This window comes from Fusarium phalaenopsidis, assembly GCF_050370095.1.
Source record: "Fusarium phalaenopsidis strain FUZ10S chromosome Unknown contig_32304, whole genome shotgun sequence".
Classification (NCBI taxonomy): domain Eukaryota; kingdom Fungi; phylum Ascomycota; class Sordariomycetes; order Hypocreales; family Nectriaceae; genus Fusarium; species Fusarium phalaenopsidis.
Genome location: NW_028145404.1, coordinates 1 through 132,571, shown reverse-complemented (window position 1 = coordinate 132,571; position 132,571 = coordinate 1). Strand labels below are relative to the sequence as shown.

General features: G+C 46.0%; 33 protein-coding genes across 33 annotated transcripts; 17 read left to right on the top strand and 16 right to left on the bottom strand.

Annotated features, from left to right (window-relative positions):
* Positions 1-35,893: 35,893 nt before the first annotated feature.
* Positions 35,894-36,847, top strand: LRP88_09370 (uncharacterized protein; the record flags this gene model as incomplete). Its single annotated transcript, XM_083245856.1, has 1 exon — positions 35,894-36,847. One exon carries the CDS (start codon positions 35,894-35,896, stop codon positions 36,845-36,847), a length of 954 nt encoding a protein of 317 aa, XP_083096969.1.
* Positions 36,848-38,070: 1,223 nt separating this feature from the next.
* Positions 38,071-38,493, top strand: LRP88_09369 (uncharacterized protein; the record flags this gene model as incomplete). Its single annotated transcript, XM_083245855.1, has 1 exon — positions 38,071-38,493. The coding sequence occupies one exon, from the start codon at positions 38,071-38,073 to the stop codon at positions 38,491-38,493; it is 423 nt and encodes a 140-aa protein (XP_083096968.1).
* A 945-nt stretch (positions 38,494-39,438) lies between these two features.
* Positions 39,439-40,239, top strand: LRP88_09368 (reverse transcriptase family protein; the record flags this gene model as incomplete). The annotated part of the gene is made up of 1 exon (XM_083245854.1): positions 39,439-40,239. The coding sequence occupies one exon, from the start codon at positions 39,439-39,441 to the stop codon at positions 40,237-40,239; it is 801 nt and encodes a 266-aa protein (XP_083096967.1).
* A 5,895-nt stretch (positions 40,240-46,134) lies between these two features.
* On the top strand, positions 46,135-48,708 carry LRP88_09367 (uncharacterized protein; the record flags this gene model as incomplete). Its single annotated transcript, XM_083245853.1, has 1 exon — positions 46,135-48,708. One exon carries the CDS (start codon positions 46,135-46,137, stop codon positions 48,706-48,708), a length of 2,574 nt encoding a protein of 857 aa, XP_083096966.1.
* A 189-nt stretch (positions 48,709-48,897) lies between these two features.
* On the bottom strand, positions 48,898-49,959 carry LRP88_09366 (uncharacterized protein; the record flags this gene model as incomplete). The annotated part of the gene is made up of 1 exon (XM_083245852.1): positions 48,898-49,959. The coding sequence occupies one exon, from the start codon at positions 49,957-49,959 to the stop codon at positions 48,898-48,900; it is 1,062 nt and encodes a 353-aa protein (XP_083096965.1).
* An 843-nt stretch (positions 49,960-50,802) lies between these two features.
* Positions 50,803-51,582, bottom strand: LRP88_09365 (uncharacterized protein; the record flags this gene model as incomplete). The annotated part of the gene is made up of 1 exon (XM_083245851.1): positions 50,803-51,582. The coding sequence occupies one exon, from the start codon at positions 51,580-51,582 to the stop codon at positions 50,803-50,805; it is 780 nt and encodes a 259-aa protein (XP_083096964.1).
* A 519-nt stretch (positions 51,583-52,101) lies between these two features.
* On the bottom strand, positions 52,102-53,372 carry LRP88_09364 (chaperonin 10-like protein; the record flags this gene model as incomplete). Its single annotated transcript, XM_083245850.1, has 3 exons — positions 52,102-52,328; positions 52,392-53,030; positions 53,096-53,372. The coding sequence occupies 3 exons, from the start codon at positions 53,370-53,372 to the stop codon at positions 52,102-52,104; spliced, it is 1,143 nt and encodes a 380-aa protein (XP_083096963.1).
* A 2,778-nt stretch (positions 53,373-56,150) lies between these two features.
* Positions 56,151-58,136, bottom strand: LRP88_09363 (uncharacterized protein; the record flags this gene model as incomplete). Its single annotated transcript, XM_083245849.1, has 7 exons — positions 56,151-56,436; positions 56,493-56,554; positions 56,606-56,977; positions 57,035-57,659; positions 57,717-57,800; positions 57,852-57,923; positions 57,979-58,136. The coding sequence occupies 7 exons, from the start codon at positions 58,134-58,136 to the stop codon at positions 56,151-56,153; spliced, it is 1,659 nt and encodes a 552-aa protein (XP_083096962.1).
* Positions 58,137-60,410: 2,274 nt separating this feature from the next.
* LRP88_09362 (uncharacterized protein) lies at positions 60,411-61,925 on the top strand (the record flags this gene model as incomplete). Its single annotated transcript, XM_083245848.1, has 2 exons — positions 60,411-61,587; positions 61,912-61,925. 2 exons carry the CDS (start codon positions 60,411-60,413, stop codon positions 61,923-61,925), a joined length of 1,191 nt encoding a protein of 396 aa, XP_083096961.1.
* Positions 61,926-62,472: 547 nt separating this feature from the next.
* On the bottom strand, positions 62,473-64,371 carry LRP88_09361 (amidohydrolase family-domain-containing protein; the record flags this gene model as incomplete). The annotated part of the gene is made up of 2 exons (XM_083245847.1): positions 62,473-62,988; positions 63,052-64,371. The coding sequence occupies 2 exons, from the start codon at positions 64,369-64,371 to the stop codon at positions 62,473-62,475; spliced, it is 1,836 nt and encodes a 611-aa protein (XP_083096960.1).
* Positions 64,372-65,001: 630 nt separating this feature from the next.
* LRP88_09360 (uncharacterized protein) lies at positions 65,002-66,728 on the top strand (the record flags this gene model as incomplete). Its single annotated transcript, XM_083245846.1, has 2 exons — positions 65,002-65,791; positions 65,839-66,728. The coding sequence occupies 2 exons, from the start codon at positions 65,002-65,004 to the stop codon at positions 66,726-66,728; spliced, it is 1,680 nt and encodes a 559-aa protein (XP_083096959.1).
* A 1,397-nt stretch (positions 66,729-68,125) lies between these two features.
* On the bottom strand, positions 68,126-68,497 carry LRP88_09359 (uncharacterized protein; the record flags this gene model as incomplete). Its single annotated transcript, XM_083245845.1, has 1 exon — positions 68,126-68,497. The coding sequence occupies one exon, from the start codon at positions 68,495-68,497 to the stop codon at positions 68,126-68,128; it is 372 nt and encodes a 123-aa protein (XP_083096958.1).
* A 936-nt stretch (positions 68,498-69,433) lies between these two features.
* LRP88_09358 (DUF3712 domain-containing protein) lies at positions 69,434-70,807 on the bottom strand (the record flags this gene model as incomplete). The annotated part of the gene is made up of 2 exons (XM_083245844.1): positions 69,434-70,505; positions 70,560-70,807. The coding sequence occupies 2 exons, from the start codon at positions 70,805-70,807 to the stop codon at positions 69,434-69,436; spliced, it is 1,320 nt and encodes a 439-aa protein (XP_083096957.1).
* Positions 70,808-71,498: 691 nt separating this feature from the next.
* Positions 71,499-75,069, bottom strand: LRP88_09357 (uncharacterized protein; the record flags this gene model as incomplete). The annotated part of the gene is made up of 2 exons (XM_083245843.1): positions 71,499-71,561; positions 71,614-75,069. 2 exons carry the CDS (start codon positions 75,067-75,069, stop codon positions 71,499-71,501), a joined length of 3,519 nt encoding a protein of 1,172 aa, XP_083096956.1.
* A 957-nt stretch (positions 75,070-76,026) lies between these two features.
* LRP88_09356 (CRAL-TRIO domain-containing protein) lies at positions 76,027-77,242 on the bottom strand (the record flags this gene model as incomplete). Its single annotated transcript, XM_083245842.1, has 2 exons — positions 76,027-76,469; positions 76,525-77,242. 2 exons carry the CDS (start codon positions 77,240-77,242, stop codon positions 76,027-76,029), a joined length of 1,161 nt encoding a protein of 386 aa, XP_083096955.1.
* A 799-nt stretch (positions 77,243-78,041) lies between these two features.
* Positions 78,042-79,535, bottom strand: LRP88_09355 (flavin-containing monooxygenase; the record flags this gene model as incomplete). The annotated part of the gene is made up of 1 exon (XM_083245841.1): positions 78,042-79,535. One exon carries the CDS (start codon positions 79,533-79,535, stop codon positions 78,042-78,044), a length of 1,494 nt encoding a protein of 497 aa, XP_083096954.1.
* Positions 79,536-80,360: 825 nt separating this feature from the next.
* On the bottom strand, positions 80,361-81,524 carry LRP88_09354 (uncharacterized protein; the record flags this gene model as incomplete). The annotated part of the gene is made up of 1 exon (XM_083245840.1): positions 80,361-81,524. One exon carries the CDS (start codon positions 81,522-81,524, stop codon positions 80,361-80,363), a length of 1,164 nt encoding a protein of 387 aa, XP_083096953.1.
* A 423-nt stretch (positions 81,525-81,947) lies between these two features.
* LRP88_09353 (uncharacterized protein) lies at positions 81,948-83,024 on the bottom strand (the record flags this gene model as incomplete). The annotated part of the gene is made up of 1 exon (XM_083245839.1): positions 81,948-83,024. One exon carries the CDS (start codon positions 83,022-83,024, stop codon positions 81,948-81,950), a length of 1,077 nt encoding a protein of 358 aa, XP_083096952.1.
* A 516-nt stretch (positions 83,025-83,540) lies between these two features.
* LRP88_09352 (Zn(II)2Cys6 transcription factor domain-containing protein) lies at positions 83,541-84,287 on the top strand (the record flags this gene model as incomplete). The annotated part of the gene is made up of 1 exon (XM_083245838.1): positions 83,541-84,287. The coding sequence occupies one exon, from the start codon at positions 83,541-83,543 to the stop codon at positions 84,285-84,287; it is 747 nt and encodes a 248-aa protein (XP_083096951.1).
* A 1,167-nt stretch (positions 84,288-85,454) lies between these two features.
* On the bottom strand, positions 85,455-86,705 carry LRP88_09351 (uncharacterized protein; the record flags this gene model as incomplete). The annotated part of the gene is made up of 2 exons (XM_083245837.1): positions 85,455-86,256; positions 86,314-86,705. The coding sequence occupies 2 exons, from the start codon at positions 86,703-86,705 to the stop codon at positions 85,455-85,457; spliced, it is 1,194 nt and encodes a 397-aa protein (XP_083096950.1).
* A 778-nt stretch (positions 86,706-87,483) lies between these two features.
* Positions 87,484-89,267, top strand: LRP88_09350 (cytochrome P450; the record flags this gene model as incomplete). The annotated part of the gene is made up of 3 exons (XM_083245836.1): positions 87,484-87,705; positions 87,805-88,598; positions 88,649-89,267. The coding sequence occupies 3 exons, from the start codon at positions 87,484-87,486 to the stop codon at positions 89,265-89,267; spliced, it is 1,635 nt and encodes a 544-aa protein (XP_083096949.1).
* A 2,591-nt stretch (positions 89,268-91,858) lies between these two features.
* LRP88_09349 (uncharacterized protein) lies at positions 91,859-92,507 on the top strand (the record flags this gene model as incomplete). The annotated part of the gene is made up of 2 exons (XM_083245835.1): positions 91,859-91,914; positions 91,964-92,507. The coding sequence occupies 2 exons, from the start codon at positions 91,859-91,861 to the stop codon at positions 92,505-92,507; spliced, it is 600 nt and encodes a 199-aa protein (XP_083096948.1).
* A 193-nt stretch (positions 92,508-92,700) lies between these two features.
* On the bottom strand, positions 92,701-94,501 carry LRP88_09348 (uncharacterized protein; the record flags this gene model as incomplete). The annotated part of the gene is made up of 2 exons (XM_083245834.1): positions 92,701-94,361; positions 94,417-94,501. The coding sequence occupies 2 exons, from the start codon at positions 94,499-94,501 to the stop codon at positions 92,701-92,703; spliced, it is 1,746 nt and encodes a 581-aa protein (XP_083096947.1).
* A 1,988-nt stretch (positions 94,502-96,489) lies between these two features.
* Positions 96,490-99,185, bottom strand: LRP88_09347 (glycoside hydrolase family 2 protein; the record flags this gene model as incomplete). Its single annotated transcript, XM_083245833.1, has 3 exons — positions 96,490-97,565; positions 97,618-98,996; positions 99,055-99,185. 3 exons carry the CDS (start codon positions 99,183-99,185, stop codon positions 96,490-96,492), a joined length of 2,586 nt encoding a protein of 861 aa, XP_083096946.1.
* A 351-nt stretch (positions 99,186-99,536) lies between these two features.
* Positions 99,537-101,111, top strand: LRP88_09346 (FMN-dependent alpha-hydroxy acid dehydrogenase family protein; the record flags this gene model as incomplete). The annotated part of the gene is made up of 6 exons (XM_083245832.1): positions 99,537-99,555; positions 99,606-99,668; positions 99,753-100,565; positions 100,620-100,925; positions 100,977-101,054; positions 101,107-101,111. 6 exons carry the CDS (start codon positions 99,537-99,539, stop codon positions 101,109-101,111), a joined length of 1,284 nt encoding a protein of 427 aa, XP_083096945.1.
* A 709-nt stretch (positions 101,112-101,820) lies between these two features.
* On the top strand, positions 101,821-103,679 carry LRP88_09345 (general substrate transporter; the record flags this gene model as incomplete). The annotated part of the gene is made up of 7 exons (XM_083245831.1): positions 101,821-101,932; positions 101,991-102,085; positions 102,153-102,419; positions 102,479-102,630; positions 102,688-102,933; positions 102,987-103,422; positions 103,479-103,679. The coding sequence occupies 7 exons, from the start codon at positions 101,821-101,823 to the stop codon at positions 103,677-103,679; spliced, it is 1,509 nt and encodes a 502-aa protein (XP_083096944.1).
* A 321-nt stretch (positions 103,680-104,000) lies between these two features.
* Positions 104,001-106,177, top strand: LRP88_09344 (fungal specific transcription factor domain-containing protein; the record flags this gene model as incomplete). Its single annotated transcript, XM_083245830.1, has 2 exons — positions 104,001-104,086; positions 104,302-106,177. 2 exons carry the CDS (start codon positions 104,001-104,003, stop codon positions 106,175-106,177), a joined length of 1,962 nt encoding a protein of 653 aa, XP_083096943.1.
* A 2,307-nt stretch (positions 106,178-108,484) lies between these two features.
* On the top strand, positions 108,485-109,929 carry LRP88_09343 (Alpha/Beta hydrolase protein; the record flags this gene model as incomplete). The annotated part of the gene is made up of 4 exons (XM_083245829.1): positions 108,485-109,172; positions 109,233-109,416; positions 109,473-109,767; positions 109,840-109,929. The coding sequence occupies 4 exons, from the start codon at positions 108,485-108,487 to the stop codon at positions 109,927-109,929; spliced, it is 1,257 nt and encodes a 418-aa protein (XP_083096942.1).
* An 885-nt stretch (positions 109,930-110,814) lies between these two features.
* On the bottom strand, positions 110,815-112,082 carry LRP88_09342 (uncharacterized protein; the record flags this gene model as incomplete). The annotated part of the gene is made up of 4 exons (XM_083245828.1): positions 110,815-111,182; positions 111,241-111,366; positions 111,416-111,784; positions 111,833-112,082. 4 exons carry the CDS (start codon positions 112,080-112,082, stop codon positions 110,815-110,817), a joined length of 1,113 nt encoding a protein of 370 aa, XP_083096941.1.
* A 795-nt stretch (positions 112,083-112,877) lies between these two features.
* Positions 112,878-113,882, top strand: LRP88_09341 (uncharacterized protein; the record flags this gene model as incomplete). The annotated part of the gene is made up of 1 exon (XM_083245827.1): positions 112,878-113,882. One exon carries the CDS (start codon positions 112,878-112,880, stop codon positions 113,880-113,882), a length of 1,005 nt encoding a protein of 334 aa, XP_083096940.1.
* A 1,537-nt stretch (positions 113,883-115,419) lies between these two features.
* Positions 115,420-115,733, top strand: LRP88_09340 (uncharacterized protein; the record flags this gene model as incomplete). Its single annotated transcript, XM_083245826.1, has 2 exons — positions 115,420-115,591; positions 115,651-115,733. 2 exons carry the CDS (start codon positions 115,420-115,422, stop codon positions 115,731-115,733), a joined length of 255 nt encoding a protein of 84 aa, XP_083096939.1.
* A 2,392-nt stretch (positions 115,734-118,125) lies between these two features.
* Positions 118,126-119,244, top strand: LRP88_09339 (lipase family protein; the record flags this gene model as incomplete). Its single annotated transcript, XM_083245825.1, has 3 exons — positions 118,126-118,219; positions 118,276-118,441; positions 118,506-119,244. The coding sequence occupies 3 exons, from the start codon at positions 118,126-118,128 to the stop codon at positions 119,242-119,244; spliced, it is 999 nt and encodes a 332-aa protein (XP_083096938.1).
* Positions 119,245-126,737: 7,493 nt separating this feature from the next.
* On the top strand, positions 126,738-129,513 carry LRP88_09338 (uncharacterized protein; the record flags this gene model as incomplete). Its single annotated transcript, XM_083245824.1, has 3 exons — positions 126,738-127,397; positions 127,463-127,907; positions 128,759-129,513. The coding sequence occupies 3 exons, from the start codon at positions 126,738-126,740 to the stop codon at positions 129,511-129,513; spliced, it is 1,860 nt and encodes a 619-aa protein (XP_083096937.1).
* Positions 129,514-132,571: the final 3,058 nt, after the last annotated feature.

The window sequence follows — 132,571 nt, the reverse complement described above, 5'->3', positions numbered from 1 at the left end:
ACGCGGGGGCGGGGCGTGGCAGAAAAATTGCGCACGATCCCTCACCGCTTTCCTAATCAAGAGGGTCCCACTGCGAGAAAGGGTACTTAAGCCAAAAAACAAGTAACACTTTTTCACCTTCGGGCAGATGGTCTATTTATAACGATACCCTTCGAGGTGACGACGATGGCCGCGTTGATGAGGTTTCCCAAGGCTTCAAAAGCAAAACCAATGAGCCACGTGAGCCAGATCCTCTTGGTATCCCAACACCTTTGGGCTTCTTATTGTTTCTACCGTAGACGGGTTCGAATAGTGCAATAAGAACTAGGCAGAGAAAAAACGAAGCGCAGGCAGAGAAAAGGTCGGTGGCGACAAACCAGCCGACTGTGCTTCCGACAGAAGGACACTGGACAGAGTCCAAGTTGGTGGGCGAAATATTCCACTCGATTGGAATCGGTGGGAGTGTGGCATTGGAGCTTGAAGAGTTGTAGCCACCGGTATTCCGGCCGAGCCATTCCTCGTAGCCTCCAGGGCCTGTACCCGCGGCAGCAGCTTCACCTTGCTCAGATTCTTCCGAACCCTTGCGGCCCTTGGATTTGGATTTGGATTTGGAGGCCTTTGAGTGGTTTAACTTTGACTTTGACTCCCATGTTGAAAGTGGAAAAGATGAAAGTTGACTCTATATTGCTATTGCAAGAAAGCAGTGATTCTACGCCGCGATGAAGTGTCGGGGGGTAGTCTTGACCCGACCTTATTAAAGGGGATGGTTGATCACGCAGCCATGACCTGCACAAAGGGCTAAGAATTTAGGCCACGCCATGTAGAACTAGTTCTAGACCTCGTTTCTCCTGTAAATAGCGGCTGGTGGCATTGCCTATTGCACCACGAACAAAGAATTAATGGGCGCGCCCTCGAGTCGCCGCTACGTTGTCAAGCTAGCTGGATCGCACTAACTCGTAAGAGTTGATCGATGGTAGCCTAGGAACAAAGAACCTCCGAAGTAAAACGGTTCAACGAGGAAACTTGGCCCGTTGTCTTTGAGCTCCAATGCTGTTGGACGCCTCGATGCAACGGTCCAGCCCGAGTAGCAACCCACTGATAGGGGAAGAGGAGGGGGAAGGCAAGAGTAGAGGACCGAAATCCTGGAAAGGGAGTTGAAAAGGGAGATTTCGAGAGCTCAAAGAACTCAAAGGTTGATTCCTCCCTGCATAGCATACAGAGCCGATCGAAATCGGTTGTCCATCCATAAACTCTCTCGATAATTGTGCGCACAGACCATACCTTGGTGTATATCTAGTAATAGTTGGCAACACTGTGGGGTCTCATACATGTACGGGTAGCCGTACAAATAAGATCACGTCATCATCACACGGCTAGGCGTAACGTACATGATAAGCGAGTGGAACAGACAAGCGAGTGGAATACTTTCCTTAACCTTTAAAATAAAAATCGCTATAAAAATATAATAAACTATTTAATTAATTAAAACTTATCGCTATATTATTCCCTAGATATCTTAGGAATATCCTAATATATTCTTGCGTTATAATTATGTAAGGATGCGAAGTGCCTGAGGGCCTCCTTATATACTGATGTGGCAGGCAGTGCCAGCACGTTGTGCTGACACTGGCGGATCTTTTGGTCTATTGGATTAGTTTTGCACCTGCCCGATACTCTTACAAATTAGTCTTACCGCATATTAAATAATGCCTTTCCTTCAGTCGCATTAACCCTCCTTAACTACTACTTTTTAATAATTTAGCCACCACTTACGCATTAATATCTATCTAATTAATTACTTGCCTTCCTTTATCTAGAGTTATCTTACCTCTTTTTTATAGGCGGGTCCTTTTTGCCCTCCGCCGCCGGCTTAGTATCTTATTTACCTATTAAAGGTCTTAGACCTTAGACCTTAATAAGGCATTCTTATATATTATTGCCTTTATTCCTTTCAAAAAAGACTTTAGGGCTTCTAGAATTAACTTAAGGGAGCTACTTTAATGCCTTTTAATTTATTTTTTAAGGTATTTAGACTAAGACCTAGTCTTAAGGATAGTCTTTAGGGTCTTTAAGACCCAAGGGTTAGAGGGGCTAGCCTCCTCCTCAACCGGCATTAAAGTCTATAGCTACATATCAAACTTTAAGACCACACTTTCTAGGTTAAGAGGAATAAGCCTGGCTCCTTTAAAACCTCCCTTAATATTTCTTTCTATCATAGTAGCTTAATATGCGGCATAAAAGGCCAGAAAGAACTTAATCTTTGAAACGTGGGTTATAGAGCATCTAATTAAATGCTTTATTTCTTGACTGTAAGCCTTTTTAAGTAGCCTAAATGTAACGGTCCAGCTGAGTATATTAATAACTAGCTAAACGACTCTAATGAGTATCCTAAAGCTAAGGAAGAAAGGAAAAGAAAGTAAAAAAGAAGAAGTAAAAAGAGCCCCTTTTAGCTATTAAGCTTATATGGGTCTTAGTCGAGAGTGCAAGCCGAGACCCCCACGGGCTCAGCCCGTTATAATACCCCCCTCCTCTCCTCTTCCAGGGGGAGGTTTAGATCCCATCCTGCCATACTAAGCCTTATAGCGTACTAAAGCTATTATATTAACTATTTAATTAAGTAGTTCCCATGTTAGCTTTATATAGCCCGTCTATTTCACTAGGGCTTTTTATTACTTATATACCTTCTTAACTTATAAGATCTCCTTAACTTTATATTCCTCGCTATTATCTATTAATATAGTAAGTAGCTGATAATTATTAGACCGCTGGGAAGGCAATGGGTTATCTATAGCTAGCCGTAAGAGGGAAATATAGAATATATTATAGATCCCTAGGGGGGTATTAAGGCGGTAAGTATATAATCTAATAGTCTTAAGGATAATATACTTAGCTAAGAGCTAGTTAAACTTCCTAGAGGGTTAGTTTAAATATATATAACGGAGTCATAGCTATATCTTATCTCCTAGTTTAAACTAATTAAATAATTGCCGTCAGGTATTTATATTCTCCTCTTATTACTCTTACGCTAAGGCCATCACGGCCTATGCCTATTTAGTAGCTTCTTTTAGTCTTTAGATAATAGACTTAGCCTAAGTTACCAGCGACTTCCCATCTAGTCAGAGCTATTTATTAATCTCGATAGGTTCTAGGTTATAGCTATACGTAAGGAAGAATAGACTTAGTCTTATAGATATTACTAGATAATTATTAATAGCCACTGCTGCTGCAGGCAGGAGTTCGTCCTAGTTATCCTATGCATAGGTAGCGAAGATATAGATATATCTCTTAACCTCCTAATTAGCCCTCTCTATAGCTCTATCAGTCTCAGGGTGCCAGGCTGTTAATAGCCTCCGTTAGATGCGAAGTAGCTTACATAGCCTCTTTTATATTCGGCTTATAAATTAGGTCTCTCTATTTATTATAATTCCCCTAGGGATATCATAGTATTAGACGAAGCACCGTAATAAGGTCTTAGCAATAGCACTAGTTATAATCTCCTTTATAGGTTTAAGGATAATACTCTTTAAGAGATAATCTATAATAACTATAAGGTTTATAGAACTATTTAATTAAATAGGTAAGAGGTTTATAATAAAATTAATAGATATCTCTAATTAGATCTAGTCTAGGATTAGGAGTGGCTTTAAGAGGCTATAGCGTTTCTCTTTTTAGATAGTGCTCTGGCTATAAGTATTATAATTCTATATAAATTACTATACGTCTAAGTTAAGTCCTAGCTAATAGAATTATCTACTAATAAGGGACTTTAGTATATCCCGTCCTAGGTAACTAGTGAGCGCTAAATTATATATGTCTTAGATAATCCTTATACGGAGCGGCTTATAGCTTAGGACCTATATCTACTCACGCTAATAAAGCTATTCTCCCTCGTCGATTAAGCATTTAGATAGCATAATAAGGAGTCCCTACTATGAAGGCAGCCGCCTTTTGCCTTATTATATAGCCTTATAGATTAGCTAATATTAGTTATATTATTATAATCCTTAGTCCTATAGTTATTATAATTAACTATTAATAAAAGGGTTCTTAATTTATTTATCTCAGTCTACTTCTTAATCTCTGGGTTAGTTTATATTACCCTTTAAAATATAGCTTACTTTTCCCCTTATGATTAGATGCTTTTTATCTTTCTTTTCGCTTAGCTATAAGAGCTATAGGTATTAGCCTCTAATCTAATTATCCTCGTGATCCTTTAGTATATCTTACTCTTATTATAAGAGGGCATCTAAGATAATAGCCTCTTTACTAGGTCAGAATTTGTCAAATATAACGATGTGTTTAATTGTTGTTCTTCTTATATTCCTCGGCGAAGCCTCGCTAAGGGGAAGGAGCGATATCTGCGCCTTCCTAATTGAGCCTAGTGTCATCACGTAACACCCTTTAAGGCATATGGCAGGCTATCACATTTAACATACCCCCTTTGGTCTGCCCTTCAGGCTAACCTAACCCTATAATGCCTTCGATAGGCTCTCTAATACATAATTCAATTAATCCCACGGATCTTCCTTTATTAATAGCTTCTCTAGTCGCTGCTTATCGTCGGCGAGCTCTTAGCGATGATTCTCCTTAAGCAATTTCTTCTTATCTACTATATTTAATTATTTTCTAAAGATTCTAAAGGGCCCCTTAGCTAGGCTCTTTATTAATCTATTAGCTATTATCTAAGCAAATAGTATATAATTAATTAAGACCTTTCCTTTGGCGACTACTTACTAAAGCTAGTAATTATATATATCTACGTGCTAGAGCTTTGTCTATAGCTATATGAGCTCTATAGTAATAAGTTAAATAGTCTAAGTATTATCGCATTAGATTTAAATAATTAGAATGCTTTAGCGAGCGCTCGCGTAGTATATAGCAGATATATGCTTATTAGGAAGGGAGATCTAGAGCGAAGAGATAAATCAGCTCGTAAATATAGCTTCTTTTATTATACTTAAGAGGGCTAGGAGCTCTGCTTTTGTCGTTAAGGTCATTACTATTGTCTGCTTATTAGCTCTCTATGCGATTATCCCTCTAAATAGCTTTATAGCAAAGGCTTAGGAGCTCTAATGGTCTAGCGAGTTATTAGCGAAGCTTATATCTAAGGCGACTTTAAGGGTATTATCTAGTCCTCTAGGGATCGCGCCAAACTCTAAGCAAAGGTGCTTTGAGCTATCGAGGTATCTAAGTATGCGATTCGCGGCCTTATGATATAAGGGACCTAGATTCTAGTTAAATCTCGCTAGCCGGCTTAATGCAAAGGCGATATCTAGTCGAGTTATCACCGCGGCATAGAGGATCTTACTGATCTTAACCTAATAGTTATGAACTTCGTGTGTTAATATTATTCCTTTATATGGGAGAAGCTCTTCCTTTATTATTAAGGTCGGCAGCCCTTTGCTAGGCTCTTAGCTTAACCTCTTAATTCCTCGGGCTACCTTCTTATAGTAAACTACTTATAAGAGCTAGATCTTATATTAGCTGCGATCTCTTATAACTTTAATACCTAAGAACCATTAAAGGTCCTAACCGCCTTCGAGATAATATTATTACTATAGTGCTTAGATAGCTATTATCATAGCTTCGCGGAGCTCTTAGCAAAATACTAATATATAGTTATTAACATAGAAAAAGAATATAATACTTCCCTTCTACTAATAGTAGTTCTCGCCGGCGACCCTTTAGAAGCTAATTGCCTTTAATCTGATCTCTAGGTGCTATTACTAAAGTAAGGGTAACCTTCTTAGGCCATATAGTGCTTTCCTTAATTATAGGACCTCGCCGTGCTCTTAGTGACCCAGTGGCATCTATATATAGATAACTTTATTAATGCTAGCATATATAAATGCATTTATAGCATTATATTAGAGTAGCTCTAGGTTAAAGCGCGCTATAGTAGCTATAAGTATCTTAAATAATATTCCTATGAGTATTACTATATAGGTCTCTCAGGGATCCCTTACTTATTAGTCGCTATAAATAACTAATTATACCTTAAACTTAGTTAACCTTCTATGCTTATTAAGTTTATAAGTATAAACCTAATAGCATCCTAGGATTTAATGCCTTATAGTATGCGCTTAAGGAACCTTCTCTTAGGAGCTAGCCACCTTATAGCCCTATAAATAACTCTTTTTTACTTCTTTAAACTTATCCCTATAAGGGTATTATATTAGCTAATTATTAAATAAGAGAGGATAGAGGTTCCTTTAGTAAGTGCTAATTAGGCTAGCTTTTTTCTTTTTTAGTAAGCTCTTAGGGGCACTTCTAGCTACTCTCTTAGTAAGAGTGCTTAGTGCTCTTATCTAGAGTCTTATCTTATCTTAGCTTTTATTTTTACTAGCATGCCTTCGCTATTAAAGCAGCGGTATATCGCCCTTATAGGCTAATATACTCTTATTAAAGTTTCTAAGGCGCCTACCTTATATAATTACTACTAAGTAATTAGGCTAATACGCTCTACGCGGGTTATCCTTAAGTCTCTTATATAGTTTTATACCTACTAGAAAAGCGGCTTTCTATAATATTTAATATATAATTTACTCCCTCGGCGATTCTTCCCCGAAGGGACTACTTTTATCTTTATTACTACCCCCTACGCTGATAGCTATAAAGAAAGCTACTAGCGGAGACTATGGCGGAGTTAGTATAGGTTTAAATCTTACCTTTATATAGGAGTTATTACTTGAGGTTTACTATGCATTCGCAGAGGCATCGGCGTGCTTTTCTATATTATCTCCTTCTTTATTAGTATCTTATATAACTCTTATATTCTTACTTACCTTAATTAATTAATTAATTTATTATTATATATTATATAGGTTTATTTCTTTAATCTCTTTAGCGAGCTTTAATAAGCTATTATTAAAGTATTAGTACTTATTAAAAATAATATCTTATATTATAAATACTTTATCTCTTAATAGATTCTAGATCTTATATAAATTACTTAATATATAACTAATAAGGAACCCTAGCTAAGCCCTTAGCGCGAGCTTCCTCTTTCGCTAGCGGCCTAATTATACATTACTAGTCATAGCATACGCCCTATATCCATAGGATCATAGGTATAAGAGGTTAGGCTAAGCAAGAGGTAAGCACTCACCGAGGCAAAAGCATAAATAAAATAGCTTATATAGTAACTTCTACCCCCTAGAGGCAGCTAGTATTTAATTATAAAGGTATATTATATAGGTTATTATTTTAGGCTATAGGACTTCTAGAAAATTAGCTTTAATTCTTATATATTAAGCTTTAGTCTTAATAACTCCTATTATATGCTCTATACCCTTATTCTAGGCCTAAGTATTTAAGGCTAAAGGCTTAATAATAATCCCGCGGGCACTTAGTAATTAAGTAATATCTAGGTGCCTTAGTAGCTTATTATTAATCTTAATTCTCTTTACTTAGATCTTATACTAGGTTAATAATATTACTAAGAAGTTATCTAATATTAGCGATAGTATATTAGATATTTGCTCTATAAGGTAGAAGTCCTAGGTATAACCTATTGCCTAGCATATAATTATTATCGCGGAGGAAAACCCTGCGTAACCTAGCTTAAAGTTATAGAAGTTAATAGCTAGTTAATTACCTAGCGAGGCAAGCATAAGAGACTCCCTTGGCGCTCTTCGCACTTATCTCTTTATCTTGCCTTAAGCATATAAACTATACTTATGCATCGGGATATGCTTAGCGAAGGTTAGGCGAGCTCCTCGCGCGGCGTTTAGTAGCTGTAAAATAACGTTAGGGCCTAGATGACCGAGGCATTAATGCCAATGGTCTATATTTCCTTAAATAGGTCGTCTCTTCGTATATATAGTATATCTGTTCCTCTGTGGAGGAATAGGTGCTAGGTTATTCTTTGGTAGCTTTATAGTTATGGTTATCGCTGCGTCCTCGGCGAGCCGTCGGTGCTCGAGGACCTACTGGTTATATATCTCCTTAAGGTGATATAGGAAGCTATGATCTAATCGTCTTAGGCAGTTGTTCCCGGGGCTTATATCCCACTATAGGCCGCGCTTCCTTAGCCTCGTGAAGGAGACTAAGTTGCTTGCGAACTTCTTATAATATACCACGTCGTATAGCCGCAGCTTCTTCGGCGAGCTATTAGCTCCTTTCATAGTGATATTAACTAATCTATAGCTATTAATAGCTATAGGGATAGTCCCTGCCTAAAGGAAATCCCCCGGCGCGGCGGCGGTTAGCTAAGTGAAGCGCGAGAGATCATTAAAGATATGCATTGTGGCTCCTAAGTTAAGGATAGCTAAGTTCTTTAGCGCATATGTTGACCGTTGTGAGGAGTAGAAGGCAGCTTGAGCCTTTCCTTAATATCTGCCTGATAGTTAGTCTAAAGACTTTAATCTCTTTACCTTTCTAATCTAATCTATAAGCGACTCATCGGCGAGTACTTAGCTCTTTATGAGCTTAGTAATCTTACTATTAGCCTTCTATTAATTAGGCCTTATCTCTTTGATTGCATAATAGTAAGCTAAGAGCGGGTAGAAGCTATAGTAGGCCTTATACTTGCTGGACCTCTCTTTTTCTTTGCTTTATTCGCGCTTAATAGGGCGATTGCTGCTTTGGCTGTCTCTTAGCGTGCCCTCGCGGACTAATGGGCTACGCGGGTTCTATCCCCTTTGCGCTCCTCAATAGCCTCTTTCGCGCCTTTCTCTTCCGCAGAAGTTATTTCTTTCTTAGTTATTATTTATATCTTTAATGCTCTTAGTTATATTAGTCAGCGAGCCTTTAGCGGTTATTAGGCTAAAAGCTCCCGGCTTAGCCTTTCTACGGGGCATTATATAATTATTTATAATACTATTTAGGAAGAATCGCGTATCTTATAGTACCTTTGCTGGTATAAGGGTATTCTTCCTTATCTCTTCTAGGTATAAAGAGTAATAGGAGTAGATCTAGGTCTCGTAATAGCTTTAGCTAAGGGCCTATATATATTCAGCGAACTATAGGCTTACTTCCTTTAGGTCCTTAAATCCTACTTTAAGGAGCTTATAATATACTTAATCCTACTTATTTAGCTAGTCTTTTACTTCTTTTTTTATTAATAGTCTCTTTTAATAAGGGATCGCGAGGGTTTTAGTATATTCTTAGCGGGCTTATATCTTATAATTAAGTAGGTTAATGCCTAGGTATAGCTTTAACGAGGCGTACCACTCGTCGATCTCCTTATCTGCGGTATAGTATTAGCGAAGGTGCTCTAAGCTTATAGTCTTATATATCTATTTTTATAAATTATTAATCTTCTTCATAAGGAGCTCATAATCCTTCCTTTTAGATATATATTCCGCGTTCAATGCGGTCCAAAGAGGCATGTCATTAATATATAGCTCCGTGACGTCTGTTGCGCGCATACTCGCCGAGCGGTTGCCGTCAGCGTTCCTCTTATAGAATCGCTTTATCTATGGCCTCGATGGGGCGACTATAGCTTCATTAAGGCTTAGGCCAAGTCTCTGTGATGCCTCGGGGTCGATATAGTCCCAAAGCTAGGCGCGTTTTGCCTTCGATTTGAACTGATCAGCCCAGAGGGTCTAGTCTTCGGTAGTGCATAGGCAAATCCTCGCGGAGGATTCAGCGTTCAAAGATATCTTGAGTAATTGATCAATTAATTAATTAGTTAATTGCGCAAGTGGCTAGTATTCTGACTATTAATTGTCAAATGTAACGATGTATTTAATTATTGTTCTTCTTATGTTCCTCGGCGAAGCCTCGCTAAGGGGAAGGAGCGATGTCTGCGCCTTCCTAATTGAGCCTAGTGTCATCACGTGACACCCTTCAAGGCATGTGGCAGGCTGTCACATTTGACAGAATTAAATTATAAAATTAAACCGCGATAATATCTCTACTTAGCGGACCTACCTTTTGCTAAGCTATTACTTCTTTATAAAGTATTGGAGGTTAAGGTAATTTATAAGGATTAAGAAAAAGGCTATGCTCCTTAATTCCGCGTCTTAGTATTTTAAATAATAGATAATTATAAGTAGCTCTTTATTATAGATTAAATAGTTATATTTAATAGGTAGGTTTTTCTTTAAGAAGAAAGCTATTAGCTAGAGGACTTTATTCTCTCTTACTTATAAAAGGGCACCCCTAGTAATATATCTAGAAGAGTTAATCTTAAGGATTATCTCTCGGTCGGGGTCTTATTAGGCCAGTATAGATGCGCTAATAAGGAGTGCTTTAAGCTCCTTAAAGGCTATTTAGCAACTATTTAACTAAATAAATGCGGCCTCTTTCTTTATTAAGGCTATAAGAGGTAATATAATAAAGGAAAACCTCGGGATAAACTGCTAATAATAGTTTATAAAGCCTAAGAACCTTTTAACTTTCTTAACTAAATAGGGCCACTCCTATAATTAGATTGCCTTTACCTTCTTTAAGTCGACTTAAATTCCTCGCCTAGCTTTAATAATAAATCTAAGGTATTTAATACTTATAGTCTTAAATTTATATTTATTAATATTAATTTATAGGCCTGCCTCTTATAACCTCTAGAGGACTAGCTTTACCTTCTTCCTATAATTAGCTAGGGACCTATCTAAGTAAATAAGGATATTATTAATATAGGCTAAGTAGAATTTATCTAAGTAATCCTATAGCATATAATTAATATATTATTAAAAGGTCACTAAGGCACCTATAAGGCTAAATAGTATGACTAGCTATTTATAAAGGCTATACTAGGTATAAAACGCCGTTTTTTACTTATTTCCCTTTTATACCCGCACCTTATAAAAGGCAGCGATTATATCTAGCTTAGTTAACTACTTTGCCTTAAATAGGGACCTTAAAGTCTCTTTAATAAGCGGTAATAAGTATTAGTCCTTCTTAGTAATTATATTAAAACCTTAGTAGTCTATATAGAATTATAAGCCGCCCCCTAGCTTTTATATAAAGAGGATAAAGGCTAAGACAAGGGAGCTACTAGTATATATAAATCCCTTATTAAGTAATTCTATTAGGGTTCTTCTAAGAATAATTAATTCCTCGCGAGATATTTTATATAGGGGGCCCTAAGGGGGCTTTTTTTTCTTTTTATTAGGCCCTTATTCTAATAAGATCTTATAGTTAGTACTAGGTTAGTATAATAGTAATTAATTAGTAAGCTTTTAATTAAATACTCTTAAGAACTTATAATAATACTTAGGGAGCTTTTTCCTTAGATTTAATCTCTTCTTTAGTGCGAGGGCCTTTTTAATATCTAGGAGGCTTATAGAAAATACTTTTAGGCTATTATATTTTCCTTTTTATTTCTTAGCGCATTAAACTAGACCTATAAAGACTATACTAATTAGGCCTAGTAGATTAAGTTATTAGAAGCTCTTAGGGTCTCACTTGTTTACCTAGTGGTTATATAAGCCTATATATAGTTATCCTTTTGCAGGCTAAATAGTAATATTCTCTTTATCTATCTAGGTTTATCTAAGAATAACTTTATCTCCTTAGCCTATTATAATATAAAAAAAGACTTATTTCTTATGGTAGCTATTAATATCTATATTTATATATATTATATACCTAATAGCACCTAGCGAGGATATGTTTACCTGCTTGAGTATTTATGGGATAATAGGAATACGCGGTAGGCATAGCTTATAAGTAAGGGCATTAGCGATTGTTTTATAGCATAGATATCTATTATTAATAAGGGCTATTAAGTAATATTCTTAATTAATCCCTATATTAATATAGAAAGGTTAATTATTTATTTAATCCTCTAGCTCCTCCTACTTAGCTTAAGCCTATTAGTACTCCTAATAGCGATTTTAATTAAGAGCTACTTATTTTCTAATTCCTCCGCCGAGGCTACCTCGCTTAGGCTACTAGTTTTATCTTTATCACTTAGGTCTTAGTCCCTCTTCTTCCTTAGCTTATTCCCTATAGCCCTAGTTTTACGCTTAGGCTTCCTTGCCTCTTCTAAGTCTTATTAGCTTCTTTAGTATTAAATATAGTAAGTAATAATATAGCTAACCTCGCCGCATCGGTAGTATTTCTGCCTATCTGGGAGCTTTGATTTATATCTCTTGACCTTCGTGGGTTCCTAATCTATATAATTAGATACCTCCTTTAACGGCGGTGACCTCTATCTAGGTTATTCCTAGTTAGGGCTTAGGCCTCGTCGCTATTCCTACTAGTTACCTAGCTTCTAGTTATAGAAGCGGAGCTCTTCTAAGTTAGCCCTAAGGCTCTATAGCGCGTTAATAAAGGAGGGATATATCTTTAGTAAACTAAGCTAGCCTATAAGATGGGAATAGAGCTCTTAGTTAATTATACGCTTAAGGGCATTAATCCGCACTAAGTCTACCTAGCTAGCTCCTCCGCTATCTATAAGCTCCCTCTTAAACTTAGAGAAGAAAAATATAAAGCTCTCCTTATCTCCTTATCTTATTATCTCTAGCTAGCTAAGAGCTCACTGCTTAATATTTAAGTCCCTATAGTAGCTAGCTAAGTATATTATAAATTCACTTAGCTTAAATTACTAGTTTAAGCCTCCTTTTTTAAAAAAGGCTATTATTATTACTTATAGCATTTCAGCTAATCTAGAGTAAATATAAGTAAATTAATTTAATAATTTACTAAGGGTAGGGTTATTAATATATAATTTACTTTATATTTTAAGTTATTAGGCCTAGAACTTTTATTAAGTTTTATTAAATTATAAGGGGTTTAAGAGAATTAGTTTCCTCTTTATTAATAATTATTTTAGCGAGGAGCTTTATTAAAGTTTAAGTCTAGCTATATTTAGGGGCTCTAGCGGTTACGGCGTTAGAGCTAGTATTGCAATCGCTAACTAAATAGCGCGAATCTAATTCCTCGTCTCCTCGCGGTTAGTTTCTTATTTAGCGCGTAGGGCTCGCAGTTCCTCTAACATTTATATCATCATTTACATTATCATCTAGGAGGCTTAGCTGGGGGAGCCCCTATCTTAGTTAAGAGCTTCTATTATAGAAGCTGCTTATATTGATCGTTCGTGTCGGTTTATCTCATTGGGCAGGGTCAATTAATTAAATACTTATCCCTTTAGGGGATCTTCTATTAATCGCTCTAGTAATAAGGTCTTAGGGGGGGGAACTTCTACTACTCGTGATTTATATAAGGTCTTCGCAGGGATATACTTAGCTTAACCGCCACATAGGCAAGAGCCTTCTACTACTTGTGATTAGCACGAGGTCTTTATAGAGGTATATACATAGCTTGACCGCCATATAGGCAAGAGCCTTCTACTCTTCCGGGCTTAATCACATAGAAAGCCGAGCAGGGACTAGACTAATTAACCTAATTAATTAGTCTTCTTATTAAAGGATAGAGCTTTAGGATAATATAATAGTCTAGCTAAGTATATTAATAACTAGCTAAATAACTCTAATAAGTATCCTAAAGCTAAGAAAGAAAGGAAAAGAAAGTAAAAAAGGAGAAGTAAAAAGAGCCCCTTTTAGCTGTTAAGCTTATATAGGTCTTAGTCAAGAGTGCAAGCTAAGACCCCCACGGGCTCAGCCCGTTATACCTATTATATAGATATTAAGGAATTAATAAAACCCTAGAATAAATTAAAATAATATTTATATTTCTTAATATTAAAAAAAATTATCTTAATAATTACTAATTAATATAACCTTTGTATAAAAACTAAGGCATAATGCTATAAATTATATAAAAAACTATAACTATTCCTAGTTATATAATAACTATAGGACTTAATTACTATAGACTTTATTATTAAACTACCTCTATTAAAAGAACTAGCTATTAGAAACCTCTATAATAATATTCTTATTATTATAGATAGACTTATAAAATTTTCTTACTTTATACCCTATAAAGAATTAATAATAGCTAAAGAATTTACCTACCTCTTTTACTTTTATATTACTAAAATATATAATATACCACTTGAGATTATTACTAATTAAGGACTATTATTTATATCTAAGTTTTAGTAAAGCCTCATAGGATACTTAGGAATTAACTATAAGCTCTTTATTACCTACTATAAAGAGATAAATAGATAAATAAAATATATAAATTAAATACTAAAATAATACCTTTAATATTATATTAATTATAAATAAACTAACTAGGTTAAAAAGCTACTAGCTATATAGCTAGCCTATAATATAGCTATAAATAAAAGCATAAAGACTATACTAGCTTATACTAATTTTAAATTTACCCTAGATATTTATAAATAATCTTAAGATACTATTATTAACCCCAAAGTAATCCTTACTAGTAATTAATTAAAAAAACTATATAAAGAAATAAAAATAAAACTAGAATTTATTAGAAATAAGATAATAAATTATATTAATAAAAAAAAAATTAAGAGATTAATCTTCTTAGAGAGAGATATAATTTATCTTATAATAAAAAATATTAAAATAAAATAATAAAATAAAAAACTTAATTATAAATATATTAGACCTTATAAAATTAAGTAAAAAGTTTTAAAATATAACTATAAATTAAACTTATTACCTAAGGTTAAGCTTTATTTAATCTTTTATATTTTATTACTTAAGTTAATATAAAATATTATCTAAGTTAAAATTAAAAATAAATTAGAAATAAAAATTAAGAGACTAAAAGAATATATTATAAAAGCTATCCTTAATATAAATAAAATTAATAATAAAATAATATATTTTATTAAATAAAAAGATTATCTTAACTTAGAAAATATATAAGAACTACCTAAATACCTTATTAACGCGTAATGCCTCTTAAAGAACTTCCACTAGTAGCGCTAAGATTAAGTAAGGGCGAAGCATTAAGGAAATTATCACCTAAACCCAAAGATACCTAATCTATATCATTAGGAATATAATCTACCTAAAGGTCGCGTAGGACTATACCCTTATAGGTATCTAATATAGATAAAAGACTATCCTCTTACTTAACCTCTTAAAGACCCCGACGAGTTGCCTTAGAACGCCTCGCTTTTACGCTACTCTGAACCTTATAAATGCGTAATAAATAACCAGCCGCTATAGCTAGACGAGACTAAAGCTCCGCTATCTCCTTATATAGCTTCAAGAGAGCATCACTCACCTCGCTCTCATCCACCTCTAACTTCTTCTCTTATTTTATTAAAGATATTACTATTATAGGTTAGCCCAGCGAAGAAAATAAGCAATAAAAAAAATATATATAATATAGCCACGCGGGTACTATCATAGGACTTTCTACTGCGAATATACTCGCTGCAACGGGATAAATCCGCGGATATTAGGCACCGCTTGCCTAAACGGAAATAATAGGTGCAAGGCATATCGGCCTCCTCGTTATAGAACTCCACGGAAAGGGCAAGTGCGTATAGCTCGCGGGTTTTACGGGAAATCTATTTAGATATATAATCAGTCATCACGGGATATAAATAATAAAAGGGTTAAGTTAAGACATACTAAATGAAGGATTAAGGTACCAGGGTATATAGGTCTTAAGGATAAGGCCTAACAGAGGGGAGATATCGTGTTATAACCCTCGCGGTTATATCACGTGGTCTTTATAATTCATTAGAACTAATATACCTATTAAATGAAGGACCGACGATAGCTAGGAACGACATCGGTCTAGGAACGACGCGAGCTAGGAACGATAGCGTTCCTATTCACGATCGTTCCTATCAGGATATCCGGAGTATATAGCACACGCTCCTTAGCACTTTCCTATGTACTAGCTACCTCAGCTATTAATATAACTTAGTTACACTTAATACCTATTGAGCATATTACTAGACGTGACTTACGCACCTACTCTTAGAGTACGCGACCTAATTCACTGCTAATATAAACCAGTATAACCGGTTTACCCCCTTAGGACCTACACGATCATCACAGTAAGAGGGAAACATAGAATATATTATAGATCCCTGGGGGGGTATTAAGGCGGTAAGCGTGTGATCTGATAGTCTTAAGGATGGTATACTTAGCTGAGAGCTAGTCGAGCTTCTTAGAGGGTCGGTCTGAACGTATATAATAGAGTTATCTTAGATAATCCTCGTACGGAGCGGCTCATAGCTTAGGACCTATATCCGCTCACGCCAACAAAGCCATTCTCCCTCGTCGATTAAGCATTCAGACAGCATAATAGGGAGTCCCCACTGTAAAGGCAGCCGCCTTTCGCCTTATTACACAGCCTTATAGATTAGCTAGTATTAGTTATATTACTATAATCCTTAGTCCCATAGTTATTATAATTAACTATCAGCAAAAGGGTTCTTAATTTATCTATCTTAGTCTACTTCTTAATCTGTGGGTTAGTTTATATTATCCTTCGAAATATAACCTATTTTTCCCCTTATGATTAGATACTTCTTATCTTTCCGTTCGCTTAGCTATAAGAGCTGCAGGTACTAGCCTCTAATGTAACGGGCTGAGCCCGTGGGGGTCTCGGCTTGCACTCTCGACCAAGACCCACATAAGCTCAACAGCTAAAAGGGGCTCTTTTCGCTTCTCCTTTTTCACTTTCTTTTCCTTTCTTCCTTAGCTTTAGGATACTCGTTAGAGTCGTTCAGCTAGTTGTCAATATACTCAGCTGGACCGTTACACTAATCTAGTTATCCTCGTGATCCTCTAGCATATCTTACTCTCATCGTGAGAGGGCATTTAGGATAATAGCCTCTTTGCTAGGTTAGAATTAGATTATAAAGTTAAACCGCGATAATATCTCTACCTAGTAGACCTGCCTTTCACTAAGCTATTACTTCTTTATAAAGTATTAGAGGTTAAGGTAATCTATAAGGATTAAAAAAGAGGCTATACTCCTTAATTCTACGTCTTAGTATTCTAAATAGTAAATAATTATAAGTAGCTCTTTATTATAAATTAAATAATTATATTTAATAGGTAGGTTCTTCTTTAAGAAGAAAGTTATTAGCTAGAGGATTTTATTTTCCCTTACTTATAAAAGGGCACCCCTAGTGATATATCTAGAAGAGTTAGTCTTAAGGATTATCTCTCGGTCGGGGTCCTATTAGGCCAGCACGGGTATGCTAATAAGAAGCGCTTTAAGCTCCTCAAAGGCCATTTAGCAACTATTTAACTAAATAAATATAGCCTCTTTCTTTATTAGGGCTATAAGAGGTAATGCGATAGAGGAGAACCTCGGGATAAACTGCCGATAATAGTTTATAAAGCCTAAGAACCTTCTAACTTCCTTAACCAAATAGGGCCGCTCCTATAGTTAGATTACCTTTACCTTCTCTAGGTTAACTCAAATTCCTCGCCTAGCTTCAATAATAAATCTAAGGTATTTAACGCTTATAGTCTCGAATTCGCATTTATTAATATTAATCTATATGTTACGGCTTGGTTACCCGTAACGGCGCTGTAAGCCTCTATATAGGCAGCTGAAGCACCACTATGATTGCTACAATAGCGATTATAGCCCAATCTTTTGCCCTGTGGCGTGACGGCTAAGGTGCACCGTTATAAAACGCATCTTAAGGTCTAGGTATTACTTAATAAAGTTTAAAGCTTAATACGTGCCGACTAGTAGCGCATCGCGGTTAGTAAGTAATTAATTAGCTATTTTTTTTATACTATATAGTTAAGGGGAAAATTCTTATGAGTCTAGGTTAAGAATAAATTAAATAATAATTTATTCCTTAAGATTAAATAATTAATATAATTAAGGGATCTAATTATATCGCGATTAAATGCTATTTTACCGGCGACGTAGCCTATACTTAGAAATCTTATAGAGGTTTATAGCATATTAGATACTTAGTTTTAGGTTATTCTAAAGTGCTTAAAGAGTAAGAAGAGTTTTAGCCTTAGTATTTAGGTCTAATATATTTAATAATTAAAGAATTAATTAATTAAATAAAAAGTTAAGTATAAGAGGGAAAAGTATAATATATACTTATATGCGATGCATGCTTATTATATATATTATATAAATTATGTACTATATTGCTTATTTAATTATTAATAGGGGGGGTTCCTAGTCTAATATAATCTCTCTTATACCTAAATATCTTCCTCGGCGGCATTTTATATTCCTTATATACCTCGCCGCCCTAAGAAAGGCCGCTATGCCATCTCTTTCCCTATATTATGCTTAACACGCTCATTCTCAGCCTTATCCCAATTAAGATAACTTATCTGCTCCTCCTTAGTCCACTCTCTAATACTTCTTCCCTCCTTGCAATGTCTCCCCATCTGCTTATAGTTAAGGCACCAGCTATATTCCGCTTTGCTATAGCGCATTGGCAGTCCCATAGCCTTCCGATATAGCTGATTGGTTCTTAGAGCTCCCCGGGGCAACGTAGCATACTAGACCGCTCGTGAGTTCTTATATCATTAGTAGATAGCATGGGGGTCACCAGCTCATAGCATAGGGGCTTCCATAACCACTAGCGGCACCACTGCCGGGGGGGATATAACCCAGATCGTTATATATATGGTTGTATATATTATTATAATAGTCTTTAAGATAATAGAGGCTCCTAATAGGGACCCTAGCGATAATAAGCGGCTTATAGAATGAGTTGCTATATATATCACTATGTGTATTATTGACGCGGGTTAAAGGGCAGGCTTTAATTCCTAAGGAGGAGGATCTAATAGATAGTTATACCGTAATAGGCATATTTTAGCATTTATCCTATAGCCATACTAATAATACCTTAAACATTATAGTGGTGCCCTAGGCTGTGATGCTCTCTTAATGGCCTTAAACACGGAGGGCTTACGCTGTATGCTTAACGGTAGTAATTGTTGAACAATTCAACTGCGCCAAAAAACAGGGCGCGCCACTAGTTTTCGGCACGATCGCAATTGCTCCTCTTATTCAACAGTAATATCAAATTAGCTGCTAGGCGGTTAAACAACTTGCGAGGCTCGATAATAAGCTAGGGGGTTCCTAAGGGCCGGGGGCGCTAATATGACCTGACATAATATAGCTAAAGGGGCTAACCTTATACCAATAGAGGCCAAAGGGTATGAGCATAAGGCAGCCCAAGGCTTATTATGAAGACCCCTATATATGCCGGAATCTCTTTAAGTAACCGTGCCTATTAGGCATTAATCTTCCGTAGCGCCTTATATAATACCTAGCCATAGATATTACTATATAATACCCCAGAGATATCAAAAGGTATATTAATCTCTTACTTAGCCTAGTTACCCTTGATTTAATAAAGCTAATTCATTAGAACAAGCTTAATAGCCCTCTAGGCAGCAAAGAGATTAATCTAATTATACTTTAGGTAGCTCTTAATAAGCCTATAAATGCCCTCGGCCCATGACGTAATATACTACTCCAAGTAGAAGTATCAATTAACCCAGGCCTTAATGAATCTCTCCCTATAAGGATCTACCTAGGTCTCTATAATATAGCCTACCTCTATGAGGTACTAAGGAAAGTACTATTTCCTCTACTTCTCAAGCCTCTTATTAAAGATATCCTCAGTAGTTAATTCAGTGACCTTATACCATATATTAATAAATTAGTCCCACTCCTTCTGCTATTAAGTATTACTTTTATCTCGAATAAATGCTAGCTAATAATAAGTTAAGATAGCCTTATTAATATACCATATATATAAGTATAAGGCTAACTCGGGGAAGCAAGACAGAGAGGAGATAGCGTCTATGCAAGCAAGGCAATAATCCATAAGTATTATAGAAGGAAGAGCTATGCCATAAAGCTCATATTAAGTTGGGGAAAAAAGGTGCTAAGCCATTTTGGGCCATTAAGCAATTTCCTATACATAGAAAAAGGTCAGAGACCAGTTGCCTTCGGCCATTAGTATCATCATCACTATTATCATAGTCAATAAGAAAGGAGCAGCTTTTAGGCTCTTTCTCTAACTAAATCTCTATTACTATTAATTAATTAATTACCCTTATTATTTTATATTATATTTGCCTCACCGAGAAGTATATAGGATCTTTCTTTAGAAGTCTTTAAGAAAAGTTATATAACTATATAAACTAGCTATAGTTAGTATATTTTATTTCTCTAATAAATCTAGTGCCCCTATATAGGAATTTCGATGCTCTTGCTTTAATTATGACTAGAATATATTATTAAAGGTAGATCTAATTAATTAGATAAGAGAGTGCACTCCTATGCTGCTAATTAATAAACTATAAATATAACTACTACTAAGCTAAATAACGCGAAATATCGAGAATTACTATAAGAGATAGGAAGTAGGCGATTAGGGAGACCCTAAAAGCTACCTAGCCGCAAGGGAGACTAGCTACGGATGAATTCCGCTCTCCCTTAACCCCTAAGTATATAAAACTATTTAATTAAATTCCTCCCTAAACTTCGAGACTAAAATAAACCCTTCTTATGCCTCATAAAAGGCGAATACTAGGAGAAGAAGGAATCTACTAACTATAAATATAAAAAAAAGAGATATTATTAACCCATAGCTCTTATAAGAAATACCTTTTTTTAATAAAACTAAGGGTTTAGCCTTACTTAAGTTATTAAAAGGAGGTTTAATAAAGTAATAATAAAAGATTTTAGTTATTAGAATACTTATTTAAATAGTTATAAAGAGTAAAACCTTTATTGCTCTTATCTTAATTCTTATAATATTTAAGGCAATACCTATAGCTAGTCCCTTTCGCGCTCCCTAAGGCATAAGTGTAAATAATAAAGACTAGAACTACTTAGAATTAATTAATTAGATGATAACTACTATAGATACCGCAATAATAGCTTAAAATAATAAAAGACCTAACTTAATGCTAAAGAATAATACTAGCTAGGGCATAGAAGCTAAGAGCAGCAATAAGACCATAGCTAATATAGCCCTCATCGACTTATTCTAGAAGGTCCTAGCCAAAGGATTAACTAGTCCCTTATTTGCTATCCCGCTTTACCCCCTTTCTCCCTTTAAAGGGAAGGATATAACTAAGTACCTGCGGAACTTTAATTAGTAAATAAAGCTTATAAATATCTCTAAGGAGAAGAAAGTAGCACTTTTTGAGTTATATATTAATCCCGAGGTTAAAAAAGAGGTCTAATAAGCTATAGAAGGATTTAACTAGGAAGAAGCCTAAGAGAAACTAAAGGAGTCTTTTATAAGTAAGGATTTTAATTAGTTAGAAATAGCTAAGGAGAAACTAGAGATACTTAATAAAGCGCGGTTAAAGGCTAATTTCTATGCTATTATTAAGTAATTAAATAAGTATTAATACCTTTTTAGGTAAATTAATAAGAAATAAAGAGACTCTTAGAGCTAATCCTAAGCTATTTATAAAGCATTGCCCGAGGAAGTTATTAAGGGTATTTATAAAAGGCATAATAAGAGCATTAAGGAGATTATTATTATAAATTATAATAATCTTATTTAAATAATTAAATAATATTATAAAAATAAGATTAAAATTTAAAAGACTTATCGCTTTAAAACTAAGGATAATACTCATAAGGTCACTTAGGCCTTAATCCCTCTAAGAAGCTTTAATCCCTCTATAAAGACTACTAAGACCCCTAAGGTCCTTAAGAAGGAGCCTAATAAGACGACTAATTCGAGGATTAATAACCTTACTACGTAGCTTACCTAGCTCTTAATTAACCTAGCAAAGAGATAAAAGACCTAGTTATAACTTATATAAATTATCTAAAGAGAAAATAATAAGTAAGTAGCTATAGAGATAACTTAACCCTTTAGAATAAATACTATATTATTTAATTAACCTAGGGACTATAAGAATTTCTATATAAATATAGCCTATAGATTAAGGCGAGGTAATTACTAGAGTTACTTAGTATATTAGTACTATATAGGGAGGAACCACTTCCCTAATATTTGCATTAACTTAGCTTATAATAAAAGCACTAATATCGCAAGTTATAACCCCTAAGGTAAAGCTACTCTCCTTAGAAGAGGTAATATAATATTACCACTAAATCTTATATATTAATTTAAGAAGTTTAAAGTCTAGAAGCTTATTTATAACTAATTAATATACTTCCTAGAATTAGATTTATACCTACTAGCAAGGCGGCTTAAATAATATAATAAAGCTGGGCTTAGGCTTATATTAACCTAGCCTAAGAATAATATTATTAATAATTTTATTTAAAAGAACCCTAAGGCATTAAACCTCTATTAACTAAAGTATAAATCCCTGGAAGGATTTAATTAATTACCTAAGGAAGTTATATAAGAGGACTAAGATATTTTAAATAATTAAAACCTACCACCTAGGACCTCTACTAATATAATCCTAGTTAATAAGAACTCTATATTATTTAATTAAGCGGAAGCGCCTTAAATACTTACTACTATGACTATTGCTATTAATACTAACGCGAGGAAGAGGGTTTATATAGAAGATATTACCGAGGAATAAGAAGCTACTTAGCTAATTAAGAAGTTAACCCTAATAGAGAGGATACTTATCGCCGGCAAAGAAAAGAGCTAGAGGTTTTAGATACTAGAGGAGAAGTAGGCTTTAATTATCTAAGAGTTAAGAGATAAGTATTAAGCAAAGAAGATTTTAATTCTAATAGATAAATTATTTATATTACTACCTTAGCTAGGTAAAGAGGTAATAAAGGATTACTAAGATATTACTAATAGTATAAAATAAATTACTTATATTAAACCCGCGCTATATATTACTAAAGAAGAGTAAGGATTATTTAATTAAAAGGCCTATAGCACTAATATAGTCTAAGTCAGCGAGTAAGACTAAGGGGAGGCTTACTAGGTAGCAATTAATAAGAGAGCTAGTATAAATGCAATCCTTATTAATAAAAAAGCTATAACTAATTAAACTAATAATAATATAAAGGACCTTTAGCCTAGTAATTATATTATTATAATTAATATAAGTACTTTAAATAAGGAGATAAGAATTATAAAAGTTCGCTAAGATAGGGCTAAAATTATAGAAAAAGTTATATCTATAGTAAAGAAGGGAGAATTAATTAATTAAAAGGTTAATAATATTAAACTAATAATTAAGAACTAAGGGAAGGTAATTACTTAGTCCTAGGAACTACCCTATATTTTTATAAGACTTAATAACCTAGAAGGCAGGGTTATTAAGGCTATAGTAAATATAAGTTCTAAGGGAAATATTATCTTATAAGAACTTATAAAAGCCTATAGCCTTAAGATCGCCCTAGCCCATGCCTTAATTATATCTTTCTCCTAGGACTAAATTACTATACTAAGGCAAACTATTATTTAACTATACCTTAGTAATATATAAATCTAATAGAGGATATATATAGCGCCCTCTAATAAAATCTTAATTCCCTTTATCCTCGGTATATTATTTATCTACTTAGCGAGAGTATTATTTAATTATTTAATAAGAGATAATTTTATACTCCTTTAATACTAACTAGGTAATACCTATATCGTTACTCTAGCAGCTAGATCTATTAAATAAAAGGCCCTAACCTATAGTATAGATAATAATATACTACTAAAATAAATATTAACCTTTTATCTAAACCTAAGGTTAATTAAAAGAGTAGTTTAAAATTAAATAATATCTTAATATTATTATAGTAATTAAGTTAAGAGTTAAGGGAGAAAGTAATAAGAATTATTAAGGCAGAGATAATTAAGTAATACTATATAGCTCTAAAAGATATAAATTAGTTAATTAAAAAATAAGTAATAAAGAAGTATAAAATATAAAGGGATAAAGACCTACTTAACCGCGGTAAGTTAAAAGAAATACTAGTTAATACCCTTTATAAAAGGAAAGGAGTTAAGATCTACCTATGAGATAATATCCTATTAGATAGGTTTACCTTAAAAGGTAACCCTAAGTAAAAAGTAAAAAAATAAGAAAGAGTAAGAGAGAAATTATAAGAAGATTTAAAGTATTATAATTAAATTACTTTAAAATTCTTAGAAATTAAGCAAGGGACTTAGATTTATAAGGAATAGCTCTAAGGATTAATTAATTAAGTAAAGAGCACTCTTACTAAGGAAGAGCTTAATATATTTCTTAAAATTATATATAATAAGGAAGTAATACTTATATAGGAATTTTTAAAATATAAGAAGCTTAACCTGCTAGTAGTGCCTCTATAGGTTATTAAGGTAGTAGAGCATAAGGCCTAGTAAGCAAAGAGTATACTTATTCCTAAGGGGTGCGAGAAAGAAGTTATTAATCTCTTAAGAACCTAGATAGAGAGAGAAATCCTAAAAGAGGGTTATAGCCCCTATAAGAACTTATTCTTCCTTATTTAGAAAAAGGATAATTAGTTTTAATTAATTAATTTAATAATATTAATAAATAAGTATATAATCTAAGATAGTCTTATCCCTCCCGGCTGCGATAAGTTCTCTATAGACTTTATAATATATAAAATACTATTACTTTTAAACTTCTTCTTAAGATATAACTAAATAGAGCTCGCAGAAGTTAATAGGGATTTAATAAGCTTTATAATACTAATTAGGCTACTAAGGATATATATACTACTATAAGGAGCTATGAATTTTATCGCCTAGTTTACCTAGAATATCCTCTAAATCCTAAGAGACTTAATCCTAGATATATATTAGTTATTCTTAGATAATATCTACGTCAGAGGACCTATAATAGACTACGATAGGGAGGAGGTAGCCCTAGGGATATGCCGCTTCGTTCTAGAGCACCTAATTAACCTTAATAAGGTACTAGTAAATATTAAGCTATTAGGATACATAGTTATAGGCTAGAAGTCTTAATTTTATAGAAAGATAGCTATAGTAACTAGGTATCTCTATGGGACCTATAGAAGAAAGCTAAAGGAGAAGAAAGTTATAAAGATTTTAGAGTAAGAAGTCTACCTTAATATAGGGGAGGTAAGGTCCTTCCTTGGCGTTATGGGATATTATCGCTAATAGATTAAATAGTTTATATAGATCGCGAAGGCCTTAATAGACTTATTAAAGAAAGACGCTAAGTTTATCTAGGGACTAAGTTAGAAGAAGGCTATAAAGATATTAAAGAAAAAGGTCATAGCTTTGCTAATCCTTATTACTCTTAATTACTTTAAAGAGGCTAAGGAGGTAATTCTATGTAACGGTCTGACCCCAAAGGGGCTCAAGCTGCAGCTAACTAGCTTCTGCCGTGCCGCGATGCTGCGGCCCCTTAGCCACTAAGGCAAAAGGGTAAGTCAATAACAGACCGCCAGTCTGTTATTATAGCTGCAACTATAGGGGACCGGCTCGGCGCCACAGCGCCCAAGCCACCATACGGCACAGCCCGTAACACTACCTCCCCCCTCCGCAGAGGGCCCTCCTAGCGCTGCCGCAGCGGGCTCTCCGAGGGTCTATAGCGCTCACCCCCCAGGCCACAGGGCACCCTGCCCTGCATCCAGCCTGTAAGCCCAGGCCGAGCCGCTGCCGCCTTGCCTGCGCGCTGCGGGGTTCGAACCTGTGACCTTGGGGGGTCTGTTATTATGTAACGGTCTGACCCCAAAGGGGCTCAAGCTGCAGCTAACTAGCTTCTGCCGTGCCGCGATGCTGCGGCCCCTTAGCCACTAAGGCAAAAGGGTAAGTCAATAACAGACCGCCAGTCTGTTATTATAGCTGCAACTATAGGGGACCGGCTCGGCGCCACAGCGCCCAAGCCACCATACGGCACAGCCCGTAACATTCTAATAGTTAATATAAGCCTCTTAGGTTAGGGATATATTTTAATATAAGTTATTAATAAGAAATAAAAACTAATTTAATTTAAATCTAATTTATAAAACCTAGCTAAAACTAAGTATAACGCAATAAAAAAAAAGTATAGGGCGGTCCTTTATATATTTCGCTGCCTTAGAGGCATAATTTATAGTATTCCCTTTATCCTTAAGACTAATTTATAAGTATTAATCTATTAAATTAATAATAAAGTAAATAATATACCTAGATCTTTTATTTTAAGGTAAATTAATTACCTTTTTTTCTTTAACTTTATAATTAGATATATATTAGGAAAGAAAAACTATATAATAAATAAATTATTATAAAAACATATAAGACTATCTAATTAATTAGATATATAAGTTAAAGGGGATATTAAAGACTTTATTAATCTCTACCTTAATATAATTTATATTAATAAAAAGCCTAATATCCTAGATAGTATCTACTCTTAAAAATATAAAAATATCACTAAGTATTTATATACCTTTAAGGAGCCCAGAGGGCTAACTCACTTATAATAGTAATAATTTAAGAGGAAAGCACTTTTTTTCTTTATTTAAGGATAATACCTCTAGAAGTAACTAAAGCGAGACTATAATACGCCTTTGCTTATAATAAATAATCCTAAGATATAAAAAAAAGTTAATTAAGTTATATTACTTTAATAATAGCTATAAGGGCAAGGAAGTCACTTATAACCTTATAAAAAGGAGATACTTCTAGAACGGCATATAGAACTAGATCTCTAAAGCAGTGCGATATTATCTTACTTATTAAGCTTACGCCCCCTAGAGACTATTAGAGGCCATCTAGCATACTAAACTATTTAATCCAATAGTCAAGGTCTATTTCGACTGCTAATATATGCTAATAGACTAAGGATTTAAGTATCTCGCAGAGGTAAGATATAATATAACGGGATAGATAGAAGTAATCCCCCCTAAAGAAGATTATAGCTAAAGCGCTAAGACGCTTCGCAGCTAACCTTATATACCAGTTCGGTATAATTTCTATAGCTATTATAGATAGCGGACCTAAATTTAAGAAGGAATTTCTGCCCCTGCTCGAAGAACTAGGGGTGCTACGCATTATTATATCCCTATATAACCCCAAGGCCAATAGCATTAATAAGGGAGGATATTACTTAATCTCTATGGCCTTAAGGAAGATAGAGAAGGAAGGGAAGCTAAGGTAGTATAATAACTTAGAAAAAGCCCTATTTATAGATAAAATAGCCGCGAAGGCGCTATATAGGCACTCTCCCTTTTACCTTATCTATAGGTAGGATCTAATATATCCTTTAGAGGTTAATATCCCTACTTAGTGATTAATTAATTAGGATAAAGTATTAATATAAGAGGACCTTATCCTTACGAGGGTTAGGATCCTTAAAAGGAAAAATATAGATATAGCGGTAATATAAGAAAAAATTAAAGTATTTAAAGCAAAGGTAATAAGAAAGTAAAATAAGAAAAATATCTATAAGTTAAAGAGGATCTCTCTAAAGGTTAGAGACTTAGTATTAAGGTTTAATATATTATAATTAAATAATATATTTATAAAGATAAAAATAATATATAAGTAATATAACTTATTTTATATCTTTAAGTATTATAATAAAGTAAATTATTATAAGCTTAAAATACTTAATAGCTATAAAATTATAAAGTTTATTTATAGGGATTACTTAAAGAAGTTTATAAAAAATAAAAATAATTAATAAAAAGGAGAATTAAATAAAGAGGAAGTACTTAAGAGACTAAGAATAAGAAATAAAGCTCCTAAGGGTAAGAAAAAATAAGAGAGTATATAAGTTATAAGGAGTATAAAAGTAATAGTTAATTAAATAGTTAGTTAAGAAAGTAATAAGAAAAATAAAGAGAAAAATAATAAGGAGGAGGATCTTAGTAAGAAGAGCGAGATATTATACCTAAAAAGAAAAACCCTAATATATATAGAAGTATAGCTCCCTGGCTTAACTACTAAGCAAGCTACTTAGTATAAAAGCTTCTAAGTAGGATAAGTTAAAAGAGTAATACTAGAAACCTATAAGGAGCCTTAGGTTTTTAGTAGGGGAAAAAAAAATAAAGGAAAGTTTTTTATACTATAATATAACTATTAGAATTTTTAATAAATATAAGTATTTATTTTATAAAGAATATATAAATTATTTAATTAAATACTAAGGACCCTATCTAAGATACTAAGAATGCTATCTTAGATAAGTAAAATATAATAAAAAATAGCTATAATACTATCTATAATATTCTTAATAACTCACTAAGAGATAACTAGTTAGTAAAAATATAAGAGACTTAAAGCTAAGAAAGAATTAAATAGAGGAGATATAATAAATAAATAAGAGGATTAATAATAAATAAAAAGTAAATAATTAATTAAAAGCAATTATAGATATAAAACTAGACCTTATTATTAATTAGGTAAAAATAATAAAAATACTTTGCTATCTATAAATCTATGACTTATCTAAAGAGAGCCCTTAATTAAAACTTAATCCCTCTTAGAACCCATTTAAATTAGCCTTTTCTTTAAGAGCTAGCTCGCATATCTCTCGAAGAAGCTTATAGTCCCGCTCCTAATTGCTATCTATAGAAAGGTATAGGCAGGAAATACGAGGATAAGTGACTAAGTTTAATTAATTAATTCCAACCTTACCTAGTAAATCCTTTAAGGTATCCTTCCCCTATAAAGGCTAGTTTAAAGGACCCTTATTAATAGACTTTAGCTAATACCTTAATAAAAACTCTTACTTATAAGGCTTTTAGTACTAAATATAATTAATATACTTTCTACTTATAAAACCCTTAATTAAAATATAAGTTAAAAAGGGGTAAAAAATATATTTCTTATTTTAGCTAATATTAGTTAAGTAAGACTAGTAATAGTATTAATAAAAAATAGGGTTATAAAAACCTAGAAGGGTAATCTTAAGGGCTTTTTAATACTCTAGGCGAGTAATTAATTACTTAAAGAACTACCTATAAGGGTAAGTAAAGTCAGCAGGGATATAAATAATCTAAAGGGAATAACTTAGGATTAGCGAAATAAGCTCTCTTATAATTATATTAGGAGCGCTATAGCACTTAAAAAAGCGCTTTATAATAGCCTTTAGGTTCTCCCGGCTAGTATTATTAAAAGTAAGCTTAATATATAGTAGGAAGCTATCTCGATTAAGAGCAAAGCGGGAGTAAATCTAGACCTTAAGGCACTTATAGACTTATTTAATTATTTAGTTAGAGAGAGACTTAAGGGCAAAAAGGATATAAGAATAAGCCTTAGGGAGATTAATAGTCTAGGTATCTATAGGAGTTACCTTAAACCCGCCGCGGTTATTTTACTAAGAAGAGGTGCCCTTTTAGAAGTTAGTATAAGAAATCTAAGATTAGGAGATATCTTAGATATTAGGGAAGATATTTCGTTGCTTATTAATAAGAATCTTAAGGGGAGTTTATATAGATATAATAAATTAATTAATTAGAAAGTATAAAAAAGAGAGGTAAAGTTAAAGAAAGGAAAATAAGAAAATAAAGAGTATATAGAAGTTATATATATATAAGGCGAAAATATATAAGAAGGGAAAAGCGGCGTATTTAAGTAACCTCTATATAAGAGACCTGCTCTTTTTTATACCTTATATATAACCTAACTTTTTACTTATTTCCCTAAGATATAAAGATATAAGCCCTTATTATTTATAACTGCCTATGCTAATTATTTAATTAAAATATAAAGCCTCCTTTTTACTTACTTATAAAGTATATACCTTTCTTTCTTAATTAAATAAGAGCCTTTATTTAATAATAGCCTAGTTAGTATAAACTAATAATTACTTTTAAAACTAACTTTTTCCTCTCTTAAGCTAATAAATATAAAAAATAATTAATCCCTTTTTATTTAATTAAATAAAATAATATAATATTATAGCTATATATTATAATATTAAATACTAAATAATAAGAGACTCTTTAAATAATAATAACCCTATATATTTAAGCATATCTTAAACCCTTAAGATACCTCTACCTTTATAGCTAACTATTTTCTTCGCCCTTATTAACCACACGAGGTTTATAAAAAAGGGAAAAATAGCTTACCTAGTGGCCCGAGTTAATTACTTTAAAGGAATAAGAAGTTTCCTTAAGAAGTATAAAAGCTTCCTAGATATAATTAAGGAGTTATATAATTCTAAATAGCTGCCCTTCTTCTAGCCGCGAGATAAATGGGATTACTAAGATTTAATAACCTTTAAATACCCTAATGATTTAGATAATAACCTTTTAATTAAATTAAAGCTTAAAAAGGATAGGCTCTAGAGGTATTATTTTAATAACCCTACCTATAAAGTAATATAGGTAAAGTATATATATTACCTCTAGCATATATACTAGGGCCTAGAGAAAGATAATATAATACTCCTTAATAACTTAATCTTAGCTATGCTATAGATACTTAGGAATAGACTTAAGAAGGTTATAATTATTACTCGCTTTAAGATTAAAATTAAAGGGAAGACTTTAAAGCATAACTCTAACTAGGAGTAGCCTATATTATTCCTCCCTAATAGCTATGAGAGAATCTAAACCTATGTTAATATAGGATTTAGAGGGGCTTAGAAGTAATATAAAGCCTATTATAAGAAGAGATTCTTTATAGGCTTTTTTAGATATATATATAATAAATACTTTACTACTTTTATATAAGATAAAATTAAGGGCGATTTATATTATTTTAATACTTTATTATATAATTAAAAGGTCTAGGCAAAGAATATATCCCTAGCTTAGCAGGAGTATCTCTCTCTAGCTAGTTAGCTATATTATTTTAATATTTATTTTATCCCTTTAACCCTATAGCAAGGAACCTAGGAGTATAGTCTCCTTAGCATACTTTGCCTCTTTTAAACTCTCTGAGGATTAGTAAGAGTAACTAGTAGCGAGCTTATTATGATTTACCCTCTAATAACCTTAAGCATTAATAGGAATAAGGAGGCGCCCTTAGAACTATTTAATCTATTAGTTTGAGACTAGTTGCTAGACTCTTAGACTAAGGGAGAAAGGCCTAGAGATATTATATATAATAATAATCTAGATAGGGTTTAAGGTATTTACTAAACTATAATTATAGATAAGATTAGGATTAAAGACGGGTTTTTTTAGCGTAAAAGTAAGAATAGTAAGCTTATCCTAAAATGCTAGTCCCTCTACGCAGATATAATTAGTTATAAGCTAACTAAAATATCTCAAGAGATACCTAAGGACTAGCTTTATACTAACTAAGGTAGATATATACTAATAGATATAAGGGATATTAGTTATATTAGTAATTAGAGAACCTACCGCCTAATTCTAGTTCCTTAGATTACCCCTGCTAATAAAGAAAGGCTCCCTTTAGGCCCTAGGCCTTTTATAGTCCTAATCTCTAGGGTAGCCTTCCTTAACTTACTTACTTAATTAATTAAATAATATAATAACTAAGGGGTAAAAGTTAAAAATAATATACCTATCTTCTAAGGGGAAAAAGTTATCTTATCTAACTCTAATAATTCTAATAAGAAGAAGAAAAAGCTAGTAATTAAAGAGGTTAAGTCTTCTACCCCGGCGCCCCCTAATAAGATAAGTTAACCTTAGACCCCGAGTAGGCCTCTTAAGAAGCTATCCCTAGGAACTCCAAAGTGACTATAGCCTTTATTAGATAGCGGGTCTAAATATCAATAGTCCTAAAGCCCTTCCTCTTTAGAGGGCGCGAATGACCTAACTAGGGAGTAAGAGTTATTAAAAGCATCTAATTAAATAATAGATAAATATAGCTAGGGCAAGGCTAGAGACAGGCGGCCTTATATCGTCGAAGAAAGACCTAGCATCCGCGGGGCTAAGAACTTTATCTACTCGGACTACGAGAGCGATAAGGAATTAGTATTAAAAAAGAGGCCAACTAGGCCAGCTACGCAGATTATATCGGCTAAGCTAGGAGAAAAGGACTGGCTTGGCTAGGTATGTGGCCGACTAACGCAATGGTTGCTAACTAGCAACTACTCTACTTATATTCCCGCCGGCCTAGTAAGACCCTCGCAATGGGATAAGATCTTGGCCACTGCCGCCTAGCCATAGATGCCCGCTACGGCAGCAAAGGAGGGCCGGGATAAGAGAATAAAGAAGCGATAGAAGAGCAGAGATGGTTAATTAATTAATTCGAGATAGGTAGGAGTTATGAGAACGATGGGGAGCTAAGTAAGAAGCGATATAGGGTATAACTAGAGGGTTTTCTTTATAAGGCTTCTTAGGAGCCATGAGGATAGGCATTAAAGCTTTATAGGGAGCTATGAGTTAGGGGAAAAAGGTGCTAAGCTATTTTGGGCTATTAAGTAATTTCTTATATATAAAAAAAGGTTAAAGACTAGTTGCCTTCGGCTATTAGTATTATTATTACTATTATTATAGTTAATAAGAAAGGAGCAGCTTTTAGGCTCTTTCTCTAACTAAATCTCTATTGCTATTAATTAATTAATTGCCCTTACTATTTTATATTATATTTGCCTTACCGAGAAGTATATGGGATCCTTCTTTAGAAGTCTTTAAGAAAAGTTACATAACCATACAAACTGGCTGTGGTTGGTGTGTTCTGTTCCTCCAACAAAATATATATACCGCAATTATTTAAGAACTGTAACGGGCTGAGCCCGTGGGGGTCTTGGCTTGCACTCTCGACCAAGACCCACATAAGCTCAACAGCTAAAAGGGGCTCTTTTCGCTTCTCCTTTTTCACTTTCTTTTCCTTTCTTCCTTAGCTTTAGGATACTTATTAGAGTCGTTTAGCTAGTTGTTAATATACTTAGCTAGACTATTATAAGAACCTAGGTAAAGTTACCTTCTTCTTCGCCGCTAAGAAAGGCAAATGCAATATAGAAGGATTATTAATAAGCATTAATATTAACTATATTAAGAAGGGGCATCTTATACTTATTAGTCTTATAACATACTTAATAAGCATGCGGATTAGACAAGTATATAGATTAAAAATCTTAACCTCTAAGATATAAATCGCAATAAAAACATAATAAACTATTTAATTAATTAAAACTACTTACTATATTCTTCCCTAGATATCTTAATTACTACCTAACACATTCTTATATTATAACCAGGCTTACCGCATATACCATAGCGCCGAACCCCTAGTCGCGCCGACCTTCCTTAACCACCACTTCTCGATAATTTAGCCACTACCTGCGCACTAATATCTATCTAATTAATTGCTTGCCTTCCTTCATCTAGAGTTATCTTCCCTCTTTTCTATAGGTAGGTCCTTTTTGCCCTCCGCTGCCGGCTTAATGCCTTATTTGCCTATCGAAGGTCTTAGATCTTAGCCCTCATCAATGCTATCTCATATATAACCGCCTTTATTCCCTTAGAAAGAGACTTTAATGCTTCTAGAATTAATTTAAGAGAATTACTTTTATGCCTTCTAATTCTTTTTTTAAGGTATTTAGACTAAGATTAGGCCTTAAGGATAGTCTTTAGGGTCTTTGAGACCTAAGGGTTAAAGGGGCCAGCCTCCTCCTCGGTAGGCGTTGGAGTCCGTAGCTATACATCAAGCTTCGAGACCACACTTTCTGGGTCAAAAGGAACAAGCCTAGCCCCTTTGAAGGCTACCTTGATATTTTTCTTCGTCATAGTGGCTTAAAATGCGGCGTAGAAGGCCAAGAAGAATTCAGTCTTTAAAACGTGGGTTATAGAGCATCTGATCAGATGCTCTATTTCTCGACCATAAGCCTTCTTAAGTAGCCCAAAGCAACCGACGTTAAGGGGCTAGAGTAGATGAGATGAATGAGGCGGCATATAGAGCGTGATAATATTATTCTCCTCGCAATATATCTCAAAGTCGGCCGAGTGGTGACTTTCGTGGCCATCGAGGATCAGAAGACGATAGGGACTAGTTGATCGGTTGGTTGTGTGCTGATTGAAGTGCTTTAGCCACTCGAGACCTATCTCGTTATCGGTCCAGCCATTTTGAGACGTCGCAATAGCCTAATCGCCCGGGAGGTTGCTTTCTTAGTACTAATTGGCGAGGTGATATTGGCCCGTAACCACGATGAACGGCTAGATAGCCCGGCCTTCCGCATTGATCGCCTGAATGACTATAACCCATTCCCGGTCTCCAGGCTACACTAATTTCGGTCTTCCACGCCTTTCTGCGCCTATGACGACTATCCCGCTCTGAATCAGGCCTATCATAAAGCCAGTCTCGTCAAAGTTATAGATATCTTCTAATCAGATGCTATACTTCGCGATTATGTTCTCAACGAGCTTAAACTAATTGCGAATAATAGTTAGATCTTCGTATTTGGCCCTCTGATAGTTATATTTATAAAAAAAATGCGTCTTGAGCTCTGGGTGTCGCTTGATGAAGTTTCTAGCCCAGCGCTTGCCAACGGGTAGCGCATTGCGGTCGGCGAGCAATCGGTTGGCCATTTCTTCAACACCACGCAGTCGCGGGGGAAATCCTCGTGAATCTAGGTCGAGAATAAATTGGATAATGATCTGTTCCTCTAGATCAGATAGTTTACGTGATTTAGGGATCCAATCGCAACGCGCAGATATGCCATGCTGTCGGCGATAGAGAGTAGTATAAGAGATTTCATAGACCTTTGCGGCGCATCGGAGACTTAATTTTAGGTCATTTTGATAGGCCTAGAGCGCAAGAAGGATATTAGCCTCTCTATTTGACTATGGCATATTGGGTGGTTGAGAATTAATTGATCAAATGGAAATGTTGTAGGATGAGGGATTTTTAATCCGCATGCTTGTCTGATCTGCATGCTTATCAAGTACGTTATATATAGTCTAAGAGAAGTACCTCAGGGTATAATTTAAGGTATTCTAGTGACTCTAAGTATATAAATATTATTGCTATGACCCTGCTAGTCTCATCGAGCCGGATTTTACTCTAAAAGCTATTATTATCGAGCTAGGTAGCAAGGGCATATATACTGCTTTAGCCCTAAGTAAGTGTTACATGCCCCAGTCACATAGGTCCCCCACGTGACGAATCTAGCTCTATAATGGCCAGATCCAGCAGCTTTTAGATAGAATCAACTTAGTTTTAGATTACCTCTTATGTGCCTTCTTTGCATTGCGACTTATGTTTGTTTTGACCTTCTAGCTGCTAGAAACAGCTCTCATCTCACCGCTTTCAGTAATACTTAGGCCTCTTACTCCCCTAAGAGGACTATAACAGTAAGATCCCTCTTACTCTAGGCAATACAATTATAAATATTCTGCTACATAGTAAGTATATTAGAGGTCTCATATAAATATAACCTAATCTCCCTTAGTTAAATGCCTATGTTAGCTATTTAGCGGATTATTATTTTATTTAACTGTGATAGTTAGCGATATACTAGGTGTGCTATTAGAGTAGAGCTTAGGGCATGATTATAATAATGAAAGCGAGGATCAGGATGATGCCGTATATGCTATTAAGTCCCGCATATACTCTCTTTCGCGATGATAGAGAAGAGGTATCTTATATGGCGTAATATAGACTTCCGTATACCTTTCCCTATGGCCATAGGGGTTCTTACATGATCACAGGTAAAGGTAACAATAAGTCTCCCACTAACAGACTTTAAAGACCTCTAGGAGATAAAGGCATAGCCTCATAGCGCTACCTAAGCGTTGATCGCTGCCGTCAGCTCCTCCCGTGAGCGAAATTGGCCTTCAAGAGGGAGAGTATTGTCACGGCCATGACATGGGCCAGGCGGGGAAGCATGGCAGAAAACACTCTGACTAAGCAGGACCGAGGAAACCGAACGTCGCTCCCATGGGTCCCAGGACCGAACGTTGAAAACGTCGGCCCTACCAATGGACCGAACCCAGAGAACGTCGGTCCAAGGATTGATCCCAAGTATATAGAACACGCTCATTGTACTTTCTTATGTACTAGCTACCTCAGCTATCAATACAACTTGGTTACACTCAATACCATTGAGCATATTACCAGACGTGACTTACAACCTATTGCTCAGACTACGCCCAGCACTCTCTGCCAACATAAACCCTGCACGACCGGTTTATCCCTTGGGAAACACACGATCGTCACACGTTGATAGCTCTTGTTCAGTAGTGTACTGCATACTCTGAGCAATACTGTTACCATGGCACCCAACACTGGATCTCCTTCTACCCCTCGCAGCAAGCTGCCTGTCACTCCCAACAGGGACAGCCCGCGACCAAACCAGAGGAACCTAACATCCCGATGGACACTGATGACGATGGCGAAGAACACATCGTCCCGGCCTCACACGAAGATGAAGTCCGCAAACTCAGAAATAAGTACAACCACCTGAGCATCCAGCATAACAACCTCCTGGACGGCGCACGCAACAACGCCAGGATCACTCAGGAACGATTGGCCAGCATGGAGGCATCCATGAACGACATGCAGGAACGCTTCCGCCAAGCCATGGAACAGCAACAGCAGCAATACCAGCAAACAATCAACGAACAACAGAACCGGATCGACCGACTCACCACGCTCCAAGCCCAGCAAAATGACCTGGCACAACAGCAGGTTCACGATCTCGGCAACCTGACGTTCGAGCACACCGCCGCTGGTACTACCCACAAAGACATCGGCGAGATCATCAAACCCAAGGACCCAGAACCATTCAACGGACAGGCCACCCACGTCAGGACGTTTCTTACGTCCCTCAGAGCATACCAACGGTACTTTCCCACCAGGATGGCCAGTGCCGAAAGCAAGGTCCTACACGCCAGCAGATGCCTCACGGGTAACGCACTCACTTGGTTTGAACCCAAGCTGCGCGACTTTCTCGGGAATGAACCCACCGAGGAAACACAACTCCTTTTCGCCGAATACGAAAACTTTGAAGAAGCGATCAGACGCAACTTCGGAACCATCGATGAAGAACAACAGGCCACGCAGAAACTCAAGAACCTGCGACAGACAAAGGCCGCCTCGACCTACGCAGCCGAGTTCACACAAATCACCTCATTTCTCAATTGGGGAACAAGTGCCCTTCAGATTGCTTTCTACGAAGGACTCAAGGATGAGGTGAAGGACGAACTCTGCAAAACGGAAAAACCCGACAATCTCCAGGACTACATCGACATGACTATCAAGATCGACAACCGACAGTTTGAACGACGCATGGAAAAAATCCAACAAAGGACGAATTTGGGGCAATAAGAACAACGCCAACCAATCTCGAAGGCGAGAACAGACCAGGGGCAACACCTCCTACGGGACCCACGCAGGACCTATGGAACTTGGAGCAGCCCAGAAGGACAGCAAGGACATTGAATGTTACTACTGCCACAAGAAGGGACACAAGGCAAATGAATGCCGAAAGAAGCAGCGGGATACGGAGGAGGGACGCTATCAACCAAGGCCACGACAACCCCTCCCAGAAGGTAAGAAACAGGTAAGATCCACCTGGGCAGATACCGAACCCCAGACGGCCATCCGCACCGTTAGAACACTCGGAATGGCTCGACAAGGATACGACAAAACCGGCATCCAACCAGATGAGCTGGACATGCCACACAGCCAAGTATACCTCTCAGAAAAACAGGCGGAAGGCAACTATATGATCAACAACATTACGAAGGAACGACTCCACGAACCAGTCAAACCTCAAAAGAACAACCGCTCGCACATTACAGAACACGTGGGATGGAAACCACTCCCAGAGCCCAACAAGGAAGACAGCAACCAGGCAACTTGATGTCACAACGTACCATCGCCGTGACCAGACGCGCCGAACCCAAAATCGAAGAACCCACGACACCCCCTTCAGCACAACAACCATCGAACGAACAAGCCGACTTCCAAGAAGCCGCCGCAGAAGGATTTGACCACAAGAAATGGATTGTGGGATACGAAGAAGAAGGAACAACTTTTGGTGCCCGCCACAGTCCACCGAAGGGACTGCCGACAAGATGACCCCACACGGTGCAACCATACCCTATGCCCTCGACACCAGATTGAGGCATCACGGGAATACGATGAAATCTGCGAACGACAAAAAACAGACCAACACAGCAGACTGCCACGCAATGATTGGATTGCCAAGACAAGCAGTAGCAACATCAATCGAACCAAGTTCGAGCACAAGGCTCGACAACTACAGAGAGAACTACGCCAGGAGCGCTCTAGGAAGCCCCGGAAAAGCGACAAAGAACTATGGGAGGAGGAAGACTACCCCCAACTGTACGACGAAAACAATAACAGGTACTGGAACAGCCTAAGGGAAAGGTACATCCAGACCGCACGAGAACATGTGGAAACGTCAGATGAGCAAGAAATTTGCATTCGAGCCTACCATCGGGAATTGGCCGAAAACCCTCGACATCCGGAAGCACCTTTCAATCCACGAGACGACGTAAGGACATACCCGACACACCAGGAGCATGCTAGCATCTCTTGGATGTCGTGCCAACACCATTGGTGCGAAACCCACCGAGAGGAGAAGCAAGAGCAAGATTGCTTCCCCGTCCCACTACCACATCAACCAAACCATAAACCCTACCTATGGTACGAAACGGAAGGGTACAAAGTGGTACACTGGTATGAATCCATCGGCGTCGCGAACGCGCGATATTCTTCAAAACTCTACCACGCCACTCCAGGAGAAGAAACGGATCACTCACAAGATCGAGGACTGGCAAAAGACGATCAGCCAGGAAAACGAAGAAGACCCCGGAGCCGAACAAGAACGGCAGTACCAGGACTGGCTGCACAAAAAGGACGACACGCACGACTACGACGCCTGCGCAAACAGCGAGTGTGAATTTGATCACACAAACTACGCTCTGGCAATGTCAAAAAACTAGACACCCCATCCGACACAGGGCGACGGGTGGATGAACAAGGAATACATTACCCCAGAAGGCCCTCTACTCCACCACCGGAGTACACAGGCGACGATGCCTAGAACTGAAAGTACGAGTCAGAGGAGAATGGTTGAACGCTTTAGTGGACAGCGGAGCTGAGCAGAACTACTTCGACCCGACAACGGCGAATAGGCTCAGGCTACCATGGAGGTACAAACAGACGCCTTACTCGGTTGTCAACCTAGAAGGAACCCCTTTCGACTACAACAACGGTATCATCGACAGCGAGATTGATCACCTCAAAGTTTTCGTTGAAGGAAAGAACCAGGGCATTTCATTCGACGTTGTACCGAACAAGCAACATGATCTTGTACTCAGGTACCCATGGTTACAACGATTCAACCCACATTTCGACTGGAAGACTGGCCAAGTGCTCTCTTTCAACGATGAGACACCTTCCACAGCAAATGACGACTCAGAATACGACACGAGATCTCAAACTTCTACCGAAGGAACCGGAGAAGCCAGGCAGAGGCCAACACGAGACACCTCTCCACCCACAGGGACAAGACACAAACATCAAAAAGGACGAAAACGACAGCGACAAAGGATGATCGCACGAGTCATGCAACAGTTTCATGAACTCGAAAGGACCTAGCTCCACAAAAAGAAACCACAGGATAACCCGGAAGAAGAAGAGCGACTCAAGAACATTCCATGGCAGTATCGCATCTACAAGAAACTCTTCGCGGAAGAACTCGAAACAGGCCTACCCGAGCATACACACTACGACCTAGAAATTGAGTTCATCGATGGGAAGCAACCCGGCTTCAGCAAACTCTACCCACTCAACGAAGCACAACTACCAGTGTTGAAGGAATACATCGAAGACATGATACGGAAAGGATATATCAGGAAAGCAAGTCATCTGTCGGATACCCCGTCATGTTCGTTCCGAAGAAAAACGGAAAGCTCCGGCTTTGTGTCGACTTCAGGATGCTCAACGCCATTACGGTCAAGGATCGCACACCGCTACCTCTCATCAGCGAATTGAAGGATCGGCTTTTTGGCATGAAGTATTTCACAGCACTCGACCTCAAAGGAGCCTACAACCTTATTCGGATCAAAGAAGGACACGAATGGAAAACCGCTTTTCGTACTAAGTACGGACTATTCGAGTACCTCGTTATGCCCTTTGGACTCACCAATGCACCTGCTGCATTCCAACGAATGATCAACAACGTGCTACGAGAACATCTGGACATATTCGTTGTATGTTACCTGGATGACATCCTCATCTTCTCCAAAACGGAGGAAGAACACACGGAACACGTCCACAAGGTACTGCAAACACTACAAGACGCCAAGTTGTTAGTGGAACCCGAGAAAAGCAAATTCCACGCCCCGGAAGTGGAATTCCTCGGACACATCATCTCTCACAACGAGATACGAATGGACCCCAAGAAGGTCTCAGCGGTCAAGGAATGGGAAGAACCAACGAACGTCAAGGAAGTACAAGCCTTCCTTGGATTCGCCAATTACTACCGCAAGTTCCTCAAAGCCTTCGGACGGATAGCTGCACCATTGACGGAACTTACGAAGAAGGACAAGACCTTCGTATTTGGGAACAAAGCCAAGGACGCCTTCGACAAAATCAAGGAACTCATCCTGAGCGAACCAGTGCTCAAGATGTTCGACCCATCTCAACCAATCGAACTCGAAACCGACGCCTCGGACTTCGCCTAGGCGCACAGATTGGACAACGAGACGACAAAGGACTCCTACACCCAATCGCATTCTACTCCCACAAGCTACATGGAGCGGAACTAAACTACCCCATCTACGACAAAGAATTCCTCGCAATCGTCAACGCCTTCAAAGAATTCAGGCACTATCTCCTAGGAAGCCAACACCAGATCAAGGTATATACGGACCACAAGAACATCACCCACTTCGCGAAAACACAAGAACTCAGCGGACGCCAACTCCGGTACGCCGAATACCTCTCAGAATTCGACTACGTCATCATCCACGTCAAAGGAACGGAGAACGGCAGAGCCGATGCCATCAGCCGACGCCCCGACCTAGACACGGGAAGAACCAAGACAAAGGAACAACTCTTGCAGTTCACGCAGGAAGGACACCTCACACAACGAATCATTGCAACAACCTACACAGTGGAACAGGGCAATCCACTACTCACGAGAATCCTAGAATACAACCAACACCTCCCAGACAATGAGAAAACAGACAAACAACAAGTACCACAGGAACTACAACACGACCTCGTACGCGAAATACACAAACACCTGCTACACGGACACCAAGGAATCAATAAAACCCTAGAACGAGTCAAAACGACGTTTACTTTTCCTCAATATGAAGAAAATTGTTTCAACCATCGCCAACCAATGCGACCTCTGCGCGAAAACCAAGGCACGACGCCACAAACCATACGGAAAACTACAACCACTCCCAGTTGCACAACAACCATGGGACTCAATCACTATGGATTTCATCACCAAACTACCCCTATCAGAAGAACCAGCCACTGGAAACTTCTACGATAGCATTCTCGTCATCGTGGACAGACTCACGAAATTCTCCTATTTCATACCTTATAGAGAAGCAACAACGGCCGAAGAATTCGCCTATCTCTTCTATTTCCACATTGCCAAAACACATGGACTACCACTCGAGATCATCACAGATCGAGGACCACCATTGCATCAAAATTCTGGCAGAGCCTCACAGGATACTTGGGAATCAATCACAAACTCTCCACTGCATACCACAAGGAGACAGACGGACAAACGGAACGCATGAATCAAACACTGGAACAATACCTCCGATGCTATATCAACTACGAGCAAAACAACTGGGTTGAAAAGCTACCAGCTGCCCAGCTAGCCTACAACACAGCAACCAACGAAAGCACCAAGGTCACACCAGCATACGCCAATTTCGGGTTCACACCAGACATTTACCGACAATCCCGAGACGCCATCATCAACCCCAAGGCGATCCTCACCAGCGACCAATTACGAAACCTACATGAAGAAATGAAAACAGAACTCGAATTCGTCAGAAACAAAATGACGGCATACGCCAATAAGAAAAGAATCGAGGACCGATCCTCTCGGAGGGAGACATGGTCTACCTCGCAACAAAAAACATCGAAACAAAACGACAAAACAAAAAACTCGACTACAAATACATCGGACCATACAAGATTAAGCAGAAAATTTCGAAACATAACTACGAACTGGACTTACCACCCAAGGTCAAGCTCCATCCAATCTTTCACATTTCATTACTCGAGCCAGCACAAGACACCATCCAGGTGAAAACAAATAAAGAACCAGACACAGAAATCGACGGACCAGAAGAATACATCGTAGAAGCCATCCTCGACATGAACAAAATCAATGGCAAAACAATGTATTTCATCAAATGGAAGGACTACCCCGACTCAGAAAACACATGGGAACCCCCAGAACACCTCACTGGTGCACAACGCCTTCTGAAGGACTTCCACCAACAACGCCAAGCACAGGCTCGTCAAGACCAACAGCGTTCCAATCAATCAAGTCAATGGCCCCAAAAGAATGCGCCTCCACAACAGCGGACGACTCCTCACGGAGCTCGCCCGATTCCTCCAAGGCACGTAAGCCGCGCTCAAAAGCCTCGTCACCACGCGCTTTGAGCAACCTCTTCTGCTTCCGAATGCGGGCAAGCTTAGCCATCGCCTCCTCCAAAGCAGCCTCTGCTTCAGCCTCCTCACCTTCCAGGCGTTTGCGCTCCCGGATATTTTTCGCAACTACAAGAAATCAGCCAAACCGCCGTGAAAAAGCACTGACACCCACTCACGGAAGGAAGCCACGCCGGCCCCATCGCACACAACCTTCGCATCAACACAATTGGAGCAACGGTTGGAACGATCGGAAACCACCTTACAGGACAGACCCTGGCGGAAACAACGAGTACAAGGCATGATTTCGGAACCAAAAGCCTCAATATAAGCAGAAAGACCCTGCGCTTCGGAAAGCTTTCGCAAAGAAGTACGCTTGGAAACCCGGCCTGACATCACGTCAGCAAAAGGAAATTTTTACAAGTCAGAGTTACCCACCGACAACACTTGGCCGCTGAAACTGGTCTTGAGGACAAGACCAACGGGGAGGGAACCTCGTGTCACGGCCATGACATGGGCCAGGCGGGGAAGCATGGCAGAAAACACTCTGACTAAGCAGGACCGAGGAAACCGAACGTCGCTCCCATGGGTCCCAGGACCGAACGTTGAAAACGTCGGCCCTACCAATGGACCGAACCCAGAGAACGTCGGTCCAAGGATTGATCCCAAGTATATAGAACACGCTCATTGTACTTTCTTATGTACTAGCTACCTCAGCTATCAATACAACTTGGTTACACTCAATACCATTGAGCATATTACCAGACGTGACTTACAACCTATTGCTCAGACTACGCCCAGCACTCTCTGCCAACATAAACCCTGCACGACCGGTTTATCCCTTGGGAAACACACGATCGTCACACTTAATATATAGCTATAAACTCTAACGCTGGTTAAGGAAGAGGCTAGGCCTTTAACCCCTTAGGCTTTAAAGACCCTAAGGATAATACTTAAGGCTAAATCTTAGTTTAAATACCTTAAAAGATAAATTAAAAGATATTAAAGTAGCTCCTTAGAGTTAATTCTTAAGGCATTAAAGTATCTTTCTAAGGGAATAAAGGTAATTATATATAAGATAGTATTATTAAGGGCTAAGATATAAGATCTTTTATAGGCGAATGAGATACTAAGTTAGCGCTGAAGGGCAAAAAGAACCTAGCTATAGAAGAGAGGGGTAATAATAGTAGAAAAAGGAAGGTAAGTAATTAATTAGATAGATATTAATGCGCAGGTAATAGCTAAATCGTCGAGAAGTGGTGGTTAAGGAAGGTTAGCGTGACTAAGAGTTCGGCACTATAGAGTATATAGTAAGCCTAGTTATAATACTAGAATATATTAAGTAGTAATTAAGACCTCTGGGGAAGAGTATAGCGAGTAGTTTTAATTAATTAATTAATTTATTATGTTTTTATTATAATCTTATTAAAGAGGGTTAAGAAAAGTATAGCGCTTACTTATCTATAGCGCTCGCTTATTATATATATTATAGCTATAATATATAAGACTATATATTATATAATACTAAAATAATACGCCGCTGCCCTCTATATATAGCCCTAATTAATAATATATAAGAAGATTATAACTTTTTATTTAAGGCTTTAGTTATATATGCCCTTAAGCCTTATATTATTATATAATTATATTACTAACTTATAAAAAATAGGCTTTATTAAGTAAAATATCTCTTTAAATACCCTCTTATTACCCTTTAAGAAACCCTTAGCCTTCTTAAATATAGCTATTAGCCCGCTAGAGTTAATAATCCCTCGCTGGGCTCCCCTCTTAAGAGAAGAGCGCCTTTTTAACCTAGAAGATAATCTGGCATACTATAATAAGACCTAGGCGATTAAGAGGTCTTTAAGATCCTTGTAATCCTTATTAGAGCTATTATTAATATTAGTATTAGTTATTTCTAGTATTTTAATATATATTACTAGGGGGCGGGTATAATATAGCCTTATTAGCCTCGCGTTTTTATTTAGAAACCTGACTTTTATATAATTCTATAGATATATAAAAAATAGATAACTTTTATATAGGAAAAGCAGGGTTTTTAAGGTATTCTCTTAGTAACTTTCCTCTATTAAGTTTATAGCGAAAAAGGTATATTAAGTGAGCTTATATAACTCTCTATAATATTAAAAATCGCGTAAAAAGTTAATAAATTTAAAAACTAATGCCTAACTGGGAGTAGCTTCGCTTCGGGCTCTACTTTAAATGTTTAAAAACGCACTTTTGTCACGAAAAGATCAGGGCCTAAGCCCACTTTCGACCCAAACTCAACAGTGCCCTGAAAAATAGGATGTCGTAGAGACAGGCTCTAGCCAGACTTCCAGAGCTTTATCCTCGAAATTACCTATGCTACGGTCTTTTGCGGCATTGAGTTCTAATTTTATCATGCATTTATCACAGGAGCTTTTGTTGTTATGGTTGATAGTCTCCTTAGAGACGTTGTTGAGACCAACAATAGGGTAAATTGTTAAAAACCGGCCACGACTGCATTAGGGGCAGCACCTGTATTTCGGTAGAAGGCACGAGACATGACAAAACTCGCCCTGCTTGGGGATAAAATAGTCCCAGGCCGCTTTAAAGAGTAAAACTTTATATTCCATGCACATTTTATACTGTTCCAAGCATCAGGCGTGCTGGCTATCCGGCCTTCGGCCACAGACAATCTTCTGTCATGTATAGGGACGAAAACTTTTGAACGAAACTCAAGGTTCAGCTAATACGCATAGGCCTTAGCCTCGTCCTTGTTTTAACCCAGTGCTTTAGCCATAATAAGGAAGGTAACCCTGAGCGCTCTGCTCGCGAGCGAGCCACAACCAGCTTCCAACCTCCTTAAGCCTTTCGTCGTCGGGCCATCCACCAACGGGACACGTCTGGCCATTTAGTCATATCCATACACAATCTGGTAGCTAATAGAGAAACAGGTACCTTTTGAGAAGATATTTAACTATTGACGAACCCGGCTGCCTTCATAGCCACCTTCTAAGCGTTATCCTCCATGACGTGAGCGGCCTGCCCAGTTTCTCCCCTTTGATGAGGACGATGCCCCACTGACCCATTTCTGTGTTGTGATTGATAGATAGTTATGTAATTAACCACGACATTCGGCCATTCTTCGTGGTTTCCAACATGGCCACCAGCCCTCAGATGATGGTATACTTGCTTGGAGAGATGGTCCAGTCGAAGACGCTGCCAGCCATCCCCCGCATGTGAATATAATTTGCGCAAACCACTTCAAACCTCTACTCCTGAGGATCGTTCTATTACACGCTAAAGGAAGGATTAAAGTCGACGTTACATGGACCGAAACATGGGTAGATGGGCGCAGTGTCTGTACCAATGACCGGGGTTTCCGGATATTCTTCCGTAAAATCCTTCCAGCCCCCAAAAGCGGATACGTTGTTTATAGTAGGCAAGGAGGAAAGTGGTTTCAGAGATTGCTGCCAGATATCTGATGAATCTCGCAGTGACAATTTTTTTCCTCGGGGAAGTTTCAAATGAAGAGTACTGCTGAGCGCGATTGTTAGCTGATTGTGATAGTCTCAGTTGTTAACCCACAGCACTGGATCTTGATTGGATGAAACCATGGATATATGATATGAGACATGACTCACACCGGGACCTCAGCTGATCCAGTACCTTTGCTTATGGGTGTACTAGGCAGCGGCCCCTTACTGGGTAAGTCATTACGATGCGTCCAATCACGAATTTATATGAATACGAAAATACGACGAAATCTTACCCGTTGCATGCTAAGCGTGGGTCATATTAACCTTGTTGGCCTAAGGTTTGGTTAGACTATCTTCTATAAATCCCCCCAGCTTGTCCTTTTAGCCAACCCTGTTCAAGCTCGAGCTTCTTCACATCTTGCATATACACAAGCACTATATAGAAGCCCGAACCTCTCTAGACTTGCACCGGAGCTCTCTGTCAACATGGCCCCATCCCAAGTTTTTTCGCACACTCTCCACTCCATTACCCGCACTAAGTTCAACCAATTGGCCAGGCAGAAGGTCGCCTACGAGTCCGCAAAGACCGCGCTACTGCGTGATGCAGACGATGAGCCCAGCCCTAAACGGGCCAGGATTTTAGTTGACGGCGCTGCCAAACTGTCCACCACCTCTTCATTGTCGCAGCCCACGACCGAAACTCTCCAGCGATTCCTCCTTCAGGCAGAAAACGACCCCTCCGTTTCCCAGGAAGCTATAGAAAGCTACGAGCATGACTTGCGTAACGAACTGGACGCCTGCTCGGAAAAGCACCGCTTCGCCGAGCTGTATGCCAAGCTGATCGACGAGTGGATCTCGACCAGCGAATCTGACTCCAGCCATCTCCGTGTCCCACGCGCCGAGAGCCAGGAGCAGCGCACCGTTTGGGAACAGTACGTCTTTTCTGCCAAGGAGGTAGATGGGGAAGCCATCAAGACTTATCTCGGTAACCTCTTTCAATCTGGAGGGTCCAGTCACGTCAAAAAGGCCTACAACGACCTCGTGGCATCAATCAAGTCTTTCCAGCAAACCTGGGACCTCGAAACTCATTTTGACGAGGACTCACTGCAGCATTGTATCCAGGGACTCCTCAGGACTAATCTTTTGAACGACCAGAAGCGCATGACCCTCAACGACTTCCTAGGCAATAAGGTGGTTCTTCGGGAGATCGCGGACGTCCTCAACATGCGCATGCGGACACGGGCCTCGTGGGAATGGGATGGTGATTGCATTGTCGAGCCCCGCCGCCATCTCAACGGCCGCTACCGCTTCTACCCGGACGAGGACCTCCTCCAGTCCCTGTTTCTCTACTACATCGGCAGGAGATGGTGTGTCATGCTACGCCAGGCAGCCGAGACCTTCTGTAAGCAGCGCCAGGTGATGAAACCGGCATTTCCTGCCCTAAGTAAGGAGGAAGCCCGCCGTCGACAACACTTCCTTGGATCGGCAGAGGGCAAAACTACCAGCTACTCTCTCTCGAACCTACTCGACGACCATTTCGACAATGAGATCTTTCTGGATCAGTTGCCCCGCGAAATTGACGAGCAGCGTGGCGGCTACGGCGACGACAAGGCAAGCGTAGACGATAACCGCAAATCTCCCATCGCAGTGGTTCAGAAGCTGCTGCAAACGTTACAAACCCATATCATCGTACAGAACAAGCTCGGCCGCGAGACTACCGTCATACGCTCCGACTTCAGGTGGTTCGGCCCAAGCCTCCCTCACGCGTCCATCTTTGCTGTTCTTGAGTTCTTCGGCGTGCAGCCCGACTGGATCAACTTCTTCCGCCAGGTCCTCGAATGCCCACTTCGATTCGAAGACGACTCCCGTGGCACACCTTCTCGGACACGCAAGAGGGGCATATCGCTCAGTACGCCCCTGGCTGATTTCTTCTCCGAGTCAGTCCTCTTCTGTCTTGACTTTGACGTTAACCAGAGGGCCAGTGGTGCTCGCCTCTACCGCCTTCACGACGACATGTGGCTCTGGAACTCAGCCGAGACGTGTGCCACGGCCTGGCGAGTCATAAACGAGTTCACTAATCTGTTTGGTCTTGAGCTGAACGAGGACAAGACAGGCAGCACCACTATCCATCCAGGCAGCCGCGGCGGTCAGGTTGACGAGGCCGTAGGTCTCCCTTCAGGTGATGTCACCTGGGGCTTCCTGAAGCTTGACACGGCCGCCGGCAGGTTCGTCATCGACAAAGCCAAGGTAGACGCGCACATTGATGAACTCCGCCTTCAACTCGGCGCGTGCACAAACACTCTAGACTGGATCCGGGCATGGAACACCTACGGCTGCCGCTTCTTCGCGACCAACTTCGGGTCTCTTGCCAGGTGCTATTCTCGCGCCCATGTTGATGCTATTCTCAGCACATTCCGTCATATCCAGCAAGTACTCTTCCCCTCGCTGCGTGGTGGCGTTGGCACCCGGCTGAAGGTGATGCTCGCCGAGCGGTTCGGCATTACCGACGTGCCTGACGGCTTCCTATACACGCCCGTCGCTCTGGGCGGCCTGGGTCTCCAGAACCCATTCTTGACGCCTTACATTTACCGCGATGGGATGCCCGAAGACGTAGATGCCGAGATGGACAGGTTCCTTGAGGGGGAGAAGCTAAACTACGACGCTGCAAAGAAGGCGTTTGAGTCGTCGGACGATCAGTGTAACGACTTGGATAACAACGAACAATTCTACCCTGACTTCATGGACTTAGAAGACGATAACACCTTCTTCAGCTTCGAGGAGTACACTCGGCACAGGGAGAGGACGTCATCAGGGTTGAGAACCGCTTTCCAGGGTATCAGCCAGGAGCCCCTACCGAAGCCACTGGAGCCGCCTAAAATCCTCTCGGGGCTGCTACCCGAGGATTGGGACGACATGGCGCCTTACGACCAGTGGGCTTGCCTGCAGCACTCGAAAGAGATGGTTGCGCGGTTTGGCGGCTTGGTTATTCTCGAGAAGGGGTTGCTACCGACGGGGGTAATAGAGATGCTGCAGCAAAGCCGATTTCAGTGGCAGGGCTGAGATTGGGAATCAGTTATCACAACAAGGTACAAGACTGACGGCCAAGAAAGGGGAAATTGGCCACAACAATGAAGAACACAACAATCAATGCATGACAGCATCTGAACCCACTAGCATAAGACATCGTAAATAGATTTTTGAGACACAAATATATTCAAAAGTACTAGCAGTATCTAGACCTTAAGCACCTTATTTCTCGGCCTTCTTAGCTTGTGCAATAGCCCAGTTATGCGAAGCCAGTGTAGCTTCAGCCAGGCTCTCCTCGGGCAAACCCAGAAGGCTATTGTGGGTTTCAAAAACACCTTCGCCAGTCGGGTAGAACGAGCGAGCGTACAGGGCCTTCAGGAAGCCAGCGCCAACTCCCTTGGAAAGCTCCTCCAACCCCTGCTGGAAACGCTCAGCGGCAGGCTGGTAGGTGATGGTCCAGTCTTTGTCAGTCTGACCCAGTAGCTTGTTGACGCTATCGAGTAACTCCCGCTGGTTGAGAGTGAAGCTCTTAATGTAAACCGGTTTGTTCACGAACTGTGCCAGGGTGGTGGACTTGTCGTTTTCATCCTCTGGGAGCTTCTTGAAGTTGACCAACGAGACCAATGCACGTCCAGTCTGTGGCCAAGTAGTCGTGTTGACGCGAGTCTTTCCATCATCGTAGAAGGTGACAGATTTGTTCGGGAAATCGAAGCCGTATGTGAAAGGGCCAACACCGAGGCTGTATTCGTACCAGAAGTTGGGTGTAATGGCGAGCCACTGGGAACCAACCTCCTCAATCTCCTTGACCCTGGCGTAGATGTACTTGAGCGCTTCGATGTCCTCTTGCATCTTTGAGTTGGCATAGAAGTTTACACCATAGGCGTTGGGCACGATGTAAGGGACTCCTGCCTTTCCGGCCGCCCTGACGATTTTGCTGTGCGTGTCTGGGGGTGCAGTAAGGGCCATGGTGATGACCAAGAAGTCCTGCCCTTTCAAGGCTTCGATCAGCGTAGCTTCGTCGTCATAGTCGACGTGAGCAAGCTTTACGCCATCCGGCACGATAGTGTTACTGCCTTTACGGGTAAGGGCGGTGACCGTCTGGTTTCCAGGCGACTTGAGATGCTCAGTGAACACCTTGCCTATCTGTCCTGTGGCCTTGGGGGAAATCAACATCTTGTCAGAGCGTTGAAAGTCTAGGATAGGAATACGTACGCCAACAATGGCCACATGCTTGATGGCATTGACAAAGCCTTCAGGCTGATCCTTTGCATATTGGGATGCCATGGTGATGAGTGAGAAGTGAGAGTAGTATAGATAAGATTTGATACTCAAGAGAGAGAAAAGGATTTGTCGTCGTTGTTTCCCAGTTGCGAAATGGCTTTCACAAGAACTCTTATATACCTGCGATGCGCTTAGTAGAAGTCCAACAGTAGTAGATTGGCTAGGCTACCTTCGTGATGCGCTTACAAAACTCGTGTTTTCCTCCTCGCCCACCATAATGCCGAAGACCAATGGCTTCACCGGGAACCTACTAATTAGAGTTTCCGGGTTGACCATACCGACCACGACTCAGGTAAATACTAGCACAATGTTTCTTTTTCAATGACGTATCCGTCATACACAGAATCAAAGAACACACCGAGAGACACACAGCAGCATCAAAACCCAATGCTGTAAAACACTGTCTGTACTAGCACAATGCCATGAAAACAGCTTTTGATTCGTACAAAAGGCTAGTATTAAAGCCATTCTTCACAGACTTTGACAAATACGTGGATTGCGTCACTGATGGCTTTTTCTACCGTAACTTGTTTGCAATAATAACATGGGCTTGCGTTACCACGGTCTGGGCCTGAGCATCGGCCGGTTGAAAATATGGTGGCCTTGAGGACCCAACATGTGAAGTTGGTGGGCAGTGCTCTTCACCAATCTACAATTTTCTTCCTATGTCTTGTTAGCCAAGCACGGATTGCCCACCTTGCACCTCGTAGCCCATTTCTGCATAGTGAGAATTTGGTATTTTTGGCACTATCAACCTAGGTTGCGCATATATCTTGCAAGGCACACGAACATCCATTCTTCATCATCAGAGCACATTTATTCCTAAGCTGCATGTTCCTAGCCTGATTACGCAGGGAGCTTTAATCCTGCAATCTTCTCGCAAGCCTTGACCACCTTCTCTTGCAGATCAACCTCACCAGACTCCGGAAGCGGTTCGCCCAGTCGCTTCTTTGGCTCAAAGTACTTTCCAGTCAAGGTTTGATCATAGTCTCCTTCAGCCAGCATAACATATGTCTGCACGCCATCTTCCAGCGTATCTGGTGCGCCCTCGCCGCCAATCTTCGTAGCCACCCAGCCAGGGTGAACAGAAGTAACCGACGTGTTTTTGAACCGTCTTGCTACCGCATTAGCTAGTAGCATCACATGTAGCTTTGAGTCGCAGTAAGCAGGAAAATCCTGGAACTGAGCTTCTCCTCGCTCAAGCCAGAAGATATCTTCGATCCTAGTATCGGCCTGGCGGTGCAACTGAGACGAAATAAAAGCGAGCCGCTTCGGAGGGGTTATGAGGGAAGTCAGAATGTAAGGTGCAAGGACATTAACAGCCACCATGGCCGGAATTCCCGTATCAGGCGTTTTTCGGAACGGTCCGTAGAGCATGCCAGCATTGTGGATAATGACATCAAAGGGTCCGGCAGCGTTGATGTCGTCGGCGAGTTTCTTTGTCTCCGACACAAGTGACAAGTCGGCGATAAAGATGCCTGCAGCGCCAGGGCAGTTCGCCTTAGCGTCGGCTGCGCGCATGGCGTTACGCGCATGGAGGTAGACGGTGTGCTTGCGTTGAACGAGTTGACGAGCAGCCTCAAGGCCGAAGCCATCAGCAGACCCAGTGATGAAGATACGTGCCATGTTGCAGAAAGAGTGAGAGGCGGTGGTAATAGTAGTAAGTTTTTAATCAATGCTTCAAGTCGACATCATAGTGGTCTTCTGGATATGCCGGTTATATAGCCCAGCTTTAGCAAGCCCGCCCACATTTGTTCCGATGCTTCTGAGGCTGATTTGTAACTAGCTGCGAGCGAAAGAGCTCGGTCACATTTTTGGCTGTTCCGTGGCCCGCATGCAGCTCGGCAATTGTCATTTTTAAAGAGGTCCGTGGCCAGATGGGAATCTTAGACTCGGACTTAACGGACCTGCCATTGCCCCCCCAGAAATGCCCGCAAGGCTTTTCAAGACCCTTGGCTGTTCCATAGTCGGTCCCCTCTTCGTCAATTTTGCACATCAATAGCCATAAATCCACATATCGCAGGCATCAAAGCGGCTACGGACGGATGTCACTTTTGCAACAAGAGCTAGGGAGGAGTTAGAAGGTAAACTGGATTATCACTGTTTAGGCACAATTAGAGGCATTCTTAGACTCTAACTATCGCCTTACACAATAGTGTAGACAGCCTTTTCCGCACTAATCGGGCGAACCCCAGGTATCTTGTTTGGAGATACGAGCGCAAGACCATCAGCAATCTCCTCGAGGCCACCAGGCATCTGGCGGATTGGGTTGCCTGCCAACTTCGCTTTTCCTTGCGAGGCTTCCGAACCAAGAAACGCGAAAAACTCGGCAGCAAATCTACGTGCCTCTGGGTTTGCTGGAATGCTGGCGCCTGCGATAATCGATTAGCCATCAAGGTGAACTTGTTGCACGTTTACCCGGATAACTTGCGTACCTTGATAACCAATCTCCACGCCCAAGCCCTCCCACACAGCACCAATCATGGGATTGTGCTGCAGCTTGTTGATATCGAACTTCCCGAGAGCCGGACTTCGATATACTGCAAAACGACCATCAGGAGCCAGAATCGAATCGACTTGTTCAACAGTCGGTGAGACAGAGACGGCATCGACGGCGTAATGAACACCTCCGGATGCTTCCGTCAATTTTCGGACTTGCTCGGGCCAATCAGTGTCGTGGTAGTCAATCAAAACATCGAATTTGTAGGGGTTTTCTCGCAGCAAGTCGTGCTTGGATGCACTGGCCACCCCAATGAGACGGATCTTTGTGCCTGAGAACTGCTCGCTCAATCGGACTAGCTGTGCCGCAAAAAGGCCCAGAGACGCGGTCGCTCCGTAAATGAGAACATTGACTTCGTCCTCAGGCTTCAGCCCGAGCCTACCGAAGCCTTCTGTCTCAGAAAAGGGGCACGGAAGTTGAAGCCTACTGAATACTCCTTGGGCTGCAGTGAGACCGCACATGCTGACACTGGCGGCTTCCCCGAGAGACATGCCTTCAGGAACATGCCACACTAGATCCCATTCAACACAGACGTATTGCGCAAATGCACCCGGTCGCTCGTTGACAGAACAAGCTGAGTATGAAATAATGCGTCAGCAAACATATAAATCTCACCTGTCACCGCGTGGTGAGACATACCGCCTTGAACAAAACCTGCAACACGCGTGCCGACTTGGGTACGGGGATCATCTAGTTTCTCCACATCTGTGCCGACTTTCGTGATCACACCCGCAAAGTCACTCCCAACTACACGGCGATCCTGGGCAGCGACAGGGTTTGCCGTATACAACCAGTCAACTCGGTTCAAGGCAACAGCGCCGACCCGGATCAAGATTTCTGATGGGCCGGGCTCCGGGATAAGTATGTCTTGCACGGCCACTAGCTTGTCTTTCGGCGTTACAACTAGAACCTTCATGTTTGCCATATTGTAGTGTCAATGAAGAATGTGAGAAGACGTTGAGTAACAGTAGATATTGGAGGCCCCATAGGCGGTAGTCCAGGAGGTTATATATACCAACCGACATCAAGGTCTTGGGCGAACGGTGGGAACCTACCCTGGGACCAAGGCATGAAACTCAGCCCACGTAAATGCCGATGAAGTCTTTGGTTAATAAGCCCCCGATCCCATAATAGGCTAGTGGCACGCCAACCCCACTTTATTATCTCCGTTTGCAGCATCTCTCCACGGAACTTTCCTTAACTCCATCATCTCCGATTCAGCCCAGGTCAACTACCCACTTCGGTGACGTCCCTAGACCCTGACCATTTCACGATTCTGCATCATATCAGAAGATAGAATGAGTGATCATGGAAGTATGTATCTCCCCACTATCATGGCCTGCTATACGCCCACGGCTATAATAGTCTAGGGCTTTGGTAGCCGACTAATCCCTTTTATAGTTAGGCCCAGCGGAGACGATGTACAGAACTTCTTGGAGACCCAGTCGTCCGAAGCTCCTACTAGCCGCTTCACTTGTGACTGCGGTAAGAGCTACATGCGCAAAGAGCATCTCCGACGTCACCAATCCACTCATGACGGAGAACCACATAAGTGTCACATATGTGGGCAGGTTTATTGGCGCAAGTGAGAATCCCGCAAGTTGCTTGAGATCGGTATAAGTCTAAACAACTCTTCTAGAGACGTTCTCCAGCGTCACTTGACCACTCATGAAGATCATCCTCCAGCTAGACCACGCGCTTGCGATGCTTGTCGTGCAAACAAGACCAAGTGCGATGGCAATGGAGTCGTCGATTGCACGTTTTGCAAGAAAAAGTCGATTCCTTGTCACTATTCCCTGCGTCGCTCCAGGGCTCGAAAAGGGGCGCTTGCTAGAGGACACGACACGACACGTTTCGATCATCACTCATCCCACAGTATTTCTACAGATGAGCCTGCCCAGAACACGATACCTGAAACCATAGTAGAGACTAGCGGCGCATCTTCTATGATGGGCACAAGCTCACACAACCCTCTGAATGTTTCATCACCCCCGCTTCTGCATGTTGATGCGACTGCTGAGCCCGAGGCGCCTGATGATACGGCTTGTCTAAAAATGATCCTTCAAGAATTATCTACATCACCGCCCAGATCGAGTCCCTTGCACGACACAGATTTCCCCGATACCATGGAAAAGTGGATGCTAGATTGCTTTGAATCTTATGTCAATCGTTTTCATCATCGATGGCATATCATTACCGCGGCTACCTACGAGTTCAAGAAGAAGCCTTATGACAACGCGGTATCTGTCCTGATGATTGGGTCCTATTTTTCTCATTCCACAGACCAGAGACATCTGAGTGTCACAATTCACGAGAAACTAATGGATCATTATCTGCAGCTAACGGTGCGTGTGTCTGCTCTCTAATACAGCATTTGGAAGACATCAGCAAGCTGACATCTGTGTAGGAACCGGCCGTGGAAGGTAGAAGGACCCCAGATACAGTGAGACAGCTTGAGACCTACCAGTCCATTTTGATGAATGTCATCTTCGGATTATCCTTAGCTGTTGGTGCATGCCTTTCGGGTCGATATGGAGAAAGCTGACGTCAATCCGAAGCAAGAAAGAACGTCAGCACGAGCCAACCGCTTATGTGGTCAATTAATTGAGACAATGCGGAGTACCGGCTTCTTCATACAATCTCGTGCGCAGAGCATCCTTCAGAGCGAATTTCCCGGTGATTATGGCCCTTGGATAGGTATGTTTATAGACGAGTGGAAAAGGTTCGTTATCCTCACATTCCTGCAACGCTTAATCCCTTATAACTTTCATGAGCTAAACAATGCAGACTTATTTGTAATCTATTCAAGGTAGACACGCAGCTATCTCTCCTTTATCGGCAATGTCCCAGGCTGCGCACCAAAGAGCTCGGTACACCCCTACCATCAACCTTCTCTTTACGGAACTGTTATGATTTCGGCACTTTTACTTATCGGGAAAAACGCGAAGGTCCGGGTCGCCACGTCAAATTGTCCATGATGATGAGATATCCTGACTGGTTCCTCCCTGATCCGTTACTCGTCGAAGACATCCACCTCGGTCTTTGTGGTCTGGCTTTCGATCTCCTCGAACAACTACAACCTCACTCGGTCCCAAATGTGCAGATCAACGCTGCAGCGATCTCTAGCCGCGCCAACGTTGTGCGACGGCTTGCAATTTGGGCTGGGCATGTTGAGACTATATCTCAGAAGCTTTCATCCGACGCATCTAACCCAAGCGATCATGGCCTCGTAACTGCGTACCTTCAGCGAGAGGATGAGACTAGCGCCTCACCCTACGATAGGTCAGTCGTCAAACATCGGATTCAAGACATCCTCCAAGACACGACAGCGCTATATCACCAACTTCAGACACTGCTCTCAGTTGATAAATCAGGCTGAACTCAATTAAATCTCCCTTATTCATTAGCGGCCGCAATAGAACCAAGGTTACTGCTTATATTCACGTAGAAGGCACAGAGCTTAATGAAGGCTTCTTTGTAAGTGGTCGGGAGGATCGCAAGGGTGGGGATGGAAGGCCCTCTTGCTAGGTACACGGAGAAAGCCGCCTTATTATGTCACCAATGCCGCACAACGCTTGGAGCATACTAAAATAACATTACTACGAAATCAGCTGTCAGACTGAAGAATGGAAATTGATAAAGTAGGGCTAGGCCCTAAGCCGTTTACTTGGCCCCGGGTTCTCAGAGAGATCCTTTACTGTGCAGCCCCAAGCTCTTCAACAATCTTGTCCGCCGCGGCAAGAGCAAAACAAGCAGCCGTGAGGGTCGGGTTGCAGGCATTTGCGGTGGGGATAACACCGCAGCCGCCAAGGACGAGGTTATCCTGGTGCCAGACCTTCCCGAACCGGTCAACGACACTGTCCTCGTCGCTCTCACCGGCGCGATAGGTGCCGCAGATGTGGAGGGCGGAGCCCGGAGCGAGATACTTGGGCTCGGCTCCAGGCAGGAAGCCTCCGAGTTTCCTTGCGACATCAACCATACTGGAGGAAGTTAGTGTCGACTTCAGGGACACCAAAAGAGCTTTTGGGGGTCTTACTCAGTGATCATTCCCTCGCAACGGTCCAGGGCGGCTTGATCCAGGGAGAAGTGGAAGGTTGGCTGTTGCAAAAGTCAGACGGGTGTTTATCGTTTGGCTCAAGCCGTACGTACCTGTGGCATTCTAAACTGATCTTGGTAAGTCTTGGAGAACTCGACATAGTTGCTCTCCTTTGGTTCCATGTAGGTGAACCAGCGCAAGTCGACGATGAGACGCTGGTCAACGGTAGGGGGAACTTGGCCATAGCCAAAGGCGTCGCGGTGAATCTGTGTGTGCCAGGGATACTTTTCAGAAAGAGGGAAATAGCACTGAGGATCAGGGTCGTTGAATGGGAAAGGAAGTGGGTCATTGGGGTGTCTCTTTCGGTGAATCTTGACATACTTGTCCCAGCCAAGATGGTAGGGGTCCTTCTCGACGCTGTCCACAAGGTTTCTGTTGAGGACGACTTGACAGAATGCCATGGGCTGCTCAGTCATGTAGCGGCCCTAGTTGTGAAGTTAATGTTAGCGGGTCCTCCAACCTCCGGTTGCTGCTGAACTTACCAGTGCTGGGAGCGAATCCGCCAGATCATAGTTTCCAAATTCAGAAGAGTTGAACAGAATCCCGGGGGTAAGCACGGCGCCGGCACAGATGATGTACTTCTTGGCCTTGATGTAGTACTGTTTGTCTGTCAAGATGTCTCTGACGACGGCCATCTCGACCTGTTTGGTTGGTCCAAGAGCAAGCCCAAGGCACTGGGTGTTGGGCTTGATTTCGAACAGGGGGTTCTGGTTCTTGGGGTCCGAGAGATCTCCCAAGATGGTGGCAGTTGCGGACCACTCGACGTAGTTCTGGTTCTTCTCGCTCCTCTTGCAAGCCAGAGGCATGCTTCTCATCTCGCGGCCCTCAAAAGACTTCTCGAGGGTCTTCTTGACAAGTTGCTGACGAATGGACTTGTCGAAGGCGGTCTCGGTTGTATCAAACAACTTCTCTGCCCTGTCGTACAGGCCATCCCACTCCTCGTTACTGAAGAGATCTGACCTCTCAATGGGATTTTCACGTGGAGTACAGCACGTCCAGTGGGAGCCCATGCCGCCGACAACGCGGGATGCAGCCGCCGCCGATAGGTTTTCAAAGGGCTTTTGGTCCGGGTTTTGACCATTCTTGATGAACGCGAGCTGATCCGCCCTGAAGGATTTATTAGTTACATGGCCGGCGTGAAGCGAGGTGTGGATTGTAGCGTACTTGGGGGCCCACGATGATGGCTCCAGGACAACATCGGTAGTGTTGGTCGGGACGGAGAGCAGGTTCAATTCTCCCTTGACAGTACTGTCAACCGGTTAGCGAAAGACCTTCAAGACTTGGCTTCTGCGAACACACTTGGTAAACAGACTGATGTCCTTCTGGACGGCCATACTGTTCTTCTTGTGGTCACCCACGCGTCTCGTCTCCCTAAATGCCAAATCAGCCAAAGTTCATGCTCTTCATGCCGCTAAGTGTTACGTACTGCTCTCCGATGTCAATCATCAGGACCTTTTTTTTGTTGTCGACGAGGGTGCGAGCAAAAACAGCACCAATGGGGCCCGACCCAACGATCAAGACTTCTGTCTTGATGAGGGGGGTATCAGGGTTGGAGCCGGTAGATTGGGGGACTTCAGGACTCATGGCTGCGGTTGATGTTCGTGGGTGCTTTTCGAGTAGTGGATGTGTTGGATGATCGGAAAGAAAATGCTGTGATCCTATATCAGGTGGAAGACGTGCTTCCCTTTTAAATATTTCAACCACCGGCTTTCACAGGTCTCTTTCCAGGGAGTTCGGAGATCACAGCATACCAAAGTTTTGAGTATGGCTTGAGGTGGCGAGTTATGTGTTTCTCTTCCCCTCCTGGAGGTATGAGATATCCCTAAGCTATTCGGTACTGCAGACTCGATTGATAGACATCTTGCTAGATTCAAGTATGTAGCCAAGAGCATAAGAACCCTTGTAACATCAAGTACTTGCGACAGCCCGAGACGTGGCTATGAAGTTTGTCCCATTAAGGTATGTGGGTTTTCTGGAATAAGAAAGCTGAAATTCTTTCTTGGGTGCCACTGAGCCAGTCTATTGGCAGATTGGCTGCTTGGAAGGGAGAACCCCACGCAGGTGTAGCACATGTGAACCGCCGTTCGGGCTAGACCATTCTTCGCCCAATCTTCCATTTTCTACTCTCGAATTGGGCATAGAAGATAGGCTGCGTCGACAGGTTTGACTAAGAAACCTGGCCCATCGAAGACTATTAGTTCATACCCTACGCCTTTGCGCCCGGATGGCGGGTAACCGGCCTGATACGGAGTGCCTCTAAATCTATATCATCGTAGATGAGGTAGATAGAGGTCGCTACGCAGAAGTTTTCCTGGGGTTACTTCGTAGTACGTTCACGACATAGAGGAGTTTGTGCAGACAGCGAGCCGCAAACTTACCATTAGCTCTAGAACAAATGTCAAGTTTGTGATTGGCCTTGGTAAAGAGGTTGTCAGGAGGTCTATTACCGCCCCGACATGTACTCCTGCACCGAACGCATGGCGCCATTTAGTACATAGTATGCGCATCACGGGTGCCGGCGGCTCGAGACGCTTACGCAAAGGCCGGCATGGAGGTTAGGTTCATTGACGATTTTCTTGTTTTTCAGACATCTCCGTCGTACACAAGATCAAAGGGCACACTGATAAAACATACGATTTGACGATTGGTTCACGTAGAGGGTGGCGAATTGTGTTGCGGATTGAACTCGCCGAGGTCAGCCGATAGTGAGTGGTGGTAATTGTCTACCATAGCCGTCTCATGTAGCAAGGCTAGTGCGACTTGGCAAAATTGATGCCACTGGTGATTCTGATATCCTCGGTAGACATCAAGGGGCAGCGCAGAAGTGTGTAGTCTTGTGTAGGAGTGTCTAAGCTCAAGAGAGAATTAGGCGCACAGACGTTTGCAAATCCAAGGGGATAGAGCTTTAGCCTTAATTTCTCTAGTCTCTTATCGCATTCGAAGAATCTCATGTTTGATTGGCTCTATCGTACAGGATCCAGATGGCAGCGTGCTAGTCTTGCATAACCCTGGGGAAATCGCAGCAAAGGCACAGCGTCACCTCGAGTCCTCAACCAACCATCAACCCTGTCCGTACACTCCATCACGTGGTGTTTTTTCGATTTATCCAACGTCTTGTCCACTCCGTCGCATCCATCATATCCGCAGCCTGTTACTGAACCTCCCTCCCCCCCCGCATCCCAAATGAGCGCCCCATACAACAGACGCATGGGCGCATGCCTGCAATGTTCCCAAAGAAAGCGCAAGGTGAGATTACCACATCGTCTGCCGGAACTTCTGATTATGATACATACCTATGGACAGTGCGATCATAAGCATCCACAATGCTCCCAGTGCCTTAAGACAGGTCAGATCTGCGAGCCCAAGACATTCAGGTCATTCACCCCGTCTGCTTTCAATACGGAACGATGGACTGAAGGGCTCTTGGGATCGTCGCCCGCATCGGAGCCCAATAGGGATGTCGAAACGGACTTGTCGCATTCGCAGCGGACCCTTCTATCCACCCTTGAAACTTCTCTACATACCCCGGATGGTCATCAAGAGGATTTCACAGAAGCGGGTCATGGTCTATGCGAAACGCCTATTCGTCCAAGTGCTTATTCTGACTTGACTCTTGGGCATCTATCGCAAGCAACCATCCATACCTCAAACTCTCCCGCTCCCGGCTTTATCCCAGAAGCCTGGTGTGATAACTCCGTTAGCATAACGGCATTCCCAACAGAATTACATAATTCAGCCAAGGATACCGTGAACGAAGGAAATACCCCCCCAAGTGGAATGGCGGTGGCCATCCCCGAGTTTTTCCTGTCAGAAGTCTCACCGAATCAACTCTACTGCCCGATGCCTTGGCCAGACGACATGCTCGCATCGCCGGAGAGGCGCTTCCTGTGGCAGTATTTCCTTTCTGCAGCCGAGACCGATTTCCTATGCCTGGATTGGGAGGATGTTGGTCACTTGTACGCATATCAGCACCCCTACGTCACCAATCTCCCTTACATGGCGCTTTCCAACGCTGCCCTACGTGGAGCCATCCTTTGCTTCAGTGCCGCCCAGTATCAGCTACGATTCGAGCGGCAAGATTTCGTCGCCACAAAAAGTGTGACATGTTCTGAGGCGGTTCGGTCCATGGAAATCCAGCTTTCAGGCTCGACACGCGATGAAAGCAATCTACTTTCCATCGTCTACGCAGCTACCTTACTCTACTCTTTTGGGCCCGAGCGTCACGATTATCTCCGGATAGCGTCACAGCTTGTCATCAAGTTTTTGGCGGGATGGAAACCAGAAGCCAACACGTCCAAGTCGTATCCCGAGATAACGCTGACGGAATACCGCTGGACTGTCATATGCACGCTGTGTTCTTTGCAGAAGCCCAACCCTGCTCTTGGCGACCGAATCTACCATATGATCGAGATGGGAGAGGATGAAATCGAGCAGAAGTATTCCAACGCATTTCAAAGCTGGGTCAGCCACCCCATTTACACGTTCTCACCTCGCCTCGTCAACCCATTATTGCGAATTGGCCGGCTGTTGCAAAGCCAACTCTCCCAGCTTGATGTTGGAGCTGATTATGAGCCTCCTTCAACGTGGCAAAGCAGAGTGGCCGAGGCAGAAGAGGTCCTCCTCCAAGCTCGTGAGCGCGATGCAAGTGTCTCAGAGTCGGCACTCGATGGTGCAGATCCAGTGGCTGTGGTTGCACTCAATGAATCCATGTACGCGGCAAGTTCCATTCTGCTCTACGCTCGCATTCATGGTCTGCCGTTCACAGCGCCATTCATACGTCGACAGACACGCATAGTTGTGGACGAGATCTCCAAGATCCAGCCCACGTCGCATGTATCTTATGCCATCGTCTTCCCACTCTTTGTCGCTGGATGTGAGGCCGTGGAGCCGCAAGTAAGGGATGTGGTCGAACAGAGACTTCGGGAGCCTCGAGGAGTATCGTATAATCGTGGAGACGTTATTGGCGCCCTCCATCGTATTTGGGAAATTCGAGATCTTGAGCCAGGCCTCCCGTGGCCGCACTGGGTTGATAAAGGTAAGCACGTCTTCTTAGGCTGTCATGGACGCTTGATTAATCACGTCGGACTAACGGAGATACAAGTGGAACCACGATATCGAGATATTTGTTTGATGTAGATGGCGATCTTTTGTCAACACTTTCACGGTGGACATGTTTTGGTCTGTGTTCATGGGCAAGGGACACGCGAATGCCGTCACCACGTTAAAAGCTGGAGGATAAGTCTTGTAGTTTAATGCCACCTTTCTTTTCCCAAGGAGGGACAAGATCCCTGCTTTCTTCCTCCTCGATGGTGTCCTCGGGTATCTTTGATAATGATCATATGACAATACGTCGCATTAGCACTCAAAGTTTAATGCTTATCGTTTGAACGGTTACCACAAGTTTGGCTTAGTTTCCACCTGGGGTGCGGTTGGTTTACCCAATCAGGCCTGGCTTAATCGAGCCACTGGGGTCCAAAAAGGAAAGTCGGCGCGAACCATGATGTCACCGCCGCCGCCGGCCCTCGCGCTCACCAAACGGTTTGACTGCACGCATGTTCAGTGTGGAAGCAGGCTCGTAGAACTTCCGGGACCGGCGGTGCGATGCAGATATCATATTATTACACTATCAAATGCACTTTTACCCCGCAGAGTTAGCAATGGATGGCCTGGAGAATTGCCGATCGCTCCCATCCCCGCAACATTGTGTACAATCAAGGACCATCCCTTAGGCGGCCACATTTGATGCCTCAGTGGGTAATGAGAAGGATGATCTTGACGCTGGCACGGGAAATTTAAACCGTAGCAGTAACGTGATTTGTTGTCTCTCCTCGACCACGAAGATGGGAAGCAGCACGCTGCGTTGGGCTATAGCACCTAAGATTCACTAAGCTGGTGACCACGGTGCTTCTCAAACTGACAATCAGTGCTTGTGGCCGGTTCCATGATCACAGGCATTGCGAACAGCCAACCTGCGCATTGACTCCCGCCCCTCTTCAGACAATGAGCTGCCCTGGATGCCTCCCACACTCCTCTTCTTAATAGTCTGGCTAATGGTGTCGTTGTTCGGAAACTTGGCCACGGCACCGTTTCTAAAATCGACGCCCTCTGCGATGTACACCACTTCGCCACCAACCATGGTCACCAAACTCTTCTGGCGAGCAATCTCATCATCGGGGACTTCAAAGTAGTTGGACTGCAAGATGATCACATCTGCCACCTTGCCAACCTCCAACGAGCCTATGTATTGGTCGGCCCTGACGAACCTCGAGCTCTCTGTCGTGATGGCCCGAATAGCTTGCTCTCGGGTGAGTGAAAGCCCAGGGATACCTGTGCCGTTGTACGGCGCACCCTGCGAAGATGGGGAATTGGGGTTGGTCGGATCACCAGAACGCGTAACGCCGGCCTTGATCGCAAGCCACTCATCAAGAGGGTCAATCTATAGGAACATTCGGTTAGCTCATTAACAGTTCTTCAAACCAACTGACAATTTTACACTTACCGGCCAGTCACTTCCATATACAATCCGAGCACCAAAGGCGGCGATATGCCCCCACGCCTCAAGATAGTTCGAACGGACTGGTCCCATGCTCTTTAAACCATTAGGAAGCCAAACTGAGCTAGCTTGCGACCACTGGAAGCTCATGATGGGATCGGCTTTGAGCTCAGCAAACCTGGGCCAGTCGTTTGGGTCGGTCAGCTCGTTATGAGCAAGCCCGACTCGATAGTCATTCAGGTGAGGGTACTTGGTGCGGACATCCTCCAGAGCATCGAGGGCAACACGAACTGCCAAGTCACCATCGACATGCATTTGAGCGTCTATGCGGTTGCAAATGAGAGGTGCGAGGACTGCGCTCAAAATTTCTCTACTCCAGTACGGCTCAGGCCTAGCCTTTGGGTCAGGCTCCCAGACGGTGCCGTTGTCATTTGGCATGAAGTACGGCTCGAGAAGTGCCCCGGTGTTTGCTGGGTATAGGATGACTCCATCAACAAAGAGCTTCACTGCATGCCACTTGAGAGTTGGGTCTGGACCCAACTCCGTAGGATCGTTCCACGTCGAAGTGACATTGAGGACGTCCTGCACCAAGGCCTCGATCTCTTTCGTCGAGTTGGGTGCGTCGATCCTATAGTCGAAGAATCCTCGCGCACTAAGGCCTCCTTCTTTCTTGATCGCAGCAAATGCCTTGCCGGTTTCTGGGCCTGCGGCAGCGTCCTGGAAAGCCGTAACGCCTTGCTCGCGAAGCAGCTTCAGAGCAGCCTTTCCAGACTTGATGTCATCTTCGGGTGTGGGCGGAGCAGGGCCGGCTAGTAAATCACTCGCATTATCTTGTAGAATTCCGGAAGGTTCTTTGCCACCAGGAAGACGCTCAACCACCCCGCCGGGAGGGTTTTTGGTGGCGGCTGTGATGGAAGAGGCACGGAGAGCAACTGAGTTGACCCAAAAGGTGTGTCGGTCTGCTGATTGTACTAGGATAGGTCGCTTCGTCTTGAGCTTGTCCAGATCCCGCTTCGTCACGCCCCCAGTGGCATCGGACAAGGTGTAATAGTCAAGAGCGATGACATCAAGCCAGTCGTCATCACTTTTGTCAGTGTCCGAGTCCAGACATCCTTGGATATGGTCGAGCACCTCCTTCAGACCCAGTGGTTGGTAGTTCATGCTGCACTTGAGGAGGTCTGCACCACCTGAGATGACATGCATGTGAGCGTCGACCAAGCCCGGCATTGCCATCCGACCTTCAAGATTGAAGATTAGGGTATCCGGACCGATCAAAGGCTGGACGCCCTCGTCGCTACCGAGGAAAGTAATGAAACCGTTTTTCATAGCCATAGCATTGTGCTTGGATGAAAACTCGTCAAGGGTGTAAATGGACCCATTGAGCATTACTGTGTCTGCAGCACATCCTTTGCACTTGATGGAGGAAGCAAAGACCAGAGGAAGACAAGACGCAGCTGCGAGAAGCAGACGACAGAGTGGCGTGGTTGGCGCCATAATCAAGTCAGATGGGAAGACTGAGACGAACAATTCTATCAAGGTTGTTTCGAATCTGTTTATATAGATAAGAGCTCTAAAGTCTACCTAAATACATCAAAATTAACCCCGCGATGTCAATTACCATTACGCTTGGGAAGAATTCCAGTTACAGGTGACATGTGTTGATCATCTTGGAGCTTGCGGCAGATTAACCCTTTTGAGCAAGTGTCAACCAGCCCCAGGTCGCGGGGTTGCGGTTGATTAACCACTTTGACTCTGGCGTGCCTGGGCCACCTGCCAGCTCCCAACAACAGCTTGCTTATCATGGACTGCACGCGTGAGCATTACTCAAGGCCTCCCACTTAGATCAAACCCTTAAGAAGTTGTGATGTCCAGCAGCCCAGTTTGCAACCACAAATTTGTCTCATCACCACCCAACCCTACCGCAAGACCGTTTGACCCAAAATCGACGCGAGCAGTATGGTGCATCAAGGAACGATGGGCGAAATCGATGCTGAGGATTCCACAAGAGGGGGCCGGCGGCTCCAAAACGAAGTCGATGCGCAGGATCTCGCTGCATTGGGTCACGAGCAGGCACTTACTCGCAAGTTTAGCCTTGTGAGTATGTTAGCCATGGCTTTCTGCGTCCTCGGCACCTGGGCCGTATTCGCCCAGAATCTAGGCGCAGCTCTAACAACAGGAGGCCCAGTCAGCATCTTCTGGGGGTTGTGCCTCGTCACCTTTTGCAACCTATGCGTCGCAGCCTCAATGGGCGAGCTCTGCAGTAGCATGCCGACGGCCCTTGGCCAGGCATACTGGGTTTCTCGTCTTTGGAGCGGACCGTCTGGTCGCCTCTTGTCTTACTGCTGTGCTGCCGTCAACACGCTGGGATGGTGGACTTTGACAGCTTCGCAAAACAGCTTCATGACGAACCTTTTACTTGGCATGAATGTCATTTTCGACAATGACTGGGACGGTGCTACGAAAGGCTATGTGCAGTTCCTTCTCTACGTGGCGATCACCGTCTTTTTTACCGTCTTCAACCTCGTCGCATGCCGCAGCGATAAGACACTGCCCTACTTCAACAACTTCATCGGCGCCGGGTTCGTGGGACTCTTCATCGTCATCAGTATGGCCATTGTGATCGCTGTTGGAACGAAGCCAGACCTTAGCTTTCAGTCGGCCTCGTTCGTGTTTGGAGCTTGGATCAACCAAACGGGCTGGCCTGACGGAGTCACTTGGTTTACCGGTCTTGTTCAAGCTGCTTACGGTTCGTGATCCCAGATATCGCCATATGATGGAATCTAACTTGAGTAGGGCTGACTGCATTTGACGCCGTCATTCACATGGTCGAGGAAATCCCTTCTCCCCGACGCAACGCCCCGAAGGCCATGTATCTCTCGGTCATCTGTGGCGCCGTCTCGGGGTTCCTGTTCATGGTTGCATGCCTCTTTGGCATCCAAGACATCGATCAAGTCATTGATTCCCCCACAGGATTCCCATTCGTGGAGGTTCTTGTGAATGCTTTGGGATTGGCCGGAGGCGCGGCGTTGACTGCTCTCTTCATCTTCAACGGCTTCGGTCAGGGTATCAGCGTCCTTACGTCGGCTTCGCGACTAACCTGGGGCTTTGCACGAGACGGCGGCTTGCCTTACCCTTCATACTTTGCCTACGTCGACCCGACCTGGAAAGTCCCCGCACGCGCACTCTGGCTTCAATGTCTGATCATTTCTTTGATCGGGGTCCTCTATCTCTTTTCAACCACTATTTTAACTGCCGTCCTTGCTGTCAGTACCATCGCTCTCACGATCTCCTATGCCATCCCCATCGTGGTCCTTCTGGTCGTTGGTCGCGATAAGCTTCCACCGAGGACCTTTTCTCTTGGAAAGTTTGGTCCGGCGGCCAATTACATCTCAGTTGTCTACTGCGTAGTCACCGCTGTGTTCTTCTTCTTTCCAGGAGGGCCCAACCCAACATCTAGCGATATGAATTACGCCATCGCTGTCTTTGGTATTATGCTGTTGCTCTCTTTGTTATTTTGGGTAACTATGGGAAAGAACACCTATTTGAGAACGGTGGACTCGGCTAACCGTGCCAATCATGCCCACGGGTTGGAAGTGCAGAGTTATGACGGTGTTACGGTTGGTCAAGACAGCCCAGCGATTGACAAATCGGGCAAGGAATCAAAGGGAGTTCTAGAGGGCTAATTACGATGATTCTAATGTAATCTTAGTGGCGCAAATGCAATCAAGATTAAAGTAGTAGTGTCGACGGCGAGACAAATGATTGCTAGTGTGGTAGAACGAAATACTCTACATCTCCATCTACAATACTCAGTCTCAGCTTCATTCAGCCGTTCGACAGCCCGAATCCAACGTTCATACGACAAGACGAGCGTCAATGGCCGTGTAGCCAGCGAAGTTGCCGCTGGCATCGCCAAAGTAGGCATCCTGACCATCGTTGACATAGAACTGAGATCAGCCGGTCACAGCTGACGCCAAAGTCATAAGAGATACACTCTACCACGTCGCTGTATAGCGCCAGATAAGGCCCGTCTTGTGCAACTGATGGGGCCACTTTCCTATCGCAATGCTGGTAGCCGCAGCGTTTCCATCGAGCTGCTTCCATGCTGCCAGGTCCGGGGTACCATACCTCCAAATTTCCCCAGTCTTGAGGATCTGGTAGACTCCACCTCCGCCTGCTACTACTGCGATCTCTTTTGCCGCCGAGTTGTTGTCAAGTTGCTTCCAGCCCGTCACTGGAACACCGGTGTATTGTAAAACCTTTCCTGAGTCCTGAAGTTGGTATACCTCCTGCAGCGATATCGACGGTGGCCGTGTTCTCGCCCAGCTTCAGCCATCCAGTGAGTGGCACTCCGGTGTACTTGAAGATCAAGCCAGTCTTTTGAAGCTAGTAGAGATTTCCTCCAGCGGCGGCTATCTTTTTGGTTGCTGGGTTGTTGTCCAGCTCCTGCCATCCAGTCATGGGAGTTCCTGTGTACCTCCAGATGCGGCCTGTGGTGTGTAGCTGGTACAGATCATCGCCGCTGGCAATGATATCGGCAGTGGCAGGGTTGCCATCCAACAATTGCCAGCCTGTGATGGGGGTGCCGGTGTATTTCCAGATCTTCCCCGTGTTGTGAAGCTGATAGAGCCTTCAATTGGCTGCCACAGTCTTCTTGGTAGCAGGATTGTTGTCTAGCAGCTGCCAGCCAGTCAAAGGAGTACCCGTGTACTTCCAGATCAGTCCCGACTTATGCATCTGGTACCGGGCGTCAGAGTCCGCAACGATACTGGAGGTAGCGGGGTTGTTGTCTAGGAGTTGCCAGCCCGGGAATTTTTGGTAAATGGAGTCTGCGAACTGGCCGTCGGTGGCATTTATGTTTTTCCCGCCCAGTACAGCGACTCGATCTTTCATGATTACGGCCGGAAGCGAATAGGACATGATAGACGTTGGATCCGGAACATTTGTTGCGATCAAGGCTGATTTGTCCTGTGGCGTGAGGATCAGAGCAACCACTTCATCCCTTGTCAAGCCCTGGGCCGACATGAAATAGGCGATGGATATCCGTTCCCAAGTATTACCGGTGCCCGTCCTTTGCTTTTCATGCAATGCGGACGTCGCCTGCGTAGCCGGAGGCAGTATTAAGGAACTGCACTTTCGCATATTTGCCCCAGGCGTTCATGTGGCTCAAGATGCGATCGCGAAGATCCACGGGAGGGTTATCAAGGAAGCCCACGCTGAGACGGACGCCAGAGCTGCCCCAGTATCTAGTTGTGAGTAAAGTGCGTTGGTCTGGTATAACATTAACGCTCTCGCCAGTCGTGCCTCGCGGCAGCATCTCCATCACGGGCGCGTTTGCCGGGTTGTTAGAAATGGCGGTTGTAGCTGCCGAACCCCATTCAGACCGGGGGAGGAGCTTGACGGTGCAGGCGATGACTTCGCCGCCATCCACAGAGCCGTTGGTAGTGGACATGTTGGTTTCTGAGTTGGTGGAACGTGTGAAGATGAGGTCTTCTAATGGGGTAAGAACTGGGGCTTGTAGTAAAAACAACGGATAGAAAGGAGCAAGGAAAGTTTCGAGAACGGGTATATATAGACATAAGAAGCAGAAATATTACCTATTCGCCCCGAATTTTGTAGAAAACAGACAGTGTGTTAGAGTCCAATATCGAAGCCATCTTATCGGTGTATGTCTCCGTACCTAGCGGTTCAGCCCGCACCAGCTCGGGACTAAAACTTTAGCTCACCTTTGACTGCGGTCCAGACTGGACATTTCAATAGTCATGAGTGAATGTCTCATATTCTGCAGTCTTGATTGCGCCTTACTGGTCGAGGGTAATGGTCCGTCTGGGTGTTGTCCCACATTCGTTCTAGACCGCATGATCCAGACCTTTCTACAGAGTATTGATGAGTTTTCTCTAGATAAGAATAGCCGGACATGAAGAACTAGTTACTCTAGCACCTTGGCAAGAGTTCTGTAGGCCATGGTGTGGCTGGCTGGAACGGTTCCGAATTCGGAAATAACTAACTACTCTCTGCCACAGGTATCAACTTCTGATAGATCCATTTCCGTATCTCCCTGGCGATTTGTGCTAGGCAGTCATGAACCCTTTCTTGAGCGGCGTTCTATCCAATGTTCGCCATCGCCTGGTTACTGTCACTCACGCTACGCTGTTATCTGCAGCCATTCTGCAGGTAATGCTGATAGGTTAAATAGTTCATGGGCATAAGGTTCTAGATCCTGTCTCATTGTCTACATGCCGCCATGTCACGGGAGCTGGGCAAACTAGCAGTGGGCGATACCTGACGAGAATCAAGCGCTGTCAAGACACATACTCCTCCCTCACAGGCTAGCGTCTTATCTGTGGTCAAATCTCCCGATGTACTCTCTTAGTAAGAATAACTGTCATTACCTGCTCCTAGCCCTAAGTCCCAATCTCAAAAGATTCCACATCCAGGGTCTGCTCGAGTTCGATCTTTTCACCACGCTTCGTGTGCTCGTCTTGTTTCCCCCTGAGCTTTCTCCCTCCCAATGGCCAAGTAAATGTTCGAATAAGGTAGAGTTTCCAATAGCCCCGCCGAAAATGCCAAGCAGAGAGCCTTGGTCTGCACCCAGCAAGCCACCGACAACGTCGCCAAGGAGTGTTATAATAGGGACGGTGAACTTGATGTGCTTCCGGTTCAAAACGCCTTCGATGTACTTGACGTGTTCTCCGTTGACTATGGTGGAGTTTCCTGTTGCTACGAGCTCGATGTAACCATGGCTGAGCGCTTCTTTCTGACTGTCAAGGATTTCTGAGAGGTTGGGCACAAGCTCATCAAAAAAGAAGTTCCCGTCAAAAGGAACCGAATTGTTCCCAGGCCTGAGCTGAAGGTCGTAAAGGTTTACCAAGCCAATCCTTGTTTCCCCTGACATGAGATTGAAGGTGAGGTTACCCAATCCGAGGGTCAGAACTCCAGAGTTGGGGATGTTCAGATGCCCTTTCATGTTGAACTTTGTGTCGTTTGACTTGAGCATGAACTCCATGTCGCGTAGCCCAAAGCCGCTGAGGTAGGTCAGAGAAGGGACCTCAATTGTCTTGTCAAGGCTGCGCTTGTACTTCAGAGTACCAAGGTAAATGTTAGGCTCGCCCTGGAGGGACAACTTGACCTTCGGCTGGTCGAAGAACTGGTTGAACCATATCAGCAATTCTGTCTCATTGGCCACCAAAAGGGTCTGGTTCGTGATGATGAGATCTGTTTTGTGGTTGACGTGCTGCTCCGGAAGGTGAAGCTTGAAGAATGGCGAGTACGGCTTCGTGTTCTTGTTGTACAAATAGAGGTCAACGGGATCGAGCTTCACACCCAATGGCGTGTCCAGGTACGTGTGTAGGCTCATGTTGACATGAGTTGGCGAAAGCGCCTGGAGAGCACCGCTGGTTATCTGCAATTTCTGGCCATTGAGGATGTTTTGAATGATCGCTGGAATGATGATTTTGAAACTGGTGTAGTCTATGTTAGCTGGGATCTCTCCTGCTCTCGGGCTGGGAGCTCACAAGAGTGGGAGTAGAATGGCGAGAAGAATTATGAGTCCAAGCAGGTACCACCACTTGAATCGCCCAAAATGCTGCTTGAGCTTCTGTCGTTTGCTGGGGCCTGGAATGGCCTTCTTGTCCCGAACATGGTCGTCTGATGAAGCGTTGTCGCTCTGGGCGTCTGCAGCCGGTGCGGCATCTGTACGGGTTGTCTCGTCAAGGGGCGAAACAGCCCGTTCTGACTCCGCATTTGCCTTATCTGAAGTCATTTTGCTCGACTGCTGTAACCAGGGGATGGAGAGTTGAGGAACGAGGTGGCTGGAGGCCTACTTTCAACTGTGGTCCCTGTCTGAGACCAAGCCGACCGGGGAAGCGATAGTCGTTTCTTTTCACATGCCGGATCCCGGATCGTCGTGCGGAGTTCTGGCACTACCGTGCCCCGATGCGACCTAAGACGCGGATGTACGCATGACCACTACCCTCCATCACATTGTGGAGAACAGGGGGTGCGGAACCCACGCGGAAACCTGTTTTGCTGAGCCCCCAAGGAGATTAGCTTGCGAGAATGTGCTACAGGGGTAGGATTCCATCAGCGCGACCGCAACCCACGCGACAAACACATGCCAGCTCAACTCTTCGGCATCAAGATAACGAGGTATCGAATCTGAACGACATGACATCAGAGACTGGAAGCGGCGCAGACCAACGGCGTACCTGGCGACTCTGAAGGGATTCTGCTAGATGACCATGGTTTTGGCAGGGCGGTGTTTCGAGCAGGACAGACAAGTCAAGCACAGAGCGTTTACGAGGCAAGTTGGTCAAGACAATTCAATTAAACGCCATACGCCAAAAGGTATCGTGTTTGTCATAATCATCCAAAATTAAGAATCCGAGAGCCATACGTCTCTACCTAACTGACCATCCATTATTGCAATTAGCCATGTCCTTTCCAAGCCGGCATTACGTTCGTCCCATCAATTCCTTCAGCACAGCATGAACAAGATCTGCTACAGTAGCAACGAGCTGGGTATCTCAGTTAGTTACAGTTTCAAAGACATGATATAGGTGTACTTACCGGTGTTGCATCGCCAATGAGCTCCGACACTTGAGACACAAATGTCCGACTCAGGAGAGATTCAGCGTTGCCCAAGAGCCCCAAAATGCCCTTGACACTAGAAGGCGTGATCAAAGGAAACACCTGTTCAACAATTCCTTTGATGTCAATCTTCTTGAGCGCGTTGAGAAGAGGCTTTACGGCGTCGACGAGACCAGTCAGATCAATGCCGTCCAACTCCTTCAGTAGCGGTTCAACTATCTTGAATAGTCCTTCGATGTCGACCTTGTTCAAGACGTTGATCAATGGCACTGCCCCTCCTATGAGGGTATGAGTTTGATTGACAAACTTGTCGGTGAGAAGATCTTCGGCGTTGCCTACAAGACCAAGCAAGCCCTTGAGAGTCTTGGGAGTAAGGTACGGCTTCAGGACATCGAAAAGGGCCTCGAGATCTATCTCTTCCAATGAATCAAGTATGGGAAGGATCTTCTTCACCAAGCCGGCCAGGTCAATCTTTGAAAGAGCATTGAGCAATGGCTTGACCTTCTCGATGAGGTCCTTGAAATCAATTTCCCCAAGTGCTTCAAGCAAAGGTTGCAGTTGACGAATAAGTTTCTTCAAGTCGATTTCGCCCAGGGCTGAGACCAGAGGAACAGCTTCGTCAATAAGAGTTTGTGTCTGATTGACAAACTTTTTGGTGAGCAAGTTCTCTGCGTTATCCAACAGTTCCGTGATGCCTTTCACGCCGTCAGGGGAGAGCAAGGGTGAGATGGCATCGAAAAGGCCTTTGATGTCAAGATCACTGATCTCGTCAAGTAGGGGCGAAAGCTTCTTGACCAGCTTCACAAGGTCGATCTTGCTGATTTCTGAAAGCAAAGGAGATATCTGATCGATCAGATCAGGGAGGTCAACTTCGCCGAGTGCGGATATCAGAGGAACCGCGCCAGAGATCAATGATTGAGTCTCATTGACGAATTTCTTCGTCAGTAGATCTTCGGCATTGTCCAGGAGGCGAACGATACCCTTGATGGAATCAGACGTGAGCAAGGGTTGGACGGCAGCCAGCAGCTTGTCCAGATCAAGCTTGCTGATCTCCTTCAAGAGTGGTCCCACTTGGTCAAGCAAGCCCTTCAAGTCGGCCTTGACTAGGCTGTCGAGAAGAGGGGCGGCCTTGGAGATTAGAGATTTCGTTTGGGAGACAAAATTCTTGGTGAGGAGATCTTCGGCGTTGTTGAGAAGTCCAACCAGTCCCTTGATGGAATCCTTGGTCAGCAAGGGAGCCAATGCGTCAAGGACCCCCTTCAGATCAATCTTTCCTAGACTGGTGATAAGGGGGGCTGCACTCGAAAGAAGTGACTTGATGCTCTTGACAGTATCCTTGGTTAAGAGATCCTCGGCGTTTCCGAGCAAATCAACCAGACCTTTGATAGAACTCTTGGTCAAGAGGGGTTGTAGGGCGTCAAGAACCCCTTTCAGGTCAATCTTGCCAAGGCCATTAATAAGAGGGCCTGCGCTTGAAAGGAGAGTCTTGATGTCCTTGACCGTGGCCTTCGTCAAGAGAGACTCAGCGTTCTCTAGGAGCCCGACAATGCCATTAATAGACTCCTTGGTAAGTAGCGGCGCCAAGGATTTTAAGACGCCTGCGAGATCGATGTCTGCAAGGGTGTCGATGAGCGGCCCAGCGCTTGACAAGAGAGACTTGATGCTCGCGACGGCCTCCTTGGACAACAATGACTCGGCATTTCGCAGCAAGTTCACGATGCCCTGGACCGAATTCTTTGTCAAGATTGGCGCCAAGGCATCAAGAACTCCTTTCAGGTCGATATCTGAGAGCTTCTTGATCAACGGCGATGCGGTGGAAAGAAGCGACTTCAGACTTGTGACAGTGTCTTTTGTCAACAGAGATTCTGCGTTGCGCAAAAGCTGCACAATTCCCTGGATCGAGTCCTTGGTGAGAACCGGCTTCAAAGCATCCAGGACCCCCTTGATGTCGATATCAGACAATTTGTCAATCAGCGGTGATGCGCTGCCTATGAGCTCTTGCGTCTGATCAACAAACTTGGGTGTCAAGAGGTCTCCTCCATTCTTCACAAGGGCCACGATGCCCTTGATAGAGTCTTCCTTGAGAAGCGGCTGCAGCGCTTTCAAGATGTTTTCGAGGTCCAACTTTGTGAGTTCCTTCAGGAATGGAGAAAGGTCCTTGATTACGGGGCCAATTCCGCCGATGAGCCCTTGGGTCTGATCAACGAATTTTGGCGTCAAGAGGTCGCCAGCATTCTTCAACAAACTGACGATGCCTTTAATCGAGTCCTCGGTGAGCAATGGCTTGATTGCGTCCAGAAGGCCTTCGAGGTCCAGCTTTGTAAGCTCTTTCAGAAGCGGTGAGATGTCGCCGAGTACAGGACCGATATCTTCGATGAGGGATTGTGTCTGGTTGACGAAATTGGGTGACAGTAGATTTCCTGCATTCTTGACCAAAGAAACAACGTCTTCGATCGAGTCTTTCTTGAGAAGCGGGTCTAAAGCTTCAAGAATGCCATCGAGATCAAGATCCGTAAGCTTCTTGAGGAGTGGCGATAGATCACCCAGCAAGGGCGAGACATCCTTAACCAGGGATTGGATTTGCTTGACGAAAGTTGGTGATAGCAATGTTTGTGCGCTATCAACTAGCTTCACGACATCTTCGATAGACTCCTTCTTGAGAAGAGGTCCCAAAGCTTCGAGGATCCCGTCGAGGTCAAGATCCGTCAGCTTCTTGAGTAACGGTGACAGATCACTCAGCAATGGCGAAACATCTTGAATGAGAGACTGTGTGCCGTTGACAAAGCCGGGTGTCAGAAGAGCTGCACCATTTGACAAAAGATTGTCGATGTTGTTGAGATTGTCGGTTGTGAGGAGCTTGAGGACCTTGTTGACAATGCCAGCGATGTCGACGTCTTTGATCTCATCAACCAGCCCTTTCAAGTCCAATTCTGATACCACATCTATAAGTGGACCAGCCTTGGTAAGAAGTGCCCTGATGGTGTTGGGAACGGGCGGCTTCAAAGTCGCGGCGAGGTAGACCATGGCATCGTGGAAAGCCTGGAGAAACTCGGGGGTGAGCAAATCACCGAGAGCTTTCAAAAGGCCTTCGAGATTTCCGAGCGCCTTGGTGAGTCCGCCGAGAGACTCTCCTAGGTCACCGAGTCCAGGAATACTTATGCCCCGGCTGCTGGAGTCTCCATCATCTGAACTCGAGCTGGAACCCGAGTCTGTGGCATTTTGGCGCTTGAGCAAGACTGGCGATCGGAGACTGGCGCTGCTCTTGAGTAGGATGTTGAGCTCCTTCAGCGCATCTGTCAACTCTGATCGAGGAACAAGTGCGAGGTTGTGCTTTTCCAGGAGCTCTACCAGCTGCAGCTCAGGCGCCGAGACGGTCTTGGGCGATGCATGGCTGAGGGGTATCAGAGCTGCGACGAAGAGGTTGGAAATCTTCATGACTGCGATAAAACGGCCTGGGAGATGCAAAAGTTGGTCCTGGTCCCGTCTCTGTCGATACAGCTAGGGCGGAGAGAAGATCACACGCCATTGCTGTGTTTATACAAGATAACACTCCCCCGCCCAACCACGAGCTTTTGATTAGCACTGCAATCAAACCCCGGCCGGCTTGTCCACTTCCCCACGATTACCCCAGACCAACCTGGCTGCGTTCCTTGTTTCCTCGGCCGTGAACGCGGGGAACCTTGCTCTGGCCCAGCCCGATCGTTGAGCCGATCTTTTTAGTTTCTGTCCGCACCTCGCAAGCTATCTCATTTCGGGAGCAGCTCACATGAGCCGCCCGCTGCCAGGATCGGCGGGAGGTTGCATGGCAATTTCCCTCACAAAAAGTCCCTCGAGGATCTTGAAACACGGATTGCCTAAACGGCGATAGCCAAATTGCCTTGACAGGGATGCGACAAGGGGGGTTTGTGATAACGAGACTACAATCAATAGCGCCGAGTTTATTCCAAATCCTGCAACCGTGCGAGCACAATCACCAACAGGCATGAAAGTTGGGGCATTCTCCAAGCAAAGGCTAGGTTCGGGAAACTTGGGTGAGACTTGGAGCCTCATAGTTTGGACCAATGGTCCAAATAAACCCATCTGAGATGGCGTCCCGAGGCACGTAGTATGGTCGGCTGGTAAAAGCGCCCTTGTGATTGTAAAGTTATCTACGCGGTACTGAAGCAGTTCGTTAGTTGCTAACCTAGACCTTCCCGGACATCGTGATAAAAGAGATCTGTTGAATAATTCCATGTAATTCTACATCAGTATTAAGGCTGAGGGAGTAGTCTGACGTGATTATGGATATTACGACAACTATCACTCGAAGGTAACATGAGTTAAGTTTAGCTACCATTCTGACTTGCGAACTATGGGAATGTAATCAGTAAATGACGGGCGTGCAACGAACACCTATCTGGCCGCCTTGAAGTCAACATCTCCCACTCTAGTTACCACCCCAACTCGATGATAGTAGGTTGTCGCCCTGACGTATGGATCCAGCTTCCAATAGTTCAGCTGAAGCACTTTTACCAGCTGATTTCTCTCCTCATTCTTCTCTTTTCCCAGAACAAACTCTGGTTCGAGAGACGCCCAATCCGCTGTCAATCGATTGAACTGATCGATCAGCTCGTCCCGTTCCTGCTGAACCTTGACCTTCTTCTCTTCCGATTGCATTCTCTCATTTTCGGTTGGTACTGGGTCAATGTATTTGTATTCCCAGGTGTCTTGGCCCCCGTAAGACCTCTGTAGGTTCTCCTTGGCAATGAACTTTGTCAACGCTTTCGTGCCGCTGGTGAAATGAACCTTGGAAGAGATGACAGGGTCCAGCCAATGCTTGATAACACTCCATATGCCTATTGAATAGGGTTAGTATCTGAAGACCTATAACGTAATGGCGAGGCTACTTACCCCAGAAGACGAATGGAGCGTTGTGGACAAGCACTGAGGCAAGAGTTTCAGGATATCTGGCCTCCAGGATCTCAATGAGGAACTTGACGACATGGAAATCCATGTTTCGGAGTCCGAATCCGCTCAGATCAAAGATCAGACAGACCTTGTCATGCGCGTCTCGTGCCATCATTCTGAGGGTCTCGATGTTGTGCAAGACATAAGTCTCCATGGCCCCGGGAGATTGCTTATGTGGATCGTGAAGGCGAACTCTGATGATGTAGATTGGGTGTCCGTCTTTGTCGGTGCCTCTAACGTAGCTCTTTCCAGAGCGGTACTGCATGATGAATGCTTCTTCGTCCACAGTTGGCGCTTTCTTCAGCCCGACGCTCTCACCCCCTGCAACAATGGCCTCGTCAACACGCCTTTCACCTCGCCAGTTGACTGCAGACACGAGCATGTTGACTGCCTTCAACACATCCCAGTTTCGGGCCCGGAGGAACCGCAGAACAGTTGCATCAGGATGATCTGCGAGTATCATCCCCCAGAAGAGGCGGCTGAAGCTCTCTGGCGACTTGTCCTTGAGATGATGCTGGAACTCATGACTTCTGTCGGGAGCATCGTGGCTAACACAGAAAGGCCCACAGAGTCGCAGTAAATGTACCCATGCCTCCTGCAGCTTGCGTTCTTCGTCAACCGTCAGGTTGCCAAGAGTACCAGGCTCCGATTGAGTGGACATGGTGAGGCTTAAAGTGCTAATAGTTGAGGAGGATTGGTTGAAACTACAGGAGAAGAAAACGTTCATAGGAGATGCTGAAAAGGAATATTGTGTAGAGCCAGTTGGAGTGTCGTGGGCTAGGTGTGACGTCTAAGTATCTCTGCCGCCTGTTGAAGGAAACGAAATCACAAGCTATCTAATAGGGTATTGAGAATATTGGCCGAAGCGGATGGTAGCTCCGCAGTCCACTCTTCCTCGGCTATGACCATGGTCACTATGACAGAACTAAAGAAGACCAAGTTTCGCCGTGGCCAACTCAATGGTGCTGGCCCAAGCAACCATCTGCTCGGAAGGTGGTCCTGAATCGGGAAAGCCACGAGGAACGTTGGAGTTGGTGTCTCGGAACCAGCGTCTTGGGGCTTCGGTAGTAATATTGGGGGCTAATGTACCCCGCACGTAGCAAAGCCGATCTGTCGGCTGGAGAAAAGACGCCATTGCGAGATCTACATGGTTTGTGATAACGGCGCAAAGCGAACCGATCCGGACGATCTAGTTAGACCCTTAAGGAGTTTAGAATGCGATCTCATGTTTCCCCCAGGACTTCACGGTGTATAATGGCACGAGCATATGACGTAGAAAAAAACAGTGGTTGTGATTCTCGCGAACGCAGCAGTCCGTCGAGACTCATCAAACAATTTGGATTTGTTGCAGCAACGGAGTATGATTCATGTCGAAAAAATATGAAATACATTCTCTACCTATTTAGAATAATGCCAATTGAAGATCCCAACAGAAACTTTCGCAGCTACGATGCTTCTTCCTACGAGAACTCCAGGTCCTTGGTCACATCTCCCCAGCTAGCCCCAGCCATATCGGCAAAGTAATTGGACTTTGGGCTCCATAGTCCCGTTCCGCCCTTTGGAAAAACTGCCCCAGCATTCTTCAGATAGGTTGAACTCAAGCTCATCATGGGCTTCACCGGCATGTCCTTGGACGCAGCGTTCCGTGGCACCGCAACACTCGCCTTTCGCTGTTTCATCTTCTGGAGGATGCGCACAAAGAGCCTCGCGCTGACGTCGGCCCCGAGTGTCCACGATGCATTCTCGTAGCCCGTCATGAAGAGAAGATTGGGGACGTCCTGGAGCATGGCCGCCCTCCAAGCAAACTTGTCTGCGACATTGAAGGGTTGGTCATCTACCGCGAACTTGATTCCTCCACCAAAGCGTAACTTCAAGCCGGTGGCTGTGACGATGACATCCGGGTGTAAGACTGCACCCGACTGAAGCACAATGCTCTTCTCAGTGACCGTCTTGATCGTGTCAGTGACGACGTCCGCTTTACCTGACCGAATGGCGGCAAAGAAGTCACCATTCATGCAGGCGCAGAACCTTTGCTCCCATGGGTTGTATCGAGGCTTAAAGTGAGGGTCCCAGCTGACATCGGGAGGGAGCTGCTTGATGGTGACGTGTTTGATGATTTTCTTGGCTAAACCAGGGCATGACTTGCACAGAAGTGTTGTCAAGTAGCTCCTGAATAGCCACAAGAGCCTGTTGAGAAAGTGGGCGACACTTGCGGGTAGGATAGTGAAGAGAAGAGTTGTGAAGAAACTGTTCGAGGGCAAGGGAAAGATATACCCCGGGCTTCTTTGCAACATAGTGATCCGTTCCGCCCTATCGGCCATGGATGGCACAATCGTGACAGCAGTGGCACCGCTCCCAATGACCACGACGTTTTTGTGTGTGTAGTCGTAGTCCTTAGGCCAGAACTGGGGATGGATGACCTTTCCTTCAAACTTGTCAATCCCTGGGATCACTGTCTGCAGTGGTGTTTGGTAGTCGTAGTAACCGGTTCCAAGGAGCAGGAATCGAGCCTGGAAGAGAGTAGGCTCATCCTCTCCCGGCCGAGTCACTTGAAGCTCCCACGTCTTCTTTCCGGAGCGCCAGTTTGCTGTCAACACAGTGTGGTTGTAGCAGATATGATGATCGATGCCGGCCGATCTAGCGGACTCGATCATGTAGTCTTTGATCTTGTCACCGGCAGCCAAAGATTCGTTGTGCTTCCACGGGCTCCACGGAAAGCCAAATGTGAAGATGTCGGAGTCTGATCGAATGCCGGGGTATCTGAATAGATCCCATGTACCTCCGATGGAGTCGCGGCCTTCGAGAATGGCATATTTGAGGTCGGATGGTCCTTCGGTTTGGATGCGGTATGCGGCGTTGATTCCAGAGATACCTGCTCCAATGATGATGACATCGAAGGACAAACCATCTTGGATGGTGGAATCGGCGACTGGTTCTTCTGCGTGATTGCCCATCGCGCTTAAAGATGATGGATCAAAATGAAGGTCAAAAGATATTGAAAACAAGCAGGAGACTTGCAAGTTTCTGCATAAACGAAGAAGCTCTAGATGTCTAACTCATGAACGAAACATACTGTCGTTCAATGATGGCCATATATTGTGTAAACGTCAATCTTTCCACCATCGTCATTGCCCTTGCATAGGTGGCGCAACCCGCGATGGAGCCTCGGTTGCCGGCGTCGGGGTCTTTCAATTGCCGTGTCGCGTCAGGTTAACTGCCCGGTTATAGCCTAGTTTCCGAGAGAGCGACTGATAGCATGTGAACTCGCCCAAAACCACGCATTTCTTGCTGGAGACCGTGTCGGATGATCACATCGGACTTGTATGTGGTGCCTTTTCTCCTTCGGGGTGCGGTGTCCGCGGAACCAGATGCAAGATCGCAAGCTAAACCACACAAGGGAACCCCATTCGAAGGTCGGCTTCATGACAGAGAATGCGGGGAAGGACGTGCTGAATCTCTGCACCTTGGACGATCCTGCCCTCCTCGGGTTAGACAACTCACCCAAACCTGTCAATTGTTAGCGGGTGGTCAGGTTGCTCGGGATGGGGACATAGCCGAACGCAACTACGCGACTTGGCTGTCAAGACTGCATTACCTTCAACTGGTAAGGAATCATCAGTTGCTCCGATGCTCCGATGCTCCGTTTCACTATCGGCATGCGTTTCAGCCGTTGAGAGTCCCATGATCATGGCAGTTCCGCGTCATTACAGAGCGAGTTACCCCGCTGCCTCTGAATCGAATGCATGTGAGATTGCGGGCCTATGAGAGAAGCTACTACTCTACGACAATGAGTCTCGGCTATAACTGCAAAGATTGATGCCCGCAGCCTCAGTAAGGAAATCCTTTGCGTGCTCTGCTGCCTTCTCTGCCTCGGCCCCAAACCCGATCCGAGGTCCCAACAAAAGAATGTCGTGGGGACAGTGTTCAGATATGTCCAGGTGAATCATCCAACCATGCTTCTGGTAGCGCTCGCAGAAGTCCCGGATGTCGTGATAGAGGACTTCGTTGCCTCCAGCATTGACAAACGTCGGGATGCTTACGTCCGGTTTGAAGGGGTGACGTAACGGTGATAGATATGGGCCCGACGGGTCAAACATGCCAGATTCCGAGATTGTCAAGGCACCCCATCGCCCAAACTCTTTGCTGAGATAGTCGGTCTTGTAGTTGGGCGACCTCGTCATGTCTTGCTCGAGCGCCGCGCTCACATCAACCCAAGGTGACCAGAGAGTGACGGCTCGCGGGAATGGAATCTCGTCCTGTTGACCATACTCGTGGATGTACCGCAACAGCCCAAGCGCAATGTTGGCTCCCGCCGAATCACCGGACAGGATGATTTGGCTGGCCGGGATGCCTTTGGTCTTGATCAGACAGAGGTACGCCGTGAGAGCATCTTGTAGCGGAGCGGGAAAGCGCCCGCCGTTGCTACTAGACAGACGGTATTGCGGCGTGCATACATGAGTGCAGCCCGTTTGCTCTATCAAATATCGAGCAAGATACCCGGTATCTTCATCGCGACCGTTACCGATAACGAAGGCGCCTCCGTGAAAGTGAAGAACTACCATCATATTCGATCGTACCAGCTCAGGAGGCGGTGGCCGTGCTGGTGTCCAGGTCAAGCCCAGCTGAGCAGGCTGAATGGCAATGTCTGACAATACTCCTCTGTATAGCTTGGGAGACCTGGGCGCAACAACTTCGAAACGGTTCTTCTCTCGCCCCGGACGAAGAGTAAGTCTGTCTCCGGCCTTCGTAAGCGACCAGTACAGCAGCAGTAGTCTGACCACGCGCATGCGAGCAGCCTGGTTCAGTGACCACTGTCGGGAGGGCCGTGCCCATGGAAGCAGGCAGAGGGCAACGTCGAGCCCAAAGTGAGTGAGTAGCCACGGCGAGTACAGGAGGACATAGATGTAGGCGAACAAGGCTTTCAAGGGAGAATTGGCAGCCATAGTGAAAGGTTTCAAGTTTTGGGCAGATTGACAAGGTGTTGTTTTTTTTTGGCGGTTGTCGTAGGCTCGAGCAAAGTTGACAGTATAAAAAGCATTTTCCGCGGGATGGGAGGGATTGCTCCCCTTACATAGTCCGCCAGCGAGGAGACGTACCTCGGCATCAGCTTTAAAGCCCAAGTCAAGATCACTAGGGATTGCTGCAACATCATTTCTAGTTATTCTCAAGTCACGCATCGCCCAGTTCTTCTAGTTGGTAACTTGGCAGTCAATCGCGTTTCTTATTCACGTGAACAGGCGGAGGAATCTGGAGAGCTTGCTCGTCACACGTGCTATTTGGCTCCGATAAGACACCTTTCAGCCTAAGCTGCATTCAATTTCAGCTTCTACATAAACCAAGCTCGCCAGATATTCGCAGACTCTAATCTACCGCATTGCGCCTTTTCCAATACCATCGCGCAGCAGCTCTTGAAGCCAGGTCGGCCACCCTCGAATACCCGAGATGGCTGACGCAGACCGTGGAATAATAAGCTGACCACCTCTTCTGCTCTTTATCTGCCCAACAACTTCACTAGCAATTTGATCGCTCGTGAGAAACCGAACACCTGAGCCTTCGAGGTGATCTGCAAAGTCCTCAACGAGAGGAGTCCTGACGAAATTGGGGTGAACAACAGTTGTCAAGACATTTGGAGACTTGTAGAAGTGCTTCAGCTCACATGCCAGAGATTCATGAAATGACAACGCCCCAGCTTTCGTGGCCGAGTAGTCTGCCCCAGTTGGAAGTGCAACAAACGACGCGATGCTTGCAACCGTGACTACGTGACCCTTGTCCAGCTGTATCATGCGGGGAAGAAACTGTTGGGTGGTGAACCACAAAGCCATGACATTGACGCCAAAGATTCTGCGGAGAAATGACTCGGGCATCTTGAGGATGGGAGTTGGCTTGGTGATACCGGCGTTGTTGATGAGGATGGATGGATGCCCAAGTTCCCGGCGAAGAGCGTCGGCAGCTTCTTCGACAGACTCGGCAGAAGTAACGTCGCAGTGGTAGAAAGAGACACGTGGGTTCTCTTGCAGGTCTTTTGGCAAGTCTTGGACATCCAGGACAGCGACCTGAACACCAAGGCTAACAAGCCGTTTGACAATGTCCTTCCCTATTCCGCTCGAACCCCCGGTGACGACAGCGATCTCGTTCGGCCAGTCCCAGCCTTTGCTTGCTCTAAGGCGCCAAGAGTTGGAAGCCATAGTGTTGAGGGTCTTGTTGAAGGACCTGATCAAGCCCAGGCCCACAAGAATTTGCAAAGCAAGCTTGATAGTTGCAGGCTTCAAAGATTCCGTGACTGAGTCTGGCAGCCTACTAATGACAGAGGCAAGAGCATCGTGGGCGAGATGAGGAGCATGGGTGGCTATGAGAAGCAATGGGCCTGTCAAGAGGGGGGAGAGAATGATTCGACCAAGCTGGGAGATGTACTCGATCGCAGGGGAGTAGAGCAGTGAAGTCATCTTGAGGTCGTGTATGAGAGAGACAAAAGGGTAGGACTAGGTATGTTGAGACAAATTCGTAGGCACTGGGTACAATCACATTTGTACGACTAACAGCAGTTGCATTATATATCATTACTTGGTGTGTCTGGATGAGCTTGCTTTACTTTGGTTCCTGTTCTCTCTACTCGAATGGACTCTTGGTAATGGAGTTCACGACCTCAATTTCGGGCGCTGCCGAGGTCCAAATCCAAACCAAGAGAAGATTCGCAAGCTAAACTGGAATCAGGTTGGTCGTTGTGACTGCTTGCGTCATTGGTTCATTGAGGTTCTCGGCATGTCGATCCTGGCCAGGACCCCTGTCGACGCTATTGATCTCCCTTGTCGCTGTCGCCAGTTGTCTCCTCTTTTCCCCAGATTCAACAATCTCTCCGACTCCGTTCTCCGCAATCTGCATCGTCCGCGGGTCCCAGTACCGAGATTCTTGAACTCTCCGCCTCCGCCTCCGCACTCTGACATCAGTATCGCCAGTTCGACATGGTCTTCCCAGGTCGCTTCAGCACGGGCTGTTTGCGCTGTCGCCAGCGCAAGGTGAAGGTGAGGAAACCTCTGCCATGCGTAGAATCTGTTGCGCAAAGACTGATAATATCTCTCATCAAGTGTGACGAAGCCAAACCCACGTGTCGGAGATGCTACAACTACGGCAAGCCCTGCCTCGGATACACTGATCAGTTTCACTTTCGACATTCCTCTACACAGAAGCCCGGGCTCGAGAAAGCTTCACCGACCGCGTCGAGCCCTCAGGCTTCTGAGGCGACTGGGGGAAGCGTCTCACCCAAGTTTCGCAGGCGAGTCAAGGATGTCACTGCAGGGACTGACAACCAACTTCCCCGGGCCATCATTCGACAGCCGGCGCAATCGCACGATAACGTATCTCTGTCTTACTTCGTCCGTCGTTTTGTATCGCCCGATGAAGGCGATGGGTTCCCCGGCCACTTTACCTTTCTCCCCGACCTCTACGATCACTACAAGCATGGCCTGCTCGAAACAGCCACCCTCAGCGTCGCTCAAATGGCGGCATATAACCAGTTTGGAGGGGAGGAACTTCGGACACACTCGTTTAGGAATTATGGCCGCGCCATTCGAAGCTTGCAAGAGAGCATCCAGACTGATAGTCAAGCCATTGATGACAAAGTGATTGCGACTATTCTGTTGCTATGCACCTTCAAGGCACGTGCTATTCTTATCCGCCCACTTGTTGGACTTGTCGCTGACTGGAAATAGGACATCAGTGGAGAGGGCCTCGGTGATCCAAAGGAACATGCCCCAGGGCTTTTTTATCTGCTAGAGAAGCGAGGGCCATGCCAGATTGGCACGAGGAGGGGAGCTGAGCTTTTTCTTCTGGCTCATCTACGGCTGGTAAGTAGACGCATTATCTTGCTTAAACCGATTATTGGCTAACCGGGATGCGATGACAGCAAATCTACTCCTTCCTACATGAAGACGATACGTACACCGACCCCGGTGCTATAGCTACAGTCATGGGGCTTTTTGATCCTCTCCTTCGGGCATTATCCATGATGTCAAGGACCCTGTCACTCCGACATCGCCTGTCAAAACTCATGGAGTATGCCGCACAGAAGAAGGAGGAGGATGATCATTGGCCACACGCCGAGAACAGGACTGAGCCCGAAGACGAGGAACTCTTATTGCAAGAATGTTTTGAAATGCTCGACCAATTTCACGTCTGGGATCAGGAGGCTCCGTCGTATTGGCACAGCACCTTTGAAGGCCGAGCCGCGCCAACCGTGCTCGGCGAAATGGGGTCAAGGATGACGTACTGCGACTCTGAGACAGCTTGTATCATCATCCTGATTCGCTCGGCGCTCCTCATATTATTATTAACAATGTTGGCATACCACAGTCAACTGCAGTTGGTTCAAGAGACAGAGGATAACTCTCACCATGACCTCTGGGCCGAGTGTATCCCAATCCTAGAGTCAGACGTAAGGAGAGCTATCGACGACATGTTAACGAGTGTTCCATTTGCCCTAGGCGATGTCGATCCAACTGGACGGCCGGCCACCATGCTTTATGATGGAGCAGCGGCAATTGTTATCGTCCACTCCATCAGACTAGTGTCGCATTGCGCTTATGCAACAACAGCCCAGCTCCAGAAGGCGAGCGAGATTCTGACCAGAATGAACTCGACGATAGGCATTAGGTCTGCAGTCGGATTTGATGAGGGAAGTTACAGTGACTCTAGGTGGGCCCAAGAGCAAGAAATCCTTCGCCCGCTGGCGTCTTCATTGATGTTGCAATGTCGAACACTGGATGAGGCTGAGACTGGTCTTGTACATCTGGCTTAATTTGGCTATTGTTTGTTATCTTTGGCACAGATTCAATGAATTGAAAGATACCAGTTTCGTCTTTGACTGGATTGAGGGGATCTCACTCCTCCTTCTGATACCAACTACTCTCCTCCAGCCTGCCCAGGATGATATCATCTCTCTCCCAAAGAATCATCAGGGCTGGAAAGATCGGGCCACCGATCAACCCCCAAAGCGCTGCCTTGAGGCCTCGAGCCATAGCACTTGAAGATCCACTCACAATGCTTAGCTGGTAGCTGGCCCAGATAACCATGGAAGCACAGGTGCAGTAGACATCCCACCTTAGGAACGACACGACAATCTCCCTTGAACTTGTCACTGACAAAGGCGGATCTAGAAGCGCTAGAGTAGGGGGATTCGTGAGCGAGGTGAGAGCCAAGATGTGATATCCTGACACTTCTGGGATCAGATCTGAAGTACGTGACGTGAAGATAATTCCCACCACCATCAAATGCACGGCCATGGTAAGGGAAGCAATAAAGGTGTATGCCCGGCCCAGTGCCTTCCTGCACTCTTTGGGTTTGATTTGGGCAGTATTGTTGGATCTCCCGCGTCTGCTTCTGCAAAAGAGGCGTGAAACAGTTTGGATTGCGGTTTGGTACAAGGGAAAGGGTTGCCAGAGAGCAACGGCAATGAACTTTGCTTTCGGAGAGAGGTCCTTCAGGAGTGGTAGACAGAGCCCGATCGTTGGCAGAACGTAGGATATGACCGTAGACACAGGTAGAAGAGCCAGATCAAATGGGTCCGCAAGGATCGAAGATGGCTCCAACGTCGGAGAGGAGAGCAGCAGTTGAAGCATCAAGTAGATTGGGGCGATGATGGTGATAGTGACACCTTGGAAAATAATGCCAAAGGTTCCGGTCCTGCATGACAGTCAGAACTCAATCGGCATTTCTCAACAGTCCATCTTCAACACGTACCAACTTAATATAGTGCCTCGGTTTCCGACCCTCAAACCTTCAAGCGCCATAAGGTACCATGCAGCGCCAAACTGTGCGGCCAGGTACCCAAAAGCAAGCAAGGCATCCATGTCGATTCCGTTCAGGTTGGGGTCACTCCTCAACCCCTGAGAGAAGAACTCGAGGAGGACTTGGATCAAAGAATCGATATGGATAATACCAGTGTAGCGGTTTGAAAGTGACCCGACAGACTCGGACATGTCCAGAACACACTGCTGTGAAGGGGAAGCAGGTTCGGCGATGCAAACACGCAGGGCATCGAAAAAGCCATGATAGTATGACGTAAACATGCTGCCGTAGCCTCCAAGGAGAGCGCAGCCTAAGAGAAGGCAAAGTGTGATCTTAGAGGCCATATCAAGAAATTGGGCTCAGAGTGCTGTGTGAGATACTGGCAAAGGCTTGTGAAAGAAGAACAGAGTCGATTCTGCCTAAGACAATTTTTAAGGATTTTTGTCTCATGTAATTCCGGACTTGCAGACTGTTTCCCTCATTCTTTCTCGTCGTTCTGTAAATACGGATGTGCACTCGGCCCTGTCAAGTCCCCGAAGCCGTCGGGGTAAAGTCGACACCAGCCATTTTCGGCCTAGATTGCGAAATTCTCCGTCTCGAGGTTGAAGGGAAATCATTGGACAACTGAAAATATGTAGAGAACATGTGAATGCATAGAGCACGTGAAAAACGAATTGATTGCTTAAACTAGACATGTCCGGCTTCAACAGAACTGTCTCTTCAAGGCCTCCACTCTCCATGACGTTGTCGTGGACTATTCGCATTCTAAACCCGATTTGGATCCCTCTTGCGACCTGCATTAGCTCCGGCCTTGGAGCTTGGAGTGGTTGGTCGCGTGCCACGACTGCCGATCGCCGTCAAGACCTGGTGGCATACAGCGGTACCTGTCAACTCCGAAGGCTGCCTTGGCTATCCCTGCACCTGCTGCAATAGCTTACGACGTATTCACATGGAAATCAGATGCAACTTTTACTTGCATAATGTGTTGAGGTTTAAACCTTGCATTCGTTGTATAGCTTGTCTTCTTTATTTAGGTTGGTCGACACTCTTTCAACTGGGGCTATTTATCCTATTCATCAACCATCAAGCTCGTTATACAACCATTACTGCATCTTCTTCAACATGACTGTTGTATCTAAGCTCCTGAGTTTCCCGAACCTCACATTGGCTGCAATAGTCGAGTCCCTGCTTGTCATCAAGTTGTTCCCAAACTACTATAGCTCCCAAAGCCATGTGGCCGCTGTGGCGACTATTCTGTGCGTCAACTATGCCTTCGGAATCTTCTTCTGGGCGCTTTTGTATCCGGTTCTCTTCAGTCCTCTCCGCCGCATCCCTGGCCCAAGAGTAAGTAACTCAACCCTTCTATCCCGGTTGTTGCAATTTGACCCACGTGTCTGTTCTCTTTGTAAAACAACATTTCATTCTGACTCTTATGCCCTCTAGGCGTACTTGAGTGCTGCTCATAGAGCCCTCGTTGTTAAAGGCAGACCCTCGGGTGACCTTTTCCTGGATATCGTGGAACAGTATCCTCGTCAAGACCTCATTGCGCTCAACGCACTCCGAAACCAGATATTTGTCACCAATCCTCGCCTGTTAGCCGACGTCCTCGTTCATCGATGTTATGACTTTGCCAAACCGTCAAGGATCAGCTCTTTTTTGCGACACATCCTTGGTGACGGCCTCATCATTGTTGAAGGCGACCAGCACAAGTTCCTCCGCAAGAACACCACGCCTGCATTCCACTTTCGACAGATCAAGAACCTATACCCGATGATGTGGAACAAGGCCGAAATTCTGACAAGAACACTGAATCAGGAGATTTCCACTACGCGATCACCGATCATCGAGCTGAGCACTTGGGCAAGCAAAGTCACGCTTGACATTATCGGTATCGCTGGCCTGGGTCGAAAGTTTGACGCCGTGGAGAAGAAGCAGGATCCGCTTGCCGGTATCTACGAAGAACTTCTGGAGCCCGACCGTGAAAAGCTCATCTTCGCCATGATGGCTTTGGCTCTTGGCCTCCCTTTCGTTCGTCTCATCCCATGGAAGATGAATGATCTTTTCAATCACTTGACTGGTTCATTGAACAACATCTGCCGACCAATGATTCAAGAGAAGAGGGTCGCCATCACAGAAAAAGAGGATGACCACTTCGATGTTCTGTCGCTTCTCATAAAAACCAACAACTTTTCTGATGAGGCTTTGAAAGATCAGCTCTTGACTTTCCTAGCTGCCGGGTAAGCAATTCTCCCCTTTTTTTCCTGTGCCTGCTCTTACACGCTCCCAGACACGAAACAACTGCATCCGCTCTCACGTGGGCGTGTTACCTACTCACCAAGCACCCGGAAATCCAGCAAAAGCTGAGAGACGAAATTAACGAGGCCTTGCCTCAAGATGTTGATAGCGATCCGACAATTGACCTCGCCGGCATTCTAGAGCCGCTTCCCTATCTGAATGGCATCATGCACGAGACGTTACGCCTCTACCCGACAGTACCTCTCACCATGAGACAAGCTCTTTGCGATACGCGAATCGGCGATCAATTCATCCCCGAAGGAACCGATATCATCATTTCGATCTGGTACATTAATCGGTCACCCGAGATTTGGGGTCCAGATGCAGGACAATTCCGCCCGGAACGTTGGATCACTGAAGAGGGGAAACCGAATCAGAATGGAGGCTCCAGTAGCAACTACGACTTCGAGACCTTTTTGCATGGGCCACGAAGCTGCATTGGACAAGGGTTTGCAAAGGCCGAGATGCGTTGCCTTCTGGCTGCTATGGTGCGGGCCTTCTCGTGGACTCTGGCGATGGATGATGGGCTAGTGTTGCCCAGAGGGGTCATCACCATCAAGCCAGAGAGTGGGATGTATCTGAAACTGACACCGTTGAAACCGTCGACTTGATTAGCTTTTAAAGACATAACTCTATATACGATGCTTATTTGACTGATGTAACATTCGGATCGATCCAACACCTCCAGTGTTTCGGGTCTCGTCCTACGTCTTGACTGCAGTTTCCTCCTTTCAACAGCCATAAAACCCAGACTAGCATTAAAGACTTGTGGTCGAGCTAGTAGCAGCAAATGTAGAGGATGATGCGTAAAGCCAGCATCGCAATTGCCCCGATACCCATGGCTTTATTAGCGCTCCGGCTTGCTCTCAACATTTTGCTTCCGGAATGTTGGTTTTTCTCCCTGCTTCGCATTGTTTAGCAAAGAATCGCCAAATTCATAGGCGACTTACCAATCGAGGAAATGGCGTGAATTTGTAATGTTCTTCGTTGATGCTCAATTTGCCTTCGAATCGATGAAGTCTCATAAGCCCGCCCATACTATACATTAATATGCATGCTGTCTTGTCATACCACGTGATGTTTGACATCAATCTGCTCACGTCGTCAATGTCGACGTGCAGGTTTGTCAGAAGCAGAAGAAGTTCCAACCACGGCGTGAGAAACTCCGTGTCACCATCGTACGTTGACCGGTAGCCATGTCTTTGAATTGTTGAGCGGACACCGACCTGGAGCATTTCGTTGACGTGGCTAACGAATTTCTCATTATCTGGAGTCCTTAGGATCTCCTCCGAGCATGTAAGCATATATTCGGTAACCTCATAGAGGATCCATAAGCGTGCTTCAAACGGAGGGTAGTACCACGCGAATCCGGCGTTTCGAATGATCCCAGAAATGGTTTGTAGCATCTGTCGGAAGTAAAGCTCCTCTATGCGGCGGCGAGGATGCTGGGGAAGGCATGCCCAGTCGGTCCAGACATATGACCAGGTTTGTAGTCTCAGATCTTGTTGGAGAGGTTGCAGATAATCGCCTGCGGGGTCAGGGTGTTCTTTTGTCTGCCAGAAATGACTGACAAAGAAGCATTCACTCCTCGTGACAAAGCCGTCAGAAGCAGGCAAAAGAACGTAGTCATCGAGATGATCACGACTCTATTTTCGCATCGTCTTTTGTGACAGAAATGCTTCTCTTCGCTAACAAAACCAAAACACCACAGGCTTTGATCCTTCCGCCAGAAACTCATCCAGACTAGCCGATCTTTGAAGACAGTCCCTGGCCCAGGTGAGGCTTTCTTGGTCGGGATGATGTCAAGCCTTCACGCTGCGGCGGACCAGTGACTTCCAGGCAACAGAAGATTCACCGCTTCTAGGAGGTGTTTTATTAAGAGACGACATTATATTGGCGAAATAGATTGATAATTCCTATAAGATGAAGAGTTCGAGGTATTGAATAATAAGCGGAGAACCTAAGCCTTCGCAGCCCAATTTAGCGCCCAACCTGGCATATCCAATCAATCAATACTCAGGCTAGGCAGGGAGAACGACTAAAGGCCTAATGCCAGTCTAGGAAGACAGCGATGCACATCGCTGCAGAGATTAAGGATAAAATGCTAGTATATCATATGCTCCTTTATTATGTTCTTTATTACAGTTAAAGCCCAGTCCTTGATGGGATAACTAAGCAAATAGATAGCATATAGTCCTATCGCTCATAGCAGCGACATATTTGCCATAGGCAAGTTTAAGGAAATGCCCTGATTGATTAAGAGTCTTCTGGCTCAGTTATCCCATGCAGGGCCGGGCTTCAGCTCTATCAAAAGACACAATTCTAATTCGTTTAAGGTAGTTCATAGAAGCCTGGCTTTGGTCAAGCTACTTCTATAAATAGGGGCATCTGACCCCCCTTGAATTCTGACCTCCCCCCGGTTGTTGGAGAAAGGTTAGATGCTCCGATTAGCCTCGAGTAGCTGAATGTGTCGAGGTTTAATAGCTAAATGAAGTAATCTGTGGTCCAGGGGGGGTCAGAATCTAAGGAGGGTCAGAGGTGCCCCTGTTTGTCTTGATTTCCAACGCTCAAATTTCCATGACGGTGCAATAGTCTAACCACCTGGATCCATCCCGTTTTGCCTCGCCTTTCTCCAACGGTTGATTCCGGTCTCGGGTCGCCAGCCAAGTCTAGACCTCACACAAATAATGCATCTGGCTCATGAGATTGTTCCATCCAAGCAACTGCCGTTCGGGTCGTCGCCCCTTCAAGGAGCTGTCCGATGTTCCTGAAATGCTTGGCTGGGAGCAGGCTAGATCCCTCCCATGCTACGCGCCGTCTGGGGAAGCTGTGAAACAGGATGTGACAATCGTGAGAAAACCTGTAACAGACACTCATGAGAAATACAGTCAGCGAAAATTCTTTTTTTGTCCCCGCCCTGACACGGGTGACGTGACATCGCGTGTGGCCAAGATCCGTAGAAACCTGCCTTAAACGGAAGCGTCTAAGCTGGCAACCCAGGGGTATGAGCGATGGTTATAACGCAGTTTTAAGAGTCTCAACAGTTGCGTAGTAGAGTACATAAGGGCTGGCTGTCGTCGCGATTGAAAAGACTCGAAATTCTAACCATCAATCACTGTGTGCTTGAGCTTGTTCATTTCTTCGATACCTATTTATATCTGCTGGCAGATTTCTTATTTTTTTCCTCCTCTTGATGTTCAAAATGAAGGTCCTTGTTCCTCTGTCCTTTCTTATTGCAGGCGCCTTTGCGCAGGACGGGTACGAATTACGAACCCTCTCAAGATGACACGTACTAACAGGTATCCAGTTGCGGCTTTCCTGATGGACCCGACTGTGTATCGCTGGGCGAGGGCGCGAATGGGCTAGAGCAGTTTGCTGATGACGGGTGCTGTCTACTCCCCATCCGATGTGGCAATGGTGATGGCGGTGAGAGGTGTGAGAGGGTTGCCGTGGCTGGGAACAACAACAATAACAACGCTGGCAACAACAATGCGGGGAACAACAACAACGCCGGGAACAACAACAACAATGCTGGCAACGGTAATGCTGGTAATGCTGCCGACGACGAAAACTGCGGCTTCCCCAACGGCCCCGACTGCGAATCACTCGGCGAAGGCGCCAACGGCCTGGAACAGTTCGCTGACGACGGCTGCTGTCTCCTCCCCTTCCGCTGTGGAAACGGTGACGGCGGCGAGCGATGCGAACGTGTGCCCGTGGCTTCCAACAACAAGGTCCGCTCCCTCCGTGTTCTTCGTACTCGCAACCGCGAATCTAAGAAGGACCTCCGTGCACGAGACGAGAAACGTAGGATGCATATGCGTCCTCGCTTCCACGGACCTAGGGACTCTTAAGCGAAGGACAGCAATTGCATGCCCGACTCTTGCAAAACAAGCGTCACCTTCTATACGGATCATATCACAAGCGGCAATCAACACAATCATGATTAGAATTGACTATCGGGCAGCAAATCCAATGACTAGCTAGACTAATCAAACCTTCATTACATCAAGTGCTCATTGAGGCGGCCCAATGAGACTTTCAGTCTCAAGCCGGGAGTTCAGCCCTCGCCGTTCTGGCTGGCAACTCGACCTTCCCTGAATCAGGCAGCTCCCCAGCCTGCACCGTTTCTGTGACGTCCATTTTGCTCTCATCTTTCTCTATATTCACAGGAGTTGGGTTGGAATTCCCATCAAGTTCCGCCTTTTGGAACCCTAAGTCAACGTTTGGTGTCGCCTCGGGTGCTTTCTGTGCTTTCTTCTTGCGATAAAGTAACCAGGCGCCAAGCACCAGCGCCAAGGCCACGATGGAAACACCAACTCCAATGCCCGCCTTCGCTCCAGTTGAGAGACCTCCTCCCCCTTCTCCATTGGAGCTGTCTCCGGAGCTCGAGCCCTCTTGGCCTCCGGTGTCATCGCCACTGTCGCTACCATCATCTTTACCGGACCCCCAAGCTTCCAGCTGAGCTTCATCCGTGGGCGTGCTGGGCTTCCGCTCCGTCTCAGGCTTGGTGTGGTTGCCAACGCACTTGTACGAGCCCTGGACAATATTGTTCAGAAAGTGTTCGTCAAACCATGAACAGTCCATCGTGTCATCCCCGACAAGATAGAAATCTCCCGTCACCGTCTCCATGCTGAAGAACTCGACGTTGGTAAAGGGCCCCGTCATGTTGATCTTGTCCGCCGTCTTAAGGAGGTTCGCCGTCACATTGCGTAGGCGTGGGTTCGCGTGGATTTCGAGGTCTTTAACGTAGTCGAGACGCGGCAGCCAGAGGTCATTCAGAGCAACGTTGTCGTCGATGCCGAGGGTACAGTTCGCTGTCTCGAGGCGCGGGAGGTAGAGCTCTGAGAATAGATTTGATGTGAAGTTCAACTTCCCGAAGAACCTCCAGTCGCCGTGGACTTGCTTCAGCTTGGGAAGGCTGATGTCGATCAAGTCCTGGAAGACGCCGCCTGTGCCCATGGCAGAGATCATGGAGGATTCGTGGCTGCGATTTCCGAGAAACTCCAGCTCTGGAAGGGAGACCACTGCATCGCGGCCATTGTTTTGGATTTGCACAAAGCTCGCATTCGTGAGTGGCATTGAAATGTTGTCGAGATCTGGGTTGGAAAATATTTTGATGGCATATCTGGCATGCTCAAGGCTCTCGAGCTGTACCTGCTTCAGTCCTTTGTTGCCCTTCACGACCACATACCCGACCCGGTCAGCTGAGGACGTCAGATAGCTGCCCGACAAGAAGTCAATGTCGGTCACTTGGAGAAACCACACGTAGGTAGCGTTCACGTAGAGATCAGAAGCTTGCATCATGTCATCCCCATGGACAATAAAGGAGTCCGTCACATTCAGCTCCGGAGCCGTGTCCAGCAACACTCGGGCCCAAGGTCCGTAGACGCCGATGGAGTAGGCTCTCTGCAAGGCGTGCAGCGACACGTTCAGCCACCCATAAGGCCGATCGGCTTCTGAAGGGCCATAGACGAGGAACCCTTCAGTGATGTTCTTGAGGGTCGAGCTGTAGATGGTGGTGCCGTCTTGAACGCCAAGGGAGTTGTCGAATTTCAGTTCGCCATCAATTTTCTCAATGCCTGTCAGGTTAACGAAATCCGTGAGGTTGGCGATTTCCAGGTCGCCGGTATACGTTGCGCAAGCCTCCGCTATGCTGGAGACCTGGGTCGTTTCCGTGAGCGTCAAGGGATCCTCGGCGGAGCAGGCTGCGGCGAATGTTAGTGATGGAAGGCGAACGGTGCGTCAGCTCAGGGTACTTACCTGCCCTGGCAGATGTGGTGAGCCCGGAGAGCAGCAGTGCAAGCCCCAGCCAGACCGCAGTCCGCGTAGGGTTGCTTGCAGTCATTGTCGTCAAAGTTCGCCCGCTTGGGTAGCTGAGCAAGATGTGGGAGAATGAACAAGACGCGCCGCTGCAGCCGAGGAGCTGAAGGGGGGCCCTCTGCTTTGTGTCCCAGGGATGGGCCCTTCAGCATGCTTGAGTCTGCCTTCTCTATATTATTTATGCTTATTTCAGAACGTGGCGTTCGCGGCTGAAGCGGCAGGGACCTATGCAGATAATACCCATTCTTCGGTCTGTCAGCGATTGCTCTATGATAGCATGGCATGAAATGCGAAAGAAAAGCGGTATAGATTACAGGATATCGAAACTATCATTCTCGGTAATTTTGTGATTGAACATACGCTCGTAATTCCTTTCCGGTTATCATCAATCCTCCAAGAGTCCGTTATGCAGTTATGAACCCGTTGCTGGCGGCAGATGCTGGGTCGCCTTGGCATCTCTAAACTATCGAATGAGGCGCTCCACGATGCCTTTTTCGGTGAAGACTAGGCGAAATTAGAACGGCTGAAAATAAGATTGTATGTGACATCAGTGTTAAGGCTCGAGGTACCGGGCAACATTGCGACCCCTAGTGGGCGCGTTCTCCTTTGGTGCAAGGTCCAGCTGTCTTAACAGACACTGCTCCACACTGGTCTCGATCGCATTCTTATCTTGCACGTACTCACCCCCACTGTTAAAGTACCATCTGCCACCCCAGCAAATCTGCACAGGATTGTGTTAATCCCTTATCCCAGATCTGGTGGGAAAAGAAGACACTGACTATGATTGGTCCAGATCCCTGCTTAGTACCCTGTGGCAGTCCCCACGCAAGCAAGCAGATCTGGGCGTGCCTCTTGGGGTTTGCACCTCTGTTTGAGTGCGACCGCCTCAGTAAAGCTACACACCAGAGTTCTACAAGTTGAATATTCCGTACAATATGTTTTGCTATCATGAGATAGGCAGAACGATTCAACCCCATTTTGTGGTTGCTCTGAATCATATTGCAGTACAATCGTCTCGTAAATCAGCCCACTCGCATGGGCCTGGGAGGCATGACGCTCTCTAGGGTAGCCATGGCGCCCAAAACCATGACGAAAAGCCTGGCGTGAAGAGAGCGAGACAACCCTGACTCAATGCACTCAAGATTTCACAATGATGCTACAATCAAACCACCTGAGCGCATTCTATTTTACCTTGTGTTAATCAAGAACTAGACAATGCATCCGATCAATGGTATAGGCCCTGATCTTTTCGCGACAAAACATAAAGTGTGGAGCCCTGCGAGACCGAAGGTCATCCCTGTTACCAGGTTGTGCATCTGACATCTTCATCCCGTGAGGCGTAGCCGTCAAGGAAATCACGTGACCATACCCATTGAAAAAGTGAAGCCATTCCCACCTTATCGGCGCTTTCGCGGCTCTTGGTTTTTGGCGTTTTCTCATATTCGTTGCTAGGCCGCCACCCAGCCTCGCACTTTCGTTCAGTAAATGGATCATATGTGTGATTCCACGAATTTTGTCACGAAAAGATTAGGGTTATATACTTCCGTCAAAACAATAGCCGTTCGGGTCATCGTCAACGAACTGCTGCCCATTCCTGAATGCTATGCGCTAGTAGGGGAAGCTGTGAAACAAGAGGTGACACTCGTGGGAACACCTAAAACAGACACTTAATGAAAATCCTATGTACAATTTTTGATGAGAAAAGAGGCTGGAGATCCAAGTGATGAGTATTCTAGCACCAGAGCCAGGGTGGGTGAGCCATGACATTGAGGTCGTCCACACAGAGAGCGAAATGTCAATAATGTTGGCGTGTGTTCTCAGTTGCTTATGGCCAAGAATGCGCAACTCCCGAACGAATTGTTAGAAGTCTCTGCCCAGGCCAACATTCCCAGCGTTTCTAGTATTGTCAACGCCTCTCCTTGGCCCAGGCAACGGCAAGGGAGGAACCCGGCTTTGCTTCACGGCGACGAGGTTTAATAGACTTGTGTGTGTGTGTGTGTGTGACTTAGGTATCTAGAGCCTAGGTTTGCACTTTCCTTCACCAACCATCGCCCCGATATACGTCCATTCAAGGTCCTCTGCTGTTCCAACTGTTCTACTCAACTGAATAACATGGTTTTCCCCAGGCATGATGTCAAAGCCGTTGTCACTGAGCTTTATACCCTCCCTCTCCGCCAGCACAAATCCCTTGACTGGCAGGTCTGCTGACACTGCAACTTGGTCTCTGGATGGCGAAACCTCGACTTTCACCTTTCGATTCGAGAGGTCGAGGTACTTAAGGGGTTGCGGCCACGCCGTGTCTGTGGCAACAACCTGGCCGCCAATACTGATGGTGGCGTAGATAATGAAGGGTTCGTGCTGGTCTGGCCCTTGATAATCCGGTTGGTTGAACGGTGCGATGTGTTTGTTCTGGAAAATCTCGGTTGTGCCGTTGGGCTTTGCCGAGATTTGAGTAGTGATATCCTCGACGATAGGCTGCCCTGATCGGATCGATAGGAACTTGACAGTCACATCTACCTCAACAGGGTCTTGACGAGAACTCGATATCCACAGATCGAACTTATCCGTGTTCGTCACTGTGGTATCGGCGTGGCCTGAGGTCCACTCTGGGCACTTACGAGCGATACCAACGTCTAGAGGCCTCAGAGCTCGTGAGATGGCGTAGAAAGCTGGCTTCTTCACCAGATAGTAGTCGACGATCGCCCATGACATGGTCGGCCAGCAGTCATTAAGTTGCCACACAAGCACGCCGCCACACTTGCGCGCTCCAGCGTCTCCCCACATCCTTCTCCAGGACTTGTATGCATACCGCATTGTTTCTGCCTGAAGAATCTGGGTGATGTGGGTGAAGGCGCATAGCCCTTGCGGAACCCGGAAGTTCTCGGCAACATATGTCAGAAGACGGCGCTCATGGTCAATGGCTTTGTTGCGGAAATCCATCATCGCAGAGCCTGGATACTGTTGCGCCGGGTCCGTGATGACCCGGCGAATGGACTCGACATGAGGATACGCCTCCATTCCGAATTCGCTGATGAAACGACCTGCAAGTTGGGCCGAGTCCTGGTATCTGTGCATTTGGCCATGCCAGACTACATTGCGTTAGAGACCAGACGAGAAATAGACAGGTTTGCCAACACTTACTATCCCACTGATGGATGTCGCCAACCGAAGGGTCGCTTGAGATTCGGCCATCGCCCCAGGGACTCCCTGGGTGATATATGCAAGACGGGTCCTCCTCCTGCACCAACTTTGGCAACAGATACTCGTAGATGTATCTAGCTGGGAATGTCGATTTCAGCCATGAGTTCGGATCGGTGTCTTCCGGTCGATACTCAAGCTTGTACCTCTCTTGGACCTGATAGTCTTCATTGTTTCCGGCCCAGATGACTACCGAGGGATGCGATCTAAGCCGCCTGATATTCTGTCTTGCCTCCTCTTCAATCGATTTGAGGAATGAGGGATAAACAGGATAACTGGCGCATGCAAATGCGAAATCATGCCAGATCAGAACTCCTAAAGAGTCACATGCGTCCAGGAAGGCGTCATCCTCATAGATGCCACCGCCCCATACACGGATCATGATCTGATTGGACTCTACCGCAAGCTTGACCCATTCCACATAACGATCGTTGGATATCTGTGAGAGATAACTGTCGCCAGGGATCCAGCATGAGCCGCCGGCGAAGGTGTCGATGCCATTGATGCGGAAGTAGAACGACTTGCCGAAGTCGTCTTGTTCCTGCACCAACTCAACATGACGAAACCCAATATCCTTGGATCTGGCATCGAGCTTTTGGTCTTGGCGAAAGAGTTCTGCGATCAACTGATAGCGGGTCTGCGGCCCGTAGCCATGAGGATACCATAACAAAGGTTGATCAAGCTGAAACGCAATCTTGACCAGCCCATCTTCTGCAACTCGGCACTCCTGCTGGAAGGTTGTCTTGTCTTGGTGCAGTAATGTGAGAACGACCTTGTCACCCGATTTGCTGCCCCCAACTCGCGCAAACAAGTGTCCAGAGCAAGACATGTAGTCCTCGGAGAGGTGGTACTGCGCCCACACGTCTTCAATTCTCGCAACGTACTGCTCCAGGAGAACCGGACGCCAGGGTCCCGCTGTCATCAGGATAGGACCCCAGTCCCAGCCCCAGTTGTATTGAGCCTTGCGTACAGCGACGCGGCTTGCTTCGGTTTGGCGGACGTGAAAGACGTGCTCTGGATGTTGGTGGATGAGCTCCCGGCCACGGACCAAGGCCGACTGGAAGAGGATCTGTAGCTCATTCTCTTGGTCCGGGCGGAGCAGATGGGATATCTGCACTCTATGGGCGATATGCATGTTGTCCGATTCCAAGATTTTGGATCCATTCAGAGTAACAGTTGCGAAGGTATCAAGCCCTTGAAAGACGAGAGCCGTTGTCATGCCTTCTGAAGGAGTTGCGTTGAACCGGATGCGGTAGATCCAGTCCTTCTCCCCAATCCATTGCACTTTCAGCTCATTGGCATCAACGAAGGGATCGGGAATTCTACCCAAGATTAGCATTACATGACGCAGGAAATTTTGAGGTTACCGGGGATGCAAACACTTTGTTGGCGAGGAGATCGATGTGAACTTGGCTGGGAACCTGAGCCACAGGAAGCCAAGGCTCTTCGGACTGGTCATCTCGCTGCTTCAGCGACCAACCAGTCGTCAACTCCCGAGTCGACCGTTCCATGCTAGAAGGAGTAATGCTACCGAGACTTCCGTCAGAGAATGGATGATTTGGGTTACTTCAAGGGCAGAAAGCGTCCCCAGATGGCTTCTTATTTACTAATTTATTCTCTTTACTCAAGGCGGTGATTGAATCCCCGTCTTGTTCGGTTTGTGGAGTCACAACCACTCGGCCCGATGACTGTTATTTCCGCCATCCAAAAATGGCACGGAACTCCAAAGTCCCGGAGCCTTTTCGGGAGCGGGGTCAACATGCTTCCAGTGGATGGGATGGGCGCATCCAACACAAAACGAACGCGGAGCAGGCCGAAGACCAGAGGGTGATTTGGCAAACAACACCGGTGGGCTAGTTACCATGTTCTCGTTTTCAGACCGTAAGTAAGCCGCCATGGAGCAATGCATGATTGGCTTACCAGACTTCCAGTTCAGAACCATCGAAATGAGGACGATTGCTGGATTGCGATCCACGGCAAGGTCTACAATGCAAGTTCCACCGCACCACTTATCCAGTGCATTTCTTGAATTTTCTCTTTCCTAACCTATTGAGATTGCTAGGTTACAAGCTTTTTAGGCGCCCATCCGGGTGGAAAGGCCATCATTCTTCGACACGCCGGAACTGACGCAACAAATGCCTTTGAAGAGGTTCACCCAATCGAGCTTCTTGATGAATACCTGACTGCTGAGCATCTCGTTGGCGAACTGGATTCCGGAGCGAGAAACAAGACGAAAATCGAGCAGACGACTGCCCAGTCGCCGCCCATGGCAACAATACTGAGCATCGACGAGATGGAGCGTTTGGCCCTCGAGCGCCTGAGCCCCAAGGCCTTGGCATACTACGCATCTGGCACAGACGACGAGATCACAAAGATCGCCAACGGGACCATCTTCAAGTCCATTCTCCTACGGCCGCGAGTCTTCATTGATTGTACCAATTGCTCGTTATCAACAACTCTTTTGGGCAACCGCGTCGGAATGCCGATATTTGTCAGCCCAGCAGCCATGGCCAAGTTGGCTCATCCTTCGGGAGAAGTTGGAATCGCCAAGGCTTGTTCAAAAATCAACGCCCTCCAGATTATCAGCAAAAACGCATCTATCTCTGTGGCTGATATTGTACAGGCAGGCCCAAATGCTGTCTTTGGCTGGCAGCTCTATGTCCTCAAGGATATCAAGGCCACTGAGAGGACACTGGCCCAGATCAGGGCCATCCCTCAGATCAAGTTCATCGTCTTGACTCTAGATGCTCCCTTTCCAGGGAAACGGGAAGCAGATGAACGTTACAAGGCCACCGAGCCTCCGCGGGCTTGGGGAACCGAGTCTGCCCTAACCTGGCATAAGACATTGGCATGGCTGACGACACAGACCGATCTTCCCATCGTGCTGAAAGGTACCTACTCTCTTGTGTAGAATCTTATTCAAGAGGCGCTGACACATTTCAAAGGCATCCATACCCATGAGGATGCCTTCATAGCATCTAAATTCTCGGCTGTCAAGGGCATCATTCTATCAAACCATGGTGGCAGGGCTCTCGATACCGCCAACACTCCTATCCAAGTTTTGCTCGAAATTAGAAAGTTTTGCCCTCAGATTATGAGTCAAGTGGAGATCTGGATTGATGGCGGCATCAAGCGAGGCTCGGACGTGGTCAAGGCCCTGGCTCTGGGCGCCAAAGGAGTTGGGCTTGGGCGAGCGGCTCTCTACGGCTTAGCGGTCGGCGGAGAGGATGGGGTCTCCAGATCTCTTCAAAGTATGTTTCCATCTCATAAAGCTGCAGCAAAGGTACTTACTAGCAACCCAGTTCTTGCAGATGAGACCATCACCACCATGAGGTTGCTCGGTGCTTCTTGCGTCAGTGAACTTCGGCCGCAGCATGTAAGTTTGCCTGTATGAGTCAAATTATGTTGGGTTCGACTGACACCCTGTTCCAGGTTAACAGTGCTGCACTGAACTCCCAATTGTACGACGGGCCAGCGGGGTTTGAGGAAGCCGAGTCTGTTTTTAGGTCTAGACTGTAGATTCTGTAGCTGGAGTTGCCCTTCATTACCTCTTGCGTAATTCTATACAATGGCATATGGTGTACCACCTCCGTTTCAAGAGTTCATGCTATTCAATCCCTGGGACAAACGCTATGGGCGAGAGAAAAATCTTGTCATACTTTCACTCCGTCAAAAACCACAGGGTTTTATCAGGTAGGGAAGAAGGCATGTGCCGAGGTAGCATTCTTTGCGCAATTCAAGGCGCCCCCAACCGTCTTGACTCGTTAGAGGGACGACTTTTTAGTTTCCCCCGAATATGGGCCCATGGGAATGGCCCATCTCCACATCCTCCTGACTCGCCATCCCATCTTAGACGAAGATTCAAATTTCCGTGCGACGCTTTCGTCCTAGCGTTGGTGTTTGGCGGGGAATCCCCATGGGGTTCGGAAAGGCGTCCGCTGCGACGTTGACGCTATAAGAACCCGCATGCCTTCAAGTCTGTTTGAACAAGATCAGCAGAGCCAGCCCATCACGCAAAAGCTCGCCTAGTATCCATTTTCTTCCACCAACATCCTCGCAACAGGTTAACAGTTGGGAAACATGGACAAGGCGACGGAAGACTCTGCCCTTCATGAGGTTGAGAAGATGGAGAACCCGGCAAACACGATGACGACCTACGCCAACATTATGGCTAAGAACAAACCGAACCCCCGAGGCCCCGGCTACATCAAATTGTATGTCCTCGCCTCGGTCGTTTTCTTGTGTTCGACCATGAACGGTAAGCTGATACCCACCATCAACGAACGACTCTTGGAAAACCCTGACACATATGCCAGGATTTGACAGTTCTTTGATGGGCTCCATCAACGCGCTACCCAACTACACCGACTATTTCGGCCTACCCGAGAATGGCAATGCCAGTACTGGTATCGTGTTTGCCATCTTCCAGGTATGACCTCACACGAATCAGTGATAACACACGTTAATTCATCTCCTAGATCGGTCAAATGTGTGGGGCGCTCTTCATCTGGATGACCGACTGGTACGGACGAACCTGGCACATCTTCTTCGGCTGTCTTGGTGTGTGCATCGGTACCATCGTAACGTCTCTGTCGACGACACTCCCCATGTTCATCGCGGGGAGGTTTCTCCTGTCTTTCTTTGCCACATGTGCACATACTGCAGCTCCTTTGTACCTAGTCGAGCTCGCGCCGGCAGCGTACCGCGGAACGATTGCAGGAATGTACAATACTTTCTACAATGTTGTAGGTTTTGCCTATGTACTGCTCTCTGGAAGTACTTTGCTAATTACTGGTTATTATAGGGCTCTGTGTTTGCGACTTCATCAGTGTATGCTTGTCACAAATATCTCGCCCACAAAGGTGACATTGACTGGAGGCTTCCACTTTGGCTTCAAATGGTCTGCCCAGGGTTGGTTGTTCTTCTGATCAAATTTTACCCCGAGTCTCCCAGATGGTAAGCAGCGGTTTATGCGGCGTACGAGTTCTCTTTGTCTCCTGACCTTGACCGCAGGCTGGTTGCTAAAGGCCGCCACGACGAAGCCAAGACTATTCTTGCTAAATATCACACAAACGGCGATATCGACCACCCGCTCGTTGCCCTCGAAATGACAGAGATGGTATCTGCTGTCGATACAGAGCACGAAGCTTCTTGGAAAGACCTGTTTGATCTTCGCGTTCTTGTCGAGTCCCGGTCCAGTCGCTACCGACTGATGCTCAATGTCGCTTTCTCTTGGTTTGGTCAATTCAGTGGGAACAAGTACACAACGCTGTCCTTGTAAGAAATGGGCAACCTGCTAACTGTCCTCTCAGCATCGTCTCATACTATCTCCCCATCATGCTTAACGGCATCGGCATCACCGATACTGATACCAAGCTGATTCTCAACATCGTGTACGCTGTCGTTGGCTGGACTGCTTCCATCGTGGGCTCTCGGCTTCACGATGTTGTCGGTCGTCGCAAGATGCTCATTACCGCCACAGCTGGTATGACGGTATGCCTTGCAATTGTCGCAGGCTGTGCGGCGGGATACACAAAATACGGAAATAAGCCCGCGTCAACCGTCAGCATTGTCTTCATCTTCATGTTTGGTGCCATTTTTGCCTGCGGCTTTACTCCGATGCAGCCCATCTACCCTGCCGAAGTCGTCAGCAACAAAATGCGAGCAAAGGCCATGGGCACCTTCAAATTGACCGCAGGGGCAGCTGGGTTTCTTAACACGTTTGTTGGCCCAATCGCTCTCTCTAGTGTACGTAAAGCCCTTTCGTCTTGATTCTCGGATGCTAATCGGGCTCTGCCGTCTAGATCGGGTACTGGTTTTATGTCTTCTTTGTGTTCTGGGACACTTTTGAAATGACATTCATGTATTTTTTCTTCGTTGAGACCAAGGGCTCAACTTTAGAGGAGCTTGATGTCATATTCGAGGCAAAGAATCCGCGAAAGGCCAGTGTTGAAGCCGCAAAGGCCCGGAAACGGATCATTCAGCAGGGACGGGGCTCGGCCTAGACCCGTACCGTCACGAGCAATCTGGTAACGGGTTGCAAACAAGGTTGTGTAGTAAGAGGCAGCGTATCATGGGTATTATGGCAAATCATTTCTATTCTTTTTTATGATCGCTAGGACATTGCCATAATCTCCAAGGATGATGACGCTTTAGGAAGCGTTGACGTTACCGTGTAAATAGGCTAGTGGGAAATATTATTCTTCCGTTCCATTTGACGCGGGTGCTACAACAGCCCACTTTCCCCAGCTCTCCAAAGTATCGTTAACTTCAACCTTTTCTCGCTGCAAAATGCCCATACACCACATCACACCCATCAATTGATCATGTTTCATACGTTTCAAAGCCAGACTGGAGATGATCCTTTGCCACCAGGTGTCGAGCCGGAACCCCCTGTGCGAAAAGTCAACAGGTCATGCTCCGAATGCACCCGCCGGAAGGTAAAATGTGATGGCGGCCACCCTTGTTCGAGTTGCAGATACTACAAAGTCTCCGAAGATTGCGTTTATAGACAACGAAGTAAACGCCAAGCCACGAGTAAGAGGTATCGCGCCCCATTCTCCAAGACCAGTTGTGTGGTATTCGGAAAACTGAGTCGCTGACCCTCGTCACTCTATAACGTTTCAGTGCTCTGGACAAGGCCACGGAAACGCTTCGACGTCAAGCCGGTGTTCTCCAACTACTCTTTCCCAATCACGGGCTTGATGAATTGGTGGACAAAGATCGAGCTGATCTCATCCAGCTCATATCGCCAAAACCAACACGGGACCAAGTCAACGAAGAGAGAACATTACAATCACCCGACCCACTACCCACGACCGGATCATCTGGGATCTCAGGGGACATTGAAGATGTACCAAGCTCGCCCGAGGACTTGAGCATCGGGGAGTCAGGCGAGGAGGAGAGGCATTGGCATGAGTCAGCTCAGGATCCCGCGACCATCGCAGCCAGCGATGACATCAACGCCCTCAGCCTCGCTGGTGACCGACATCGGCGCTCATATCTAGGAATTACATCTGTGAGCGCAGTGCTGAAATCTTTGTTTCGCCTTTGTCCAACTGCGAAGGATCTTGCTGTCGAACAATCCCAGACCTGGCCCGGCGCTCCGCAAGATGAGACTCGACCGCTCTTACTGAACCGTACGCCTGGTGCCCTCGCGGCACCCGATTCTCTGCGCGAGCAACGCTATATCGGCTTCTACTTTGAACACATTCATGCTATTACACCTCTAGTCGACGAGGAATCGTTTAGGAGCACTTTCGCCACTGGTGACGGACAAAGCCCGGCGTGGCTTGGTCTCTGTAATATGGTCCTCACCCTAGGCTCCATTGCCTCCGGAAGCGACAATGCACATATCCACTACTACAACCGAGCTCGCTCGTACCTCGATCTCGACTCGCTTGGTTCCGGGAACCTGGAGAGTCTGCAGGCGCTGTGCCTACTTGGCGGATACTACCTCCATTATCGCAACTCGCCTAACATGGCGTATGCAATCTTGGGTGCTGCGCAGCGCTTAGCCATCGCCCTGGGTTTGCACAGAGAGTCTCCGATCCGTGCGGACCACAAAGACTCTGAAGCAGGTCAACGTTATGTGGCTCGGATAGAGACTCGACGGCGAACATGGTGGAGCCTTTACTGTCTCGATACGTGGGCTAGCATGACCCTGGGTCGCCCAACCTGTGGACGATGGGATACCAATACCATGAACACATTGCCACCGACGCTTCTGGGGCCCGATGATCACTGTGCAGTATCCCTTAGAGAGAGCTCACGGATGTGCCATATCTGCAACCGTCTTCAAGACCGATTTGCCCAGTCTACGCGAATCGATACCCACGAAGCACAGGCTCTAGACTCCGAACTACAGAGCTGGTACGACTCGCTACCCGCCATACTCAAGGACACAACCGATGCCCCTCCTCGCATCACCGTCGCACGCGAGTTCCTGCGTAACAGATATTATAGTGTTCGCATGATCCTATCTCGATGCTTTCTTCTGTATCGCGCCCACGAAGATATGAAAAGGCACATTCCTAACCCGGCAGAGAACCAAATGGTCGACATGTGCAGAGCAGTTGCAGCAGAAGCTATCGATGCTATTGCACTTCATTGGGTTCCGAATCGAATCCAAGTATGGAACTCGGCTTGGTACCTGTTTCAAGCATGCTTAGTTCCCCTCCTCTCCATCGCCATGGAGACATCATCCAACTCTGCAGACTCTGAGCCGGAAATCGTCATGGCCTGGCGCGCAATGTTGAACAAAGCATTAGAAGTTTTTGTAGACATGAAGCCATGGATGCGGGCTTCTGACCGCACTCCGGATATCGTGGCTGTCCTCTTCCAGGCTGTGTCGCAGGGTGCTGAGGGAACCATTCGGACGCCATCGGTGACTGACGCAGGAGCACATGTTTTTGGATGGGCCGACGAACAGTGGACAGAGATGGATTGGAGTTTGTTTCTTGGCGACGAGGATATTTCTCACAATTTGTTTTCCTTTACATAAAAAGACAGCTCCAAGGGTGTATTTAGTTCCTTGTTCCTGAATCATAGTTAACCTTGAAACACTTGACGCCAGGGTTAAGCGTGAGCATATAGGCAAGACTTGGTCACTCTGGCTTAGTAAATTTTCTAGCCCTAAACTAAACAACCACTGATGATGGGAGTGCGAGGTCAATATTATCAAGGCAGTAACCCTTTCCCAGATCTAATGAACCCGTCATCCTTTCAGTTGAGCACAGCCGTCTTCCCATCCAAGCTCATGGCTGCCAATTTGGCCCTCGTGGGATCCATTCAATTGTTAATGTAAGCAGGCCCTAGAATAATATATCCCTGTGCATCGATTTCCTGTTTTCAAAGAAGCACCAGCACCGTCGCGCTCTTGATGATGGAGATAGTGTCACTCTCAGCCATGGCAACAGGACCCGAGCCGATCGCACCGTGACTATATGATTTTCTTAAGTTCCTCCCTCGTCCGCAAAGTAACCCTTATTATTATTATATATCAAGAGTTTAAATATGTGTGTCTTATTATGATTCTCACTAGTTAGCTAGGCGAAGGAATTGGAGCCTGTATGAGGTCCCGGCTGCCTGAAGCCACACCACAGCCGCCGTAGGCGGTCATGGGCTTCCTTCAACATTGTATAACACTTTGGTTTCCTATCACTGGCGAAGATGGACGGAAAATCTCATCTCTACGGGGAGATTACCCTCGAGCAACCCAAATCCAAATGCAATCCATGGTCTAGGCTCGCCATTCAGAGCCTGGGGTTGCTTGGCTTCGTTTACTTGCTCAGGAGTTACTCGGCCAATAGCGCCAATACGCCAGACACGCTCGATTACCCAGGAGAGTCAATTCTGTGGAAACCATACGCATTAATCATCAAACATAAGTTAGAGTGTGGGGAGATTGACGTTCCTATAGATCAATTTGATCCGGCCCGATCATCCAGCAAGACTTTCCAAATCCCATTGCTGCGCCTTCAAGGAAAAAATGCTATGCAGAATTTGATTGTAAACCCTGGCGGCCCTGGTGGCAGCGGAATCAATTTTATTTATCGCAAGGGAGCACTCCTCAAACACACTGTCAGTGAGAATTTCCACATCTTGTCCTTTGATCCGCGAGGCATCAACTCATCACGGCCTCTAGCCTCATGTTACCTGAGCATCGAGGTTCGTGAAAGGCAATCGACGGGCTGAATAAAGACGTCATCAGAGACAGTGGAAAACAATATGCCTGGACTCAAAACTAGATCAAGGCATGCGAGGAAAATATGTGCGAGCACGGTAAGTACATCAACACGCCGCAAACTGTGGCAGACATAGATATGATCTTGGACGCGGTCGGCAACAAGGACATGGTCTACTGGGGATTTAGTTACGGAACCTTACTCGGACACACATATATATCGCTTTTCCCTGAGCGCTCCCACCGCGTCATTATAGATGGCGTGGTTAACTGAATTTAGTGGTACGAGGAACACATTCTTAAAGACGACTTCATTGATATATAAAACGTTCTCGACGGATTCTTTAACAAGTACATCAAGTCGGCCAACAGGTGCGCTCCATCGGGCCTTGCTAGTTCTAATGAAGAATTACAGTGCAAAGTCGTCACCTTCTAGCAAGGACCTGACGAAGAACCGCCCCCTGTCTCTATCAATGCTACTACCTACGGGACTCTTCTATTGCCGTGGCATCCGCATGCCTGGCTCAGCACCGCGTGAATTTCTCCGTACTGGAACATTGCCACCCGAAGGCTCAACTTGTGAAGAGCTCTTTCTAAATATGCTTAATAACTCGCGGCGGTGGAACTGGTTATGCTGAATTATGTAGGAGTCGGTGCATGAAATGAATTGACGACGGCAAGATACTGTCCTTTATGGGAATAATTATTAAAGCGGAATAGTACCTGGAGAGATTGTGTATCTGTGCTAAAATCTTTGGTCCGTCTCGGGCGCCGTGAAAGAAGGTTCCGCCCTTAGTATTATTAATTATCATAGGTAATCCTAGTATCCCACTCGGTGCAATAGCGGGATGGAAGTGTTCCGGAAATTTTGAGCGGGCCAAAGCTTAATATGTTCGGTGTCTCACGGTCGAAAGTCCCGATGTTGCGGAGCGGCGGAGAGCAAGCAATACGACAACACCAAATCTTCCATTTCCCGCTCCGCAATAATCCTCAGGGATCATTGCCTGCCATGTCACTTCCGTACCAGCGAGGCTGAGATGACCGTTCCGTTGTATTTATTCACGTTTAGCCGCTTTATTGTCCCTTCTCGTGATGTCAACGCAACTCTGAAGCGACACTGACAATATGCGGTGCGGTAACCTTCTCGTGTGCTTCGCGTCCTTGGCAGTCGCCTCGGCCTTCAGCTCCCCTCCCCGGGCCGCAGCGGCAGCCTTGGATAAATTCACCCTTCGAGTACCCAACGAACATATCAGGGAATTCCAAACCATCCTCACCGTGTCGAAAGTAGGCTCCAAGACATGGTACGACGACCGCAGCGACTCGACGTTTGGCACGACACGGCGCTGGCTTGCCGGGGCAAAACAGGCCTGGCTCAAGCTCGACTGGCGCAAGCAAGAGAAGCGCATTAACTCGGTACCCAACTTCAAACTCACCATCAATGACTCCGACGTCGGAGCTACCACCCTTCACTTCGCTGCTCTCTTCTCTACCAAGGAGGACGCGATTCCTCTCCTGCTCCTTCACGGTTGGCCCGGGTCGTTCCTTGAGTTTCTCCCTATGCTGGACCTGCTACGCAAGAGATATACCCCGGAGACCATACCCTACCACATTATTGTACCTTCACTCCCGCACTACGGACTCTCTGGCGGTCCATCACATGTGGAGCTCACGCTAGACGCAGCAGCGCGCCTCTTGCATCAGTTGATGGCAGACCTTGGGTTTGGCGACGGCTTTGCTGTCCAGGGAGGTGACATTGGAAGCTTTCTGGCTCGGATTTTGTGTGCCGAATACTCGGCATGCAAGGCGTTTCACAGTAAGTCGCCCCCATAGTGAAGAGGAACTTGGTGCCTGGGCTCTCACTAACGAGCTATAGTCAACATGCTGGCTCCTTCGTCCTCGGATGAACTCCTCAGCCCCGATAACCTAACGCAGGAGGAAGTAGATCACGTCCAGCGCATGCTGAACTTCACCTCGACTGGCTCGGCGTACATCCTAGAGCACGGCCAACGACCCTCCACCATCGGCCTAGCCCTCTCCTCAAGCCCTCTTGCGCTATTGTCTTGGTGGGCTACCCCGCGGGTCTTGGCTTGAAACTGTGGCTGACCCTTCTCAGGATTGGCGAAAAACTCATCGAGTGGCCCGATCAGCGATATCCCCTACCTCTTGAAACGATTCTAACACTGGTGGGCTTCTACTGGTACACCGACACCTTCCCGAGGAGTCTGTATCCGTACCGTGCCCTGGCAGTTTCTGCGTCCTCGGGGGGGTACTTCTCGGTCCCAACATCCAAGGAAAAGCCGTTCGGGTATTCGGTATTCCCGGCAGAGAACATTCTGGTACCCGAAGCGTGGGCGGAGCAGATCTATCCCAACCTGGCGTTCTATAAGAGACATGACAAGGCACGTATCGTCCGAATTTTCAGTTTGCATCGCAATTACGACCTGCTTATCTTACTATACGTACTAATACAATATCTATAGGGTGGACATTTCGCGGCACTGGAGCAGCCTGAAGCCCTCCTGCAGGATGTGGAAGAGTTTCTAGCAAAGGCTTGGCCCACCCACACTTAGTGTAAAGTGCTGGGCTCGTGGGGGGGGGGTCTCGATTCACACTTTCGACCAATTACCATAAGCACTAAAGCCCATGAACTTGAGTTCTTGGGCCTTCCCATCCTTCACTCCATGCCTTCTTTTCCTACCCTGTTTTAGGATACACATTGCATAATCGCCCAGCTAGTTAATATACTCGGTTGGATCGTTATTCTAAGGACTTAATAAAATGTTTGGAGAATCTGGCCCTTAAGCAGACCAGTTGTATCCCACTAAGCTTGGCTAATAAATGTACGAAGAGGTAGTGTGAAGCGAGTGTTGAACGGGGGATTCGGGGGTAATGGCGTCCGGAAACAAGTTACCAAGCGCGCTCTATTCCCAGAGGTGGAGGCCACCTCCCAGTGGCACCTCTCGGCCTCGTTATATGAATAACTCTGTCAGAATGGCGATCATAATTACCCATTTAAGATTTTCGGCCGAAGTTCCGATCTTCTGGCTTGGTTAACCGGCCGGGCTTCACCTATAACAAAGAACACATTCGGCCGAAGTTCCGAAAGCGGACGAAAATTCATCTAACCTGGATCGGCTGATATGGAAACCGGTGAGTTCAAGGTGCTGTGCACTAGGCGATTCCGCCCTGCGTGCCTTAGGTACGGCGGAGTGCGTTGACGATGTGGACTGCATTGTCGACATTTCGCGAGGCGATTACATCTGCTCCTCCGATTCAGATGGACGAGTCGAGATACTGCAACACGATAACATGGATAGCACTAAAGATTTCTCGATGACACCCGCCGTGCAATTCATACGAAACTGTCCATCCCCCTCCATCTCTTCCTCCCGAAGGCCAACGGTCCCGAGAGACCGGATTACACGTCCTCTTCTTCGTCAAACCAAGCGTGTGTGCTAATTCGCACCTCGGATGGCGTCCAAACTCATAGCAAGATTGCCCGCCATTGGGGACCATCCCACACCTCCCTGACGGAGGTCTTCGGTGTTCAGCAAAATACCATCTTCCAGAGACGTCCACCCCGGTCTTCCCAAGTCTCGCAAAAGCTGCTCTGCCCTGGCTTTCGGCTTGATCTCAGTGAGATCCTGATCGGCTTGGAAGTTGTTAATGAACTTAACGCCTGGATTCTGCTTTCGCAATATATCTAGGACCTTGTCCCAGTTGAAGGGTTCCGCAAAGGCGAAGATACGCTCGCCCTTGACATCGGGGTGGACGGCCGCGGCAACGTGGAGGATCCCAGTATCTTGGACGTCGACGAAGTGTCCTTTGAGTCGATGTCAGTGAATTGCTATGATGCTCAAGGTAGCAGGGGGCCGTCGTACGAGGATCGAACTGTTTCAGGATCTCCAGGTTCTGGTTTTGCCATAGGAAGACGAGGAACCCCGACGTAGACGGGTGTCCCTGGTTAACAACATCGAGACTCTTGCCAAAGTTGCAGTCTGGGACCACTTCTACTTTTTAGCGGCGGAACTCGTCCTTTGGTGGCATCGGACTCACCAGTGTTGACGACCAGGTCGGGGCGCTTGTGTTTATTCTCGTTATAAAACTTCCAAACTTCCTGTTCTGCTTGAGTTTTGCTGGCAGCATAAGTCAGGTTAGCCTGCTCCGCAGAGTAGGTCGTGGACGACCAGGCTAGCTTGACGGCTTCATCGTTCCAGGTGTTCTCCGTCACGACGATTCCAGGCACATTTGGCTTGGGCAACAACGCGGCCGTCGAAGAGGATGTGTAGACAAAACGCTTGACGCTTGGTTCCGCGAAAGCGGCTTTAAGTACATTGACAGCGCCGGCAATGACAGTAGGGACGACCTTGTTAGGGTCAGGGTCGAATGTCATGACGGATGCCACATGGGCGACGGCTGACACGCCTAACGAGATTAGTCTGGTTAGCACGCTGGGGGGGGATGCTCGTGTACCCTTAACAGCTTCGGTAAATGCGTCATCGGCCGCCATATCCGGGATGGATAACAGCTCAAATTGACCCATTCCATACTTCTTGTCGAAGACGTCGCTGAGCCAGGCGCTCTTCTTCGTGTTGCGAGCGGTGCCGCGGACTTTGTACCCAAACTGAAGGAATTGGTCGGCAACATGGGAGCCTACGAGACCGCTGGCGCCTGTGACCAGAACGGTCGAACCTTTGGGGATCGCGAATTCAATGGTGGACATGGTTGCGGCGATTTGCTAACTTGGTGATCTAATGTGTGCGGTTGAGGGAGTTTCGGAGACACTCACGACATAGATCGAAGCGACGTCGGGGGATATTTAACACGGCGTCTGTTCTTGACTGATTCTGTTGTATTTCACTACGTATCATAACTCATATATGCCAAACCAAGATTTCGCCCAGGTGCCAGTATGAGCCGGGTAGATTGGGCCTCGAGCTTCGGGCCTCGGGCGAATTCTAGCGTTCTTTTGGTACTAGGACAACATACACGGACATAGGGGGAAGTCGGATCAACTATTAGGCCGTCGGGGCAAATGAAACTGCTCCTTGAATCAAGCAAGAAAGTATAGAGGCTTCACCTACCTTTGACTGTTTCGGTGGAAGAGATGGTGGAAGGACGTGTGATGACAAAATAAAATCTTTATTGCGTCCCGTGTCGCGGAGGAGTCGCTTAAAGTGAATATGTCAAATCAAGCGTCCGGACGAATTTTAAAAGCGCGTTCCCAGTACATCAACGATCATTGCCTAAATTATTAGTGTCTAACATTCAACGGGGTATAAAATCGTCCGCATGATACAAAGTAGGCCCCATGCAGCTTTTACTCGGCGTCCGTTCGGAGAAGTAAAGATAAAGTTGGCCTCGGAAGGGCTCGCTTATCGGACTTTGGGCTGTTTGACTAGCCCGAACGACCAAGGTTGAAGTAGACTCGCAAGATTCTTAAGTCTCGTTGATTTCATGCTTGACTTAGACTTGTTTTCACCCCGTCTTCTCACCGAACTGCAATCCCAACGCCGCAATGAGTCTCCTCCTCCCCGCCTCCGCCGTCCTTGCCTCCATAGCATACGGCCCCCTGCAGTACACCGACCTCGTGCTGCAGAACCCCTACATTTCCCCAATCATCGGCCGCGGAGGCGTGAAGGCGCTCCTTGGCGCTGCCCTTGGTCTGAGTCTCACCAAACTCGCCAACAGAGCACTGAATGCGTGGGCTTTGAACAATTGGCGTGTGACGGCCTACGCCGGCTGGAACTGGGACGAAGAGGTTGCTGTGGTGACTGGCGGCTGCGGCGGCATTGGGAGGGAGCTCGTCCTTGGCCTCATCCATAAGCGGGTCAAGGTCGCCATCCTCGACGTTATCCCGCTTCCCGATGATATGAGGGGTAACCCCCTGATCCTGTACGTCAAAACCGATATTACATCGGCGGCCGCTATCGCAGAGGCGGCGGTCACGATCCGAAAGACCTTTGGCAACCCGACCATCTTGATCAATAACGCTGGGATTGCTGCGCCCCATACGATTCTCGAAACACCCGCCGAGTTCCTCCCCAAAATCTTCGGCGTCAATGCAATCGCTCTTTGGCTATTGACTAAGGAGTTCTTGCCTAGCATGATCAAGGGAAACAAGGGACAAGTCGTTACCACTTCGAGCGTCACAGCCTATATGGCACTGCCAAAAATGGTCGACTACTGCGCCTCAAAGGCTGCTTCCTTAACGTTCCACGAGGGCCTGAACTGCGAGCTCAAGACCAAGTACAAGGCCAACGGGATCATAACCACAATAGTCCAGCCCAGCTGGGTGCGGACCCCGATGTCCCCTGATAACGCCGACGAGATTGAGCGTAGGGACGGCAAGATGCTGTCGCCCCAGGAGGTTGCGGGCCGTACCCTGCAACAGGTTTTTGCCCGCCGGGGCGGCCAAGTGATTCTGCCAGAGAAAATGTCCTTCTTTAGCACTATAAAGGGTTGGCCTAACTGGATGCAGGAGTTGCTAAGGGACGCCATGGGTAGAAGCAGCTTGTTATAATATATATATTATTTCTTTGTAAAACGCCTATTATTTATTATAATTATCCCTATTACTTATAAAAAATATTAGCTAAGCTATTAATATATTGAGTTTCTGTTTGGTAGACCTGCCGGGGAGTGTAAAGCTGTAGAGTGTAAGTACAGAGAAGCCAAATAGAGCCATCGAGTTATCCTCGGTAGAATTCTGTAGTTCAAATTGGAAGCCATTAGAGCCTAGCATTGAGTGGTAGTCACATAGCTTCAGGTAGACTTCGCAACTGTTTGGAACGAGATACGCTTTATGGGCGGCAGCGAGAGCTAGTATGTAGTTACGAAAGAGTGCTTGTATCCCTCGCGGGGAATGGCTTCCCGCCATACGTATGCTACGTCTTGCCGAAGAGACAGTGTGCTCGCAGTTATAGTGGAGTAGTGATGCATTAATTCGAGGCCTCGTCCCGAGAGCTCTTCGGGGGGTAGAGAATCTGGATGGGTGGACGACAGAAGGGGTGTTGTCGACGTTCGTTCATTATCTGAATGGAGGCCCTTTGATAGAGGGGTGAGGTCTGCCACGAGCTTGGTGATGTACGGAACTTCGGCGCTGGTTGCGGGAGGTGCTTCGGCCTGTGACAAGCTACAAGCGAGGCCGTGTCTCTGGCAGTTCGAGCAGACAGAATGTATCTCGTCACACTACAGCGTGTCAAACCGAAGCCCAGAGCTAGCCAGAGAACTCAGAGGATCTGACGGTGCTGGAAGCCTGCCGGTCCATAATTACCTTGACCTTGCGGCGCTTGCAATTCGTGCAGCCAGTTTGTGATGTTGAATGGCCACACCTGGGCCTCCGTTTGGCGCCCGGATGTTGCTGCATACCCTCGGATTCGGCAGTTTGAGCGAGTCGTCAAGAAACCAACAGTAGAGATGGAGGTAGTGCGTAGCGCTTCATATTATACTTCTCGATGATGGAGACTCGACCTATTCCCAAAGCCCCGACTGGGCGGGTTTATTAAGGTTGATGTGCTGGTCAAAACCGGGGGTCGAGGCGGCTGTGATAGGCCGGCCCGTCAGTCATGGGCCGAATCCGCGGGTTCGCTCTCGTTCTCGATATTGTGGATCAAAACTGGGGCTGTCTCTGAGGCACAGGCCAATCGATGGTTTCTTATGCGAAGCAATCCGAAATCCGAGAGCTTGAAGAGAGAGACAGGGCCTCGTGGTGGACTAAAACCGGGGTTGAATCCGAAGTAGCCCATGACTTCATGAATGAGAAGAAACCCGAGAGGGCTTGGAGAGAGGGTATTTGATTATGCACTCCGCCATGGGGCGCATTTTTAACATGTAAATATGATGGTGATCATGGAAGATATAAGGGTCGAAACTGCATGCCATCTTGCAATCCCATCCTACTCTCTCTCTCCCTACAGCCCCATTCTCTGCACGGTAGATTTCCTCAAAATCCAACGTTTCTACGGATAGCTTTTCCATCCTTCATCACATTTCACTGCCTTCACGCGCTTCATTTTCGTCCTTGTCAACACTTGGTCAACTTGCCACAAGACACAACCATGTCAGACGACTCTGGTGTTGCCGACTACAAAACCGCCGAATGGTCCTACTATCGCTATGAGCCTTCGGTGGGAGTGAACACACTCTTCGTGCTCACGACGGTGCTCCATCTGGTTCAGCTCTGGAAAACACGAACCTGGTACCTTATCTCTCTAGTCATCGGCAGTTTATGTAGGTGCAGAACATTCACGTTGCAATGCGGCACGGGCTAACCTAAACTCTTTCCCCAGACGAGATCATCGGTTACATCAGCAGAGTCGTCGGCGCGAAGCAAGATGTCGGCTGTTGGACCATGGGTCCGTTCGTCATCTAGAGCCTGCTAATTCTCATCGCCCCGACACTGATGGCAGCCTCGATCTAAATGATACTGGGTCGCGTTATCCTCCTTACCGATGGGGAGAAATTCGGCCTTATTGAACGGCGATGGCTTACCAAGCTCTTTGTGACTGGTGACGTTATCTCGCTGTTCTCGCAGGGTGCTGGTAAGTCCGAGATGCAAAAACTATATCATCGCTCGTACTTACAGTTTTAGGTGGCGGCCTCATGTCTTCCGATGGCTAGCACAAGCTTGCAGAGAACGTCACAATTGCTGGCCTTTTTGTGCAGTTGACATTCTTCGGCCTTTTTATCATTGTCACTGCCCTCTATCATCGCCGACTTTTACGAGCCCCCACCGCAAAGGCTTCAAACCCGATGGTTCGCTGACAAGCTTACCTCATCACCCTATATGTGACGGGCTCCCTGATCTGGGTGCGAGGCCTCTTCTAGGTCATCGAGTTCATCCAAGGCAACGATGGATCCATTATGAAAAGCGAGGCCGACGCTTTCATTTTTGACGGCTTGCTTATATTTGTTGTGCTGGCCTGGATGAACTGCTTCCACCCGAATGTGATTGGCCTGCTGCTCCGCGGGAATCAGCCCATCACCAATGGCCTTCAACTCCTAAAGCTTCAGGATGTGAAGGATGCTGAGAGACTGTCGTCATCTGAAAACAATACGATTGTTGGTGATCAGAATTGCTAAATGATCGGTGGTTTTAGGCCTATACTGTCTGATTTATCCAGGGGGTAACAATGCTTTGACTCTGTATGGGATGGTAACTAGACGGAAGATGAAGAAGGCAGAGGCTGTGGGCAGTTACAAGCTGTGTACGCATCTGGTTTTCGGGCCCGGGGGAGCAGCTTTTTTTTTCTCCTTTTTCTTTTTTCCTTTCTATTTCCCTTGATCTTGACCATTCCCATTTCCTTTGCTCTCTTAATGTGTGTAGCTAGATTCAGAAGGTGGTTTCCCTATGCCCACCATACCTGACTAAGCGGCGACTTTAGAGTAAGCACTAGCAGGATCACCTGACCGACTTAACCTCCCTCGCCGATCGGTGAACTCACTGGAGGCCCTGTAGTGATAGGACTTTGGCTTGAGTTACTGTGATTGTAATTATCCTATCTTGTTCCTCCGCTCAAATAAAGTAGGATCGGATTCGCAGTGCCAGTGAACACGAAAGGTCTGCGGGATGAAAAGTTAATGTCACGCAAATACGCGATCAGGTTAGCCTCTAAGGAGGAGAAACAGCCTAGTGCGAGATTTTGAAGACGGAATAATACGCCAATATCTTCATTTCTTGGCCTGGAAGGACCTTCACATGAAAATCCCGCCTCTCGTCTAAGTCAGATTGGGTTATCGGAGTACGGGCATCGTATGATCGTAGGTAAGTCCCGGAACTTTCCATAAGCAGGTTGTCCGAGCTTATTAGTTGCGGTGGGATCATATTTCGCCGAGCCTGAGGAGGGGCAAGGGTTCTTCAGCTTAAGCTGATGTCAAGGGAACCCGGGCACCCCGCAAAATCCCACGCGTACACCCGAAGGCAGTGCAACGGTGAGCCGAACCGCTGTCCGGGGTTGGTCCCATGTGACTTCCATCCGAGTCCGGGGTTTGTAGCTCGGGTGGGGGATACCGAGTTGCATAATAACCCCTACTAGTAAGCAGTGTTAACTTTGCAGGGATCATGAAAATAGTTAGAGAGCAGTTATATGCCTAATTACGAGGTCTACCATCCGAAAAGGGCTAATCCTTAACGCAGTATAAGCCAGAAGATAGGTAGTCCCGGCTTCCTGCAAGGGTCGGATAGCAATTGCCGTCCCCTTTCTTAGCTGGGATGCTCAATACGGCCAAAGGCCTCGATTTGATGATCCTCGAAGACCCTGCCGGCCCTAATCTCCAAATGTTGATGGCTGCATACCGGCGCCAAAAGCACCCCGGTTTCCCGCCCCCCGAAAGCCTCAACACCATGATCACGGCTCCTCAATTCAGATACCAGAATAGGCATCCCAAGTAAGCTAATCATCCGATTCTCGGCTGGATCTGGCAACGTTTGGTGAACCATTGCCCCTTGTCTAACCGGAGTTTGCCAAGCGTTGTAGGAGTCCATTGAACCCCGCTCCGCGAGGACGACTTTTGCTTCACACATCCTCGGATGAGAAACACACGCTGTGTGAACGACGTTATTTGCTTGTGATAATATGTCTGATGAATTGATAGTAACTGACATCAATACGAGACGCTTCAGCATGTGAATATCGAAGTGAGCGATCTCCAAATTGTATAAAAAGCCACGTCGTTGTCGTGTAATCAGAAAACCCCAGCACACATCATCCTCTTCAGATTGACAATCCAACTCAATTGACCCTCCTATTGAGATCTCTGTCATGATGCTCGTCCTATCTATTCTTTCCATAATTGCCTTTACGGCAGCTGGCCCAGTGCCCTCTGTTGATGAGAATACTCGGGCACTTGAGCATCGAGGTGAGTGAATTGTCGAATAAGAAGCTCCAACAAATATGAGCTAACATATAGCTTAGCTGTGACAGTCACGAACCAGGATCTGTCAAACTTCAGGTTCTATCTCCAGCATGCTGATGCTGCGTATTGCAATTTCAATACGGCAGTTGGCAAACCAGTCCACTGCAGTGCCGGGAACTGCCCTGATATTGAAAAGGACGCTGCTATCGTTGTCGGATCGGTAGTGTAAGTGAACTGCCCCAAGATCACAAACAACAACATGAGGACCATAACTCACCAAGCTTTCCAGTGGTACGAAGACGGGCATCGGTGCCTATGTGGCAACTGACAACGCTCGTAAGGAGATCGTTGTCTCTGTGCGTGGCAGCATCAACGTGCGAAACTGGATCACAAACTTCAACTTTGGTCAAAAGACCTGCGATCTTGTTGCTGGCTGTGGAGTTCACACCGGCTTCTTGGATGCTTGGGAGGAGGTTGCAGCCAATATCAAAGCTGCTGTCTCCGCAGCGAAGACTGCAAACCCGACTTTCAAGTTCGTCGCTACCGGACACTCCCTCGGTGGTGCCGTCGCTACTGTTGCGGCTGCGTACCTGCGCAGAGACGGCTTTCCTTTTGACCTCTACACCTACGGCTCTCCAAGAGTAGGAAACGACTTCTTCGCCAACTTCGTCACCCAACAGGCGGGCGCTGAATATCGCGTCACACATGGTGATGACCCCGTCCCACGTCTTCCTCCTATCGTCTTCGGATACCGCCATACTAGCCCAGAATACTGGCTTGACGGTGGCCCACTTGATAAGGACTACACCGTGAGCGAGATCAAGGTTTGTGAGGGCATTGCGAACGTTATGTGCAATGGTGGCACAATAGGTCTGGACATTCTTGCGCACATCACCTATTTCCAGAGCATGGCCACTTGTGCACCAATCGCGATCCCATGGAAGAGGGATATGTCAGATGAGGAGTTGGAAAAGAAGTTGACTCAGTATAGCGAGATGGATCAGGAATTTGTTAAGCAGATGACTTAGGCCATGGAGAGAATTGGTCCATAGTCTTCCTTACCAGCAAATAACTGGTAAAGGTGTCATGGCACCAGTTATGACAACCGCCGGAGTCACGTGCGACCCACAGATCCCTCCAATCAGCTGATTACTCACGCCCCAAACATATACGTACCGTGAGCCTCCCCAAGTATATAGAACACACGCATTGCACTCTCTTAGGTACCAGCTACCTCAGCTATCAATACAACTTGGTTACACTCAATACCTTGAGCACATTACCAGACGTGACTTATACTCTTATTGCTCAGACTACGCCTAGCACTCCCTGCCAACATAAACCCAGCACGACCGGGTTATTCCTTGGGAAATACACGATCGTCATATAACATGCATGATAAGCGAGCCGGTCAGACAAGCGAACCGGTCACTTTTCTTAACCCTTAAGATATAAATCGCTATAAAAACATAATAAACCATTTAATCAATTAAAACTAATCGCTATACTCTTCTCTAGATATCTTAATCACTACGTGATAGGTCCTTGCATTATATCTAGTCTTGCTATATACTCCATAGCGCCTTTCCCTCGGTCGCGCTAACCTTCCTTAACCACCACTTCTCAACGATTCGGCCGCTACCTACGGATTAATACCTATCTAATTAATTGCTTCCCTTCCCTCGTCTATAGTTATCTTCCCTCTGTTCTATAGCTGCCTTTTTTTTGCTCGGCGCTGCTTGCTAAGGACCTTATTTAACTATCAAAGGATCTAGTTCTTAGACTTTAGTAATACTATCTAATATATTATTACCTTTATTCCTTTAGAAAATAACTTAAGAGCCTTAAGAATAAATGCTAGGGAGCTACTTTAGTGCCTTCTGATTTGTCTTTCTAGGTATTTAGACTAGGAGCTAGCCTCGAGGACGGTCTTTGGGGTCTTTAAGACCTAAGGGTTAGGGAGGCTGGCCTCCTCCTAAACCGGTATTGGAGTCTATAGCTATATATCGAGCTTTAATATAATACTTTCTAGGTCTAGAGGAATAAGCCCGGCCCCTCTAAAACCCCCTTTGATATTGCTTTCTATTATAGCAGCTTAGTAAGTAGCATAAAAAGCTAGAAAGAACTTAGTCTTAGAAACGTGGGTTATAGAGCATCTGATTAAATGCTTAATTTCTTAACTATAGGCTTTCTTAAGCGGCCTAAAGTACCTAACGTTAAGAGGCTAAAGTAGATAAGATGAATGAGGCGGTATATAAAGCGTAATAATCTTATTTTCCTCGTAATATATCTCGAAGTCGACTGAGTGGTAGCTTTTATAGCTATTAAGAATCAGAAGACAATAGTGACTATTCAATCAGATGCTTATATGCCGATCAAAGTGCTTTAGCCACTCGAGACCTATCTCATTATTGGTCTAGCCATTTTGAGTCGTCGCGATAGCCTAACCACCCGGGAGGTTGCTTTCCCGGTACCAGCTAGCGAGGTGATATTGGCCCGCAACCACGATGAACGGCTGGATCGCCCACCCTTCGGCATTGATGGCCTGGATGACTATAGCCCATTCCTGATTTCTAGGCTGGACTGATTTCGGGTTTCCACGCCTTTCTGCGCCTATAACGACCATTCCATATATAATTATACCCATCATAAAGCCGGTCTCATCAAAGTTATAGATATTAGCTAGGGTGATACTATATTTCGCGATTATATTCGCTACAAGGGTAAACTAACTACGAATAAGAGTTAGATCTTCGCATTTAGCCCTCTGATAGTTATATTTATGAGAAAAACGCGTCTTAAGGTCTAGGTGTCGTTTGACGAAGTTAGAAGCCTAGCGCTTGCCAACGGGTGATGCGTCGCGGTCGGCAAGTAGTCGATTGGCCATTTCTTCAACACCACGCAGTCTCGGGGGAAACCCTCGCGAATCTAGGTCGAGAATAAATTGAACTATGATCTATTCCTCTAGATCGGATAGTTTCCGCGAGTTAGGTGTAGTATCACATCGCGCAGGGACGCCATTCTCTCGGTCGAAGAGGGTACTATAACGGACTTGATAGATCTTTGCGGCCCATCGGAGGCTTAATTTTAGGTTATTCCGATAGGCTTGAAGCGCAAGAAGGATATTTGCCTCGTTATTTGATTGTGGCATATTGCGTGGTTGAGGAGCATCTGATCAAATGAGAAGAAGAGAGGTTAAGGGATTTTTGACCGGTTCGCTTGTCTGACCGGCTCGCTTATCATGCACGTTATATTTAGTAATTCTTATAATTATCTCTCTATTTATTATCCCTAAAGAATGCATTGGAAAGCAGATCTACAAGTCATTGAAATAAGTTCTGCCCACTTTCCCTATGCACTGCCGACAGCTTGTTTGGCTTCACCCAGTACTGGAAACGGAAAAAGTTCAGAAGCGCCATCCCAGTATACGTAACAGGTACATATCTCGCTCCACGCCGAATCCACCACAAGGATAGCTTAGCTACCCACCGCGAGCTGACGAGCGCCTGGCCCATTCCGGATGAGAACGCCGCTGGAACAATGTGCCGGTATATGAAGTTTTCGTCGTCGTAATAAGCTCGAGCAAATGGAACGAAAGCACGCTTCGAGTCGGTGTAATAGCGCATGTCATCCGTCCATGCGCCGTGAAGCTCTGCCTCGGTGCCGATATACCATATCTCCGGGAGTAAAAGAGATCTCGATTGCTCGCGGACGCGCATGAAACTGTCAATGATAGCAATGGCACTTTCACAGTTGGCATTGAACGCGTCGTTAGCTTTCTTTGACCCATGAGCAAGAACCAGGATGTCGGTGTTTCGAAGTTTCTCTTCCAGTCCGCAGTAATCGTTGTAATTCCAGTCACGTCCGAACTGTAACGTCTGGATCGACGTGCCTTTTTCCTGACTGAGCTCTTTCAATAAGGCCTGTCCAAGCGCTCCACGTGCTCCTGTCATGGCGATACGTCGGCCTCGCAATGTTGTAGCTGTGCCAAACAACCAATCCACCATGCGAACCATTGATCCAAAATAACTTTGAGGGTCTATGTGATGGAGGGCATGGTACTGAGGGCCGACAATAACGGAGTAGGGGTCTTTGGGTAATCGCGTGTATCGGATATGGTTCGAATCGCGCCCTTCGTTCCAAGCGACCACAAATGAGCGGATGATGAGGAATATCAAGACGAGAAGGATATCCTGATTCGCAAGCAGAGACGTCCTTAGAGCCATGACGCGAGTCAACTTCCAGCTCGCCAAACTGCCAAACACCTGACAGAGCAACTCTAGTGGCAGGTGCAGTAGCAGGTTCGAAGTAGAGAAGGCTTCATTGAAGTTCAGTCGTCGGTCAAAATATTGATGGTGGACGACATGGATGCGTGCTAGTGTGCGGAGGATTGGGTTTGAAGATCGGCCAGATTTATGGGCTGTCCAGTGAACCAGGTCAAAGACAATAGATCCCACCACAACGTGGATTGCGGACAAGGCAAGGCAATACGCTAGCCCCAAGTGGTACAGGCCAGCGAGGTCATTGTGAAAAGAAATCATGATAATATACTGTTTGGCGTGTACTCCCGCTTCGGATTGATTGGATTGTAGAACGATATATACGGGGGAAAAAAGGATTCTTTATAGCAGTAACGTGTCACCAAATATTACACGAGAAGCACAATTAATAACTGTAATTCATACCTGATGACGAATACCTCCTGGATGTGATGACGCATGCCTCTCTCTGTGGGGCTGATAATCTGCCACGAAGAAATGGTTCGAAAGCATTCAACGTAAGGGCTATTTCAGTACCAGGCTTTCAGATGCGGCTGATGTGCTGTATGATAGCCTGCCAAACCAGGATCCAATGTGGGCTGATTGTCCGGCTGGCAGTAACTGCAAGGATCCACGAGGGCTAAATGGGGCGGGCAAATTGGTGTAAAAGGAACTAACTAGAAGCTCCGTTCAGTGTTTCAGTGGTCCGCCTCTTGAGAAGTACCTTACCGATGTTCAAGTGGGCTGTGCTAAAGTTGCCAGGCGAGGGTAGCTGAACTTTTTTGGATCATGCCAACGTTTTGGCTAGGCTACCACTTCAGCGAGTCCCGTACCTTCAGTCACTGAGGCGTAAGGCGATTCGAGAACCAGACCCTAACCTTCTCGCTAAATCTGGATCCAAGGGAAGAATCCTTACGTATGTGGCAGCGTTCTGCGTCGTTAAGTTGGTCTCACTTACACAAGTAAACTCATTACGCGAAAAACGTTTCAGGGCCCTCGTAGTGATAAGGCAAGCACATTCCGCTACTAAGAATAGACTGAAGTGCTTACACGCAGAGCCCGTTTCGGAATATTCTATGAGGAGTAAAGTCTCAGGACGACTGGTAGTGGCAAACCCCCCAGGAGCGTTAAGTTAAGTTAAACATGGAGCACCCCACCCTTCTATGGGGCATTCTGGCCCTTCTGTGGCAGGCCATTCTGCTGCCTCGTCCTTCTTTATCCACCCAACGCGCTAGGCCGAAAATATCCCATACCCTTGCTGGCAATCAAGTTAGCGTCCTGTCGCTGCCATTGCCGCTTGATATCGTTGGCCAGTTTTTCTGCGCCCCAGTGTTTCTTTTCGGTCTTTGACTTTGCGCGAATAACCGGTTTCAGCCTTGAAATCGGATATTTGTGGGCACTATCCAGCGCGCATTTTTCATGTTCAAAGTCACGATATAATTTGGACCTCTCGGTCTTTGGCTCGGTCTTCTTCGAATGTCGTTCTTGATTCGCTCCCCTCGCGATAAACCACGTGCAAGCCTTCATTATGGGGAATGGCAAACGAACTCGTACCAATGTCAAGCAGTCCAAGTTTGGTTGTTTCAAGTGCAAGTAAGGAACATTCACCCATGACAGCCATAAGGTCACACTGACAAAAACGTCCTAGAGAGAGAAGGATCAAGTGTGACGAATTGAAGCCGTCTTGTTGTCGCTGTGTAAAGTCCCAATTTGCCTGTCCTGGCTATCCACGTGGAGCACCTCTGGGGCCTCGGTCAGGCACATCTTGCCAATCCGCTGTCTCATCTACGTCTTGCATCAGGCTCAACCCAAGCCAAGCCTCGGGCCGTTTTCTCTCTCTCGCATGTGCTATACTCAACCAATGCCCGCGTAGGGGGAAAGGTCACCTTGAAATAGCCTTTTGGGCATACATTGTCCCCCAGCTCTCTCATGCAATCCCCTCGGTTAGGGCGGCCGCCACTGCATTTGGTGCGTCCTATCATGAATGCGTCTTGAGAAACAACCATTCTCCTTTGGGTTTGGACCCCACGAAACAGTACGTTCAAGCTCTTCGGCTCGTGCAGCTTGATCTTCAAGGCCGACCCCATGGGGATGTTCCCTGCATCATTGCGTGTCTATTGCTCGCCCTCACTGAGGTTCTACGACAAAATACCGATAATGCTCTCATTCACCTACAGGGCGCTTTTACGCTGATAAAAAGTCGTTTCAGTGAGAAATCGGCTTTTAACTCTGACACCAGCCAGATGCCATTGGTGTTTAAGAAACTTGACCTCCATATCGCGACCTTCTCCTTCGGTAGGTCGCCAGGTCTTCCACTTTCGATCGGCAACTCGCCTGGCATCTTTACTCCAACCCCATTGGATGAGGTGTTCGTCAACATCCTACATTGCTGCTATCACTTCATCTCAACCGCGGTTGAGTATAGATACGTCAACCACCGATTCATCCCACGGGCTTTACTCATCGAGCAAGGCCGCCACCTAGCTACTTTGCGACAATGGCTTTCCCTGTCACAACCACCATCTTTGCCCCTTCCTTCCCACCCCAACGAAAACGAGCACACTCTGGTTCTACGGGCTCAATGCCTGGCAGCATTCATCTACACTGGAACCATCCTTGAGCCATACGAGACAGGCTACGATAACTACAGTCACTGCTTCCAAGAAATTCTCATCTTGGCTGAACAAGTCCTCCGCCAATCCGGATACGATAGTCCCAACGATCTTTCTCGGAATGCTTTGGAGTCTTTTACGCCCGAGATGGGCATCATTCATCCTATTTTTCTGACAGGGCTGAAGTACCGGCACCCTTTTTGGCGTCGAAAGGCTATTGACCTCCTGCGACGAAGCGGAAGGGAAGGCCCATGGTGTGGAGCAACGGAAGCCTCAGTTCTCACAACTGTAGTAAAGGCAGAGGAAAGGCTGGTCAATGACCCCCTATGCGGCTCACTTTCTATTGAAAACTCTTCACTAGATGGAACGTGGAGCATTTCGGAAGGGAAGAGAATTCATACATGTTGGGTGGTTCGCTTCCTGGACCAAAAGCTCCAGCACAACAAGAAGGAGCGCGCAACTCAGCAGAGCAGCTATCAGGTTGCCGAGGTTCGATTGACCAAATGCAAAGATATTGGTGGCATGTTGCGAGCCGGGGAATCAGAGACCAGTCAGGATGCATGGCGAGATCCTTCGCACTGGCACTCTTGGATAGAACATGCGCTAGTACCGGAGACACTGGCTGGGCTTCCCGGTCTTGGATAAAGTATCCACCTGACGCTCCAATTTTTGCTGTCATGTGGATGTTGATGAGTCCCCGCGCAGAAACACCAGCCTAGGGTTAGCTTGATAAGAGCTGATCGCACAACCCAGTGCATACCAATGTATTATATCAGATTAATCAAGGCAAACATACCTTTTGTGCAAAGAGTGAGATTGCCTCGGCCCAATAACTGAATATCTACTTACAATAGCGTTTTAATCCTCGGTGTAACACGACGCGGCTTAATTGACAATTCCCCAATGCGCTAATTGTTCCGTGTGGTTCTTTGGTAGTGATAGCCGGAATGAATACTACGTAGCCGACAATACTGCTTGAAGTTACGTCATGATTCCGTTGGATCGTGCTATCTCCTCAGTGCCCACAAGACTGCAACGCGTACCTCGCCCCACCTTGACCACGTGATAGCCTTAGTACAAGCGGGGTACAAAAAGTTTGATCAATGAAGCTATCACAGCCAAAGTCACATACAAATTATTTTGAACTGAACAATGGCTACGCTCTCAATTCCACAAGAGGCACAAGCCCTCAATGCCTACGATGACATGAGCTTTATCAAGGAAAATCATAGCCATCAAATGCACCCTAATGACCCGACCCGGGTGGCTGTTTTTCCGGCCGATAAGGCCCGCGGCACCAAATTTGAACCCTTCCCCGTAGAGACACGCAACTTGCACATTAACACACCGCCGCCATCGCCGCTGCAGCTTTTCCAGCTTTTCCTTCCTATCTCTCTCGTTGAGAGATGGGTCCAATACACTCAAAGCTGGCTTCTTTGGCTCAAGGAAAATGAGGTTGTCGATAGCTGGAATACCCCGATGACAAGGAAGGCAAGGCTGCGAGCTTGGCAAGGGACCTCTGTTGCAGAAGTATATGTATGGCTTGGAGTGCTAATTTATATGGGTTTACATAAGGAAAAGACTATCAAGAGCCATTGGAGTACTCCAAAGCCGGGGGAACAGCGCCCTTTACACTCTATCATCAGGTTCATGCCCTATTGGAAGTTTCAGATCCTTCACCGCCACCTTCGCCCTTTTGACTACACCAAGATCGACGAGACCGGGCCTCTTCCGAAGGTATTCCAAGCCTGTGACGAGTGGTCTAATCATATACAAGCTGCGTCGGCGGAGATCTTCATCCCGGGCTCTCATCTCGCTATAGATGAGTGTATGGTCCGCTTCACAGGCAGGTCCAACGAGACAACAGTCGTCAAAGGCAAGCCTATTCCTCGAGGCTTCAGGATCTGGGTTGTTGCACAGCAAGGGTTTTTTATCCACTGGTTCTGGCACATCACGGGCGCACAATACGGCGCCGTTGGTGTTGAGCTTCCTCCCGCAAAGCGCCGCTGCACCCGCCGCACGAAGGGAGACACCACAGACGAGCTTATCCCGTTGAATTCGACCCAAAGTGTCGTCGTGGCCCTAGCAAATACACTGCCAAAAGCGACATATCACGTCTTCGTTGATAACCTCTTCTCGTCGGCAGATCTCTTCCGCAGCCTCCGCATGCATGGCCACGGAGCCACAGGCACGGCTCGAGCTAACAGCGGCATCAACGAGGAGCTTGTTCACGATCTCAGAGGCGATAAAAGGCTAGGTACTAGCTACGACTTTAACCAGGTTAAGGTGATCCCTACGGCTGACAATCAGGTATCACGCTAAGACGCTTTCACATATAAATCTCTTACTAATTTGTCTTCTCTTCATCTCACAAGGTCAACCAAGTCGCTTGGAAGGATAACCGCCTCGTCTTGTTCTTTACGACCGTTTTTTCCGGCGAGGAGCGCGTTGAACGCCGCAGAAAGAAGCCCTCCTCCAAGAAGCCCGAGGCCCGTCAGATCCGCCGCTTCTTTGGCGATGAAGCTATTAAGGATATCTCTATCCCTACTGTTGCCGCCGAGTATAATGATGAGATGAATCACGTTGATCGGGGCGATCAATTGAGGTCATATTATGCGTATGATCATCCCTTGCGCCGCGGCCCTTGGCAGGCTCTTTGCTGGACCTTCTTGCTTGACGTTGCACTCGTCAATAGCTACGTTATTCAGTTACGGGGTCCTGAGCCAAGTTGGAAGCGATTCACAACTCAGAAAGAGTGGCGAGAATGCATTTACAACGAGTTATTTAACACCTACGCCCAGAAAAGCCAGTCGCGGCAACGTTACAGAGCAGGCGACGAGAGTGACCTTCAAAGCCCTAATTTACAGCGTGTTCACATCAATCGAGAGGTCAATCATGTCTATCGCAAGGTAAACTCAGCCTGCCTTGCTTGTAAGGGCTTTCGGCAGGGGCAGATAAGGTCAAAAGGTGAGAAAACAAGTCCCTTCCAGGAGCTCAGCAGTAACTGCCAAAGCCGGAAGCAGACTAGGTATGGCTGCCGCTTGTGCAATGTCGCGATTTGTAATAGCCAATATTGTTTGGACTTCTATCACCATGTAATTTAGGTGTGGCATTAAGTACCTTTCATTTGATGCATTTTAATTGGCCCCAACCCCTCGTCGTGACCTGGTTGCAGTCTTGTGGGCACTGAGGAGATAAGAGGTCCCTCTCACTAGGATACGTATCTCATCGACGACAAGGACACGGGGTTGGAAAATGAGCATGGGCCGAGGTATGTGCTCCGCCACCTCCACCTGACTACAAACCACCCTGACGAGCTGATTTAAGGTTTCACCACTTTTGGCTCTTGCAATCGGATTAATAATCTACGGCAGTTGTAGATAAGACATCCTCTAATACACGTAATCATCCACCATCTTTCTCTCTCAGCACTTGCTGTCCGCAATTGAACGTTCAAACTCATCTACTTCGAGGCATCTGAACAGCCTGCCATCTTTCAGAATCGCACCTGATAGCGTAACACTGCCACATCATGTCCCTTCAATTTGCGATCTACACTTGTTAACCCATCCCAACCGCTGCCGCGACACCCGATCCTGCATCAAAGGATGCAGGTCTATGGTCACCTCTCTCAATTACTTTGCTTTACACTCCCACAACCGCCCTTCTAGTGGATTGTCCCGCAAGCGTGAAAGCGACACATGAGTTGGCTGCCTGGGTCAAGTCCCAGCTGCCCACGGGAAGTGCCCTCAAGTACTTCGTCTGCTCTCACGCTCATGGGGATCACTTCCTTGGTTTCCCGGTCTTGCAGGAGCACTTCACTGAATTGAAGGGCTATGCCACTCGGGCTGTGGCTGAGGGCATCGACCAGCAGCAGTCACCAACCGTCATCGAGGGTCTTTGGGCTAAGAACTTCCCACCTTCTGAAGACGATACCGGCTTGCCTGATGCCCGGTCTACATTCAAGGCTCTTCCTCGGTCGAACGAGCTCTTCTTAGATGGTCATCTGCTTAAGGTGTATGATGTCCCCCATGGAGATACCCACGCCAATTCGTTCATCCATGTGCCTGAGTTGGAGCTTATAGTGGCAGGCGACATCGTGTACAACGGCGATTGTCATCAATGGCTGGGTGAGGCGTCCAATGTTGAGAAGCGAGAGAAGTGGCTTGCGGCTCTGAAACAAATTGGCGACATGAAGCCCAAAATTGTTGTTCCAGGACATACTTTCACCCTATCTATTACACCGAATGAAGCCGTGGCGGCCGGCATGCTTGAGAGCACAGCAGACTACATCAATGGGTTTGCACAGGAGCTTGAGGCAGCTCAAAGTCGGGAGGATCTGTTTGAAAGAATGCGATCACGATATGACCGTTGGAATCTCTATCTCCTTGCTGGTAGCACAGGGGCTGGATGGGCAAACAAATAAGTAGTTAGAAAGGTAAATGCCAAGAAAGTGAGGGTTGTTGATAGGGTGGGGTTGTCGAAAGGGTGGTGGTGCATGGTAGCCTGCGGGGCGACTAGCTCAATGGATTTATTACATGCAAAAGCCGATGAGGTACACCAAAGCGACGCTCAGAGTAGGAAGTCACCATTTTCTTGATGCTGTCGAGCACATCAGTGTTGTCCTCCACGGAGTTGATCGGTGCACCTACTATATCAGTAGGGGATGACAAATCCCAGCGGAGATCCGCGGGGGCGTAAGCAGGTAAAGGCGTTGTGTATAATTCCCGTGAACTTGCTAGGTGCTGATTGGCAATTGTTGGCTGAGAGCTCCGTCCTGGCCGAGCCTTCTCACGCATGCGGCACAGCGTACCGGCTGTACGGCAAGCCGTGCAGGGAGGAGGTGGTAGGCATCGCTTTCGTAATTGCCGGCACCTCTCACAGGCAATCGAGTTCCTTGGGGGCATCCTGTACGACCTCTGACTGGTAAATTGCAGCAACAGGGAGCGGCAATAGTCAGGGCTTATTCGAGGTGTCTGATGTCTTCCTTGTTCTTGGGGCCGCCGCTAAGTGACTGGTTCGGCGAACGGGGTTGTCTGCTGGTCCGAAGGAGAGTAGCCTCCAACAGCCCACTGCTCGGAATCCGCGGGGAAAGTTTTAGCATCTGACACAGAAGATTATTAAGTACTTCGGCCCGAAAATACGAGAAACAAGTAGTATCACAAGCCCAAATTCTCTGTGGTGTCTGATTAGATGTAAGGCTATTCTTGATTGCGTCGGGTCCCCGCTCTGAGTCCTATACATCCTTTATGCTGAAGTAGCGCCTCTCAGTGGTTTTGAGCAATCCCTCAATAATCCAGGAAATTAGGAAAAGAGCCCATCGATTCAAAAGTACACCAGGACGGTGAGTTCGGAACTGACTCGGGATTGGACAACTTGTGTGTCGATCCTTTTTTTGCCGAGGCTAAAATCAGAGAGTTGCCGAACTCGCAACCCGCATGTTTCAGCAAAGACCATTAATGTTTACAAATCAGTGTCTTGGGGGTACCGGGGTACCGGGGTAATCGATCAGTACCCCGTGTTTCTCCAGTCTAAAAAAATGCACCTGTTCTCCACACGGGGATGATAATGTCCCGCTCTCTAGACCCACAACATTTATTTCTCTTCCTTCAACTTCATCCATCTCATTCGCTTCGCCCCTAATTACGGCTATTATAATATCCAGACTGATATCCATCCATCTAGAGCGAAGCGAGCTCTCCTGCCCGCATGGACCCAGCCGCTGCTCAAGTATGCAAGCCGTCAAGGCAAGATCATCACAAGAACCCCCCCAGAAAAGCTCGCAAGAGAGCCAGCAGGGCATGTCTACTCTGCCGGGCTCGCAAAGTTCGCTGTGATGTCTCTCAAATGGGGAGCCCCTGCACGAACTGCCGTCTCGACAACGAGCGTTGCCTTGTCGCAAGGAGAACGTCAAAGCAGTGAGTGCCTGTCTACAATGCAAAAAGCCTTCCGCTTGTTGACAGAGTCCCCAGCCGACGGACCCAAGATGCTCTTAGGGACAGCACTCAGACAATTCTGCCCATCGATGAGCTAATGAGCGACGACGAGGCCGCTGAGATACCTACCGAATTGGTGTTTGCCGAGAAAGAAGACTCTTCCCCGGACGAGGAGCGCGTTGTCGTTGCCGGGGAAGCAAGAGCATTTGAGTTGGCCGATGTCGATTGTCAAGATGCAAATCAAAACATCACTCAAGATGCTCACCTCGAGTGGCCTTACAACTTGTTCAAGGGCTCATTTGATGGGCATCCTCTCGACGGTAGGTTTTTTATGATAGATTGCCCGTTCGCGTTGGCTGATCACAGAGCCATTAGCTTCACAGGAATTATTTCCAACGCACGACCCTTCGACGTTTCTACATAAACCAAATCATTCCCGGACCGGCTTTCATCGTCAACGGCCTAACACCACTAACGCCCCGATATCCTCTGAAGTAGTCTATTGCCGTTACCCATTCCTCGCGATCACGAACATTCATCGAATTCCACAAGAGGATTTCAGTTTTCTGGAGCTCCAAGGCTCTCTCAAAGTGCCGATACGACCTCTACTTGACGAATTCGTACAACAATACTTTTTTCATGTTCATCCAATCTTACCAGTAGTCAACGAGGGTGACTTCTGGGACCTTTATGACAATCATGGCAGACACTCGCCTAAGGAGCCTATAACTCTATTGCTATTCCAGGCAATGCTGTTTGCGGCTTCCACATTCGTTTCTCAGTCCAGTGTCCAGGCTCTTGGTTACTCGGATCTTCGAGAAATGCGAGCTACACTCTTACGGCGCGCTAAACTTCTCTATGACCTTGAAAGCGAACCATCGCCTCTTATTGTCGCCCAGGCTTCCGTCCTTCTCTCGACGGCATCGTTATCGTCGTCAGGGAAGCTAAATACTATCTGGCTGACCCTCGCCATCGAGAATGCGAAGCTCGCCGAAGCGCATCTCTACACAACCATGACACAAGCCTCCCGTTCAAAGCAGCGGAACATCCTAAAAAGACTCTGGTGGTGTTGCATCATTCGAGACCGCTCTATGGGCCTCTTATTGAAACGTCCAGTACAAATCACCAAAGAGCAATTCAACTTCAGCGACGATTGTCTAAACTCGAACGACCTGGAAGATGAGCTTCGGCGGTCGAGGGTATACTGTCCCTCCACTAAGTTGAAACTGGCCGAGATTCTCTCCCAATCGACTCTACTATTTATCAAGCTCACTGATGTTTTGATGCTTGTATATCCGGCGAATGGCAAGCAACAGTCGACACAGCAAGAGTACGACAACGCTCTGCTTCAGCTTTACGAATGCAAATCAAGTTTAAGAGAATGGCATTTAGTGGCTGCTTCGAAATTGCGAAATTGTCAAAGTCAAGCTTACTTCGAGACATTACCAAAAACCGATCAAGCCAGTGGACATGTTTCAATCACTCTATACACGAACCTCATGTACATGTACTACCACACCGCTCGCATCGTTCTATGCCATCACGAAG